The sequence below is a fragment of the Cupressus sempervirens genome, chromosome 1 (genome assembly GCF_028749045.1).
Source record: "Cupressus sempervirens isolate cs-2001-9-10 chromosome 1, ASM2874904v1, whole genome shotgun sequence".
In the NCBI taxonomy this organism is placed as follows: domain Eukaryota; kingdom Viridiplantae; phylum Streptophyta; class Pinopsida; order Cupressales; family Cupressaceae; genus Cupressus; species Cupressus sempervirens.
This window is the reverse complement of record NC_143118.1, coordinates 733,015,410-733,159,588: the sequence shown is the minus strand read 5'-3', so window position 1 is coordinate 733,159,588 and position 144,179 is coordinate 733,015,410. Positions and strand designations below refer to the sequence as shown.

The 144,179-nt window shown below is 35.5% G+C and overlaps 1 protein-coding gene and 1 long non-coding RNA gene across 3 annotated transcripts; both read left to right on the top strand.

Moving 5' to 3' along the window:
- The first annotated feature begins 20,107 nt into the window (after positions 1-20,107).
- Positions 20,108-20,426, top strand: LOC149580017 (uncharacterized). Its single transcript, XR_016359786.1, has 3 exons — positions 20,108-20,129; positions 20,216-20,291; positions 20,386-20,426. It is a non-coding gene; the product is annotated as an uncharacterized LOC149580017 (long non-coding RNA).
- Positions 20,427-38,999: 18,573 nt separating this feature from the next.
- ABCD1 (peroxisomal ABC transporter 1) lies at positions 39,000-108,357 on the top strand. 2 transcript variants are annotated; one of them, XM_089788397.1, is made up of 26 exons: positions 39,000-39,291; positions 41,212-41,397; positions 64,682-64,967; positions 65,207-65,431; positions 65,949-66,146; positions 66,266-66,720; positions 66,999-67,137; positions 67,284-67,362; positions 67,672-67,910; positions 68,088-68,392; positions 68,504-68,621; positions 68,728-68,889; positions 74,356-74,455; positions 74,550-74,658; positions 93,687-93,777; positions 94,067-94,191; positions 97,768-97,917; positions 98,094-98,166; positions 98,400-98,580; positions 98,739-98,897; positions 106,321-106,509; positions 106,612-106,854; positions 106,972-107,129; positions 107,266-107,318; positions 107,447-107,525; positions 107,626-108,357. In XM_089788397.1, exons 2-26 carry the CDS (start codon positions 41,336-41,338, stop codon positions 107,710-107,712), a joined length of 4,065 nt encoding a protein of 1,354 aa, XP_089644523.1. In that variant the 5' UTR covers positions 39,000-39,291; positions 41,212-41,335; the 3' UTR covers positions 107,713-108,357. The 2 variants fall into 2 exon arrangements, with proteins under 2 accessions (XP_089644523.1, XP_089644515.1); XM_089788389.1 differs by having other exon boundaries at positions 106,951-107,129.
- The last annotated feature ends 35,822 nt before the right edge of the window (positions 108,358-144,179 follow it).

Below are 144,179 nucleotides of genomic sequence, written 5' to 3'. Positions count from 1 at the left end.
AATAGTGTGATCAGGTCTGCTGACAGTGTATACATTTGGGCATAAAACTATTGCATGATTGATTTCTGTATAGAGAATTGCTTTAGTGATTACTATTCTTTATGACTAATTTTTGTAATTTACTATTATTGCTTTCAAAGTTCCACTGTTAGTCAAAATGGTGTCCAAGTACTTGTCTCCAATTTTTGAAAATTAGTTTTACCAGTATTGGTACCAGTCTTCAAGTACCCTTGTCTCCTGGAGACCATGGTAATAATAGATTAACCATCACTTTTTATCCTTTGAAAGTCTGTTAAATTGTTTTAATGAAACATCTAGGCCTGCGAATGGCAAAAATAACTTGTATCATCAAAACCTTTCTATACTATAATGTATAGAGAGAAGTTCATGGGATTGCTTTTTCTTTATTCAAATTTGTTACTTTGCTATTTTAAAACACATTGATTCAAGGGTGAGGATATATTTACCAAACTATATGGAAATAAATTGTGATGGTAAGCCCCCTGCCAAAATCGTGGTTATTGAAATTTTCACTGTTTAATGCTTCCTTTAGATTGTTACAATAACATCGGATATGTCTATAAGGCAAGCCTTGGCTGAAATTGGAGTAAACTATAATCACTTTTTATGTTAATTAACTCCAAGATGACATATGTAGTCTTCCATGAGTGCCAAGTGTTCCATTTATTCTCATGAGAGATGGGTTCTTGTGAACCACACACTATTCATGAAGCCTGGGTCAAATTTGACTCAAAAACTGCACAGTTGAAACATGGTAGCAATATCACAATATTTTATCACTTTCCTTTCAAAAAGTAGTCATCATTATATGCCATACAAATCAAATCCAATATTAAAGAGTTTTTTTGTCATGCTACACCTTCTTTTGTCCTTACATTTCAAAAATATTTTTTCTAAATATAGGAGATTGATTGGAAATTTGAATTTATGCACAGAAACTTAGGAACTACATGCACAGAGCCTTTTATTCTCAAGAAACACTCTTTTATTCTTGTTAAAAAAGGCTTCTTGTGATATGGATTGAATTAGCATTTTCATTGTGAGTTACTATTAGAAATTGATTTCCAAGATATTGTGCCTGCTTATGAATCAAAAGGTTTTACTATTGGTTATTTTTTTTACTTTGCCTTATCAACAAACTAGAAGATGAGGTTTGATTACACTATTTGGATAATATTTTGAAAGGAAACAAACAAGGGCTTAAGGTTGTTTCTAGGTTTCTCATTAATCGAATGAGTTTTTTCTGGATGGAGACCAAAATTTGTAGAAGATAGAGAGGCTAATCATACAAATTATTATTCTAATTTGTAGAAACATAGAAAAAAGCACATGTGCATTGATCTATAGACTTTGAGCGGCTCTGTAGATGTTGCAAGGGAGCATTTAAATTTATTAGTCTAAACATATTTTTATCATCATAATAATCATCAACCATACATCATATATCTATTAACAATCATAAATACTAACAAAAGCCATATATCATGCATCCATGTATACATGACACTCATACGTAATCATAATCAGGTAGGAATCTACATCTTGTATTATCCACATTAACATTATAACATTATAGATATAAGCATTGTATAGGTCATCTATGTGCATATCAAATCATTCAGCCACCTATTATAACACATTAACCACCACCTACATCATCTCAACAATATTGAGAACACACATCCACTCTCTTATCCTCTTGAAGGGATTGCCACATCCCCACTAAAACTTAGCCAAAATATTATACCCCTTACTGAGTGATTTTGTCACACAGTTTGTAAGGTTTTCTTAATATAATCGAAGTTCTACAGTTTTATAGTTTTAATATAAATGAAGGATAGTAAGACAAGTCAATACATTGGGTAGGCTAGCTGACTGAACTTGAGAGAATAGATAATGTTGATTGGATTATGTAACTTAATGTATGTATATGCCTCTAATAAAGCAATTGATGAAGACCCTAAAAAGGTTGGAATATCGGTTGATCCATGATCCCACAAGAGATTTAAATAATCTGGACTAAGCAAAGAAACAATAAGGAAGGAATAATAGGAAATAACTTCTACAAGGAAGAACAAATTATGAACGTTCAGGAGGATTAGTGAAACAACAGAACCAAAGGTCCCCACAGACCATGGATAGATCAAGACATTTCTAAGGCAATAGGAAATCATTTGTTTGCACCCTTGAATAGGAGAAATGAAGGGGCATATGGAGGAATCGGTCGATGGGAATAAGAAAAGAATTAAATAGAAAATAACTCATTACATTGAAGAGATCAGTCAGCAGTGGAAATTGGAATGGTCTACATGCCAATAAAATAGCAGAAGTAAGAATATCCATCTCCAACTCTATATATATATATATATATATCCACATAGCATACAGATTTATATAAATAATGATAAGTATGCAAGAAGAATTTTTTTATTAGAAATTATACATTCAAATTTCCCAAGCACGATAGCACCTAAGGTGGGTGAGAAAAGCGAGGGAGGGAATCCATGTATACATACTTTGTCAATGAGTTCAAGAGGAGTTCCCTTTCTGCCTGCCCACCTGAGCTTATGGTAGTCAATCACCAAGGTGGTAAGATACCATCTACTCCATTGTAGCACTTGTCGACCAGCTTTAAGTATACAACCCATCTTCGAGTTCAAGAGTGGCTAATGGCCCTTGAACAGTGATTCACATGATTAAATATATGATGAAGGATATAATAGCCTACGACTACTGACTACAATAGTGGCAATAATAAAAAACAATAATCATTATAGATTGATGATGATGGATTCTCTTATATGTTGCCACTATAGAGTCTTTAACAATGCACTTAAACGCATAAGATATGTGACTGTTAGGAGTTACAGAGACAATGAATAAAATATCATTTTTTGGTCACTGTCTAAGATCAAATTGGAAGTAAGAACTTATCTCTTCAATCCATTCTTAGTTCTACTCATCTCAGCAATTACTATATCTAGCATATAAGTAATTTCATACAGCTAAATTAGAGAAGGCACTGTAGTGCAGAGACCAATAATTCATATCAGATTTAACATTCATATCTGTCGTAAAATTACAAGTCCAAATCAGAATAAAAACTATTTAGCTATAAGCAATATTATAAGTTCATCATTCATGTATTAGACCAACATATAAAAACCAATTTAGGTTACAAGGATAATTTATTTTGTTTCCTTCTTGCTATTTTCAACCAATTCAGGTTACAAGGATAATTTGTTGCCAATGCTTAAACAAAACTTGGTGGGAAAGATGGGAGTAATTCCAAGTGATGAAAAAGTCTTTAATAATTTGAGGCATAGCGCAAAGATATTAGAGCGATTAAAATAGTAAACTTCATAAGTCATTTTCAGAGTAAAAGCTCAGAAAAAGGTGTCTTGTAGATTCTTCTTCATTTTCACATAAGATGCATCTATTGAGAAGATAGAAGTTATGTATAGAGAGGTTGTCTAAGGTAAGGATTTTGTTATGGGTCACTACCCACTAGAAGAAATTAACTTTAGGGATGACCTTAGGAATCCAGATAAAATTCTACTTTGGGTCCCTCTATTCAATTTGGAATTGGGGTTTGAAGGAAGTTTTGATAGAGAAGGATTTATTACCAACATATCTCTAGATCCAACCATCTTCAATAGTGGAATTAAATAATCAAGGCTTCAAAATAAGATTAATCAAATCCTACACTTGCATATCCTATCATTTCTTCACCACAATGCAGCACTCTAGCAAAAGTGGATCTAGAGTTGCAAGATGTTGATGGAAAAGCTTTGGTGTGTAGGACTTGTGAAGTGCAATGGATTGATCTCACTCGGGTCAAAACTCTAAATTTACCTAAAGATGAAAACTTTTACATGGGAGGAATTGATTTTTCTCTCTTGATTCAGAAGCATTTGGGAAAAAATTGTAGTGGTGTTCACATGAAAATTCATGTTGTTTTGCCTTTTCTAAAGGAGAAATTCCCAAATTTGAGAAATATCATTTCTAGTTGTGTTTTGCTTTCTGGGATTTCTAGTAAGAAGAAATATAAAATAGATCATAATCATGAACAAAATTAACCTATAGGAAATGTTGTCAAGGAAAAAATGGACAGTGACTTACTTGGTGATGAAATGCTTATGAGATTACAACAAAAAAGTGGGGAATTCAAGTGTGGAAAGCCTGCTTGGCAACTACTTTTGGTGTTTCTTGCATGCAAGAACTTCGTGGCATTGGTTAACATTTCTGACAAAAATAATCATTCTTTTGATGTTTTTCTTGAGCCTTTGACTATGTACATGACTTTTCTTCATGTTTTGGGAAGTAAATTTTCATTTACATCTAACATACCACCGAAGGACATTAGCTTTGGAGGAGGTTGTTGTAAACTAGTTTGCGCTACAACCCTTGAAACTGAACCAGCAGAACCTAACCTCAAAGGACAAGTTAATGATAACTCATCTAATTCTTGTGAAAGAAGTGAGATGGAAGTTAATTTGGTTTCTAATAAATCCTTTCCCTGTGAGTAGGAACAAGCATTAGCTAGTTTGTGTTTTGATATGCCAAAAGAGTATGTTCCCCCAGAGCTAATTAATAACAAAAACAGTAGGGAACATAAGTCCTCAAAGATGGGTCTTGACCTTCAATGTAATACTTGGGAATCCTTGTATTCAAAAATTTCTAGGGGTTCAAGTAAAACAAGCTGTGATGTAATTTTGGCCAGAAAATTGGAGGATATGTATTTTAAGGATAGTTGCAGACAATCAAAAAATTTAAGATTTTTGAGTCACTGGATGAAGAAAATATCAAAGAAGTTAGATACAAGCTAGGCCTTTGACAATTTATTCAATCACACAGCTTTGAATTCCTTTCCCGTGGAGAAAAATAATGCAACTACAGATTTTCAAGAAAGCATGACAACCTCTGGAAAATTGTGAACAATTTTGCCCTATATCAACTGTTTTACTGTCTGTTTCAAATGCTTCTTCATCTATTGAGGTTGGAGATTGTGATTCAAAAATTGTTGAGCTAGATAATTAAAAACATTCACTGAATCATTGTAATGACCCTTTTTAGAGGTCATTCATTTGTGACTTTTTCTTTAATTTGTATCCCCTTTTTCCATATCTTTTCTCTGATTGCTGACCTGTTCGCTGGACCATGGACTTCAGCATTTATCCTTATTTCATTTTAATGTTTATCCTTGTTTAGAATATTTCATTTTGTTTATTACATCAGGCCATTATCAAGGATATCACCTTAGGACATATATCGATTGCTTCTCCTCATTATAATATTAATATTGATTATCGATGCCTTAACTTGACTTTGTGTGATGGTTTTTCAAAAAACTCCCAACAATATTTCCTTCGATGTTGAATTTCTTATAGTAGGACTTAAATGCTAAGACTAGACAATATACAGCTACCATCAATACTTTCTGAGGAATGATTTGACTTTGTATGCCAACCATATATGCATCTCACGTACCATACTTGGTTGGACTTGCATTCAGCAGTTTCCTTCCTATTTTTATTCTACGTTTTCCTCCAAAATGATGGTACCTTCCATTTGACATTATATGTGTTCGCAATTATCTCTATATATTTCACTCAATGTGTGTAATGCATCCTTTGTCTTATGTGTCTCAAGTGCTGCTTGCAAATCCAGGATGACAATGCATAATAATTTTAATTATTTAATTGTAAGTAAGTCTGCTCCTGATGCTATGGATTATTTTGGACATAAATATCTTCAGTATGCTCGCTACATGTATTCTCATGCTTCTATTGTGTTTGACTTTGAAGAAGAGCTAAATATCTCCATTGCTTTCCTATATATATCATGGTTCACTCTTTATCGGGACTCATCATTGTTTGTTCATTGCAATATGCATCACAGGTATGTGATTCCTGGAATGATACATTTGACTCCTCTATTTTCATCACTACTATGTATATTGTTTTTTAATACTCCATCTTGTCTCTGTCTAATCAATTACATGCTCTGACTCATTTGTCTATATCTGTTCTAGAACATCATTGTTTCCTTGTTCTCTTCTGCTCCCTAATCTGTCTACAATAGATGATATTGTTTGCTTTTCTACCTTCCTTTTTGTCTTCCCAGTCGCTAATGTTTTTCCGTAGATGTCCCCCCAACCTATTTCTATTTTATTTATTTATATCTCTTTAATGATCCTCTCTCGAACAGTCACATCTTTAGGATTTAAGAGATATGTCTTAATCAAATAAATTTATATCTTAAACTTATTTAATTGTAATATATATTAAATTTATTTATCATTTATCTACTTTCATATTTGTTAATAAAATCTATTTTCATAGATGGGATATTACATTATATTATATATAATATTAATAAGAATATTTTCTTTCATCATAATAATAATTTGTATGATTATATTGTAGGGTACTATTATCATGAACAATTAATAATAAATATTCTTATTATTATTATTATTATTTAATTAATTTATTTATTATTTTAATATTATTTCTTTAGGAATAGTATATGAATTATTATTATATTTTATCCCATAATTATAGGATTCTCTTTAAGAGTATGATATAAAAATAGGGTAATATATATGTATTAAGGTACATATATACAAAGGTATGATATTAATACATTTGATATAATTATGTAGTATTGAGAAATGACTCTAATCAATGAAATGTCGACTTGTTTGATTTTGAATATGAACTCATTTAAAATTAGAATGGAGGTTGATGAATAATAATCTACAAATGATGTGATAGATATCCTTTCTCTTGGAGACAAGGACATAATATGTTAACTTAATGACAATTTATATCACTATTATTAATAATTAATTTATCATTAAATCTTATAAGTATGGAGACATGACAGTCTGCCCTTCCTCAAATTGCTTGTCCTCAAGCAATGATTGTTTACACTAAACCTTTATTTTGAATTCAATATACAAGTTATACACTGGAATGAAAGAACACATAAAGTATGCATGTAGTTAATGTCATAATGCATGAAGTAAATATCTAAGTGCTTGTAGACACAAAGCATACATGAAGAAGACGCATGATGCATGAAGGTACAAAGCATACACGATGTAGACACATGATGCATGAAGGCACAAAGCATACACGATGTAGAGACATGATGCATGAAGGCACAAAGCATACATGATGTAAGCACATGATACACTCCTTGTTGATTTTCACAATGAAGTAGAGTAAAAGGAATGAAAAATATACTTCCCCAATACTCCCTTTGATCATGGATCCTGCAAACACAAATAATTATTAGTATATAATAGCTCCAAAGAAAGATGAGTCTTGTGATGATTCCTTCCCTTCATATTATGATCATCTTGAGATGGTAGATTTATGGTGCAAAGGGCGCATGAAACAAGCTACAAGTGGTTCCCTAGAGGATATCCATCATGTGCTCGAATTTACTCCCCCTCTCCCTCCACCCACTCCCTAGCGTAGGATATCATAATGTGGTTGAGAAGATTAATCTAATGAACATAGTTATTTGACATAGGAATTTTTTTCTCTCCTTATTACAATCATCTTGAGATGGTATATTGACGGTACAAAGGGCGCGTGAAACAAGCTACAATCGGTTCCCTGGAGGATATCCATCAGGTGCTCGAATTTACTCCACCTCTCCCTCCATCCACTCCCTATCTTAAGAGATCATGATGTGGATGATAAAATGAATGTTAATCTAATGAATAGGAATCTTTCTCTCTCCTTATTATGATCATCTTGAGATGGTAGATTGACGGTGCAAAGGGCGTGTGAAACAAGCTACAAGCGGTTCCTTGGAGGATATCCGTCAGGTGCTCGAATTTACTCCACCTCTCCCTCCACCCACTCCCTATCTTAAGAGATCATGATGTGGATAGAAAATGAATTTCAATCTAATGAATAGAAATCTTTCTCTCTCCTTATTACGATCATCTTGAGATGGTAGATTGATGGTGCAAAGGGCACGTGAAACAAGCTACAAGCAGTTCCTTGGAGGATATCCGTCAGGTGCTCAAATTTACTCTGTCTCTCCCTCCACCCACTCCCTATCTTAAGAGATCATGATGTGGATGAGAAAATAGACCCCTCTGTACTATCTAATCACATGGCTTTCCCTTCTATCATAATTGGTAAAATTCTTTCTTTTTTCATTGTCTATTGTTATTAGAATACTAGGATGGTCTTGTTTATGCAAAATCAACTGCACTCTCTATCCCTTAATTCAATATTATATTTCATTCTTCATTTTTCATATATATTTTTCATTTCATTTTTCATATGAAGTATTTGTTTATATTTCATTTTTCATATATATTTTGGGTTTCATTTCGTTGTAACTAGAATCATTGATAGACTATTCAATATTCTTTATAATAATGAATGTGTCAGTAATAAGAAAGACACTATCAATTATTTCATAACAAAATATGCAAAAAATATATACATTACTTCATTACCTTTATGTGTTGAAGTGGTGATTTAGGAGTATGAAGTAATCTTCATATCCACTTAAGGTCTTCCTCTAGTTTAATCTTGAAAACAATTTGATTCTCAGATGAGAATCCCAAAATAAAAGAATGTCAGTAATTTCATCTTAAAATTCAAAATTCAAAATAAACCAAAGATGAGCTTATGTTGATTGAAATATTCAATATTTGATAGCCTCTTCAAATTCATCCTTTGAGTTTATATCACCTCCCCCCTGACCCTTAGGGATAGGAGTTTTGCAAGCTTGCTAAATCTGCAATGATTCTCCCCTAAGAGTCTTTAGTGAATTTTTACACCTCATTAATGTCTCTTATTCAAATGATGATGGATATCTTTAATTCTATCCAAATTTCCACTTCCTTCAAATCAATTACAAGTCTTCTTCTCAAATAGATCTTATGACTATAAGTCTGTCATAACTTCTTTCATTGATTTGCTATAAATCTAATATAAATATGTCATAAGAAATGCAGTCTCTTCCCTATAATCTAATCTTAGTTCTGAAAACACTTCTGATGTAGTCTTTATTGTAGACACCTAAAAATCCTTTAGAAAATAAAGTATTTTTATTTTCTAAAAAATTCCTGATGACATCATCATTTATTAATTAATTAATTTTTATGCCATTAAATCCTTTTATCTTAATTAAAAATATTTAATTAAGGAATACCTCCCAAAAATGTTTAAATCTTATTTAAACATTATTTCCTTATTTATTAATTATTTAATTAATAAATTGACCAAAAATCCTAAAATAAATTAAAAAATTATTTTTTTCCCAAAAGTTGGCCAATTTCCTTATGACCAATAACCTCTTCCAAAATCTTCTAATCCTTCTTTAATTTTGATTAAAGGCTAATCCCATCATTTCCTACCCCTAATCCCAACTCAAAATATTTAATTAAAGTTAAATATTAATCCTCATGTTTATTAAAAAAGTTTTAATAAATATCTCCTCAACCCAAACCCTTGAAATAAATAAAACTTTATTTATTTCCTAAAAATCTAATTTATCCTCATCCTAAGAAGTTATAGACTCTTCTAGAAAGTCTTCATCCTCATCCTAGGAAATTCTAGACTATTCTAGAAAGTCTCTATCCTCATCCAAAGTCTAGACTCTTCTAGAAGATGTCTTTAAACCTAATCCTAATCCCCTCCTAACCTTGTCACATTCCCTAAACATGGGTTAAGACTTACTAACCCAAGCCAAAGTTAACAAATATCTCCTCCTTCACCCACCCTCATTAAATGCCATCCACTTGCCTATCCCTAAGCTAATCCTAAACCATCCTAATCCATCCTCTAATCATTTGCACAAGCCTAAACAAGCTTAAAACTTTCCTAATCAAGTCCAAGTCGAATTTTCTCTCATCACCCTCAAAATATCTCAACCATAAAATTTTATGAAGTCCACTAGGTCATAAATGACTCTTACAAGCCCTTTTATTGCTCTTACAAGTCATTATGAGGGTCTTTATGAAGATTTTATCCCTTGAGCCTCCTTTGTTGACTCATCCTTCCCCTTTTCTCCATCCTCTCACCATGTGACATGTGTCACTCCTTGATTGGTTGTAAGGAAGCACAATCCATGTGCTCTCCTCTCATGCAATCTGAGCCCTCCATAAGCTTTTTCCCATCCTTGCATCTTAGCCCTCAATCCCTCAAGCCTCTTGCCTATAAATTGGATCCTTCCCCTTTGCAAAATAACACAATCCATGAAGTAAAGTTATAATGCTATTTTGAGAGCCAAATCCATACTAAAGCCATCTATTCACACCAAAAATCCACAATCATCCATTGAAGCCTTTGGAAGCATATTGAGCATACATCCTATCCATTTAGATAAAGCTACTCAACAAGAGAGCTTCTTATTGAGAGAGTCCATTAATGGCTCATATTCTCAATTGAGAGCTCATCTTAGTCTATCTTGAAGTTTATGAATTTTGTTTAGTTTGTAGAAGCTTTATTTAAATTTGGTTTCTATTAGCATACTAACATTGCTCATATACATTTATGATATACTCTCTTTGATGTATATCTTCCTTAAATTCTCCATACACATTTTTATTAAATCAGATATATATAATATCTTTGTTTATCTTAATTTTCATATGTGATGCTCATTTGTTGTGTAATCGTCTCTATATCTGTTGGCCTAATCACTCTTCCTCATTCTTATTTGTGTATTTCAATTCTGATTTGGTGTATCCAAACTAAGAATTCAAAATTTTAATAATTTACATATGCCTATTCCACTTGTATTTGGCCACACATGGTACACAAATTTTGTTATCAAGTAGATGTAAGAATGCATTGGTAATGAAATATATGCTCGCATGGCAATTGCTTTAATATTTCTTCGCTAGCTTCACTGCCAAAAGGTTCAAGATGAATTGGACAAACATTTTCAGGATCATTATGTACGTTGAGGCCTCATGTTGGTGGGCCTATGGATTTTAGTAGCTTGTTTGACTAAAATGGTGAATGGAGTGTAATTAGTGTCATCATATATTTCATGGTATATCTCAAAACTTACATTCTATTCACGCATACAAACTTGATCGATCATTTCTTCATAACACGGATCTCCAAACTGATCCCAAGTCATAACCAAAATATCATATTCTCGCTAGGGCGTTCGAGGATTAAATCTGGTAGGGTCTGTTAGTTTGAAATAAATAAAGAAAATCTATAAGCACTTCATCCTCAATTTCTCCATTATTGTAAATGTAAACATTATGTACAAATTTGTATCCTGCAGTATCTTTCCCGAGTAGATAGGTATAGAAAGTTGTTTCTGCACACCTTGCTCCCTTTCGAGTTGTTCTAACTATTGAACATTCTATTAGATGATTTCTACACCCAAACTCAAGCAATGATAGTATATCATGCTCTATTCTTATCTTGTTGATCATCATTTCTATGACATTGGTATCTTGCTCCCTGAACTTCCACTTGTTTTTTGCAGGTTGTGTTGGTATCATATTTCCTTCCTATAGTTCCCTGATGGGATATCACTCCATAATAGATCATTCCATAGGGAAGTAATATTTGAATTATTCTCCTCTATTATTGGTATATACACCCCAATAATTCTAACTAGTCCAAATCTGTATGGCAGTATTCAATATTATCCTGTTATTCGACAGTAATTCTTCCTGCTTATTTTTTTTGGAATTTCAGGATGATCGATCAGTGTTTTTGTCATTAAAGAGAAACTAACTTGCACTGGTGAAGATGCAGAGTTGTTTGGTACTAAAGGTATGATTAATGCATGTGTGGTCGTGCAACTGTTCTTCCAATCTGTTTTGGGTGATGTAAATTATTCCTGACAAGTAGGTCTATTTATTGATCTTACACTTAATATTTATCTTTGTGATTTAGGTGATTAGAATTCATCATTTTCCTATGGTTTTAGGATAGGTTGAAATTGTAATCCTCCAGTGATAAGACTATTTCCCTTAGGATGGCAGAATCGTAGCTTTGATACCAATTGTAATGACCCTTTTTAGGGGTCATTCATTTGTGACTTTTTCTTTAATTTGTATCCCCTTTTTCCATATCTTTTCTCTGATTGCTGACCTGTTCGCTAGACCATGGACTTTAGCATTTATCCTTATTTCATTTTAATTTTTATCCTTGTTTAGAATATTTCATTTTGTTTATTACATCAGGCCATTATCAAGGATATCACCTTAGGACATATATCGATTGCTTCTCCTCATTATAATATTAATACTAATTATCGATGCCTTAACTTGACTTTGTGTGATGGTTTTTCAAACAACTCCCAACAATATTGCCTTCGATGTTGAATTTCTTATAGTAGGACTTCAACACTGAGACTAGACAATATACAACTACCATCAATACTTTTCGAGGAATGATTTGACTTTGTATGCCAACCATATATGCATCTCACATACCATACTTGGTTGGACTTGTATTGAGCAGTTTCCTTCCTATTTTTATTCTACATTTTCCTCCAAAATGATGGTACCTTCCATTTGACATTATATGTGTTCGCAATTCTCTCTATATATTTCACTCAATGTGTGTAATGCATCCTTTGTCTTATGTGTCTCAAGTGTTGCTTGCAAATCCAGAATGACAATGCATAATAATTTTAATTATTTAATTGTAAGTAAGTTTGCTCCTGATGCTATGGATTATTTTGGACATAAATATCTTCAGTATGCTCACTACATGTATTCCCATGCTTCTATTGTGTTTCACTTTGAAGAAGAGCTAAATATCTCCATTGCTTTCCTATATATATTGTGGTTCACTCTTTATCGGGACTCATCATTGTTTGTTCATTGCAATATGCATCACAGGTATGTGCTTCCTGGAATGATACATTTGACTCCTCTATTTTTATCACTACTATGTATATTGTTTTTTATACTCCATCTTGTCTCTGTCTAATCAATTACATGCTCCGACTCATTTGTCTATATCTGTTCTAGAACATCATTATTTCCTTGTTCTCTTCTGCCCCCTAATCTGTCTGCAATCGATGATATTGTTTTCTTTTCTACCTTCCTTTTTGTCTTCCCAGTCGCTAATATTTTTTCGTAGATGTCCCCCCAACCTATTTCTATTTTATTTATTTATATCTCTTTAATGATCCTCTCTCGAACAGTCACATCTTTAGGATTTAAGAGATATGTCTTAATCAAATAAATTTATATCTTAAACTTAATTAATTGTAATATATATTAAATTTATTTATCATTTATCTACTTTCATATTTGTTAATAAAATCTATTTTCATAGATGGGATATTACATTATATTATATATAATATTAATAAGAATATTTTCTTTCATCATAATAATAATTTGTATGATTATATTGTAGGGTACTATTATCATGAACAATTAATAATAAATAATATTATTATTATTATTTCATTTATTTATTTACTATTATCTTTAATATTATTTCTTTAGGAATAGTATATGAATTATTATTATATTTTATCCCATAATTATAGGATTCTCTTTAAGAGTATGATATAAAAATAGGGTAATATATATGTATTAAGGTACATATATACAAAGGTATGATATTAATACATTTGATATAATTACGTAGTATTGAGAAATCATTCTAATCAATGAAATGTCAACTTGTTTGATTTTGAATATCAACTCATTTAAAATTAGAATGGAGGTTGATGAATAATAATCTACAAATGATGTGATAGATATCCTTTCTCTTGGAGACAAGGACATAATATGTTAACTTAATGACAATTTATATTATTATTATTAATAATTAATTTATCATTAAATCTTATAAATATGGGGACATGACAATTACTGGATGAAAAAATGCAGCATGGCCTTTCTAGCAAAGACGTTGATTTGAGAGATCTAGTGCAATGCCTAACAGATGTTGTCATTCCAACATGTAGAGGTCCAGCTAGAAGCTGAGCATTGCTCATATACAAACATTGCAAAAGCAAGCAATTCAACTAAGAGATCCACTTGCCATGAAGTGATGAAGTTGATTTTGATTTTGAAGCTCTATCATCTTGTTGTAAGTTCAAAGATTCTAATTTTATTAAGAATAACTTAATCTAGACATCTGCCAATTTCCATTTTTGAATGAGTTTATCAAAGATATGTTGAGTTGATAATGGACTATGCTAATATTATTTATTAGAAAAGTAAGAATCTTGAAAGGTCTGTAATGTCTTGTTCAAATAGAAAGTAAGATTTAAAGGTTATGCTATTGTTACAACTAATATGTTTGTTTTTCTCCTTTTTGATTATCTGCTAACCTTTGAGGACTTTTAATAGGAACCTCATGACGATGACCATATAAGAAATAATATTACTAAAAGTTCAACTTTCCATTGTCTTGATGTAAGTTCTTCAAAGATTTTAATTTTCTTAGAAATAACTTAATTTGACCATTTTCTAATCCTTTGTGGATTTGATTAAAACATGAGCTTACTGATGATGACCATGTCAACCATGATGTTAATAGAGGTCTTCATGTAAGTTGTTCAAATATTCTAATTTTCTTAAGAGTAACTTAATCTGACATTTGCTAACCCTTTGTGAACTTGACTTAACAAAAGTCTCATGGTAATGGCAGTGTAAGCAACAATACTACTAGAAGTCTTGGTGTAAGTTCTTCAAAGATTATAATTTTCTGAAAAATAACTTAATCTCATCATTTGCTAACCCTTTGTGAATTTTGACTATAATAGAGTTCTAATGATGATGACAATGCAAGCATCAACGATTATGTAACCATTTACAAATCTTTGTGGGCTTGACGATACAGAAGTCTAATGATGACCACCATGAACAGAAGTCTGATGATCACCATCATGTAAGCAATAGTGCAATTGCAGGTTCAATTCTCCATTGCATTAATGTAAGTTCTTCAAAGATTCTATAAGACATTTTTCAATCATATTGTTTCAATGATCTATTGTAGTTTGAATGAGGTTTCAGATTCTACTTTTTATTTGGGTGATGAGGCCACTTAATATGCGAATATTAGTTGGCATGATATTTTATCTGGAGAGACATCCAAATTTATAGATAGTTTGTGATTTGTAATTTCTGATTATTAAAATCCACCAATGAAGAGACATTAATCAAGAGGTTACAGAGGTCACAACCAGCTTAAGTTCTCTTCCTCCCTTCTGTAGTGCGTGCTAACTTGTGAGTCCCATAAGTTGCTTTAGTCTCGCAAATTCATTCATTCATTCATTTGAAAGTCTAAAAATGTAGTACTTTAAAAACACATGTTTGCGATCTTTTCTCAAAAAATATATAATTAATTGTCAACATTGTTCTTATGCAGTTGCAAAACAGAAGTGATTTAGTATGAAGGCCAATTATTGGGGAATATGAATAGAGAGTGATATCCAAATGCACCCTCCAAACCTTCGAAGTAAAAATTCCATTCAGTTGATTGAATAATGTAGGCCATTACCTTTTCATACAATTGGAAAGAGCATGCAAGTGTTTTGAAGAGACTTCCATGGATATCATAGCTTTAATCAAATTTTTGCTACTGTCAACATTGAAATATTCACCTGTTTTGAAATGGGATATTACAGGTTTTTGGATTCATGATATTGTAAGTTTCATGTTCCTCTACTTTTTTCAATGAATTAAAGGTTTCAGTATAGCTTTTGTCCTTTCTTCCCTGGGGTAAAACATGCTTATTTTGGACTTGGTTTGACAATGAAAGTTCAATATGCTATCTCAACCATCGGGATGGAGGATTCACTAAAGGGAGAAAGTAGATTGATGTCTATTTTCTACTGCAGATTGGATAAAACATAATGTAAGTACACTTCAACTACTAACAACATTGAATGAATGAAAAGATTCAAGGATCAAGAAGTAATAGCTTTAAATTATCTTTACACTTCTGTGATGTCAGATAAATGTTTACTAGATGACAGTGATCTAAAGCTCAAATGCAATTAATAGTCGTTGATGGGTATAAAATAATTCAGATGTGTGAAGAATTAATGGTGCAACATTTGAAATGGAAAGGTAAGATGTAGATTAATATTTAGAAAGAACACATGAGTACGTTGAGAAGATCAGTTGTGACTACAAATTTCATGGAGACTTAAGAAATGGTGAAAATTGTATCAATTTGCTTTTGAAAGGATGTGATAATTGCTTTGCTACAAAGGGATGGGTGTTCTTCTTAGGACATTGTTTTTAATTGTTAAAAGACTGTCAGCTTCAAGTCATTAGACTTAGAATTACTTTCTAACATGGCAAATTTGAATGTTTTAGATTGAATTTTCAATGATTTTTTTGTTTTGGTAAGATGTCTTGGTTATGATTGTTTACTCAACAGTTTTTATTTATAGAATATTCTCATGTAATTGAATGATTCACTTTTTCCCAAGATAGGCATGGGCACAATGTTGAAGTTAATGTGGAAAGCCAATGTTCTGGAGCTACATTATTGAATTAAATCTTTTGCAGTTGTGCTTAAAATTAATGTTGGTTCAACTTCTTGTTTACAACTGATCAAGTCCAGCTATTGGCAGTGTTTCTTCCATGAATCTCTCCCAAATCTATTATTGTTTCCAACATTACAAGGATTACATTGGATTTGTAACGATAATTGGCTGACACATTTACGGCTGCTCGTCTTTCCCTCAACAATTCGCTCCAACTGCTCCAATTTGTTCACATAATGTAATTTTCTTTTTGCCCTACTATAATTTTTCTTCCAGCAGTTATTTTTCTTACAACAAGAAGGCAATTGGTAAGTGTTGTAGACACACGTTCTTAAAATGTATTTCATAATATAATGACTTTGTTTTAGTGTTGTTTGAATTGTTGAACCTCTTGTAACTCAAAATTGAGTGTCCAGAGGTGGTTGTTTTCTTGAATAGTTACTTAAAGATGTAAATAAATGTTCATATCTTCTCTGAATATAAAAACTAAATTGTATGAAACAAATGTGTTCTCGAATATAATGAAATTTATTTTATAGCTCTTCTATATGAAACTCTTTAATATCTCTTTGTTGCGAAAGGTATTTTAAATTATTTTATTAAATAGATTAAAATTTAAATAGTTCAAAAATTTGAGTTGAAATCATGTTTATTATATAGATCTATCATTTTCATTTATCTTATATTTTGTTTAAATTTTGTAAGTCATTAATTTTCAAATAAAATTGACTTTAGTGGTTGTAGGTCTCCCTATTTTCATATTTTGAGGTCTTCAATCATTTTCCCCAATCACTGTCTTACAAACACTAGCCCGATTATTTGAACCTAAAAACTATGAAATAAGGAAGAAAATGCGTGAAAAGAATAGTACACAACTTCCTTAAGATTCCTACATCATGATCAATTGAGAGCCAAACTCAACTATCATTTCAGAGGTATTGGTTATGACTGTACCCGAGGAACAGTGGCTAGTTAATAGAGAAAAAACTTGTTTTTATTACTTCTAGAATCTATTACATGTCTTATTATTCCAAACACCGACTTTCCATTGCCTCTAAAACTTGACCACCTTCCACTAAATAGCCAAACAAGGCCAATAATCACTGTTGTCTAACTGTAACAGTCAGTTATCTGACTGATACCAGTTAGTTATAAACTAAAATTTGCTGTCTAAGTTAACACAAAGTGTCAACTTTGACAATTTACAATCATATATGCCTTTAATACATTTCACTAACCTTTTCAAAGGTTTTACAACTTCACTAACCCTTCCAAAGACACCTAAACCCCTTACAAACCTTACTAGACCTAAATTGCCAACATGGCAAAGTACAACTTTTGAGCACTTTTAGTGCTTTTACAATATTTAATGGCTTTTAGAGACCATATCGCATTGGTCCAATACCATATAGGTCTTTAAATCCCATAACTAGGTTAGGATCAACAAAATGACCCTTAATAACCCCTTAGATGCATTTTAATCTTTCAATACCATTTACCTCTATTACATTGCCTTCATAGTTTTAGGCTTCATTACATCAAAACATCAAATAGAAAGATGGATCATAGATCTAATTACTTTTAACTCTTAATCTTTCAAGATCACTTTGATCTTCATGAGTCTAAATGACTCTCCTCTCATGCTCTTGCCAGGGTGTCCTGCACCATGCATGGTGGTTGCTGGAGTCCATTGAGAACATATGCCAAGAATCTCTTCTTCCTCCAAATAGCCCCTAGACATGCCCAGGTGACCATGTCTTTTTTGATGCTTTAGATGTTGCAAACATCCTCTCTGCCCTTTTTGCAATACTTGTCACAGTTGCACATTTCGCTATCTCAACAATTGGCAGCACTGCAAATCCATTCAGCCTCGCTTTCTTTGTCACATCTGCACACAAGAATTTATTGTGGGTGCTTGTACATACACTCGTACTTCTTCCCACAACAAGGACAAAAATATCCTTCGTCTCTTCCTTATTCTCCTCACAATTGTTTTGCATATCATTTGTGGCTTCTGGAAAATTTGTGATCGGTGAAATACCCTATTTCCTATAGTTGTTGTAATGTGGAATCGTAGTTCAGAGTTTACTTGAGTAATCCATATATATTTTGTATCCTTTCTTTAGTCATATTGATTACAAAGGCTTATCTAAATTATGTCTTTCTACAGATTAGTTTGGATGGACTTCGAATGTTGGACCCCAATACCTTCAAAACATTGAGAATTTACCCGCTTGACACTATAACAAGATGGGAGGTGATAATCTATACACTCCTAAGTTAGAATAGTTGACTAATTATTTTTGTGTTTTTTGTTAGGTTGGTAATCTTTACAATTGTGTAGATAATATATTGATCTAGCAGTTCTTTTTCTCAGGTGATAGATCTGTCAGTGTACACGTTCTGGGCAAAAAGTTTAGTTGATATTGAACCAAGGCGTATAAGATTACAATCAAACCGGTACACGACAAGTAAAATTCTTGATACAATGTCTGTTGCTTGTGTTCAGGTGACATCCTACTATTTCAATTTTATATTGCATGCTGGTTCCTCTATGCTCAATTAAGTATATATATGTAAAAATGACATGGACATTTTACCTTTCACTGAGCAAAGGTGTCAAAGTTTTCTTACTACATGGTTATTAGAATAAAATCATATGATATTTTAGAATTGTAATCTTAGGTTAATTTGTCATTTCATCTCGCCAAATAGTGAGTAAGTTCTCTTCTTATGTAGAACTACATTTAACCTCTTCCAAAATAGCATTCATAATCAGACTAGGATTTAAGATGTCGATAATAATCTGCCAATAATTATCTATGAGTGAAGTCATTGTTGACCACCTTAAACAGCAAGTTTCATCCCACAGAAGACAAGCTTTTAACTAGCCAGCAGTGAAATTATTGAACAGTTACATAAAATCTGTAAGGCATTGTTATACCAATTACTTATAACTACCTAATCAAGTAATTTAGTTGTACTCTCTTCTGAAATAACATGCAACTCAGACTGGAAATTAATAGTCAAGTTGTTATCTGGAAATGGAGTTACTCTTGATTAGCTCCTTGGATGGATCTGCAATGTTCTAGGCATATAACTGTAGATCCTTGGATGGATCTACAATGTTCTACAGAGGAAGCTGTGAATTACTTTGTTTTTATGTGGTGTGCTAGATATAGATTTAGTTGATAAATATCTTCACTAAAAATTGCATATTTTTGTTAATGTTCTAAGCTTAAATGAAGTAATATAGGTACTTGAAGCAAAAAAGTTACCGGTTTTCATGTGTCAAGCTAGACTGAATTTATGACATTTTCTTGAAGCTTCCTTTGATTAATACTTACAGTCATCAATTACTTTTTCAGCTAAAATGGCGAGCATTACCTTGTTACATTGAAACAATTCAACAAGAGATCAATGCAAATATGAGGGGCATACTTGTTGATTAGCTTGTTGAGGTTTTTTGCTTATTGCATTTCTTCATGCTATATATATATTTATTTTTCCCTATTGTAGTTGTGCAATTAATTTTGTATAATCAATTCAAAATTAGATTGTTGTAACAGGTTGCCGAGGAGTACAAGCTTGTGCCAGATACACTTTACTTGCATGCTTGTTGCCTCGTGTGTACTTCTTGCCTATTGTAACATTTTCTTTTCTTTTCTTTTCTTTGGTCAATTTTTAACTACTGCTTTGATGTCACTTTCAGGAAGTACGAAGAAATTTGTGCTCCACATGTGGAAGAATTTTGTTACATTACAGATAATACTTACACAAGGGAGGAGGTATAATTTTCCTTTTGTATTGCAAGATGATTTGTTACATCTCTCTTGGATGGTATTCTTAAAATGAGAATTATCCTTATCTTAATACTAATAGGTGTTAGAAATGGAGATTGATGTCCTAACTTCCTTGCGATATGATCTGACAACACCAACAACTAAGAGCTTTCTTAGGTAATGTGGGAGATAAAATTATTTAATATATAAAAGTATTTTATTCTTACCTTCATAATTTTTTTCATTCAAATTCCATCTCTACATTTGGAATTCATGGGCAATTATCTTGTTGAACTCACCCTTGTTGAGTATGACTTTCTCCGTTATGTTTCGTCAATGATAGTTGCATCAGCTATATTTGTGGTAAGGATGACTCTTGATCCTGGAACTTGCCCCTGGGTAATGTAAATTCCATCGAGTCATTTTTTTGTTTGTTCTTGTCTGTACTAAAATTTGAACAGGATTTTATTGTCCTCAATCTTCAAAATCCTACACTAGAACACTACATAGCCTATAAAGTATTAGAGATGAAGGATTGTATTCATGCATTGCATAATTTACAACTAAATAAAAAAGGGTGTGCATTGACTGCAGTCAAGGAGAAGTATCGCCAACGCAAGGTATCTGAATATCTTCTAGCATTTAAAATTCTAAATTTATCACCCCCATAGTCAATAATTTCCAGCATCTTTCTTTTGTATTTATAGTTCAAATGTACAACAAACTTTTCTTTTGTACTATGATTTGACAGGCTTCTATAGAGAAAAATCAAAAGAGAAGTAACAATATTTTATGCATTGTAGGTCAAGATCCAGTGCACAAGCTCATTAGAGAGTTGATAACATTAAAAAGAATCAGTGAACAGGTCAACTCCCATTGATACCCCCACCACCAGGACTTTAAAATATTGATACTCATGGCCAGCAAACTGAGCAGACAACTTACGAGTCACCAACTGCTGCAACTCCACCAACAGCTAGCACAATCAATGAGAAATACACACATTCACCACCAGTATCTCTTTCTTAGCAAACTTCGCCATATCCTTTGAATTCACAATCAAATTCTCCATATCAAAATGGAGGTTACTCTTCAGGGATGTCATCAACACAATAGAATGAATACCAAAAGTTTCCACACCATGGCCCAGAGTCATATTTTGACAAATCTAGCCAGGGTTTGCAATGGTCAAATCCAGCAAGGCAGTCTCTTAGTCCACAACAATCAGTTCTGTTATATGGGCCACAATCACAGAATTCAAAGGCATCAACACAAAAGACTTCTGAAAGCCTTCCTCTCGCTCCTTGGGAAGTGGAGCAATCACAAAATACATCACAAGGTGTAGATAATTTGCAAGGACCTCCCATATATGATAGCAATGTTATAAAAGTTATTCCCCCTCCTCCAACAAAGTACAATCAGAGACAACAATTTTTTCAGCAGCAACAAGCTTTGGGTTCTGGCTAGTCTACACATGGTTATAGTGAATCAACACGTGATGAGTTGATATCAAGGACACAAAACATCTCCGTTCATGATGGAACTTACAATGATGCATATCCACAACAATCTTTAACTTCCAACAAACAAGTTAAACCTGAAGATAAGTTGTTTGAAGACCTGGTTGACTTTGCCAAGACAAAAAGTAAAGCTTCACCCAGTAAAAGCGAAATTTTTTAAAAATTAGAGGTTGTTCTCTGGGATGGTTTGTACTACATATCTTCAAGTAGCTTGCTACAAGTGATGGTTTAGGTGTAGCATCAAATTTATTGAAGCCATTGTATAGTCTTTTGTTCAATTAAGGTTTAGTACTCATTATGTGCTATATTATTCCTAGTGCATTACAATTTAATTTATTTTTTGTTACTTTTATTTTCTGATATGAAATTCCTTTTGAAGATTTGTATATTGAAACAAACTTATGTTCTTACCTAGAAGGTAAATGATTTTAGTAACAGTGCCAAAAGATCCATATATATATTGCAATGTATTGCTGAAGCTTGTTCTATTTTGGATCTCAAGTAGTGTGTGAGCATTATCTTTTCTTATCATAGTATTTGTGGAAAGTAATTGCATGTGTGGCCTTGCACTATTCTCTAGTTCACAATTTGATTGTGGCATTTTGTTCGAAGCAAAGCTTTATAATTACAAATCTAGGATATTTTAATAGATTGTATACTTGTGTGAGGGGATAAAACCCATTTTGGTGCCCTAAAATAAGATAACTATATATAGAAACTCAATCATTAAGACATTTAGTATGGACTTGAGCTATCTTGATGGAACTATTTCTGATAAGAGTAGGAAAGAATGGTTACTGTTGATGTTTTTTAGGCATTCTATAAAACAGTTCACATGCCTTGCATATGATTTAACATTTTGCATGCATCCTGCACTCTCTCATCCAGTTGATAATGGATTACAGAGAGTGGTCTAAAATGATGATGCTAAAAAACACACACAATCAAATCCAAAATGAAATTGCATTACAAATGGATTGTGGAAATCTGATATTGTTAATTTTGCATGCATGTCTACCAGGACATTTAAGTTGTGATTGCCCTAGTAGACATGCATGCAAAATTAACAATATCAGATTTCCACAATCTATTTGTAATGCAATTTCATCTTGGATTTGATTGTGTGTGTGTTTTAGTATCATCGTTTCAGACCACTCTCCGTAATCCATCATCAACCGGATGAGAGAGTGCAAGATGCATGCAAAATGTCATATCATATGTAAGGCATGTGAACTGTTTTATAGAATGCCTAAAAAAAATTTACACCCACGTGTTGGTAGAAATTTCTACCTTCATTGGTCAAAATTTCTACCTTCATTGGTCAAAATTTTTGACCTTCATTGGTTGAAATTTCTACCTTTATTGGTCAAGATTTTCTACCTTCATTGATCAAAATTTCTACCTTCATTGGTCGAAATTTTGACCAATTCTTGCAAGAACTTGCACCATGGCTATGGAAGTTTTTTGACCAATGTATTGGTCGAAATTTTGACCAATTATTGCAAGAACTTGCACCATGGCTATGGAAGTTTTTTGACCAATGTATTGGTCGAAATTTTGACCAACTAGCAGCTTGGTCGAAATTTTGACCGAAACTTTTTTGACCAATGGGTTGGTTGAAGTTGGTCGAAAATTGGGTCGAAATTTCGACCAATAATGGTCGAAAAATGGTCGAAAATGTACTCGTGAGGCAAACAATTGAACTTGAAGATACAAATGGCATGAAACACAAAAGCCTAAAGAGTTGATCAATCAAACTAAGGAAGCATGAGAAACAAAAAGAGACCCCCCCCCCCCCCCCCCCCCCCAATGCTAACAAGGATGAGGTGACAGGCAACTGAGAAGGCGGGCCAATAACTCCTACAAAAAAGAAAGAATCAAGAATATCGAGAGTGAGGAAGAGGTAAAAACACCTATAAAGGCATGTGATGGGGCTAATGTCATGGAAGGGACATTCACTTGACAAAGGAAGATGACACTAAAAGGAAAACAACAATCCCCCCATGGCACTTGATAATGTAGTGCGAGTACAATATGTCACAATGATGAGAAAGATCTTGAAATGCAAGGAGTGACACTTTATCTTAGTGTGTTTACATACACATGCTTCCAAATGATATCAACAATGATCATAAAGGGAAAAGAACTATTACAATAGATAGTACAACCCAAAAGAAGAAATCTCATACCATGAAAATGATCCCTAAACCTGAAACACCCAAGATATCCACCATAGTACAATAAAGCAAAAATAATAATAGAAATAGCTTGGAGTAGAATTGGATGAAAAACTAGCATTTCTAGAAAGAGTACAAAATGATCTTTCCAAAAATATAACATTTTCGAAAAATGGAGTTGGGATGCTCAAGATATGCCCTCCAAAGTGAAAAATAGAACACCTACCTTTGACTACCTAAATAGGCAACCAAACTATATTAAAACTCAAAAATTCCTACTCCATTGTCTCCATCTTGGAACTAGATTTCTGGCGCTTCTTTGAGAATGAAAAAATATGCCTGTATGCTCAAGATATCGCAAAAAAAAACAACAAGGCTCCCGAAAATGAAAGATTTTTTTAAAATTTAAAATAATAATAATAATAATAAATTACAAAACAACCACTCAAAGCAGTGGTGGCGGAGTGGAGGGCCGCAGCCACTAGTGGTGACTGCTAGTGGATATCGCAATTGTGCCACTACGGTTATGTAACCGTAGCAGTATTAAAACCCTTTTTTTTCAATTTTTTTGCGATTTCTGAAAAAAATCTGCCTCAAAGTGCATATAGGAGGCTGTATGGCCTGTTGGGCAAATTTTTTTCCTCCCAAACCAATGTTGTCCAAAATAAATGAAATTAATATGAAAATGGGGGTTTTGACATCTTCTAGATCCAATTGTGAGGTTTGTTTGGCCTCAAAGTGCTCTGAAAAATAGAGACCCCCTATTTTCACAAGAAATACTTGAAAAAACTCTAGATTTGATTTTTCAAACCCTCATTCTCCTTTTTCTCCAAATACTAAACAAGTTACAATGGATTTGGCTCTGATACCATGAAAGATTTAAGAAAATACACAAAACAAATCCACGAAGCCCTCGAATACCTGCATGTAAAAAACCTATCACAAAGAAGAAAATGAAAAGAGGAGGCAAGGATTTGCTCTAAAAAATATGCAAATTTATTAAGAAATTATGTAGGATACTTACAAACGATCTATCCTTATAGAAGGAAATTGAAACTCAAAAATGATAACCTAAAAGGTAAAAGCCATTTAATAATTATTAATTAATTATTAAATGTGAATGAAAAAAGTGTATAAATCAAAATCTTAAGAAGGGAGAAAAGGTAATTTAATAAATTAAATTAAATTAACCTCTTTCTCTAACACACTCAACCAGGTACCTCTGTACAATGCACCAATCCAATGTTACTACAACTTTAGAATTATCCAAGGATTGAAAGTGCAAAGAATAATGGTTTTCAAGTTACATCAATCACAATTACTTGTGACATGAGTGTCGAGCAACAGGGCAAGGTAATAATTATGTTTCCATAATTTACTCATGTAACAGTGGGCCAAACAAATGAGAAAGTGGAAGAAGAAGATAAAGAGGCAACAAAGATAGGGAAACCTAAAGAACAAGAGGCTATTCAAGCTCTTATACAATTGTTAAGTGACATGCTAACAGACACATTATATGTTACACTTATACAATTTAGGTTAAATCGACTCAACAAGAGAAGATATCTAGATCAAGTGCAAAGGGAAAGTAACTACACATATCATTATCTAGTAATAATACCCCTTGATCACAGATAATGACATAGACATATGATGCAATAGAGGAAACAATGAGTTTATATGAGGTAATCACATTACCTATGTATGACTTAAATAACATGACTTTAGAACAAATGCAAGAATCACAAACCTTGCTAAGTCGTAAGACAAAGTTGCAAGAATAGTTGAGAAGAGAACATAAAAAGAAACATGTATTGCACAATATAAAGGATGTTTTTGTTGATGCATTTGAGATTTTTGATGCTAATGTGCAACATCCAATTTTGGATCAACTAGTGTATATAGTTGATAAAGTTCAAACAAAAGATATAGAGACCAATGATAAATTAATGAGATGGTCTAAAAATAAATTTGAGCACAAAGTTTTGGAGAAAGTCTCAAAGGAACTTGAAATTAGACAAGTTGAGATTTCTAACCTTACCACTCAATTGGAATGAATTCTGAAATTGATTCATTCTTTATATATGAAACTATGTGATGTTGAGTTCGTCGCATTAGAGAATCAAAGTTCTATTGATTTGATACAAGCATATATGAAGGCATGTACAATTTATTTGAGCAAGAACACAAGTTCAAGCTCACCTTTGTACAATAAGTTGATATTTGATCAACATAGATTAGTCAAGTTAATGGCTAGAGATAGTGGCATAAGGAACAAATTGATTTCAATTCAATTTATGCTAATACCCCATTTAGAGATAATTCAAAGGGAATTATCTATAGCTTAGAATTTAACAAAGAAAGATGCACATATTTCACTATCGAGAGCCTAATTGATCTAGTTGCTTAGCTAGAGACTCACGTTCAAGTCTTGGAATCAACAAGAGATAGATGAAATAAAGAACCTGAAGAAATCTTGGCAAGTCATCAAACATTTTTGGATAAATACAAGTTAACCCCAAGCCACAAGTGACAAAAACAATGGGGAAATATCCTCATGACATAAACAAGGAGGAAATCATCATGAAATACACAAAGGGGGAGACAGTCAATCAGAAACAACATTATCAAATGAGTCGGTACTAGAGTTTATAGACATGTATATATTGTATAACAGAGATAAGTTTTGGAGATCAAGTTATAGTCTTAGGGGGAGTATTATTTTGTATGGATAGCTAAGTCATGAAAAAGTATTTTTTCCATAAATTTCAAAGGGGGAGATTGTTGATCTCTAAGCCCATGTTTCCTATTAGTGTCTAACACTTAGTCATTTCCAAGGCAACTTTGGTTGGTCATCATTGTGACCGAACCATCTAGAGAAGGTCGAACTACAAAGAACTTGTTTGTATTTCTTTACATGCCAAGCAAGTCAAAGGTTACTGAGCACCCCAATAGAGACTGAGCAAGCATACAAGCTAATCAAAATAGTGGAATCCGAGCTACTGGAAAGTTAATTAATGTCGAGTAATAGCATGAATTTTAGTTATGACCGAGCGTCAAAACATTCAAGTGCCAAGTAAACCATTTTTGACATATGAGTTTGTAATGACACAAACACTTATGTAAATCATTTTACCTTACTTCTACATGATATTTAAAGATTATATAGATAGTTAAGGAGAAGATTATACATTTTTTTAGAAGGCATTAATCCCTAAAAGAAGTTTATTAAAAAACCAAAAAATTAGAAGAGTAAAATGACAAAAGGATGAAATATGGATCGTTGATTAAGATCTAGAACTTTCTAATATTATCTATTTAAGAAGGGTTCCAACCCTAAATCAAAGAGGAGAGAGCGAGTGTGGAAGCGATAAGAAGAAGTGAAGGAGAGATCAAGCTTATAAAAGAGCAAGGAAGGCTAAGTATGAAAGGAGATCAGATAGAGCAACCTAGCAATGAAGGACATAATAGAGATATTAGATAAGGAGATTAAATTGAGATATTGAAGAGAGGAGATCTGTAAATAGCTTTTAGAGAAAACCAAAGGATTAGGTACTAAATCAATTTTAACAAATTGATTTAGGACAAATCTCTTAATAGAGTGGTTCTAACAAACCTATTTAAATCTCCTAACAAAATCATTACTTTATTGTAAGTGTGAAATCTTTAAATCAAGGTAAGACTTGACAACCTTAAAAGCTTTTAATATAGAAGACCCCTCATAGGGTAGATTATCAGATATGATCAAATTGTAGCCCTAACAGAAAAAAATTTGTTGTTGCAGCAGTAAAGATTTGTGGGTTTCATCACTACACCAGTTTTACCTTCATCTTGAAGTGTTTCTGGGTTACCAAAATCTTTGTGTTATGTGTTGATGTTTTCATGGTTGTTATGTTTAGATATATTTCATTTTAGTATTACAAGTTTATGAGTTTTAGTATGAGATCTAAGATATGAGATGGATTAGGTATGAATCTAGTTAGTTGTCTTATCAGTGAAAAGTTTTATAGATCTCGATTCACCCCCCTCTCAGTATATTGTTTCCCATTGAGATTCCAACATTTCCACTCTCATTACATTATAAAGGACAACATGGATTAATAGGAATGGGAAGATGTAAGTTGTAGAAGTGGCTTAATGAGCAAGGATGGTCTTTTGATGTGTAGAGACAAAAAAAATTAAATAGCCAAATTCTAGAGACAAATCTGAGAAGCCAACACAAAGATTAACCTATACACAAAATTTGAGCCCAAAATATTTGTTAGGGGTGACTAGATTTAGCTCTCCTTATGGGGGTCACCCTTTCTTTTCCAAAAGTTGATAAGGAAGCCCAAGATTTGAAGTAAAATGTTATGCCTTCCAAAATTTGAGTGTGAAAATCTACTAATTGTCACCTACACACATAAAACAAGAAGATTGTTGGGAGAAAGGGGTTTTCTTAATCAAACCCTTATTTAGGAATTAATCTTGAAATTCAAATGAAAATGTATGAAAGAAAAATGAATTGTGTTGCCAATACCAGAGGCTTGATAAGTGTTTTATGCCTTGACAAATCAAGTGCTACATGAAATGAGATCACAAATGTTGATGTAATGACATGACTTTATAAAAACCTAAAAGGACATCATAAAATACATGCTTGCAAAATGATTTCTTAAGATCATTGTCATGAAGAGATGAATGCTCAAATATGCTTGAATTCTCCTTGATTACTTGATTTCTCAAGGATTGATCAATTGGTTTGTTGATTGATTGGATTAGATTCTCTTCCAAAATGAGGTAGGTATCTTTGTATGTATACCTCATATAGCCATTTCAGGGCTCAAAATTTGAAGGGGGCTAACAAGAATTTGAAATCCTACCCAAAATCAAAACACTAACTCTATTTCAATTTTGGTCCCAAGCTAGCATGTAAGAGACACCTCACAATATAGGAGGTGATTTAGTTCACACCGTACATCTCAGATACCCCTTTACAAGACAAAAATAACTCAAATTTTAGTCAAGGGATAATATGGTCATGGATATTCCAAAAATATGCATGAAATCAAGGTGTGATAAACAAACATGTTTTGAATAAGCTATGCATGGTAATAGGGCTTATGTATACAAGAGTAACATTTGAATGAAATAATCAAAAGGGAACACATTTGTAATTAAGGGCTCACATTGATTAAATGGAGAGATAGGACCTAAATGCATAAAAAGAGTTATAATGCATAAAAGAATGAATACACACTAAAAAGTACACTACATAAGTGTGGAATTAGAGACACTTAAGCATAATGTACAATTTATGATGCTAAACATACATATCTTCTTATCTATCTCAACTCAAATCAATGTCAAAACCTACAACTCACCTTTCATAAAATCCTCACATATTCCTTTAAAGAACCCAATGCCTCCCCTATCACCCTCAAGACTCCATGTTCCAATATTCTAGAAGGATATTTGTTAATCGAATATATTTTGGAACCTTTCAAACTCACATGTTTGAAAGGGTTGAAATCTAGAGTTCAATCTAAGCATAAAAAACTACACCCTCCTAAAATAGGGGATTGCTATGAAAAAAGATGCATTTTGATCTTCAAAGTGTCACATTCAACCCTAAAGAATTCACAATGCAAAGATCTAAATCTTACTCATGAGTCAACATGCTAACTGTTCGTGTAAATAATTAATTATTATTACACTTTACTTAAGTTTACTTAGATTAATGTATTATTTTATTATTTATTAGTTAGACAACTAGGAGTATGCGTACTCATATGAGTTGTCCTATTGACAACACAGGAGTTAGCAACTCTAATTTAGCACATGGTATCTACAACACAAAGTTTGCATATTTATCTGAGTTGTCATGCAAACAACACAGTTATTTTCACTCTAATTAAGCACATGGTGTCTACAACATCTTTTTACATGACACACCTATGTAAGCTTATCCTCTCATCATCACACTAACTTATGTGCTCAATGGAGAATAATCTACTCTTGGTGGACATGTGCTTAGTTGTGAGTCTTATCACTTCACTAACTCCTAGTCATTCTAGAGGACTTTATATATAGGCACTCATAGTGTGTATGTACATCAATTCAATTTCATATTGTTATTTTGATCATACTTTATTGATCCATTTTGTGCTAGTGCTTGAACTTTTTGATCTTGGGTGATTTTTTCCTAAGACAAATTCTTACATGGTATTAGAGCCATAGGAGCATCATTTCATAGTCATTGGAGACCATTTTTGCTTCACCTCTTAGAGGACCATGATTTAGATCTAGAGTATCAACAGTCATTGGGAGTGTCTAGAGCCAAAGTAGACCTCGACATTGCATTCAGAGCATCAATTCAAAGAATTTTGACTATAAATTTGCCTACCCTAGGCCACAGTCAAATCTGAAGCAATTTTTTTTTGCAAACCAGCACCCAAAGGCCCAATTTGCAAAATTGGTATGATCTTTAGCTCTGTGCAATTAATTTTCAAATCTGTATTTTTCATTTGCTTCTCCTTTTGGATTTGAAATTTTTTTTTCTTCATATTTGTAGTTTATTTCCGAAATTCTATGAAAAATTTGGCCTTTTAGGCCAACAGGAGAGATTTTTTGCAGGTGAAGATTGGAGCTTGTTGGTGCAAATCATATATTGCTGGGTAAAAGTACAAAGTTATTTCGCCTTTTAGGATGACTTATCAGAATGACATAATTTGAGTATTTCTATCCAAAAATCAAATTTGTTCAAACATATGGTCCAAATAAATTCATTCTAGCTAAGTTATCATATGGTCTGACACTTTGCCAATTGGAAATGTCTATTAAATGCATGATTTATACTATTTTGTATCCAAATACTAAAGAAATAAAATTATTTCAGAAAACTAACTTTTCAACAACTCTTACTATTTTCTATGATTTTTTTTAGTACCATATAAACACCATTTTATAGAGCTCAAAGTCAAGAATATTCTCATATAGAGTTTATAGTGTTTTAATTAGATATAGTATATTGTAATTAAAAAATTCTACAAGCACATATTTTAACACTAAAAAAATGTCAATTTTGGGAAAGAAAAATAAATTAAATTGTATTTAAAAAAATAAAAATAATATGAAATTCTAAAGGAGAGAGTCCTCTTCAACAATGTATAATTTTCCTTTTGGTTAGAATAGATATGTTTTCAAAAATGTGATGGGAGATAAAAATTATCAATTTCAGGCAAGTTGAAATTTGAATCATTATAAAAGAGAAAATATAGGTCTAAAGTCATTTTTATATTTGATCGTTATAGCTATATATGTTATATATAACATAGTCTAAGCTCAAATGGAAATAAGTTTATTCTCATATAGTTTTGTGGTGGGAACTAAACCCCTAATTTTTAGCATTTTTTAGCAACTAAAAAATATCTATAAAAATTAGGAAAATATATCAATTCTTATTCCAAATAATTATACAAAATTATAATCCTAAACTTCATCCATTTCTACTCATTTCATTAGTTTACTTCATTTTCAAATTCTAAATAATAATACGAGTTTTATGTCATTGAAGGTGAATAGTTATATATTTGTTAGCCTTTTCCTTTACAAAAGGGTGACACAGGTTTGTGCTTTTACCTTGGTATCACATTCAAAAGGTCAAAAAACCTCTAAATCAACTTTTGTTTCATCAAAATCGAACATCTGAGGTGAAATCTAAAGTCAATTGATTTTTGGAGGTGTGACAACGACGACGACGATTCAAGAAAAATAATTGCAGAGGATGTTTGAGATCTTTGTTCCTAATTTTTTCTACAAATCACAAATCTTGATTTTTGCAACTTCAAAGGCTTAGTTTGGGCTCATCTAGACACATATTTAGGTTCTATTTTCTTTGAAAGTGAATAGTTTTTCATCTACTTTCTAGATTTGCAATTAGATTATAGGCTTGTGTGGACAAAAATACCACTTTTAGAAATAGGTCCTTTTTTGCATTGTATTGCTTTGATTAAACTTCAAATTTGTTGAATATCTGAGCAACATTGCTTGCTACCAAATTTGAACTCCAAGAGGATGTTGTAAACAACAAAATCAGGAGTCCACTTTTGTCCATTTTGATAAGTGGCCTATTGTAAACACACTACATATAAAGTGCCAAAAAGCATCATTTTTGGGGGGGTTCTTTGATTGAGTAAATAGGGGGGTGTGTCTTGTGTTCTTGTGTCTCTCTTTCTCTCTTGTGCTCTTTTGATTCTTTGCATCATGGGTTCACCTAAAACACCACTTTTTAAATTCACACAATTATACTACATGGAGAGATATTGTATGGAGTAGACTAATGAAAAAAGGTTTAAATCTATATGTTGATGGTACTATTGTAAAACCCATTGATGTTGTTGCACAAGTTGATTGGCAAGTTAAAGACAACCAAGCTTAAGGAATTATTAGGAGTTGTGTTCATAAAGATCTCTTCTTCCACATTTCCAACTTTAAGGATGCCAAGAGTGCTTGGGAAAAACTTGAAGTGTTGTATGGTAAGGTGGATGAGGAAAAGGGATTCCAAATTGAGGATGATCTACTTTTATTGGATCCTAAGAATTTTCACACAATTCAATACTATGTCAACAAAGCCAATGAATTGAGAGCACTACTTAAGAATTGTATTAATCCCGTGAAGGATGATAGATTGATTCATCACATCTTGAAGAGGGTACCTTCAGAATATGCATCTTTTGTTTCAAGTTACAACACTCATAGGTTGACCATGAGAAGTGTCTTCACTAAGCCTTCATTTGATGCATTCACATAAATGTTGATGTTGGAATGATCCAAGTTGATAGATATGAGAATCCTCAAGTCATCCAAATCTAAAGCATTGATGGCTAGTAATGAGAACCAAACAAATCAAGGTGGAAAAAGTTCTACCAATAGCAATAAAAAGCAGTGGAAGCAAAAATCACAATTAGAGACACAACAATCTTCCTCCACCTATTAAGGCAATTATTCTTGCAACAAAAAGGGAAACAACAATAAGAAGGATAAACTATTTTGTGCATATTGCAAGAAATCAAATCATGATGAGCATCATTGCAAGACTAAGAGAATAGATGAGTTATAAAACTTACTTAGGAAGATCAAAATCAATCTGCCAAATGCTTCCAAGGATTCAAATCCATACACTTCAAAGGGAAAAGGGCAAACATTTATGGCAAGTTCAAGTTCTTTAGAGGAATGGATTCTTGACTTGAGTGCCTCACATCATATGGGTTCTTCAAAAGGACACTTTTCTTCATTGGAGCAATCTGAGGTACCTCACATCTTTGTAGGGAATGATACACAAGTGGAAGTTGAAGGGAAATGACAAGTTGAGATGGAAAATGGAGAGTTCAAAGATGTTCTCTATGTTCCTAACCTTAGCACTAATCTCCTTTCAATTTACCAAATCACTTACTATGGAGGTGGAAATAAAGTTGAGTTCCTTCCTAATTTAGTAATGGTGCAAAATCTTAAGGATGATTCATTGGTTGTAGTAGGTAAAGTTAATCATGACACAAGGCTTTATTCTTTTTGCCACTTTGTGCCTAAGTCTCCTTCACATGCCTTGTTGACACATTCACAATCACAAAGTAAATTATGGCATGAGCGGTATGGACATCTTGCCTTCTGTTATCTTCATCAACTTAGCTCAAAAAATATGGTCAAAGGTCTACCTACAATCAACTTTTCTAAAGGTGAATGTTTAAATTGTTCACTGGATATGCATCTAGAAGAGAAGTTTGACAAAGGGAAGTCTTGAAGAGCATCAGTTGTTCTTGAGTTGGTTCACATAGTTCTAGCAGGACCTTTTTCAGTGACGTCAATTAGTAAGGGTCTCTATGTTCTCACTTTCATTGATGACTTTGCACGCTACACATGGGTCTACTTTCTTAATCAAAAGAATGAAGTGTTTGATAAGTTTCTAGCCTTCAAGAGCCATGTTGAGAAGAAATCAAGGAAAGCTATCAAGGTTCTTCGAAAAATGAAAGTAGCCATGTGAACTCAAGACTTATAGAATTTTGTGAACTTGAGGGTATTGATCTTCAAGATCTAGTAGCATTTAGTCCATAAAAGACAAGTGTTGCAGCAATGAGGATTAAAACTCTTAAGTCAATGACAAGTTGCATGATTTAAGATAAGTCTCTTGATCCATCACTTGAATTCAAAGCTATAAGTAGTGCCAATCAAATCCTTTATAGGTCTCCACATAATGTCTTAGATGGAATCACTCCTTTTGAGGCATGGTGCAGAAGAAAACCAGTTGTGAAACACTTCAAAGTTTTTGGTTGTCTAGCATGGGCACACATATCTTCAAGGAAATGCAAGGCACCACCACCAAGGCCTTGTACTTTCATTAGATACGATGAAAATGTTAAGGAATATAGACTTATGGATCTTGAGACTCATGAGATTTTCATAGAGAGGAATGCTCACTTTGAGGAAAGTTCACCTAGCTTATCCTCTAATCCTCTCCATACTTCATACATTGTGGAAACTGATAGTGACAATAATGATGGTGATTCAACAGGTTTAGATATGGGGGATCCTATTGGCAGATGCAGAACAAGGTCACAACATCAGCACATTCCACATGCATACATTGCTACATTGATAGGTCCAAGTAATTCAGTACAATTGGGTACACCTTGTCTTTTAGTTCCAAAATCAGGGGATGACTACATAATATATATTTTCAAGTTTGTTTGTGGAGTCCTACATAGCATATTTGAGAGACATTATTGATGATATACATCTTCTCTTTGATGAAGAAGATCCTTCTTTAGTTGTTGCGAGGGAACACTTTAACCCTCTTGTCCATTCTCTACATGATTAGTCTTACCAGGTTGATATGATTGTGGATCCTTATGTACAATAGTTGCAGGAGGTCTCTTTATCATTCGAGGAGGCAATTGGTTCTTTGAGATATTTTCTACATCCATCCTTGCTAGATCTAAACATGTTCTTTTCAACAATGTTGGAAGGGGCAACCGTCAATATCGATAGAGGGACAATTGAGCAATTTTTAGAGACACCATTCATCTTCAGGATTCTTTCTACACATTGGGGAAGCATCTCATATGTACCTATGATATTGTTTCTTCCTAAAGGGAGGAACATTATTCAACAATCATGGATTAGCTTTTACATTCATCTTGGAGCAGCTATCACTGATCGACATTTTACATTTGGGGGGGGGGGGGGGGGGGCGACTACCTTGTCTCCTTTCTTCTTCTTCTTCTCTTCTCTCATATGGGGGGGGACTTTTTCCTCTTTGAGGGTTTTGTCCTTCTCATACTTCTCTATTGTATATACATGATGTATGGTGTAATGAGGGGTCTTGATTACTCCATCCATCCATGCATCTTGTTTTTTCATCTCTCTTTTTGGGGGAGGGTTTTTCCTGTGATTTTCCCTCTTTCTCCATTTTCAGAGAGATTGCATTGCATTTGTATATGGGTACATAACATGGCCTAGTAGCCGAGACCGAACATGCATTTTCATTATAGCTTTCGTAAGCTTAAGTGCATTCCCCTAAGTTGCACTTAAGAGGGGGTGTTAGTGTAAATAATTAATTATTATTACACTTTACTTAATTTTACTTAGGTTAATGCATTATTTTATTATTTATTAATTAGACACCTAGGAGTATGCATACTCATATGAGTTGTCTTCTTGACAACACAAGAGTTAGCAACTCTAATTTAGCACATGGTGTCTACAACAAAGGAGTTTGCATATTTATCTGAGTTGTCATTTAGACAACACATTTGTTCACACTCTAATTAAGCACATAGTGCCTACAACATCTTTTTACGTGACACACCTATGTAAGCTTATCCTCTCATCATCGCACTAACTTCTATGCTCAATGGAGGATAATCCACTCTTGGTGGACATGTGCTTAGTTGTGAGTTTTATCACTTTGCTAACTCCTAGTCATTCTAGAGGCCTTTATATACAGACACTCCTAGTGTGTATGTACATCAATTCAATTTCATATTGTTATTTTGATCATACGTTATTGGTCAATTTTGTGCTAGTGCTTGAGCTTCTTGATCTTGGGTGATTTTGCCCTAAGGCAAATTCTTCCACTAACTCCACCATTCTCCAATATGTGCCCTAAGACAACCCTTTCCAAATCATTAACAAAGACTACCTACTCCTTAAGGTGATTTGTATTTGGGGAAAGCTCTGTCAACAACATGACAATTGTTTTTCTCTTAAAATGACCTTAATTCCTAGTCGCCATGTTTCTTGTCTACTTCTGATTCCTACTATTAGTTCCTGCCAAGGCGGGAATACTTATGCATTCATGTCAATTCAAATATGACATTGACACTAACCAATCAAATCTAAAAATTCAAAAGATTATATGATATTTCAAATGTTTATATTTTTTTCTAATTTTTCATTATTTTATAAATCACATTTTTCATCCATTCTATTTTTTGCGGAGGAGAAAATTAATTTTCTTCAACAAAAAATTCAAATATTTTCTAACAACTTCATCTTGCATTAATGAATGTATTAATTATAACTTTATCTTTTCTACATTTGTGACAAGTTGATAAGATTTTATTTTTTCAATCATTTTAACTTCCACCTCACACAAAATGTCTAATCAATATTAATTATCACAATCTATTAAATATTCTTAATTTCTTATTTTAAATATATTTATTATTAATTTTACATTAATATTTATTTTTGACTATTTGATATAACTTGTTCCTAAAACTCCATGTAATAGATAAGTTCAAATTATATATATATATATATATATATATATATATATATATATATATATATATATATATATATATATATATATATATATATATATATATATATATATATATGTCTTTTTAATATAATTTCAATATATCTTTGTATTTGAATTTCTAATTTTTTTCAATCATTTTCAATAGCTTGTATTTGAATTTCTAAATTTTTTTTAACTTTGATTTTTTAATAAAAGTAGTCAAATTATTACTATTATTTTACTTTTGTAAAAATAAATTAAACAATATTATTTTATAATAGTGTTTGTAATATGTATAATTGATTAGTGTTACAATTTGTAAATTATATCATTTATTATTATTAATATTTTATATTTAAACAATTTATCATTTAGTTTAAATATATTTAAAACATAAATATATATTTTAATATTAAATTAATAATTATATTTTACATTAAAAAGACATAGTAAAAGAAATAACCACAAAAAAGAAATAATTCAATTCTAAAAGATATGTAAATTATTATTAAGTTTTTATAAACTATGTATTACAATTAAATAGTTATATTTTATTTCTTATTTATTACATCATATTTATTCATCAACATCAAATTTATATGAATTACATCTATTTATTATTTACAAATGTACATATTAAATTATATATATATTATTTCATAATTAAAAACTACTCAATTTTATGAAAAAATTGGAAATACAAAACATTAAATAGTAAACTTCTCTAACTGTGTAAAATTAAACAATTAGTTTTACTTATAAAATATTTTTATATTTCAATACATTTCATTTTTTCTTATACAAATGTGAGTTTTAATATAAAAATTAAATTCTAAGTTTCATTAATTAAAATATAATATATTTTAATTTTTTTATTATAACCATGATTTTATTTTGATTATTTATTTTATTAAGAAAAATAATTATAGCTCTCTCTCTCTTTATTTTATTAAGAAAAATAATTATAGCGCTCTCTCTCTCTCTCTCTCACACACACACACACACACACACACACACACACACACACACACACAACTTATGTTGGTGTTGCTCTATCTTACTATTTTATCTCTCTTATATATTATCTATCATTTTTTCCTTTGCATATATGTTTATGTTGTTAATGTTTTATACCACTATTTATCTCTATCTAATGATTAAAAATAGTATGACTTCCATTTGATAATCAAGATGAGAATAATACATAGTTGGGGACTTTAGAATAATTCTTATTATTGGGCTTAAATGCCCAAACATATAATAATATAACATGAGAACTTAACAACAAAATATGAGTCATCTTTTTAGAACACAACTGCATTTTTAGGACGAGAATTTAACAACAAAATATGAGCCTTCCTATCAGATCAAAAGTGCATTTCTAGGCAAAAATAAATGCATTCACAATGTTAATTTAGAACTATTTAACCTTATTCTCACTCATCTACACCTCTACAACCATTATGCATTAGGCAGGAACTATGACGCATTGCGTTTCTTGTTTTTAACATCACCAAGTTCTACTACGCCCAAAATCCCCTATCCTACATTCAAACATCTTGCCGAAGGTCGCTATCATGAAATTTGCTTCCTAATTAAATTACATCCTCATAAAATTTTGCTTACAAACTATTTTACACTAATCTACTTTTAAAAGTCATAGGTATCAATCAATCTCAATTCAACAACAACAACATTTTGATTTGAAAAACAACCAATAAGTTTGTGGCCGTACAACATTAAAAAAGAGCCTAACCTTCAAAACTAAAGTTGACAATTTTTTTTTAACATCGATATGACAATAAGTTGCAAAGAAATAAACCCCCACCCATGCGGGCCCCTGGTAATGTTCCCGTGATATGTGATATATTCAAAGAAGCGGCTCTAACAAAAAGGTTTGAATATTCTCTCATTAAAGAGATCACAAAAGAATCTTCTTCGATGTGGTGACGTCACAAACTGTCTTGTGGAAACACGACAAACTCGATCTAAAAATATTACCGCCGATATCTACGGTAAAAATTCTGTGGATAAAGGACAAATCCAATGGAGTAAAAGTGAAAACTCCAATATTCTCCATACTTCAAGTTTCTGTTGTTTGGGATAAAAGCAACAGTCACCGGCTGTAGACGGTCGCACTGTCATCACCACTGGTCAGCAGCGGTCGGGTTCTAACAATTGTGAGATTCTACATCAGAGGAGTTCCATAAATACCCGATATTATCTCGAGAGAAGGGCTTTTAAAAGCCTTCTCGCAAGATGGACTTGAGTGAAACAGTTGTGGAAAAAATCCAAGAAAATGTTCTAAAAAGAAAAATTACAATAAAAATGGTTCCTTTTTTGGATTATTCTGCCATTCTTTTCTGAAAGTAGAGCATGCAGTTCATCAAATTCCTAAATTTATGTTTGAATCGGTGTAATAAAACCTTCTATTTAGAGTAATTCGGAATCAAATTTCTCGTGTTTTGTGGTGGAGGATTGGCCCGGCTAAAAGGAATAATTCATGAGCAGCTGAGATCAGTGATCAGGTATTGTTATCCAATTCTGTTATTGATTATTTCTGTTCTTCTTCTATTTGAAAACTGTTTTGTTTCTGAAGTCTCAACGAATTAAAATATTACATTTCTTGGCTTAACTGAACCGGAAGCAATAGCGGAAACCCATAACAATTAGGTTATATCTCGCATGCGTGTTGCTTTAGAATATTTTTGTTTTTCTGTTATTGAAGGGTTGCAGCAATGGTCGAAGATTTGTGAGATGATGAAATGTGGGTGCATGTTTATATTGAGAATTTTGATGACCCGATGTCATTTCTCAATTGGGTTTTAGATTTTTGTTTGAGGTTGTCATGGGTTCAACTCTCAGAGGCGCGGGCATGTTTCATTTAGTTCTGTATAAGTAAAGATCAAAAAGTACTTATTTATAATTGGACATCTTAGCTCTCTATCGTATAGAATAATTTTTTTTTGAGAATTTGCCTTTTAAAATTCAGGACGCTGAATAATAATGCCTTGAAATTCTACTTTTGTTTAGGGCCACGTCATCATTGCTTCCGATTAATCTACTCCCTTAATTCTGCGAGAAGATATGAATTGTAATGAGTAGATCACTCAAAACTTAGATGAAATTGGGAGAACTTCAGGATCCTACTTATGATTTATTTTTGGTTTGTCGATAGATGAGGTTTAAGGCATCAACGAAATGAGATATTCAAAGATTTGAGTTGACCGGGAAAGGTCTTTATCTTGCAGCCAGCGGATGGAAAATTGTCATATGTTTCTGTAGCCTTTGAAGATAGACACATTGATAATGTTAAGTTTATGTCTGCAGTGAAACCCCTGCAGTTCTGGTATCTTTAATTTGGGCAATGGCTTGGTGTTGTCACAATTAGCAGAGTTCCCATGATGGGAGGCCCTAAATTGGAATTTTAGCTGTTTCATATTTTATGATAGGAAAGTTCAGAACTTAATGCGTTAGGTTTAACTTAATTGTATGTGAGATCGGAAGAACATTTTTTGGTCCAAATTGTTGTTAACAACCGGGCGAGGAATCTTATAAAATTTATAATTACTCACAAGCCTAAAACTTAAAGAATCATGATACCTCAATTCTATGGGATTTCTAAGAACTCAATGATCCATAGATAAACATTCAATAATGAGCTCAAAGGAACTCTCCAGTTTGCAGCTGTTACTTTAAATAAGTAATAGCCTAAAGACTGCTGCCATTGAGTGAAAATAACAACATTACTTGGTCAGTCATCTTTTCTAACTGCTCAGTTGCACAAATGATCTTCTTTCCACTGGATTTTGAGTACTGTTGGGATCCTATGAGAATAGAATGGGATTGCCACTCACCAAGCTTAGGTCTTGTCTTGAGTTATTTAACTGAAGCAGGATGGAAACTCTATAATTTGGTTACTTCTAGACTATTACGTCATAGCAGCCAAATAATATGATTCTGCTGAATTTCAAGACATGAAAAAAATCCTAGGTTACGGGAATGATGTTATAACTGGTAGTTGCATTGTTGCACATTTGGGCTAGAGCATCAGGAGTAACTAGTATAGAGATGCTACTTGTTTTTGAGCTTGATTTCAAATGATTAAACACCGAGGATGAATGATTGATTAACCTTTGCCGTTAAATATTGTTAGCGATGCTGCTCTTGGACCCATAGACTGATGGTCTTGTGGATGTCATTAAAACTCTTTCTTCATTTATTCATCGCACAAAAACAATGGCGTGATAAAATTGGAACACCAGGAACAATTAAACTTGGTCATTAAGAAATTCAAACTGTAAGATCATAACAAGATTTAAATAATAATAAACATTGTCACAATTCTGGTTTTATCAGCTGTGTTTGCTTTTCTAAGTTCTTCTGGTTTTGACTATTAGATTCTTTTTGCTTGATTTCAATTCATGGTTTGTGGTTTCCTACTGTAGGTTCCAGGCTAAGGAACACCTGTAGTGTGAAGATTGTATGGGGCCTTTAGCAAATGTTTAGTGAAGCATATTGGACCAAAATTTCTTAATAAGTCACAGGGACATATACTCAAAAGCCACCAACATGTCTTCACTGCAGCTTTTGCGAACAACCCAAAAGGTTCCTGGGTTCTCTCACTCTAGAAGGTATGGTACTTTGTACCCAACTAATGAGGTTTGCCTCAATGTATTTTGATGGGGGAGCTTTTCATCAATTTTCTTAGTAGTAAAGGATTTGGAGAGATTTCAATTTCTGTGTGACATTTGTAAATAAAAACAACACTTGAAAAGATCAAAAACTAAAACCATGCAGAATTATTTATAATTGTCTTTCATTTTTCAATAGAAAATTCTTTTTGTTTTTCTTTCTTTTGAAATTCAAACTATGCATCACATTGTACAACCAAAAATTAAATTTGTGTGGGCCATGGTTCCAAAAATGTTTTAAAAATTGCAGTTTATGCTGATTAAGCATGGCTTGACCATCCTGCAAATATACTTGCCAAATAATTCTCTAGTTCTTTTAAATGATCAGTCAACCCAATTCTTTTGGTCTGTAAAATGTGTTTTGATCACATATTTCCAGGAATTGTGAGTTTTCAAGAATGTCAACAAAATTGTGAATTTTGTTTATAGAACCTGTATAAAGTCAGTCCTGCTCATTTTTACACTATTCTTTTTTTCAGTTTTTTGATAGCAATTTGACATTTGTAAAAACTCAGTACACTTTGACCCTAATTTGATATTTTCCAGTTTAAATATTGATTTGTTAAAAAAACTTTGCCTTTTGATTTGGCAAGATATTCTTGAGAAAGTAAGTTGCCGGTTCAGGTACAGTTCTGGATATGGGTATGAGAACCTGGCATGTGGAAGATTATGGTTTGGAGGTTTGGTTATGTTTGGGTATGTGTGTGTATATATGAAAGATCCTTGATGGATCTCTTGTGTTAAACTGCTGTAATTTTTTATATTTAATTTTGTTTTCCTGTTTATTTATGTTTTCTTGCAGAACTAGACAGAAGTGTAGAAAGGTTTGTTTGTTTTTGATAGTTTTATAACATAGAAAGGAATAGGGAACAACAAACATGAAACAAGATTGGAATAAATAAGGTATGCAGCAAAAATCAGAATTATTGCAAACCGTACCAAGCAGATTTGTCTGAATTATAGAGCCAAGCAATAAATCCAATGCATTTCCCAAAGCTCACATACAAATTTGATGTCAAACTGAAAGGTGAAGATTGTTCTCGAATCCAGCATACATATGGAGGTGAATACAAGCAATACTCTATACACTACGTGGTGTATTTGCTGCAAATGGTGTCCCACAGGCTGCAATGAACCACGCCCCAACTGGAAAGATGATATGCCACGTTGAAACCCCAGTGTGAATTGATGCCTCTGTCCTTAATCATCATGCACAATGCCTAAGAAATTCGGTGCTAAAGATTGCTGAGGGCTACGTCCCAGCGAATCACTAACCTGGGGTTTGCGTCCCAGACTAGAAATCGCCCATTCAGAGAAAATTCATAAACAAGTTGTCAAATATGCAAAAGATGATCTTAGAACGAAGCTTTTATCTCCTTATAAGCCCTCTCAATTGCAAATCGAACCCTAAGTGTCTCCAAGTGGTGTTGGGTAGTGAAAGTGTTATAATTCTTATTTTAAAGTGGTCATGTTACTAGAAAATGACCTTTTTCTTCATAGACAGAAATCTGTTCACTGAATTGCCCTGAGACCAAAGAGAAAGATTTAGAGAATTTCGAGACCTTTCCAACGAGCTATCACACCATAGGATGTGCATCCAAATGAGGCCAAAAACCCCTTATTACTCCAAAATGGCTAATAACTTGGCCTTATTTAATTATTAAACGCTAACTTAGGAAATATTAAAAATATAACCCAAATAGCCACAAAATGCCCAACTGACATCACAAACCATAAAATCATCCTGTCACCTGTCTGTAATTGAAGTCAAAAATCAAGGATCCATTGGTAGTCTCATCCCTAAAATCTAAGAATGCTCCTAAAATTTAGGAAACAAGCCCTATCCCTCTAAAACTGAACCCAAAGAGTAATCTTATGAAGACCTAACCCTAGGCAAGATCATACCTCCTAAAAAGTAGGAACTGCCTCCTAAAAGCAAGGAACGTCTCCCAACTGATCAATAACTGCTAGAACATCAAGTCCCCAACACTGAATAACCATACTGGGTCTCTATCCAACCTTGTTAGCCTACAAAACCCCATAACAAGCTAACTCACATGTCTCTGCTAGATTGAGCTAAAAGAGGGGACATGACAGTCCTCCCCTCTCGGAGATGCTTGCCTACAAGCAATACAACATTAATCCTCCACTATCCCAAGCAATCCAAATACAGAGCAGTGATTGACCCCAAACCTGAAGTGTCTCGTCAGGACAAACATACTTCCCACTGTAAGGTGTAGAAGTGAAGTAGATCACATTGTCATAGTAGAGTATCCACCCCTGAATACCCTTGCGCCCAAGAATCCAAACAAATGGCCATCCTATCCTCTTGTCAAAATTTAGACTAGTAGCCGGTCCCAAAACAGTCCTGTTATGCAACCCGTCCCAAACCTCGTACAATCTCCGTGGCAAATCTAAGGCACCTGCTCTTGTGTGTTGAGATATTGAGGGACATGGGGTTATGATCAAATCACTGTTACTATTTAAGTCCTGATCAGTAATCATACTCCTAGCTGATCCACCCTGAGACGAAAGTGGGCATGCCTTGAGCACGATCTTCCTTCTCCCCACCATAAACTCCAATTGTCTCTTCCTGAAATCTTGGCTGTATCTCCCCAAGTATTGCAACCACTGTACGCCGAAAACTACATCTATGCCCCCTAGATCACACATGTAAAGTTCATCTATCAAGGTGTATCCCTTCATGCCTATGCTCAACTATGGGATACCCTTGATGCATTGCAGAGTAAGACCATTAGCCACAATCACATCGATTCCTGGAAAATTCTGTGCTTGCAGACCACATCGGTCTACCATTCTTGTATTTATAAAATTATGTGTAGACCCACTGTCCACCAAACAATACACAGTATGCCCATGGATCATACCCGAGATGTAGAAGAGGTGAATCATCGGTGCACCTGACAACGTAGCCATAATCCCTTGTGTTGTGACTGCTACCTCAGCATCTTCGAGCTCAATTTGGACACCATCATCTTTGTCATCTATATCCCGAACCTCCTCATCGTCCGCATCTGATATGACCTCAATAAGATGTGCCTTTCCCTGCCCAAGGCACCTATGTCTTGGTACCCATGGCTCCTTACAAGAAAAACATAATTTCCTCCCCCTTAGTTCATTTCTAGAATCGAGGTCTACTTTGGGAGGTGGAGGTGGCGTGTCCTTAGCTTGTAAAGGAGATCTCTGTGGTGCCTGTATATTCCCCGATGGTTTCTTATCAGTCTGATAAGAGATAGGAGTGGCGTCCAATCTCAATGTCACATCAATAACATCCTTAAGAGTGGCCGACTGGAAAGCACGAACCAATCCCTTAAGCTTGCCCTGCAATCCCTCAATGAATAGGATCACACTATGCTCCTGTGTCATATCAGGTACCATAACTGCAATGCGCTGGAACTCATTAATATAAGCTTTTGCATGACCAGTTTGTCTCAGATGAGCCAACTCTCTATAGTAAAGTTCTATATCCTTACGGTCAAACCGTGTAATGAGTTGCTCAGTGAACTCAGCATAGGAATGTACTAAGGTGTGATCGTGGGTAACCAATCCATGGTGCCACCAATAATAGGCAATCCCCTCTAGATGCAACACAACAAATTGAATAGCCTCACGCTTAGGCATGGGCCGTAATGAAAGATATATATCCAGCTTGTGAACTTAAGCTCGTGCACTCGTATCTCTTGAGCCATTATATGTAGCCAATGTGATCTTCCCAGTAGCTCTATTGAGGTCATAGTTCTGCTACTGCTGTGGTGGTCTATAACCACGATCTCCACTGAACCTAGCTGTATCTCTATGCTATGCACAATACTAGGGAAGAGGGAAGACATCCCTAACCTCAGGGGGTAGTGCTCTCCACTCAGTTGTGGTTGCCAAAACAGACTCTTGGAACCCCACCTCTGGTGGTTCCACTTGTGCTGGCCGTTCACCTGGTATGAACTGAGGAAGTAATGGTCTTTTTGTAGTAGGTGTATGATGGCGATGCAGCCTAGAGGAATGAAGGGAGCTCCCAACTGAAGAATGGGACTGATGGCTGCAATGACTACCAACCACTGAAACTGATCTACTTCGCCCGCCTCTGTGTCCACCCATATCCAAACGCGCCAAGATATCCTGTAATCTCTCTAAAGCCTGAGCTATCCTGGGTTGAGTAGTGAATAGGGTACGCACCATCTCTCTCTCTTCATCATCCTGATTCCCTGTGCCACCCACCTGTTCTTCTACCATAATAGGTTCCTAGTCTATTCCAAACCCTTGCTCAAGTTGAGCTTTCTTGCGCGTATAAAATCTGTGTATCTCAGCTCTTGGATGCATAGATTTGTATTCAATCCACCAACTAATGACTATCTAGATGCTAATATGAATTATCAAAACTTTTGATCTAGGACCCAGAGGCCAAAATGAATTATCAAAACTTTTTAGCCAATACTCAGATGCTAAAAGGAATTATCAAAAGTTTTTATCCAATACCCAGATGCCAAAATGAATTATCAAAACGTTTTAGCCAGTACCCAGATGTTGAAATGAATTATCAAAACTTTTTATCCAATACCTAGATGCCAAAATGAATTATGAAATTTTTTTAGCCAGTACCCGAATGCTGAAATCTGTTGTGACAATTTCTCACAAACCCTATAGGCTGGCAGGATGTAAGCTCTGATACCACTAAAAGATCCCTGATGGATCTCTTCTGTTAAACTGCTGTAATTTTTTATATTTAATTTTGTTTTTCTGTTTATTTATGTTTTCTTGCAGAACTAGACAGAAGTGTAGAAAGGTTTGTTTGTTTTTGATAGTTTTATAACATAGAAAGGAATAGGGAATAGCAAACATGAAACAAGATTGGAATAAATAAGGTATGCAGCAAAAATCAGAATTCTTGCAAACCGTACCCAGTAGATTTGTCTGAATTATAGAGCCAAGCAATAAATCCAATGCATTTCCCAAAGCTCACATACAAATTTGATGTCAAACTGGAAGGTGAAGATTTTTCTCAAATCCAACATACATATGGTGGTGAATACAAGCAATACTCTATACACCACGTGGTGTATCTGCTGCAAATGGCGTCCCACAGGTTGCAATGAACCACGCCTCAACTGGAAAGATGATATACCACACTGAAACCCCAATGAGAATTGATGCCTCTGTCCTTAATCACCATGCACAATGCCTAAGAAATTCGGTGCCAAAGATTGTTTAGTGCTATGTCCTAGCGAATCACTAACCTGGGGTTTGCGTCCCAGGCTAGAAATTGCCCATTCAGAGCAAATTCATAAACAAGTTGTCAAATATGCAAAAGATGATCTTAGAATGAAGCTTCTATCTCCTTATCCCCCTCTCAATTGCAAATCGAACTCTAAGTGTCTCCAAGTGGCGTTGGGTAGTGAAAGTGTTATAATTTCTTATTTTAAAGTGGTCATGTTACTAGAAAATGACCTTTTTCCTCATAGATAGAAATTTGTTTACTAAATTGCCCTGAGACCAAAGAGAAAGATTTAGAGAATTTCAGGACCTTTCCAACGAGCTATCACACCATAGGATGCGCATCCAAATGAGGCCAAAAACCCCTTATTACTCCAAAATGGCTAATAACTTAGCCTTATTTAATTATTAAACACTAACTTAGGAAATATTAAAAATATAACCCAAATAGTCACAAAATGCCCAACTGACATCACAAACCATAAAATCATCTTGTCACCTGAATGTGACTAAAGTCGGAAATCAAGGATCCACTGGCAGTCTCATCCCTAAAATCTAGGGATGCTCCTAAAATTTAGAAAACAAGCCCTATCCCTCTGAAATTGAGCCCAAAGAGTAATCTCATGGAGACCCAACCCTGGGCAAGATCATACCTCCTAAAAAGTAGGAACTGCCTCCTAAAAACAAGGAATGTCTCCCAACTGATCAATAACTGCCAGAATGTCAAGTCCCCAACACTGCATAACCATACTGGGTCTCTATCCAACCCCGTCAGCCTACAAGACTCCATAATAAGCTAACTCACATGTCTTTGCTAGATTGAGCTAAAAGAGGGGACATGACAATATATACATAATTATATATACAAATAAATTAAAGAAATACTAAGAATTGTAAAATTAAATCATTTGATAGAATGATACTTCATCATTGTTCAATGCCAAATGCCAAAGATAAATATTAAATGCCAATTGATAGAAAATATATTCAAATAAGCCATATGTTATATGTCTAGGTTCACATTTCAAATGGAAATCATTACAATCACAAAATTGACAACAAAAATTGGTAATTGTCTTCTATGTTCAATGTAGTTCATCAATCATCAAAAGGATTAAAAAAAATCATCATCTATTGTATTTTCAGCAGCTGCAAGTTTAAGATCATTTGAACCTTACATCATCATCATCCATAGCGATTCTAGCAAGATCTTGAGTGGTTTCATCCAAGTTGGTGAAATTAGCAGCTACATGCCAAAGCTTCGCTGCCCCTTGGATTGGGGATCCTTATGTGATGTAATATTCCCTACCAGATATTGAACCCAAATTTTCCCAGTAATTTTCAGAAGCTCAAGCATGTAATTCTATGCAATAAAACCAAGTAAATAAACCAGAAATTGCTCATATAAAATCCTCAGAAAACTTATTGCATTGTAAACTAGCAATACAATAAATTTACAACACCAAAAACCCAATCTTAAATACATTATTACTGTCAGATTAGAATACTCAGAAAGAACATGAAATGCAAGATGAACTCCATCGCGAATTCACTCTAAAGATGACCTGGTTTTGTCCTATCCACCGAGAATCCTGAAGGTTCCTGTCCTCAGGTTTCAGCAAGAGAAAGCTAGAAGCTTCCCAAATCTTATCAAGAGATATCTCAAATCAAATCGCAAATTGCAGCATGTTGCAAATGAACTCCTCTCCATTCTTTAAGCTCAATTGGTGACACTTCACATTTCCCCTTCTGTCTTTCGTTTTCTTCCTCTTTCGCCACCTTTTGATCTCCCTTTTAACATTGAAATTGGCTTTAAATAATCTGCATTAGGCTCCAATTAAGTCACTACCAAAAATGTTTTACGCATTTGGCTTAAATTCTCTAACGTCCGAAAAGGGGATTTTCCAATCCTCCATCCTTGAGATTGCTTCTCCTCAAGTAATAATGAGTCCATAAACCAACACCAGGGTCCTATATCCATCTGCAAGCCTCTCTATAGCTCATACTAGTTTCTATGTATCAAGATGTGCCATCCTATGGAACAAAAAATAAGGATGCAACTTATCCATCAGTAGGATCCCTGGATTCCATGTCAACTTGAAAAGCACTGCTGTACCTCTTGTTGCACTACTCTGATTACAACTGTTCCAAGCCCAAATTATGTTGTAACTCGTCATAAACCCCTAAAGGTAAAGCACCCATCCTATCAACTCTATTACAATAATAGATAAGTCGTCTATTATTAGTTAGTGGTGATCTCTTGTAAATATCTATTAAGTTTTAGTTTGCTTTTATTTTTTGCTTTCTTTAGAATAGAATGTTTCTATTCTTTACGATTGTTTCCTAAGGAAACATCGTCTCATTCTTTTGTATAAATTGACCTTTCGGTCTTTGTTAATATCAAGCAAGTATTTTACCAATTATCTCATAATATGGTATTAGAGCCAATACCTAATTTTTTTTGGAAAAATTTATAATTTCTTCTTGAAATTATTTGTTTAAATTTTTTCAAATTTTTTTCAGTCGATTTTCTCTAAAACCCACCTAGGGTTTTTTACCTGGAGAAATCTTGAGCTAGGCTTTTGCAACTCACATTTGAAAATCACGATTTTGCAATTGTCACTCTGCAACCCGTGGCAAATCGAAAATCCAGACATCGTTTTTTCTAAGAATCCTCTTTGGAAAGCATGACTCGCTGAAAATTGCGACCAACAAAAATCGCATTTTTGGTGGTGGTATTTGGCGTGTTTGGTGGCTTGAATCAAGACTCCACACGATTTTGCAAGGTTCAATAACGAGTTTGGCTCCTATCTTTGGATCATTGCTTTGCAAATCGCGGAAACCAAACACGCAGTTCTTTTTTTCAGAACAAAAACGTGTCGGTTTTTCCTGATCGTGTGACTTCCGGGCATCAATCTTTATTCTCTTTGCTGTCATTTCCAACACGCGTGCGTTCTGAAACAAATTGAGCATTTTTAGACCTGCAAACACCATTTTTTCTGTTGTTTTGACCTCCATGTCCGCTGACTGGTCTTTTGGCTCGAAACTCTAATTTTTGGGGTCAAAAAATTTTTTGTTTTCAAATTCTTGGTGGGTTTTTCGAGAGCTCAACTGGGTTGTCGTTCATTTTTCTAGGTGCCTCATTTTTCGTGCTTCAATTTTTGAGCCAATAGATCCATAAATCGACGGCATATTCCTTCTGGGTTTTTTGAGCTCTCTTGTGGGTCACTCTCTGATTCTTATGGGTCTTCCATATTTTTGCTTCGAAGAACGTGCCTTTGCAGATTTTCACAGTTTTTCATTGCAAAATGTGCCATGGCATCTCTGACAAATATTCTGCTCGAGCATAACTCCAAATTCAATGGTCGCAATTATGGCACCTGGAAGCAACGTAATATCACAATTTTTGAATATCGGAACACCGATCAACTTGTTCTAGGTGTTACGAAGCGTCCGACTTCTCTAGGTCCTGATCAAGATACATGGGATCTGAATAATCGAGAGGCAGTGATGCTTCTCAAATTATCCGTGGCTAATGATCAGCTTTCTCAGATTCCATCCGGCAAGACAGCTGCCAAAATCTGGACACATCTCAAAGGTCTTCATGAGACTTTGACAAAAGTAGAGCCTTCTTTTTGAAAACCACTCTATTTTCTATTGTCATGGATGAGCGCACCTCATTCCAGGCACACCTGAATCGGATTCAGGAAATCCATAATTAGTTACTTGCCATCGATTGCAAGATGGAGGAAGAGGATATTGTGGTTATCACTCTTCAGAGTTTACCTAAATCCTATGAACATTTTATCGAGACTCTCAACATCACATCTACTGATGTTGATTTGAAGTTCACTGATCTCTGCACAGTGTTGCTTTAGCAAGATCGGTGGAAACAACAGTTTGGTAGCAGCTCCAGTTCCACCTCCACCGAGCAAGCCTTTGCTACGAAATCCTTTCAGAAGGATAAGGGGGCAAGTTTCAACAGCCATCTCAGCAGAAGTCTTTTGCTCGAACCCCAAATGGTTCTAGAAAGAAGAACATTCAATGCAACTACTGCCACAAGTTTGGACACATGAAGGTTGAATGTCGGAAACATTTAGCTACATAGTCTAAGCAGTCAGGTTCGCAGCCCAAAGCGAACAGTATAGAGCACATTGAGCAGGCGGAATCTACCTTTTATGCCTTCATAGCTAAAAGACTTGCATATCATGTGAAGTCATCTGCTTGGTACATTGATTTAGGTGCCTTTCGTCATTTCACTCACTGTAGAGATTGATTTACTGACTACCAGCCTTATTTAGACTCTGTTATTTTTGGTGGCAGAGAAGATTACAGTGTTGTCGGTAAAGGCAACATTCAGATTCAGTCTGTTGGGAGGAATCTCATATTCCTTGATGTATACTACGTTCCAGTGATGGAACTAAATCTACTCTCAGTCAGTCAATTGCTGCGACATTCTCCACACTTGGTAGTCACCTTCAGTTCACATCAGTGCACTATCACTGATCAGGTGACTAAGTCTACTATTGTAGTAGGTCTTGAGGATTATGGTCTTTTCAAACTTTCTGATTTTGGTGATCTCAGGACTTAGCTATGGCTGCTCGGCAATATTCTGTCAGCACACTTTGGCATCAGCGATATGGGCACTTAAATGTGCATTATCTCTCACAGCTTGCTCAGGATGAGCTTGTTCTTGGATTGCCAGAGATTCAGACTCAATAGCTTGGAGTTTGTGATGCATGTCGGGCTGAGAAGCAACATTGCACACCTTTCACTAGTGGCGATTCTTGGCGAGCTTCTCAGGTACTTCAACTTATTCATGCCGATATTTGCAGCCCTATGGCCACTCCTTCTGTTCTTGGGTCCAGGTATTTTCTGTTGTTTGTAGATGATTTTAGTAAAAAAATGTGGGTGTATTTCCTTAAAAAGAAATCCGACGCATTTACTGTATTTCAGAAGTTTAAACCCTTAGTTGAAAAAGAGTCTAGGAAATCTATTATTACTCTTAGATCAGACAATGGGAGGAATTTTGTTCTAATGCTTTCTCCAGCTTCTTGCATGCACATGGCATCAAACGCCAGTTAACCACACCCCACACGCCACAACAAAACAGTGTAGTTGAACGTCGAAACAGGACAATCACCGAGATGGCTTATTCCATGCTCGAACACAGACATGTTCCGAAGAAGTTTTGGGCATAAGCAATTAACACTGCAGTTTATTCGTTGAACCGGTCATCCATAGTGGCGGTCAAAGGTAAGACTTTGGAAGAGGCCTAGTTAGATCGTGAGCCTAGAATCAGTCACCTGAAGGTTTTTGGCTCCTTTGCTTTTGTTTGGATCCCTGATGCGTAACGCACCAAGTTGGATGCCAAGAGTCAGAAACTGATGCTTGTTAGATATAGCAGTCTTCACAAAGCCTACTGCTTGATTGATGTTGAGATATCTCGTCTCATATACAGTCATGATGTAGTCTTTGATGAGTAGCGAGGACCATTCATGCTTGTTTCTCCTGTTCTTGATCAAGCAGACTAGCCTATGATGGCTCATGATTTGGGAGTTCGGCTTTTATTAGGTCCAACTAATGGGAGGGCTCTAGTAGCTGCTATAGCTCCATTTATTCCAGTGATACTTGTACAGACACCTCCAACTTCTCCTGCAGGATCACCTCTCTTTTTAGATGCTTCACCTAAGTTTGATCTTTATTCTTTTGATAAGGATCTTGCTAATCAAGCATCTCCTAGCACTACTATTGGTCATTCTCCTATCCGGCCTAAGTGGTGGGCTAAGACACTTGCTGATCTTCGATTGGAGAATTGCTCGAAAAAAGAGCAAAACTATAGATTCTGTTAACTTTACTCTTATGGCCAACATTCATAGTGTGTTTGAACCTCAAACATATTTCGAGGGTAAAGGAATTCTAGAGAGGGAACAAGCCATGACATCTGAACACCAAAGCCTGTTGAAGGACAACACCTGGGTCCTTTCCGATCTTCCACCACGGAAGAAACCCATTGGCTGCAAATGGGTCTACAAAATCAAATACAAATCAAATGGTACTTTGGACAAGTACAAAGCTTGTTTAGTGGCGAAGGGCTTTTCTCAGTGTCAGGGCATTGATTATGAGGAGACTTTTGCTCCTATTGCAAAGATGAGCACCATCAGATTAGTTCTAGCCATGGTAGCACAGTTTACTTGGAAGGTCGATCAAATGGACGTAAGGAGCGCTTTCCTGAATGGTGATCTCCATGAAGAGGTCTACATGGCGCAGCCTCTTGGTTTCAAGGTTGCTAGTAAAGACCATTAGGTTCTCAGATTGGTAAAAGCTCTCTATGCTTGAAGCAGGTCTCTCGGGAATGGTAAATCAAGATTGATAAGTACCTCAGTTATCAAGGCTTTAAGAGGAGTTCTTCAGACTCAAATCTGGACATCATGATTACTGACAGTGACATCATTCTTCTGGTTATCTATGTGGATGATTTGATCATCACTGGCAGTTCGACATCTTTGATTCAGGGAATGAAATAGAACTTATGCTAGTCTTTTGACATGACTGACCTTGGACTCATGCATTATTGCTTAGGTGTTGAAGTTTGGCAACAGTCTTCTGGTATATTCATCTCTTAGTCCAAATATGCCAGGGCCCTGTTAGACAAATTCCGAATGCAGGATTGCAAACCTGCACCTACACCTATGGAGAAAGGTCTCAAGTTATCCGCAAAGTCTGATTCTCCTTCCGTTGATGATACTACATACATGCAACTAGTAGGCAACCTCATCTACCTCGTTGCTACTAGGCCTAATATCAGTTTCGCAGTCAGCTATATTTCACGCTTTATGATAGCTCCTAAAGATGATCATTGGATGGCAGCAAAGCATGTGCTTTGTTATGTGAAGGGTACTTTAGATTATGGACTTCTGTACTCTCGAAGTTTTAATCCTACACTCAGTGGGTTCACAGATTTAGATTGGGCAGGCTCTATTGATGATAAAAAGTCAACATCTAGATATGTGTTCAGTTTGGGATCCTCTGTAGTCACATGGACCAGCAAGAAGTAGCAGACAATTTCTCCCTCTTTTACAGAGGCTGAATATAGAGGGATTGTTAAGGTAGGATGTGAAGCTGTTTGGCTTCGTCGAATGCTTGGGGATATGCAGATGTCACTTGCAGGACCGACTACTCTGGTTTTTGATAACGAAGGCGTTATCAAGTTAGCATGCAATCCAGTCTTCCATGAACGAACCAAGCATGTGGATGTTCACTGTCATTACATACGATAGCTGGTTGAAGATGGGACTATAGATTTGCAGTATGTTCCTACCATAAATCAGACTGCAGGCATTCTCACCAAGCCTCTTGGTCCTGATAAGTTTGTCAAATTCAGAGGACAGCTTGGTGTGTTAGATAGATTAACCATCAAGAGAGGGTATTAAAATAATAGATAAGTCGTCTATTATTAGTTAGTGGTTATCTCTTGTAAATATCTATTAAGCTTTAGTTTGCGTTCGTTTTTTGCTTTCTCTAGAATAGAATGTTTCTATTCTTTACGATCGTTTCCTAAGGAAACATCATCTCATTCTTTTGTATAAATTGACCTTTTGGTCTTTGTTAATATCAAGCAAGTATTTTACTAGTTACCTCGTAATAAACTCCTGGATCCCAAACCATCCGATCTTGGGAGTAGAAATAGATGTGTATCACCCTATCTTCTTCTTGTGATAACCATCTAGAGGTATGATCCACCCAACAATAGGGGCCATCAAGTCGAACATGGAGTAACCCTGACTAGACTCAGTGAAGCTATCGAGGGATGGAGTCGTCTAAGATGAAAGGTGAAGAGGTAATAATCGCTCTTGTATAAGCGGAAGTGGGTACGGGGGCGTGCCATGGCAGAAGGGGGGTGCGGGGGTGGATGCAGAGGGTGCAAGGAAAAGGAAAAGCAAAGATTGAGGAGAGCGTGATCAACCAAGGAAAGGCGGGAGATGGTGAAACTGTGGATTGAAGGGGCGAAGGAGGCAAAGGCGAAAGCATAGTCCACAACACTCGCACCGCCACAATGTGACCAACAAGTAAAGAGCTTGGAACTCAGAAAGCAAGAGAGACCGTTCAAAATCACCGAATCGGAGGACTCACAAAGCTAGAGGTTGCAGTGACCATAATAGGAAAGCGGTCAAGGCCATCATCAGAAGCATGTTGAAGCCCCAGGCTGGCAGGGTCTGTCTCTGAAGTGCATGTCGAGTTGGAGCCATGGTCATAGTTCATGCATTCAAATCTCCTAATATGATGATGCTGCCCATGACGGTGAACTTGTAGATGCACTCATGCAAGTCCGTAAAGGGTCCTTGTCATTGACAGTGTGGATGTCATACGACGAAGAGGCTGATGGGTAAGTAACAAACAACAATGAAGATGTCTCTTTGACAATGACTAGTACGACCAACATGGATACATAGAAATATGTCATCAGTGTTAGAATGAACCACCAAGGTAGATTTGAAAAGATATCTGTAATCAAGCAGGCAACACACCCAAAACCACAGACACCATTGGATGCACAAACCTCCTCTTTGCAAGTTGACAACCATTGGTACCCCACATACCCCGGAGGAGGACGTACAAGACCCTCATGACTCTTAGTGATGACCAAGATATTAGTAGATCCCACTGCATCATGAAAAAGACCTGGCGAGGACCATAAAGAGTCATTGCCATTCCAGTAGTTGACAAGCAGAGAGCATGTGGAGGGCTCATGCTTGCCCGACTGCTGGTGAGTCCGTGATTTGGCCTTGGGGGCCTGTCTCAATTCCCAACCACTGGGAGGGGAGTCACGAATAATTGCACTGAGATTCTGGATAACCACCCATTTCCCATTCCACCTAGCCTCAACAACAAGACCCTTAGACTATTTCAACTTTGTCACCTGTGCCTTCGTGAGATCCTCATCCAAGAAAATCTTTGTAGGAAGAGAAAACAACTTCCACTTCGCCCTAAGAGCTTGTAGCCTGTTGCGAATGGAGAGAAAGCTGATATAGAGGGTACTATTCAGGCCAAACCAACACCTGTTAGTGTGATGTCGGAGATGCCAAGTTGATCATTGAGGAAGGAGTGTCCGACTAAAGAAGGGTTAGCAGAGTGAAGGAGACCCTAGACCCGCAAGTTAAGCTCACAAGCGCGCCTCACATGCTCATCATCAAATTTCCCTTGGACAATCTTTCTGACACCCAAGAGAGGTGCAATAGTAGTGTTATTACATAAAGAGGCCCAAGATTTCACTTTCTCTTCGGTTTCTGACAATAGAGAGGAATGCTTAGCAACCATGTTAGTTTGCTTGTCTTTGATGGCATCCAATTCTTCCAGTTGTCCAATGACGGATTCTAGATTTGATTTGATGCTCGCAGTCTCAAAAGTGAAAGTGGTGGAAAAGCTACGAAGAAGTTAAGCATTAGAGCCTGTGGCCTACTTGAGTTCAAGAATAATCTTAGAAAGCAATTGCACTTCATCTGTAAGCTCTTGGTTGTTTGTCTCAAGCTTGGTTAGGCGATCATGGAGCCTCTGGCATAAAAGAGACAGAGCTTGGGGCAGAGCTGTGTCAACAAAATAGAAACAACCATGGAAGCTGTGATGGCATTGCATAGGCAGACGGGGCTGTAAAAACTGTAGAAGTTGTAGTGACTGTAACTCAAACTGGTAACACAGGTTTAATGCAACATCCAACCAAACTACTCAGCACCACACGCACAAGAACAGCCATAGATTCAAGTAAGCGTGCAAAAAAAATCAGCAAAGCATACACTACCACAAATAGAGAGGAGTGAAGCCAGACGTACATTGGTTCTAAAAAGTGAGCAGAAAAACCCGCACCAAGCCAATGGATGAATAGAGCAGGAGGCAAAGTGCATAGAAGCTTGTGACTAAGTTAATGATAGAAGAGAGTGAGCCTGGTCGGATGATGACGCAAAGGAAGAAGTAGGAAACATGAAGCTAGCGGAAGCAGGATCTCATGAAAGTCAACACAGAAAAGGACCTGTTGTGGCAAGGAAAAGGCACACACAAATGCAAAATGTCTAGTGAAAACAACAAAATAAATCATGACCAACAATGATGACACACACCCATAGAAACAGAAGGAACAACGAAATGCAAACACTTCCAAATGCCCGACTTAAACATAGACGAACGAATGCAACCAAGGCAACAACAAAATCCAAACATGCCTAGACACTCGACGCAAACACAAATGAACGAACGCTGAGCCTAGAGCCACAGGGAGCAACTACTCAACTTGCGCGAAGATCATGCAGGCGAGCAAATGGGGAGACCATTCATAGGGAGAGCATGGAGCATGAAGTCAATAAATAAGAAGAAACAAATGATCTCTCGGCTTTTTTTAGATGTATCTATATGGGATATATATGCTAGTACGCACAACTTACAAAGTTTAACTTTATCATTTTTTAAAATTTGAACTATGCTTTATAAATCATGGTGCCTGCTATATTTATTGAAATGTAGAATAGGAACCCAAATTTTATTAGGAAAGTTATATTCTAAACTATGTACATTACAAGTATTTTGTTTCGAAAGATTTGAGTCTTTCTCCCTTTTCTTTCCTTTTCGCAAGGTTCTTCTCCGTCTTTATCTATTCATAGCGATCATAAGAAAAAAGGTGGTGAAATTCAAAGTCCATCCAAGGACCTAACTCGTGATAAACAACAAATGTTAATCTTGTTGTTTCTCGTGGTCCAATGTCAATTGCTGCCTTAAAAAGAGTCAATCCTTGTGATTTGTGGATAGTTATTGCCCAACCCAAACGTAAGGGCAATTGATGTGTGCACCGCTTTGTATTGGCAGAATTGAAATTAATTTGGGAGATGCATCTTCGAATGGAATTCCAAATCTAGTATCAAATTTAACCATAACATATGTTGGTAGATCTGGTGGTGGACTTCCAAGTTTGTATATGATATTTCAAATGTATCCTAAAGCTCCATTGACAAGACCTTCTTGCCACAAATTAGATGTTAACATGACACTTGCATCCTTAGCAATTACAATTCAACATCTAATTTCTCATTCTAACCTCCTCTTGGATTAACACTACCTTCTTTAGTCGCAATGCTATGAGCTATTGGTTTTCTTAATGAATTTTTTTTCTTCTTTTGTTATGTACATTATCATTTGTTGCGAATATATGAATACTATTATCAAACTCTTCCTTAACAATTTGATGCAATGAAACATTTGTCCTTGTCATCAACAATTTCCAGTCATCTATAATTGGATGTGCATCTCTAATATTAGTGAGTAATTGACGAAATCTTTGTTGGTCTTTGCTTTCACCTTCTTGTTTGAATACTATTGTTACCAAAAACATGTTTTCACCCTAAATGCACTTGTTTTGGAAACGAAAATGTTTCGGAGATGGGGGACAGCCAAAAATGTTTCCAAGCCAACCCCGATAAAGCAAAATTTTTGGAAACTATCCCAGAATTGTGGGCATGGTCAATGGAAACCTTTGACCGTCCCTAGTGTTGATTTTTGGTAGCTTCAGTTGGATGAACCTATGATTGTATATATAATTATATATGAGATATAAGTTATTATATGAGAGAAATATATATATATATATATATATATATATATATATATATATATATATATATATATATATATATATATATATATATATATATATATATATTAGTATATTAATTGTTAAATTAACGAATACACATGTCCCATAAAGGGACATGTCTCTTCTTAGCCTTTTCTCATTATAAATAAGAGGTCACTGCCATTTGGAAAACACATACCTTAACCAGCAGTGCCATTACACTTGCAGCAATCCTTAGAAATCCAATATGGTATTAGAGCCAGGTTACAAATATGGCAAATGTGTGTACTGGCATCCAGATCGATTTGTCTTTTTTGTATGTTTCTATGTTTGTTGCTGCAGGCATTAGACTTGTATGACTTTGAGATGTGATGTGAGCAGGTGAGACTCCTATATTTTTGTTTTGCCATGTGCAGTTAGCCCTCTTGAAGATGCCAAACTGTAACTATTTTTGTAGTAAGTTAAATTACTTTGAAGTTGTTGGCTAGCGACATGATGGCTGTTTATAGGGTAGTTACATTTCCTTAAGACAATCAAACATGATGATGTGCATAGCAGTTACATTTCCGGAGATTGGAATACTGTGTGTATGTTTCTTTTGAACTGTGTAGTCACAAGAACATTTTTGAAATGGAACATAACTCACATCATTGTTGTAGAGAATATTGTTCTTTCAAGGCATGCACGCTGGGTGTAAAAATACAATGACAGTCATTTCTGAAGAGGGAATTAACTATTGATAGCTGTGACAAAAAAAAAAAATTGACTTCAGAATTTGTCGTATTTAGCAAATATCCGTAATGAACAGATTAATATTGAGGAAGAATAGTAAATCAACTGTGATATAGTTGAGTTAGCACCCAAAGTAGTTGCTCTTCTGTAGAGCTTCATACATCCAGTCTGCTATACGTAGATGACTAAGTCACAAAGATGCACTTGACATTTCTGAAAGCCAAGATCATTGTGACATGATTCAAATTGCAGACATCTGTATTAGTATTAGGGAGCTATTAACAATCGACTCTTAAGTCAAAATCAAATGATCATTTGGGATGCTAAGTCTTGGGTGGAAGGAAGATCTAAAAGACCCAAGACCACAACATTGCATACTTGTGCGATAATTAGATTATTGCCTCGTGTGAGGTGTTTGGCATCCTCATTGATATTTGGCAGAGATTTTATATCCACAAATTGTATATCATAGCTCACTCATCAGAAATTGTGGTACCCTTGAATAATAATATATATGTGACATCCCAAGGCGACAATATATAAGTGTAATTCTGCTACACACATCAAATTTCATAGTTACGAGTTGGATTCGAGACATTGATGGCAATAAATTAGATATTTTAGTGCTGATTCAAAGGAGTTGGATAGGAAGAAAAGGAGAACATAGAAATGGAGAAGATAGGTGCAAGGCAATCAAGTTCTGACCAACCGAGGAACAAACAAAAACATCCAACCCTGGATACAACATCCGTATTGATTGTGATTATTTACCGACGTTGAGTAAATTCTATCAGTTTTCTTCATATCAAAGATATATGAGTTTCTGCAAGATTAAGTAATATTATACTTGATGGAAAGGTCTACCATATCACAAGGAGTAACTAGTATAAGTCATGATCGAGTGCGACTAAGGAGTAAATTATAATGATATGGAGATATATACTATGTTTAATGGGAGTGAAGCAAAATGAGATATCAAGCAATAAACATCTTATCTAAAATCAATCCAAAGGAGATTCATGATTGTGGCATCATCCTTTAATTACAAGAGATAATTATTTTTTGATTATTATATCTTGAGAGCTACCTATATTCATAGGTAATCTCTTATTTATATCTCTATGTGTATTATAAGAGCTATGTGCCTTGATCTTTTCCCCCGAGATTGATACTGCTGGAAGAGGGAGACTAAGATTCAGAGGGAGCATGACATTTCATTAGAGGCAACCTTGAAAGAGAGGGAGTAGATAGAGGATATGATTAAGTCAACGTTCGTGATCTCGGTCATATTGATTCAGAGGGAGTAAGCCATGTTGAGATGGATTCTCCAACGATCAATAACTTGTAGTAGGCAAGAGGACTGTGATTCATGAAAATACCTTGTGACTGTGATTTTAATGGGCTTACCCCTCTGTGTACATTATGAAGAAGTGACAACTTCCAAATGATGTCACTTGTATTTGCAAAAGTTATTGAAATGAGATGATCCTACAATAACTTAATTTTCTATTATAATGGATATCTTGTGATGTCAATGTAGATCATAATAGATTATACTTTGCATGGTGGATGTTTATATGGTAAGCATTATGAGAATGCATGTGCACATACCTTATAATTTTTTTTGAGTACATGGTGAATGTTATGCATATTGATATTCTGGAAGGTCATTACACAGATTACTTGGTGAATATCATGCATCTTAATGTTTTGGAAGGCCATTGCTCACATAGTACTTGGTAAATATCACGTGACTTGATGTTCTAGAAGGCCATTACTCACAATATTTGGTGAATATCTTGCATCTCAACATTCTGGGAGGCCATTAGTCAAAGAGTATTTGGTGAATATCATTGATATTCTGGGAGGCCAATACTCATGATATTAGATGTGATATGAAACATTTTTGAGTAATTGGTGAATATCATGTATTCTGGGAGACCAATACTCATGATATCAAATGTGATATCAAACCTTATTGAATATTTGGTGAATATCATATGTTGATATTTTGGCAGACCAATAGTCTTGATATCAAAATGATGGCTATCTTCTGATCAAAGATATCCTTAATCTTGCTAACTTGATAGTACTTTGAGGTTATACATGTGTTTATCCTCCCTAGCTATGAGGGAGTGTTGATGTTTGGTAGCTTCAATTGGATAAACCTATGACTATATATATAATTATATATGAGATATAAGTTATTATATGAGAGGAATTAATATAAAAATGATATAAACACGCACACATATATATACATATACATATATATATATATAAATATTAATTGTTAAATTAAAGAATAGACATGTCCCATAAAGGGATTTACAGGACATGTCTCTTCTTAGCCTTTTCTCATTATAAATAAGAGGTTGCTGCCATTTGGAAAACACATACCTTAATAGGCTGTGCCGTTACACTTGCAGCGATCCTCATAAATCCAACACCTAGGACGACTGTCCCCTAACTGCCCCGGGGACTGATGGTCATTTCTAGAAGCAAGAGGCACAAGGTAAGATAGTTTTATAGAAATATTTGCAATTGTTTAATCTAGTGGGCCCTACAACTCAAGGCAACCCTAAATATTAAAATAAATCTTAAGCATATGATCAAAAATATCAAATTGCATATTCTTGGTAAGTCGCTTGTAGATTGGCCAGAGTGAACAGAGTTACATCCAAGTGATAATGATTTTCTCTTGCTGCTTGTGGAATGTGAACAGAGGTATCCGTGAATTCTGGAAGTCTTTGGTGAAAATCTGCAGATTGAGAGTGTAAATCTGAACAATATTTAGTTTTCTCAGATCAAATCTTAGGGGTAGCAACATACCATTTTTGTTTCCATTTTGACTTTGAAGTTTGAGACTTTGAGCCTTCTGATAACATATGATAAATTGATGCAATGATAATTGAATTTTGATATATGATATGATACTTCAAGTCTTTAACTTTTCATTTTGTTGAAACTGGTAGTCCTTTGCGAATTTTAATACGTGATATCATACTTTTCATTGTTTCAATGAATTATATCTATGAATTTATGAGATTGAAATTTGAACTCTCATTTGATTCATTTGATGCTATACTATGTTCTTATTCTATGATGGTTTGGTTTTATTCAATTGATGCTATGTTCGATGATAATTCGATGAATGATCATTGATTTTAGATTTATAAATGTTATTATGATGAATGTTACAAGGCTATATAATTCATGAATATATTTGAAATTTTAAATTTCCATATATGTATAGCTGTGTGTGTGTGTGTGTACATGTCATCTACTGCTGTTCCCTGCTTGGTGAAATTTTAAAAACGTCCTGAAAACCCATTTCCCTGATCCCTATCTTGGGAACTCGGGGTGACATAGCTGAGTAACTTATCCAAAGTAAAAACTATCTTAAACTCTACCCATTATAACTTTGCATGGACATTACCATCATTAGGTGATTTGTCACTTTTTATTGTCTCAATGAATTATACTATGAATGTATGAGATTGAAATAGTTGTCCCAAATTTGCTACCAAAATAATTCATCTTCCTCCTAAACTCATGTTTGAATTTTCAGAAAAAAGCTTGACAGTCTCGAATCTATATTTTGTAACAAATTTTGTCCAATAAAGCTCATTTCATCAATCGATATATACCTGATATGTTGAATTTCTTCTTGTAAACTTGTGGTGCCTTCTAATTCAGGAAAATGTGTAAAAGGAATTGCTAGAGTTGAATTAATTGTTGATGCTCTGATGTTAAAAGCTGCAATTCTAGTTGATGCTAATAGTAATAGTGGAGAATGTTGCAGTGCTGATGTATCATAAAGAACTTGATGAATTGCATGAAATAGATATGATCTCCCTGTTCCAGTTGTTCCTTGAACTATCATACGTAGTGGCATGATAGTTTTACCTTGATTATACTTGTCATCATATCATCAGGTATTAGTAATGTATACTTGTAACCATTAATCATATCATTAGGTATTAGTAATTCATTCTCTTTCATAGTGTTGATAAACTGTATTGCTTAGTGTGTCTATTCTTCTCCTTTGTATTCTGCACTCCATGGAGTTTCTCTATCAATATCTCTTCGACACATCTATTTGTGTCGCATCCATAATGTGCCCACGATGTAGTCCCGATGTGGTCTCCCATTCATGTCCTATTGTATTTTGTTTATTTGGTAAATTGTTGCCATCTTGCAAATCATTATGATTCTCAGTTTCATTTGAAATAGTCCTCCACTGCAAATGCCGTGGATTATAAATTATAATTGTAGTATCACAATAACTCTGACCCACAAAATCAACCCATTTTTCAGAGTTTTGTGTAGATACAGTAATACATCTTGGAAACGCTCTCCCATTTGTTATCTTTTTTCCTTTTAGAATTATAAGTCCAAGATCTATCTGCATCTATGAGTGTGACACTTTCCATTGCATATGGTCTATCCATTTATCCTTCAATGAAATGTTTAGGTGATCTCCGTCTTCATTTTCTTCTTTTTTAATCTGGTTTGAACACCTCTCTTGAAACTTTTAATTTAACAAATACTCCCTTACTTTCTACCAATGGCAGCTCCAATAACAGAGGACAAGTTTCCTGTGCTCCAATGTTTCTTTCAATGAGGGTTCCAGGTAGCAGTCTCTAGTATGCACTTGATACTGCTTCATCTGGGTTTTCAACATTTGCAAGTCACATTAACATTTGATGATACATCTCTGAACTCTTTTTCGCTGTTGCTGCATACTTTGCAGTATAGTTCATTACAGCATATTTTGAAAGAACCAATTGCCAATCTATTTTAATACAAAAAAATAATTCTATAAAACTTGAGACGTATCATGGATTCATTCTTTGAAATCAAATAAAATATTTAAAAGAAATTAAGCAATCTGTATAACCTTCCTCTTTTGATGTTGCACAAAAGTATTTTTAAATTTACAGTTTATTGATTTCCAGATCAAATCCAATTTATGCTTAAAAAATGAAAATATGCATTTTGACAAACTATAGGTCAGAACTGTATCAGTTCCAGTAATAAATATTATTATCTTAAATAAATGTGAATAAAAATAAAAGAACAGCAACACATCTGGTTTAAATTTTCAATCAGGAAGAATCAAACTTGAAATCTAGAGTTATTTAAACATGAATCCGCTCCATTATAGTGGGAAATTTAGAATACTATCAGCATCCCATGTTAGAGCCGAGAGATCATGAAATATTTAGGGTTACGAAAGCACAAATCAGCTCTATAGTATTGGGAAAATAAGTCAGCTTTCACTAGAGTTGGATATAATATAAATTGAATCTTAACAAGGTAAAGGGAAAAATATTCTTCTTTTATGAATATATATCATTGTTGTTTATCTTTGTTTCTTTAAGAGAGAACTCTAATTTTCTCCATCCAGCATTTCATGTTCTTTGGTTGCCTGATGTGTTTTTTGTGTTTTGGGTGTGTTTGGGACAAGTCCATGTACCCCCAAGACACATGAAAGAAAGTTTTCCAGGCACTAGTAGAACACTTCAGCAATATGTACATAGTTATATTTTTTTTTGTATCTCATGAAGCGCCGGGAGAATGTACAAGAGCCCTGTGGAACACACATTTTTTGTAGTTCTTAATGGTTTGTCTTATGTATACTTACAGGAAAGTACTTGCAGTTGCAGCAGCAGCATTGGTTGCTGGAGGTGGTCTGGCATATGTGCAGTTGAGTTTGCGTAGTAGAAGTTCTCACAAGGAACAGTGCGACTCTTCTGATGGAACTGATAAAGAAAAAGAAACAGCAAGACGAAATGGACCTAATAGTTCTATGTCTAAAAAAATCAGGCTAAAAAGGAGTGCACTGAAATCACTCAAGGCATTAGCAGGAATTCTGTTAGCTCAGATGGGTAGAAAAGGAATGCATAATCTGTTATCTTTGGCGGTAGTAGTGGTAAGAGTCTAAGACTTATAATACGTACTTTCTGTGAATCATGCATATAAAAGATTCCTTCACTTGAAAAAAACCTTTATTGGTCAGCATGCTAGATTATAGTTAGCAGTTTTGGGTGAAATTAACATTTCTGGTCCTTAGTTTTATTTTTTGCATTATTCATATTAATGTTGGAGTTCTTTTTATCTTTCTATTTTAATGACAATATCGCATCGCTTGCTTGTGTTATATGCTTGCAGATACTTAGAACTGCTTTAAGTAATCGATTGGCAAAAGTTCAAGGTTTTCTGTTCAGAGCTGTTTTCCTAGGACGGCTGCCTTTGTTCTTGCGCCTCATTGCTGAAAATCTTCTTCTGTGTCTTCTTCAATCAGCATTTTTCTCCACTGCAAAGTATTTAACTGGAACCTTAAGCTTGCATTTCCGAAAAATATTAACAGATCGCATTCATGCAGACTATTTTCAGGTATGTGAATATTAATGTACTGATTTTAGTTTTCTTTGTTTTTTGTAGATGACATGAATATAATATCCTTTACGAATTAATTGACACCTATATTATATCTTCTGCGGTATATAATTTGAGTTTCGATGATTGTTACATCACTCATGAAATGTTATTAAATCTTTTTAAGACCCATCCCAAAGTTACACTGTTGTTGAAGTAGCCAGTGATGCATGGTTTGATTTTTAATTATTGCTGAAACATTCAAGTACATTTATTAAAGCTGTTAAATATCAAGCACCATAAAGAGGTACATATGAAGTTCTTTATATCATGCTAATACAAAATGTTTTCAATTGGGAAGTCTAGCATATTTGATTTTCTGTGATTGTTGATTCTGCACTTATTTATAGAAAATGCCCATATTAAATCAATGTATGCTTGAGTGTTTTAAATAGTTAACTAAAATTTCTCCCTAATTGCTTCATTTTGATTTTCTTCTATTAAATTTTTCCTGATTAATGTGAATTACTCTCAGAATATGACATATTACAAGATATCTCATGTGGATAGCCGAACAACTAACCCAGAGCAGAGAATTGCAAGTGATATTCCGAAGTTCTGCTCAGAGTTGTGTGACCTTATAAGAGAAGACTTGACTGCAGTTTCTGATGGACTGCTGTATACCTGGCGTCTTTGTTCTTATGCGAGTCCCAAATATGTTCTATGGATACTGGTAACAGAATGCCTTTTGTACTCTTATTATTTTTACATTATAAGGAGGAAATATAATGTTCTAGTTATTCACTTCTGTTTATGTAATCTGAAATTTGGTATTGTTTTCCTATATTGTAGGCATATGTCACTACTGCAGGTGTTGTAATTACAAATCTTTCTCCCTCTTTTGGGAAGCTGATGTCTAAAGAACAACAATTGGAAGGAGATTATCGACAATTACATTCGAGATTAAGGGGCCATTCAGAAAGTGTTGCATTTTATGGCGGCCAGGACAGGGAGGCATCCTATATACAACATCGTTTTAAAACCCTGGTTAAGCACATGAGTCTTGTTTTGCACACAAATTGGTGGTTTGGGATGATACAGGACTTTTTCCTGAAGTATTTGGGTGCTACAGTTGGGGTAGTTCTCATCATTGAACCATTCTTTTCTGGTAATTTGAAACCTGATACTTCAACATTAGGACGTGCTGAGATGTTGAGTAACCTGCGCTACCACACTAGTGTTATTATATCTTTGTTCCAGGCCTTGGGAACACTCTCCATTAGTTCACGACGTCTCAGCCGACTTAGGTAAAGGCTGCTATTATTCCTTTGCTTGCTTTGGATGATTTGTTTTCTTAGTTTGATTGGCTTGCATCGGATTTGATGGTGAATAACTATAGAACATAGGTGTGTGAAAATAGTAAAATAAATAATGATTGATGATGCAGCAAGGAGGTGCTTGTTTATGGAAAATAATAATAAAATCCTAGATTGGAGAATTATCATGAAAAGCCAATTATGTTTTATTTTAATTCCAGAATGTATTCATACTAATACAACATGACATTTTCTGTTGAAAATTCCAGTGGTTACGCAGATCGCATTCGGGAACTAATGCTTGTATCAAGGGAGCTAAGAGTTGCTGGTGGCAATCGTGCTATTCAGAATAAAGAGAGTGGGGGCTACTTCGCGGAAGCAAAACATATTGAATTTGATGGTGTCAAGGTAATTTGCACTCTGTAGAAAAAGTAATTGTGTTTCAACTTTTGCAGTTGGACATTTTTATACAGTATAATTTTTTTTTCTCCGACTTTCCCTCCAGCGTTGCAGTTTAAGGTGCTGAATAGATAAGTTATTTTACTTGGTGGCAGGTTGTGACACCAAGCGGAAACACCTTGGTAGAAGATTTGACTCTCAAAGTAGAACCTGGTTCTAATCTTCTTATTACTGGTAAGTATCAGCTACAATGCTATACTATCAACTTTTATTATTATATCCCCAGTTTTCTATTTTTTACATCAAGGAAATAATTGTTGCTGGCCAATTTTTTCGGTGGTTTCATAATCTTTTCTGGTTTTCCAAAGTTGATTTAGCTCGTATAAACATTTTTTTTGTTCAAGATGTTTGTACTGTGTATTGAAGTTGTTCTTCTGACAAGCATTTGATGCTCTATTGAGGGATAAGTTAATTCAGTTACATAATTGTTTTCAAACCTCAATTTGTAAGGGATGTAGTTTTCCTGCTGTGTTCATGCTGTAGGTCCAAATGGAAGTGGGAAAAGCTCTTTATTTCGGGTGCTTGGAGGCCTTTGGCCATTGGTGGCTGGTCGTGTTGCAAAGCCAGGGTTGGGTTCAGATCTCAATAATGAGATATTTTATGTCCCACAAAGGCCTTATACAGCTGTTGGAACATTGCGGGAACAGTTAATTTACCCTCTTACTGCTGCAGAGGAGACCGAGTCACTTACTGAGGAAGGGATGCATGAGCTGCTAAAGAATGTTTGTGCATGTTATCCTTATATTTATATTGAACTAATGGTTTTGTCTATGATTTATAGACATTGTAGGTCTTTGAAGTCAGTGGCAGTATGGATGATGCATCTTATTAGGAAGTCTGAAATATTTTTTAACATGTCAATTCACTGGCTCTAAGGTAAACTAGTTTATTCTTCACAGGTTGACCTTGAGTATCTGTTAGATCGTTACCCTCCAGATATAGAAGTGAACTGGGGGGATGAACTTTCACTTGGAGAACAACAGAGATTAGGAATGGCAAGACTTTTTTACCACAAGCCTAAATTCGCTATTCTTGATGAGTGTACAAGTGCTGTCACTACAGACATGGAAGAGCGGTTCTGTGCAAAAGTTCGTGCAATGGGCACATCATGCATTACAATATCTCACAGGCCTGCTCTTGTAGCATTTCATGATACTGTTCTGTCTTTAGATGGAGAGGGAGGCTGGAGTGTCCATTACAAGAGGTAATGGAAAGCATTTTTTTTATAGAAATGCTTGGTTTCTGCAAGGTGTATCAATTAATCATCACAAATACTGTGTTTGGCTCTGACATTTTTTTCTTAACTCATATGCAGGGATTCTGCAACATGCCTTCATGAAATAAGAAACAATGAATCTGGTAATGAAAAAATGAGAACGGAGCGTCAAAGTGATGCATTAGTAGTGCAAGAAGTGTTTTCATACACAAACAGGGTACTTGAGATTTCTTTGGTTACAGAATTAAAATAATTTTTTCCAAAGTTTCCTCCAATGGGATCAGTGCAAAACTTAAATTGTCAGTATTCGGTTCATTTGACAGGAAACCGCATATGATGATTCCAAATTGGTTGAACCATATGTAGGTGATGTAGTAGCAAAGTCTCCACCAAAGGAGTCTCAAGTATCAATTCCCAACATTCCATTGTTGAAGGCCAATCCTCGTAAAATGCCAACAAGATTAGCTGCACTTCTGCGGATTTTGGTACTTTTGCTATGGCAGATGTTTTTTCATTGCTTATTATTCACATATATTTTTGGTCTTTGAAGATTGTTTGTCATGTAATGCAATAACAAACATTTGATCTTACATGTGATATAACTAATTGTATTTTGGGTATTAGATTTAATGTTACAAAGGTTGGGGAGTTAATTATTGATTACTCAATAATTATAAGTATCAGGCTGTGCGCGTTTTCAGAGTTCTTATATTATGAAGCTTTTCAAGATTTCTGAATTTGATTGCAAGAGATTCACTGTTAGTGCAAGCATCAATTGCTTTTTGATTGGAACCATATTTGCAAAACAGCACCTGTATACCTACATGTTAATCAAGTAAAAGCATAAAATTGCAAACCTTATACTGATGGTTCTGCAGAGAAATAAAATGGCTATGCTAAATAACAATAATAAATCTTTGCACGCTGATAAGGAAAAGGGAGTGAAATGGGACATATTGCTATCATCATCATTAGGTAATAAAATTATGAGTTAAGACCCAAAGCGCTTATCAATAAGTCCAATAATCTAGTGAGCAAAACATTATATTACAGATTAGCAGCATTTAAAATATAAAATCAAACCTTATAGTGATGATCCTGCAGAATAACAAAATGGCCATGCTAAATAGCAATATTGAATCTTGTCATGCTGTTAAGATAAAAGGAATAAAGATGGGATATATTGGTGTTAAAATCACAAGGCAATAAAACTACTTGATTTAAAACCCGATGTATTTATGAGCAAGTCCAAATACATAGTGGATTAAAAAAATCATCGCAAGGCAATAAAATCACATGATTTAAAACCTAAAGTATCTATGAGCAAGTCCAAATAACTAGTGTATTAAAACAAAAAAATTCTAAGGATTTCTACATTAAAAAATTTAAATCCTCAATACACCCAAACATAATATATTTCATTACTTCTTAAATTTTATTCACTTCAATGCATTAGATAAGTCCTCTTTATAGATCTGAAAACAGATGCTGAAATTCCATTGACAAGATGTTTTTGTCTTGCAATCTTCGCCTCTCTTGATTTGGTCAAGATTTAGGTTGATAATATTGTTGCCTAGTTTTCAGTTCCATTCCTTTTTGCTCTAAGTTGCAGTCAAGTCAATGTCCATGTTGATTCTATGTCTAGAATGCCCCTAGGATGACCTCTCTTCTCATCATCCCCTTTCAAGCTAACCTATGCGGGAAATCATGTGAGCATTGCACCGATCAAGGGCTAGGTGACTTAGGGTTTGGTGGGTTAGTCTTTAGCATTTCCTTGATGAGAAGAAGGTCTACAAATTCCAATGATTCATCATCTAGATATATAGAAGGATGCTGAGGACCAAGATCTGTAGTCGTTTGCATTTCCATGGAGGATATCACAAGTGATCGAGCTCAGAAATACAGGGAAACTAGTTGATTCAGTAGAAAACCAAGTTAAAATCCTCAAATATACTAAAATATAAAGGTGAGAAAACATGCATCATTGATTTGACACCTAAACGGTCCAGATGTGATCTTAATAGTTACATAGGTGGTTGGAAAAGTCAATCAACAAAAGGAACACACACCATTGGTCAGTTGAAAAGTCAATTGCCCTTGGAGATGGATTCTTGACCATTAGATGAAGATCAAATCAAAGGTTATCGCAGCTTCACAGGAAGTTAAGGCTAACCTATGGTTTAGGTTGCAAAGCAGTGAAAAGCTCACAATCGCACCATCGCAAGCAATTAAAGTCAATCATAAGTGAAGGCAGCGAAGCAGCGAAAAGCTGAAGATTCCATCGTCGCTAGCAGTTAGAGTTGACTTGAGGTTAGTGTTGTGACAGAGTGAAAACATGCATTTGCAGCTTCATAGGGTTAGGAGATGAGTCAAGGTTTCAGGTTGCGAGGTTGCGATGGATGGTAACAGTCTCCTATGTGGTCATTGCAGTGTCGCAAATGTTAAGGCTGACTTTCAAATTTGGGCTGCGAAGCTACAAAATGTGATCTGGGTGGTTAAGTGTGAAGTGATCGCATCATCGTGGGTAATAATGTAGTTAAAGATTTTCAATATGCGAAACAATGAAGGTTGAAGATCGCATGATTGCGACTCAGTTCTGGCCTAAAGAAATTCAAGTTGCGATGGTGCGAAGGGTCAACATGACAGTTAAAGTTTAGGCTGTTGCAGCATCGCAAGTGAAAGAAATGTTAAATCTTAGACCACGGCCAAGATGTGAGGTAGTCAGTTCGATGGTCATCACTAGATCACATGGGTTAAAAACATTAGATGAATGATAGTTGCAAAGAAGTGACAAGGATTAAAATAAGGAGGATTGCTAGGTTTTAATCATGATTGTTGATTTGAGATCGATGGTGAGAATTCAAACTTATGTGACCGTTGAGATACAAATTATATGGATTTGGTGCTAACAACAGAGTATGAAGGAAAATGAAGATTTTCACAGGGTTTTCGAAGTTGCATGAAGATAAACAGTGGCTAGGTGTTCTTAGAGGTGCCATGAGATCAGGATCATCGCGAGGAAAGATGCCACGGTCCATACTATGTTGCAGATTAGATATTTTCATGTTTTGTTCATATTTTCTTTCTATTATGTGACTGTTACACTACTAGAACTGAGGAATGACATAAAACTATAAATGTAATTTCTGATGATAATGAAAAGGTCAACAGACTTGATGGTGAATTGGCTCTGTAATCCCACTTACCCTATTTGCTATTAAGGTTTTGTTGTTCCAACTTAGTTTTAAAGTAGTTTCTGCATAAAGAGTTGAAAGACAATTGTGTGTGGCTTTGTTATCTGCTTTTGAATTCCATTTCATCATGGTGTTAGCAGTTAAGTAATTCCATTTATTGTCCATATATGATTCTGTTTCTTCTCTCCCTCTTGCTGTTTTGCTTTGTTAGGGTTAACAATCAAAATTGCATAAATAGAGATAGATTGTAGTTAGAAGCTAGATAGAAGTGCTGCAAGATAATTCATGACAAACATTCCATTGGGGGTTGTGAGTTATCCAAACCCATTTTGCTTGAATTGTTTGTGTCTACAAGCAATTTGGTTAGCCTTTACTGCTCTCGTGTTAAGTGCTTATTCTGTCATAAACTCTTGATCTAAGAAAAAGACATATTCATTGCATAGCATTGCAAGTCCTAAGGGAGCTGTACCTTGTAATTCAGAGGGTAGTGATAGAACACATACACTGACCCATTTGTTGGTGACATCCTTTTGTTTCTCCAAAACCTTGGGTATCAAAAGAGTTAGGTTGTAAACCACAACAGGAGAACAAATTGTTAACCAACAAATATATATATTTTTTGGTTGCATCTTGCATTGTCTACAGTGTACCATATTAAGTTTCTGGTATTAGTTGCATTTATGACTTCTTGTCTTGCTTTTTTGATCCTACTTCTGATTCTACCTTCCTTTTATTTCTGGATGATGGAATCAAGAATGTAAAAATTTTACAAAGACCTTCAACAAAATAGTTATTTATTTATTTATGTTGTGATAGCTTGGATCCTGTTTTTAAATGAATAACTTGTCATTCTTTCACCAACCTTTGTTGATGGAGATTGGTATGTTTGCTTTGAAAACTAGAAGAAAATAATCGGCACATGATAGGAAGAGCATATGGGTACTTCTTTCCAGTACTCTGAAATCTAATCATTTTGAGCTTTGAGCACTATTGGTTGCCTGATAGGCCAGGCAATTATTGGAGGAAGTATGCATATAGAAAAGTAACATTGCATATCTCTTCTATAGCTATAATCTAAGTTGCCGGTTTGGGTTTGGGTTCATTAGTTCAGAAACATATATATATATATATGTGTGTGTGTGTGTGTGTGTGTGTGTGTGTGTGCGCCACCTAGAAGCATGAATTAATATTAGAATAACATCAAAATATTAAAATAATATTGAGTTCAAGAGTCATTGTTTTGACTTTCAACAATTGGAAAAACACTATAAACCTGTAATTATAGCATCATATCTATTATCAACATCAAAATATTACAATAATATTGAGTTCAAGTGTCATTGTTTTGACTTTCAACAATAGGAACTTTATACTAAGTTTTAATCATATAATGTATTATCTAAATCTCCATCTTCTTCTTCATTAATGGTATTAGTTGATTCACAAACAGTGCCAATACCAACAGGATCAGCTGCACTCATAACATTCCTGCTATCCAAGTCCTCGAATGCTTATTACTTTTTCACTGTACAGAGAGCTTCTTTGTTATTTTATTAACATCCTACTTGAAAAATGTCATAAAACTAGCTTGCAGCTCCCTTCACCTATTGAAGATATTGCTTAATGTTTAAAATATGAATATCATTATAGAGAGCTTCCAATTAATTGGACAGGGGTTATTATGAGCAATTGGATATAAAAAACTCACTGGAAGAAATCTTGAAGTCTAGCTTAATTTGATGTAATAGATATCTGAACTTTAGCAAATTTTGTTTAGTAATGTTAAAGATCTCTACTCAAATTCTGTAATATTTGTTTTTGGCTTATATTATAAAATCTTTGTCAGTGGAACTGTACCTGGTTTGCACATGGTTCGAAATTTGCCAGGTTTGGAGGGCCAGGGGGAGAATTGGGTAACGTAGGGTATAATGGATATAATTTAGCAAATGTCAATTGTGAAGGAGAAAATGATCCCATGATCCCATCAATTTGATGCTCACCTGAATGGTCGATGGATTTGATTCTTAAAATCAGCTGCAAGCCTAAGTGTATCATGTGGAATACTGATCTTTATGCTGATGTTTTCTAACATAGAAGCTCCTCTTACTGTGCCTCTGTATGTTATGAAGATTCAAAAAAGGTGTCAATGACTTACCATACGAAGTGCATTCATTTTGATGTTATTTTATACCAATGTAATTTTTAGCCCATTTGTTACATAAACATGTACCTTTCAGTAACAGCAGAAAATAATCCTATTCCAGATATGTGCAAAAGCAGATAGAAAATACTTATAGAATTTGACAAAATAAAACCTTTAAGAGGTATGGGTAGCCTTTTGTTAGTGTAGATTCAACTTGATGGTCGTTGTGTCTCCCTTAATAATGCAACTTTTGTGTGTAACTTCAATGTCAATGACATACATAGTATTTACAGGTGCTTTTCAAAAAGTCAAAATTGATGCAGTAAGTGTTCTAGTTGCAATGGCCTCATACGTGAATCATGCTGTGTTTTATCTTATTGTTTTGGGATATTTTCCTTATGATTTTATTTTTAGAGATGATTTATTTGTGATGTGAAATTGTTGATTAATATTTTGGACGAGCAGAAAATTTTAGAACTCGTGTTTTCTTCTTGTACTCAACACATTGCTTTTACATGCATTAAAGTGGGACTGATTTTAAGTTATAGTGTGCAGACAATAACATTTGCACACATTTTAATAATATTGTTGCTTGAAATTCAATACTTTTGCAGGTTCCAACATTATGTGACAAACAAGGTGCACAATTCTTTGCAGTGGCCTTGCTTGTGGTGTCAAGGACTTGGATCTCTGATCGTATAGCTTCTCTTAATGGTAAATATATAATATACACGCAATTTGTGCTTTTCAGGGAACATATTCTTCACAAGTGAGCTAAACAAACCCATCGTTGTTTGATGTTTGCTAGGCACAAGTGTAAAATATGTTTTGGAGCAGGACAAGGCATCATTTATTAGACTTACTGGCATTAGTGTTTTGCAAAGTGCAGCCTCCTCTATTGTTGCACCCTCCCTCAGGTAATTTTGATAGTAACATCTTCTTGATAGATTTAGTATGTCAATTTACCACAGAATCCTAAGTCAGAAGACTCTATTGTGCGGGGATAAAAATTATTCTTTTCTTCATCTCCATTTTCAGAAGAATTTCCAGACACGTACATAATATTCGTTAAAGACAAATTTGTTGTGTTTGACTCCTAATTGAAGTTAAACCCCTTTTCCAGTAAGTGGATTTATAGTACACCCATTCGGACTGTTAACACTGATTTTTTTATTACAACACTAATAATAGCTATTACGTATTTATAAAGCCTGCGTGTACAGCCTCAGGAGTTACACATTTCTAGAAATCATAATATAGATTTACATAATAGAAGAATAGAAAACAGGCAGTCCATGAAATATTTGGCAGTAAGGAAACCTTAGCTGCAAAATGTATGTTTAATGTCCCCGAGTAAGTTCAATTATTTATACAAATAAATATATGTTGACTGTACTTGAATTAACTTAATTTAAAATGGCAATTACAGCAAAATCACATAATGGACTATATTTGAGTTAGGTAGATCATGCTATTCCGGTTAATTACTCCAGCCTAGGAGAATGATGAGATGCAATAGGTTGCTTGGACACCAAACTCAATGGCTCCCCTCAAGGTTTTATGGATCCAAGCCATTAAGCCTTTTTTGGACATGTCCGCAAGGCACTCAGGGATGCTGATCTCTATCCTGTCTTGGGAACGACCTGTTGGCTGGATTTATGCAGGCCTCTCCCTTATTGCATTCCTCTTCTCAGACTTAGGAATAGTAACTGGTTGAGCATGAATGTCAATTAGGTATATGATCTGTTACTCCACTTATTAGACTATGTATGAAATTAAAATAAATGACTTATTCAATACCAGACTCAGCGATGCATGAAGTGATATCCTCTGATTAGGATGTCTTGCCCATTTGCCTGGGGAGTATTTAATTGATCTGATTAGATTTAATATAGTTTCAGAACATGTGCAAATTATTTCTTGTGTTCCTTCCACGCTACAGTGGAGCTGCCTTCTGGTGTTATTGGCTATGTATTTGCAGTAGTTATTGTAGTTTTATTTTTGTTTTCTTTGATATGAATTCTTTGATGATTCAATTCACTGTTGTTCTGAATTCTAATGTTATTGACTTGCCCTTTGGAATGCTCCTCTAAGTGTATATATATTCTTCGACTGTAATGGGATGCGATGCTTGAGATAGATGCACCTCTTCCCGTGTGATTATATTAGTTAATCCATGTATTACCTGCAACTAACGATAACAGTGCCGTAATCATTTACTCCTATACTCGGTTTGAACAGCATGGATTGTTATACTTCCGTCAATGCTTATAATTTTCACTGCCTTCATTGACTATAAACTCTCCACAGCGTGTGTGAGTTGCAGCACAGATGAACATGATGTTTGTTTAGCCGTTTGTGACTGACTGTGGATGCCAATGTGGGTGATGACATGTAGCATGCCTTTTGTCATTGCTTCTCAATGGTAGATTGTCGATATGCCTGCGCTGGGTATTGTTAATCACTACTGATTATTTATTAATTATTTATCTATTAACAATTAATCATTTAATGATTTTTTACTTGATTTTGTTATTAATATGTTTGATTAATCACTCAATTAATTATTTTAGTGATAAAAAGTAGTGTTTGACTAATTAATTGATCTATTAATTATTTATTCATATGGGGAATATTACAGTATGCCTTTATTTGTACAACGTAAATATATCTTAATGATTTCAGTTTAAAGTAAGATAAACAAATGTCTAGGTTGTAATGACTTGATTAGACCATAGACAACAAGCCTGCCACATCTGAATGAGGATTTGCCCTGAACTAATTTCTTTAGCCAGGCTGGATGGTTTTCCTTGAGCAGACCTATTTTTAAATTTTATTCAATTTGACTTGAAGAAATATTGCAGGATAAACAAACAAGTTAAATAACACCTTTACAAATTTGGGAAATGCTAAGTTACTGGTTTGGGTTCTCGGACGGGTTCGGTACAAGAACTTGGTTCGTGGGTTTGATAATTTGTTTTTTTTTCATTATGTTTCGTAGGGGCTTGTGTGTGCGTGTGTATAGTGTAAAACTAAATCATTTCATAGTAGGATCCTTGATCATTGATCAATGCCAAATGCAAAAGACAAACACTAGAACACGATTCTATCATTCTAATGAAAATCAAATCAAATTACTAAAATAAAATACAGTTCATGAAAGTTTGATAGTTGAAACATGATTTGAAGTTTAATGTTCATCAATAATCAAAGTTTTGATTAATCTTCAAATGTATTATCAAAAAATGCATTGTCTATAGGATTTTCATTTTCCATAGCCATTGGTAGATCCTCATTATCACCCAAACCGGTTCTGCTAGTACAAGATCCACCAATTACCATGTCCTCATCATCATTCACATCAAACATAATGGCTCTAGAAAGATCCTGAATGGTCATATCCAAGTCAGCGGACTTGGGTGCTACATCCCACAATTCTCTAAACCCTTTTTGTATTTTCGATCCTTGCCTGCCAGTAGTTACAAATTGGTGTGAATAAACACCAAGTCTTCAGCTTTTTTGGCAGGCAACTGATTACAGCTTATTGAGTGGATAAAGGAGTAAGTATTCCAATTCCATTCAGTGGAAAAGGAGCTAGCAAACTACAGAGAAAACAACCAAAATAAAAAATACAAGATAAATTCAAGAATGTCAAGTGTTAAATTCTACAATGCAACTGACCGAACAAAGAAAAAATAAAAAAATAAAAAACTTACTTGCGAGAGGATTGTTATCTGCCAATATGGCAGAGTACTGTACCAGGTATGGAAGTAGTTTATATGCCCATTGTGAAGAGGGTCCTACGCCATGTATGGAAGCTATACACAGCAACTAGATATCAATGCAATCCTAATACTATACCAATAGCCAGAATATACAAAGTACACAGAAATGACAAAATATCACTATATTGATTGTAGCAAGGGATCACATTACTGGTGTTACCAATGTTCCCAATTATACCATACCATTCCAATTCTCAATGATTCTACATATGGCACTCCTGTTGGTTATGAGAAACAACTGTCACGACTCTTGTTACAAGTGCTTCCCTAACGACTATTTATTACGAATACCTTAATTACTTTATCATAGCTACATTATACCCCCTCCCCCAAAAGTAGTCTACTAGACGACCAAAACAATATAGTAGACTAGTGAACTATTGAGATAGGTGAGAGGACGTGCTTGGAGCTGTGGTTGTTGTCAGTTGTTCTAGCTGCAATCTCAGGAGCTTTACATCCTTCTCTGCTGTGAGCTGTTTGGTTCATGCTCCCTGGAAAAATCTGAGTGCATCCATGCTGGCCTTTTTTAGCCATCACCAGCTTCTCCACATGCATTACGTTTTCTTCTTTCATCTGAGCCTCTAACCTTTCTACTTTCTCCCCCAAGATGACCCATTCTCCTATTTTTGCCACTTTCCAAGTTACCTTCTGCAATTCTACAAAGGTGGTCCTGAAAGTCTCCATTTGAGAGAGGATGGTCATCATAGCGGAGTATGCCCTATGTGCTTGTATAGTCTGTGCCCCTTTTATCCTTGCTTTGTGAAAATTCCCTTTAACTCAAAATGGTACCCATCCCTCATAAAGTGCAAAAGGGACTCTGTTGCAGAGATTCTGATCTTCATGTCAGCTTCCTTAGCTTCTGTTCTTATTTCATTTGTAGTACGAATCATAGCTTCCAATTTGGCCAGGAACTGCTGTGAGCATTCCTCAAGATGTGTTGGTCTTGCCACCACACCTTCCCTCATGTGTTGACTCTCCCCTTCCATCCCTACGGATTCCATCTATAGATCCATATCCTCATGTCCTCCCATCAAGTTTAGAGAGGGCTTTCCTATAAGGGTTGGAGATGGTGGGAGTATATCTTCCACTCGTAGCTGAAACTAGGCCAACAAGTTATCAACCTCTTCTTCTGCATTTATGGTGCCAAGGTCCTATCTCCTTTCTCTGCCCAAGGTAGGCATAGGTGTTGGAGTAATGATTTGTGGTGTTGTCGGCATGAGAGGCATCTGAGTGGAAGGTACTCCCATAGGTGCCACTATTAGTGCAATCGTTGTGTAATCTCTACTCCCTATAAAGTGTATAGTGTGAGGCAGACCACTTGTACCCTTGATATCGACTACATTGGCATGTTGAATCTTCTCTGTAGGAACGAAGTGGGCTATTAATTTGAGAGGGTGTGAAGACTATTCTCTTTGCTCTCCAATCTAGAAGGATTGACCAGCTGCTGACCCCTTCCTTGCCAACTATGGATGCTTTACCTATCCTACTAAGTGTGCTTGCTGCTCCCCTGTTCGTGCCAACCACACTTTTTTCCTTGTTGCTTTTGTTGTTTGTATGATCTTTTGTACCTACCTCTTTGCCCATATGGATGGATTCTTTATGAGGGTTTGCTTGTCTACGAGTTTTCGTACAATGTATTGTTCCTTTTGCGTGTGTGTCGTTTGTATGTTTTCTTGCCGCGCAGGTGGCTTTTTTACAACCAATTTCCGTATGGCCACTTCTTGTGTGATTGACAGAGGTATTCATAGCAATGTTTTCTCCGATAGCCTGGTTTTCCTCTTCAATTCCCAAAAGCGATCCTTCCACTATTTGCACCACTTCAAAATCCTCCAAAGTTTCCTCCCTTGTGTAACTGTTGGTATGAAACTCTTTCCTCTCGTCCCAATTGGACTCTTTGGTTTCTACAGATGATGTTTCCTCTGCCCCCTTGTCATCCTTGCGACTCTCCTCTTCCTCCTATGTGTTCTGCTTTTCTTCCTCCTGTGTGTTCTAAGTGTTGGTCGATATGTCCAGCCCGAGCCTTTTCTTGTACGACTTTGTACTTCCTCCTGCCATAGTGTGTAGATGTAGCCAGTAGAACATAGTTGGTTTGTACGACTTTACACTATTAGCTGGAAAATGTGCCCCAATGTTTAGGCACAAGTTGTCTATGCAATTATTCTAGAAATAGGGCTATGGCATGGTGTGACATAAAAAGTTTTTGGCTTTAACTACAAAAATTCTTCTTTCCTGTCTGACAACAATAATGCCCAATTGTAAACTCCACTGCAATTCAAACCATTTACCTGTGGGACCATGGAGATGGCAATATTTGAAGTGCGTCTTCCTCCAATCAGCTTACTTTTTATCAAGTTTACAATGCATCTCCACTCGGCATTAGCAATAAAAGTTTTCTTTATTCCTCTACTATTATTTTTGCTCCAAATGTTGTCCCATTGTTTTTTTGTCAAATCCTGCCTGCATATCAATTTTATTAATTGTTTCTTCTCACCTGCAATCATTTTAGAAGAGGGTTTGGCAGCCTGGCACCCTCTATTTGGTAACTCAAAAACCTTCGTAAAATCCTTGGGTGCAAAAGGGACCACCATAGTTTTTTGTAAATATTGAATGACGGATTTATGGGTCTTTTTATCATACTTGTGCACCATAATTCTAAGTACTGGTTCAACTTCTCTCAAATAAAAAATAGGCATGAAAACAATTTTATCTACCTTAGCTTTCCTTAGGGTTGGCTTTAATGGATGCTGGTCATTTGTTCCTTGCCACCGGTTCCTGCATTCTGTACCTGGGATTCCTTCAAAGATGATGTTGGCTGCCAGAACCTTTTCTACCTTGCCCTTACTTTTCTTACTCTTGCTTGCCGTGGCCATTTTCCTTTCCGTTATTGTCTTCTTGTCCACTCCTAAGTTTTCACAGCCCAATTCAAAAGCTTCCTTGCTAGAGTCATCAAAACTGCCTTTCACCATATTATATATCCCTTTTTCTATTTCCTTACACCAACTTTTAAATGTATTAACTGTGGCTGCCAAAAGCCCGATGCCTTTTTCATTGAATTCGTGTGTCCATACACGCCTTCTTTCTTTGGGGATTCTTCTGCACAAATGTACGTTGTATGACTTTGTCTGTATGCCATATGGTTCTGACCACCTCTTTCTTGTTGCTTGACCCTTCTGTATGCAATTGGCAGCGTACGGCTGTGATATGCCAACGTATGGGTGTTCTCTTCTAGCCATGTACAATTCTCCCTTCTTCCTCTATACGACCTACCTTCTTACATTGTACGAATGCACTTTTCCTTCTTGGCGTACAAATTTCTCCTTTCCTTTCGTATGACTTTTCTTTGTTCCCCATACAAGTACTCTTGCCTACCCTCTTGCCATATGTGTACGATCCTTGCTCTACTTTGGTGTTGTTCGTCTCATTGATTTCCTCATCTCTGTTTGGGATGCTATGAATCTAACCTTTTTCCACCTTGAATTTATTACTTAGCTCTTTTAGGTTTGGGCTGGCTTTCATATTTTTATTCTTTCTTCCTTCCCTCCCTTTTTTTTTCAAATTTTCTTTCTTTGATTTCTATCTTATTTTTTGTATTGTTTGGGTGTCGTACCTCTTTTTGAATTTTGGTTCTTTCGCCCTATGTTTCTTCCTTTGATTTTTCCCGAAGTTCTTCCTCGCGTGTGCATTCGTATTCTTCCTCTTTCTTTGTCACTTCTAACTTTTAATTCTGATGCATATTGCCATACACACACACCTAGATGTGCCTCATAGCATCTATTTCCGCAACATGTTCTTAGATACTCCAAGCCAAAAAACTGTCTACCAAGGGGGCGGGTCCCACACCCTTATAACTACCATCTATGTACCTTCCCTGTATTTCTAATACCATATCGCCTCCTCTCCTTTTGCTATTGGTGGTTGTGTTGGATTAGGAATCACTTGCTATAACACATTGGGGCTCTTTTTACAAGGTGCTTCTTCCCCTATTTTTTGACATTTTTCAATACTCTGTTCACATAGCCATCTACTTCACATATGAACAAGTTATCCATTTTTACTATCACCTTAAGTGGTGGCCCTAGTGTTGTACCATACTCCAAATCATTTTCTTCTGTATCCTCCTTAGGTTCATCCTTTTCCAATGGTTGCTGCTCCTTTGGTTCCTTCTTTGCCTCTTTATTGATGTCTTATGCCAGAAATTCTTCTCTTCTCCCTTTGTAGGGTGCTTCAACTTGCCCATTAGCACGTGGGTAGTATGGGTTGGACAAGTTGTGGAATTTGCTGAATTCATTAGTCATTTCCCATACTACTTAGTTTACAAAATGTACACCTCTATTGCTAGTGATTGAAATTGGAATCCCGAACTTGGTGACAATTTGTTCGTACAATAATTAGGCAGTACTGAATGCTGTGTTATCTAGAAGTGCCCTTGCCTCGGTCCACTTCGTGAGGTATTTTATGGCTACCACAATGTAACGACAACACTTGGCCATACTCGTCCTTAGGGGACCCACAAAATCTATTCCCCATATTTCAAACAATTCTCGGGGTTGTGAAGGGAACATGGGCATGAAATCTCTTTTAAAAGGTTTCCTTGTTCTTTGGCATGTGTCACAATCCATTACCCACTCCTTTGCATCTATATGCAATGTTGGCTACCATAGTCCAGCTAGGAGCACCTTCCAGGTTGTGGCATCAGGGCCCATGTGTCCTCTTGCCAAGCCTTCGTGGGACTCCTATAGTACATTAGGGATCTCCTCCATTACGCACTTGTGGAGTACATGGTTAAGTCTCATTTATAGAGCAATCCTTGGATTAGTTGGAATGTCTTGCTTTGTGAGGCCAACTTCCTTCTCTCACTAGGTGGCATTTCTGGAGGGAATTAGGCCATAGATAGATAGCCCCCAATATGTTCATATCACGTGCATTTGTGAAGGGTATGGCGAGGAGATAGTCCTAGAACTTTTGGACTTGTACACCATGTCTAAGGCTTCTTGTTCATCTATATTGTAGTTCTTTCCTGCCTTTAAGAGTAGCTGACTAGCAAAGTATATTGAGTGGTCTAATCCTCCCATTCATGCCTGTGCTAGAATGGTTCCAATGGCATAGTTAGATGCATCTACATGTTCATGGAATTCCTTGCTCCAATTAGGGTAGACAAGGATTGGTGCTCCCTAAGTCACAAGGTTCGAGTTCGACAACTATTAAGTTCGGATGAAGTTGAGCAGGGCAAAAAATTTGAAAAAAATTCGACATTAAATTCGCCTTAGATAATAAAAATAAAATAAAAATATGACATTGATTCCAAGGTATGGGAGGGCAAAAGCTTTGTGCAGACATTGAATCTTTGATACATTTGGTACAATAGAGTTTAGCACTGTTTTTTGTTACATATTTCCACAGTACTTCATATTTTGATCATTTCCAGCCATCAATTGCAACCTACATGATTCAATTGAGAATTAATATTTTTTATTTTAAATCTTTCAATATTTATTTTAAAAATAATATAAACAAAATATACAATTATTTTAAACTCTATAATAGAAAATAAATAAATGTTAAATTCAATTTTAATAAACTGCAAACAAAAATAATTTAATTACACTTTAAAAGGGAGAAAAATAATTATTTTAATACAATATTAAATTTTGAACAAAATATATGAAATAATTTTTAAACTCTATAATGCAAAATAAACAAATGTCAAATTCTATTATAATTAACTACAAATTAAACTTCTTTTATTATATTTTGAAAAAGGCAAAAAATATATTTAATTACAATATTAAATTTTTAAAGCAAAATATAACTGCTAAAGTGCAATAGTTTAAATGTAAAATAATTATTGTATTTTTCTTTACTATAGACAAAATAAAAAAGTAGTTAAAATAATATAATAAATAAAATTATTAATAAGTATATATTAATAATTATATTAGTTTCTAAATAGAACTAAAACTAAAAATTAAAATCATAAATGTTAAGGACTTATAGTAACAAGTGACACAATGCGTCATAGTTCTTGCCTAACGCATAATGGTTGTAGAGGTGTAGATGAGTGAGAATCTAAATTAACATTATGAATGCATTAATTTTTGCCTAGAAATGCACTTGTGATCTAATAGGATTGCTCATATTTTGTTATAAAATTCTCGTCCTAGAAATGTGCTTTTGATCTGATAGGATGGCTCATATTTTGTTGTTAAGTTCTTGTGCTATATTATTATATCTCTAGGCATTTAAGCCCAAGAATAAGAGGCCAAAGTCCCCAATATGGCACTAAGTACTAAATATCATACTACGATCAATTTATATGCTTTAGACAAATTTGCACCTTTTACATTGACAACTTAAATTATGTGCAATGAGGAAAGATATCCATACCAATATTTGAATTATAGAACTTGAAGAAGTGATGAAGCATTTGGAGTATCACATTATATGTTTAAGCATACCATGCATGCTACTAGACAACCATAAGTAGTTGGAGTAACTCCCCCAACTATGTATTATTCTCATCTTGATTATCAAATGGAATTCACACTATTTTTAATCATTAGCACTGGACAAAAACTAGGATAGAGATATAGATAGAGATAAATAGCAGTATACAACAATAATGATATAAACATATATGCAAAGGAAAAAATGATAGATAATATAGAGGAGGAAGAGGAAGAGAGATAAAATAGTAAGATAGAGTGATACCAACATAAGTTGTGTGTGTGTGTGAGAGAGAATTAAATATAATTATTTTTCTTAATAAAACAAATAGTCAAAATAAAATCATGGTTATAATAAAAAAATTAAAATATATTATATTTTAATTAATGAAACTAAGAATTTAATTTTTATATTAAAACTCACATCTATAAGAAAAAATGAAATGTATTGAAATATAAAAATATTTTATAAGTAAAACTAATTGTTTAATTTTACACAATTAGAGAAGGTTTACTATTTAATGTTTTGTATTTCCAAATTTTTCATAAAATTAAGGAATTTTTAATTATGAAATAATATCTATATAATTTAATATGTACATTTGTAAATAATAAATAGATGTAATACATATAAATTTGATGTTGATGAATAAATATGATGTAATAAATAAGAAATAAAATATAACTATTTAATTTTAATGCATAGTTTATAAAAACCTAATAATAATTTATATATCTTTTAGAATTGAATTATTTGTATTTTGTGGTTATTTCTTTAGTATGTTTTTTGATATAAAATATAATTATTAATTTAATATTAAAATATATATTTAAGTTTTAAATATATTTAAACTAAATGATAAATTGTTTAAATAAAAAATATTAATAATAAAAAATAATATAATTTAAAAATTGTAACATTTATCAATTATACATATTACAAACACTATTATAAAATATAATTAAAAAATAATATTGTTTAATTTATTTTTATAAAAGTAAAATAATAGTAATAATTTAACTACTTTTATTAAAAAAGCAAAGTTTTAAAAAAATTAGAAATTCAAATACAAAGATATAACATATTGAAATTATATTAAAAAAACATATTTATTAGTTATATATATATATATATATATATATATATATATATATATATATATATATATATATATATATATATATATATATAGAAGTATAATTTGAACTTATGCATTACATGAAGTTTTATGAACAAGTTATATTAAATAGTAAAAAATAAACATCAATATAAAACTAATAATAAATATATTTAAAATAAGAAATTAAAAATATTTAATAGATTGTGATAATTAATATTGATTAGACATGTTGTGTGAGGTGGAAAGTAAAATGATTGAAAAAATAAAATCTTATCAACTTGTCACAAATGTGGAAAAGATAAAGTTATAATTAATACATTCATTAATGCAAGATGAAGTTATTAGAAAATATTTGTATTTTTTGTTGAAGAAAATTAATTTTCTCCCCCACCAAAAATTGTATGGACCAATAGAATTGATGAAAAATGTGATTTTTAAAATAATGAAAAATTACAAAAAGCTATAGACATTTGAAATCTCATATATTCTTTTAAATTCTTGGATTTGATTGGTTAGTGTTAATGTCATATTTGGATTGACATGAATGCATAAGTATTCCTGCCTTGGTAGAAACTAAAAATATATATACATCATATTAAAATTTTAAACAAACTATAACTAAAAAAATAAAAATCTAATAATAAATAAATAAAACACAAACAAGCTTAATATTTTAATACACAAACAAGAGAATATTTAAAAATTGAAATTGAAATTTACATGAACAAAAACCTAAACCCAAGAATAAATAAAAAGAAACAAATCTATTCGATGCAAGTCTACTGGTTGAAGCAGTTGTGGAAATTACAGAGAATGAGAGAGATGAGATTAAATTGCTGCGGACAATGGCGACAATGATTCCATATCAGATTTACAAAACAATGGTGCAGAGAATGGCATGGAGACTGTGCAGAAAAATGGCAGGCGACAGTGTAGAAAAACACAAATGATTTTGGAGAGGTTGTAATGTAGAGCCTAGACACCAAATGAAAATAGAACATGGCCACTGTGATTTGCCCTAGCTGTCGTACATAAACAACTTCTAAACTTATGCATTTTCCGTAACTAGATAACATTTATTTGTTAAAAAAAAATTGCCTAAAGCCCTCAAAATTTCCTAAAAGAAAAAAGATTTGTTCATTAAATCACAGCTAGTTTTTATCCATACGAATTTATACAATTTTTATTTTATTTTATGGGTTTTCCAAATTTTGAACCTAATGCCGAAATTTCGACGAACCTTGTGACTTAGGGTGCTCCCACCAATCATGCTTTAAACTCCCTGAGTGCAGTGTTTTGCTTTGTTCCCCATATGAATGGTTCCCCCTTTCAAGTTTTTCAAGTGGCAGAGATGTTTCTACAACCCCTTTGATGAATCGTCGATAATACCCCACATGGCCGAGAATTTTTTTTTACCCCTGCTACATCTTCCAGGTTTTAAAAAAATCCTTCCTTGCACATAATGTGTCCCAACAACTTTTCTTAAGGCACGATGAAGCGAGATTTTTTTTGATTCAATTCTAGACGCGCTCTTCAACTTTGCTCCATACATTCCTGTAAGGTTGAGAGGTGGGTTTTCTTTCCACTAAACACTGATCAATCATCCAAGAATGCCTTGAAATTCCCTGTTGCCATCTTGTCAAGATGTGAAGTATGATCCTTTGGAATGTGGCTGGGGTGTTGCACAAGCCAAATGGCATCCTATTGTACGTGTATACTCCGTGTTCTACTACAAAAGTAGTTTTCAATTTATCTTTCTTTGCAATACTGATCTGATTATAACCAGAGGACATGTCCATGAATGAATATCTCATGCCTTACCACTTCCTCAAGTATACTATCTGTAAAGGGAATTGGAAATGGATCTTTGATTGTCATTGCATTTAGACATTAGAAGTCTACATAGATTCTAATCTGGTTTGCATTTAATGAAATAACGATTGAAGACACCCACCTGCTTGTTTTAACTTTAAAAATTGTTCTAGCCTTCAACATTTCATGATCTGCTCTTGTACTTCTGCTACATAGTTCTTATTCATGTGGTGCGGTCTTCTTTGTACTAGTCTCATGTCAAGTACTAAGGGGATCCTGTGCATGCATAATTGTGGTGGCACTTCTTTTAGATCCTTGTATATCCATACAAATACATCCTTGCATTGTAGGAATATTTTAAATGCACCTCCCTTCAGCAGTGAGTCCAATCATCTCCTACTAATATTACTTTGGGTTCCTCCTGATTGGCCAGATTGATTTTTGTTATATTTGGCTCTTTGTAGTTTCCCTTCTTGTCTTCATCGAATTGGTGGGGCAACGTGCCATCTGTTTTGGCTGTCCCCTCTTTATACTCCTTGTAGTTGATTGCATATGTATCCTTGTTTTCCTCTATTTTGGCAACTTTGAGCATGTTACACTTGGTGGGAACATCTTGTACCCCTCCATTTGCCAATAGAACAATCCTTTAGGAGAATTGGTTTTATCTTGGGAACAATTGTCGAGCCTCAAAACTCCTTCCTCATTGGGCACCATCTCTTTCCGTACTCCCCTTTTTTGGATTCTGAGTTAGATGCCACCTCTTAGCTCGGTAAATGATTCCGCAAATCAATGGTGTACCTCTTCTCTGCGCTTTTATGGACAAAGTGTTCTTCCAATTATGGTTAGATTTTGCTGTCACTAACCATTCCCTTCCAAATAGTGCATCGTACCCTTTCTTCTCCAAGGTGATGACCACAAAGTCTAGGAAAAATTGTTGTGTTCCCACAATCACCTTCTAGGCCATGAGCATGCCAAGTGGTTTTATGCTGTGTCGGTCTTCCCCCACTAGATGGAAGGTGGGCGACCACAACGCAGGTTTTTCGAGAGCTTTCCATGTCTCCTCAAGGAGTACGTTGACTTTTGACCCTCCATCCACATTAGTGTTGGTGCATTTGTGACCCATAATTTCTACTTCTACTATGGCAGGGGTTCTTCCTATTCACACCGTGAATAACATTGGGTCTGGGATTGGTGGTTCCCTTCTGGGAATATTTTTATTGCCATCCTCTACTTTAGGCTTATCTTCTACATGGCTAGTGTTATTTTTGATCCTAAAATCGCTACCCTTAGTTGGGGTAGTGTATCTAGTAAGTTGGCCACCATTATCGATATATTGATTTCAGATGCCGAGTGTACTGGAGTACTTGTCTCTTGATTGCATCTTTGTTCTTCCTCCAGTGCCATCTGAGCCTCCTTTAGTCTTTCTTTTTCAATTTGGGGTTCTGGGTATGAAGCCTTTTTCGCTTTAAGTCTAGTAATGATCATTATTTCTTCTTCGGGCATCTTCACTTCCAACATATTCACTACCTTCCTCTTTGGTCATTCGACATCTTCGTGATTTCTGGGTCCACACCTTTGACACAACATGTTTCATGCACAAAGTGTCCCTATTTGTTGCACCTTTTGCATCGTATCATTTGGCAGCCTTTGGCATCAAATTGGATGTGGCTTCGTGGCATGTTGTTATTGTTGTTGTTGCCTCCATGCCTATTGTTTCGATAGAGCCTCCTGGGAAGGCATTGGAAGTCGTGTTTCTTGGTGGTGTAGTGGATGGTGGGGCCTGTTCTGTGGTTAGAAGTACTTGTGTACTTTCCTTTAAGTTGTACAGGCATTCCTTGAGGGAGTGTCCCGCAACCTGATAGATATCACAAAATGATTTGTTGGAGTTAGTTTTCATGTGCCCTTCATTCTGGCGTACACAATTGTTCTTTGCCTTCTTTAGTTTCCTTTCCCCTTTCACCTTCATCATCTGCATCATGTCTTTATGAAGTGCTTGAATTGTCATTTTGTTTTCACTCTCAATATATATTGCTCAATCACATTCCTCCTTATATGTGGATGGAGGCAACACCATTTTTCTCCGGATGGAGGGATTTAATCATTTTATAAACCATCTTTTCTTTAATTCATTTGCTGGATTTTTCTCCAACTTCTCTATCAGTTCTTTCAATCTCTGGTGGTAGATTGGAACAATTTCATTCTTTCCCTAACGTGTGTCATATATTTTTGCCACTACTTTGTCATCGTCTCTTAGTAATCTAAATTCCGCCTCAAAGGCCTTTCTTAAGTTGATCCATTTTTCCTTGTATGCGACTGGAAGGTCCGTATACCAATTGATTTTTATGTCTCATAGAATGGTTGGAAAGGCTTTTAGCCAATAGTCCTCATCTTCTTGCCCAATGACCTCGCATATGGTTACACATGTTTTACAATCTCGCGTTGGGTCTTCAGACCCTTCGCTTGTAAATTTTAGGAGTTTTTGTTTGTCTAGTGTGTTCAACATTCTTCCTGTGCTCTAAAGATTTACACCTTGGGAATTCCCTCCTCCTTGCCTCCAAGTACCTCTCTGGTGTTATTAGGCTACGAGACTTCTCCTCCATTGCCCTCTAGTATGTTTTGGTGGTACTAGTATTCTCACTTTCTTGGGGTCTCCAACTCTATTTGTGATATGGTTACCTTGTCAGAGATGGCTAATCCTTTTATTCTATGTACTATACTTTCAAACAAATTAGCTACCTCTCCCTCCAAACTTCTTTCTTCGTCCCTGCTATCAGAGTGCTGAGAGTGCTTTGTCTCCCTTGACTCGCTTTCCCAACTATCGGTGTCCTCACCATTCCTTGTCGTGCTAATTGTTAGTTCCTCCTTAATGGTGCTTCCGCTTGGCAACCCCACCTGTTGGTACTTGTCAGTTATGTAGGTGCTATAGTCTTGTTGGGCAGGATTTCGCAATCTTTGTCGCCTTTCCACATGTTGTATCAAGATTGATGATCTTGCCTCCTCTTTGCTATCATCTAAGCGTGTTTCCTTCCAACCTCTCCTATCTTTATTAGGAAGGAGGGGCATTAATTGTAGGACTTAGAGTTTGTCTTGCAGTTATTTGTGTCTCTAGGTTCCTCCTCTTTGTGGTTCCTTCGCAAATTCGTTGTAGTACTTGTTGCCTTCTTTGCTCCCTTTGGATAGCCTCTCCTTGTTCTTCCACTTGTACTAGCTTTCGTGTGAGCAACCTTGGAAGACTTCCGAGGAGATCATACACTGCTTCGTTCACCATGAGTTTGGCCCATATTGAGTTGATGGGGAGAGACCTTTGTTCTACGTCCCACCGTACATACTATCACCACGAACCGTGCCTGAACGAGGTCTTTTGTCATTTGATCCTCTCTTGTCACTTCCTCTTCTTGAATGTAGCTATTAGTTATCATTGTATTCTAGTCAAAAGGTTGGTCCATTATGCTTCCATTTTTCCACCCGTCTACTTAGACCTCAGGTTTGTATTAGGCAACAACGCCAGAAATGTTATTTGCCAATATGGAAAAGTACTGTGCCAGGTATGGAAGTAGTTTATATGCCCAACGTGGAGATGGTCCTATGCCAAGTCTAGAAGCTATACACAGTAACTAGATATCAATGCAATCATAATACTATACCAATAGCCAAAATATACCAAGTAGAGATAAATGGCAAAAAATCACTTTATTGATTGTACCAAGGGATTACATTACTAGTGTTACCAATGTTCCCAATAATACCATACCATTCCAATTCCCAATGATCCTACATATAGCGCTTTAGTTGGTTATGAGAACCGACTGTCATGACCCTTGGTACAAGTACTTCCCTAGCGATAATTAAATGCCTTAATTACTTTATTATATCCTACAAGGATCTTAAATGCAAGAGGTTGGAGGTACACAATATCCTGACCATGAAGTTACCACCATGTAATTACGTCCATTCTACTTTGGTCTTTTATAGCAGGACGAAGAATATCTTTTCCTAAGATGAATGATCCAAATTCTCTCCTAACACCCGCTCCCATCTTTGGATCACTAAAGAGCTTGCTAAGTGCCCTCTTGTACCCACTGGCAATCTCAACATCTCTATATGGTGGAACTCTATAGGATAGTGATTACATTTGTACTATAGTATTTGGGGGAGAGAGAGCATAGGTGAGGAGGTATAGTCATTTTGTTCCAGCGATGGAGAAAAATTGCTTCCACCTTTTTAATACAAGGTGTCCTCAGGATCACTCTCTTCTTTGTATCTCATGGGATATCAAATGATGTTCATATAAGTTATCTTGATGCGAGTTATGTCAATAATTTTTTTTGATATCTCTCAATAAACAATAATAGAGGAATGTATTATAAATTTAAATTTAACTCACCACTTTCATCTTCTCTAATATGGTGTCCGTTGCGTCATAGACATCCTCGAGGCATGGTTTATCATTGTCAACAAAATGAAGCATGGACTTGATTGGCTCGGTGAATTCCACATGATCTCACCAATCATCATCTAGTGTCACTGCTTTCACTTTTTGGGCCCTTGTATTGGACTGCTTCCAAATGCCCCATTGGTTGTTAATGACCATTTGTGAAATGCCTCTTGCTCCACAAGATCTCACTAATCATCATCTAGTGTCATTGCTTTCACTTTTTGGGCCCTTGTATTGGACTGCTTCCAAATGCCCCATTGGTTGTTAATGACCTTTTGTGAAATGCCTCTTTTACCTTCACAAGACATCTCAAAAAGATTGTGTGAGAGGTGAAACAGGTCAGCCACCTAAGAACATGTTAGTAGTAAGTAACACATTTAAAATATGTAAACAACACAAAAAATATTTTATTCAATTATGCAAAACATGACACAAAATGATAAATCAAACTAAATAAATTAAATTTGAAAATTTACCTTCAATAGTTTCAATTTAGAGAAAGTTTTGATAATTGCTTGTGACATATGGTGATTTGTCTCAATCATCTGAATCTGCTTACCCTTCTTATAATTTGTTTTAACCAATCTACTTGGGTGCCGATTGCTTGCATCAGCATATGAAGCGAATGTACAGTGCATGGTGCCCAAAATATGCGATCATATCTAGCCTCTACCAAAGCACCTACAACCCTGCAAACTTTTTCATTTTTTGTAATTACTTGGACAACATCATCACTACCCATTGCCTTTACGGAATTAATGAGTATTTAGGAAATAAACTCTTCATCTTTTACTTCCCCCTCACAGTCAACCGCCTTCAAAATATTACCCCCTTGGGGACACAACAATAACATTGATCAAGGGATGGTTTTTAAAATCTTTCCATCCATCAGAGAGAATAGACACACTTGTTTGAACCCAAAAATCTCTAATTGGTTATAATTGAGCCTCTACATGTTTTCTCTCTTTATTCAATAAGGTGGTGCACACCTTTTCAAATCCAAGACCTTGGTAACTAGAAGATGCATTATTTATTGCTGTCACCATCTCCCTCCAATAGGGTGACCTCACTAAGTTGAATGGAAGACCATTCACATAGAGACATCGTGCCATTTTTTCATCAGCAATATCTCTTTCCTCATTTTGAAATGCTTGATCTAGTGTGCTTCTCTTGTGGGCTGTGACTTGTGGTTCATCTTCATCCTCCTTAGAAGGCATAGGCAAGAAAGGGATGTTTAGAGGGTGGTTGAGTGGGTGGTGGTGCTATTGAGGTTTTTTTCCTGGAAGTATTAACATTTATTTGAGCCCAATAGATGAAGATGCTATCATTAGTGGCGGAACTATCATTGAAGGCAAAATATTGATACAATGAAGCTGACCCATTTCTTGGGAAGGATCGTGAGTAGCAAGGCTGATATATTTTTTGCCACTTCAAAATATTAATTGAGCCATGCTCCTCCTTTACGGAGACATTGGAATGTTTTTTACACAGACATTGGAAATTTGCTACCCAATTAGATACAGGCATGTTATTTCCTGGAGCCACATGTTGGGCATTTACCTTGTGATTGCCATTGTATCAACAGCTGGAGATGGAAGTCAGTTCTCATAAACAGCGGCTACTGCTGTAAGTTGTGATTCTCTGCAAACAATTTGAGCATCACGGCAGTTAACATTCTTTAGAATCTCTGAATCGATTCCTTGCTGGGTGATAGGAGGCAATCTTCAGTTCCAGGTGTTCATTGATTTCTTTTCTGTGTGTGACATTGAAAGGGGCTACCTATCTGCTGTTGTTTGTTGAAACAAATGATTGTATTGTCAACCTTTCAAGATTAAAAAATACAGATTAAAGTATTTTCTTTACAGACAATTTTTGAGGTATTGTTGTCGAGACAAATACATATTGTTCTTGAAGTATTTAGTTTCTCTCTGCTCAATTTTATACTTAAATAGTTCTATGAGTGAATGCCAAAACTGTGATCTAATATGTGCACAGCAGTAAAGTTTGGAATTGAATTAAGCATTATTAAATTAAAGGAAGATATAGGAGGGACATTTCAGGTTTAAATGATAAAGAAGAAGATGACTGTCATTTTATTTTAACAGTCATCCCTGCTTTCTGCTTATTTGGTTGATTTCATGTCTTACTATGTTACCAACTTGAGTTGTATATAACAAAGAAACTTGTTTCTGCTTTGAATTGTCTGTTTCTGAGCATTTGACTGACACGCCAAGTTTCCAACATTTGCTGTTTTTTCTAAAGAAGACACCTTCACCTTCTCAATGTATTTTTAGTTCATTGTGCTTGTAAAATCAGTGTCTGAAGGCTGCTTGGAAAATTGCATTTCAGGTATTTGACAGCTAAACTGGCTTTAGGATGGCGGATACGCTTGACAAACTATCTTACAAGGAACTATTTCAGCAAAAATGCATTTTACAAGGTATTTTATTGTAGACACCCCTAGCTTTTTTAATATCAGGATCGATACGTCTTTTTTGTCATGGGAATGCTTTTTAAAATTACTTTCTGGTTCTTTAATAATTAAAAGTGAATCTGACACGTTGTAGTTTCAAACAACTGTAAACTTGCATATATGATATTGAAAACCCGAGATACTATAGAGAAGACCATTAATGAATCATTTGGTAGGATTATATTTTATTCAATCTTGTTTTCTAAATTTCCATCAAGTTGTTAAAGATGATTAAATACTGTGTTTTTGCATGTAGGTATTCCATCAGTCAGAGAAAGGCATAGATGCAGATCAGCGGATAACGAATGATGTTGACAGGCTTAGTGATGATCTGTCTGGGCTTGTTACTGGAATGGTGAAGCCCATTGTAGATATTTTGTGGTGAGTATTGATAGCATTTTAAGGGGTCCGTTAGTTGTGTTATATTTCATTTGGTCCATTGCTATTTCTGGTTTCCAGTGGCTAGCAGTGTCTTATATTCAAGTGCCAAATATTTGTAAATAATGTCCCAAATGGTTCTTTCAGGTATTGAAGTTTGCAACACAAACATTGAGAGATCAAGCAACAAAATAAAAGCACCTTAAACTTTACAATTTCTAATCATAGCATCATGATTCGTGATCATACCATCATATATTTCAAGTTCAACATCAAAGATTCAAAACATTAAAATTAATTCATAACAGCAAGTTCAAGTATCATTGTTTCAAGTTCAACTAATGGATTAAAAATATATTAATATTCTTCTTCTTCTTCTGCATTAGTTGACTCAGCAATAGAGCTAAGGCCAATGGGACCAGCAGCAGCAATAATAATATTGGTGTCAAAATCTTCAATTGCAAGCAGGGAAGCAGAAGCATCCAAGTCCGCAAACTCTGCATCTATATCTCACTTCTTCGTCTCCCCTTCTTTGCATTCTTTACTCTTGTGTGAGAGGACACGCAAGTTATAATGCACAAACACCTAGTTCTCTGCTCTTTTTGATTGCAATCTATTGCGTTTCATTGAGTGGATGAAAGAATATGTGCTCCAACTTCTTTCATAAGCAGATGAACTAGCAACCTATGAAGACATGACAAAGTAAATAATTAAAATTAAATTATTAATCTTGATTCTTATAATTTCCAGCAATTATGAAGAGAAAGTAAACTAATAGTAATTTTAAAAAGTTTTAACTTACCTTGATATAACTTTGATAGCAAGGGGCTGCAACATTTGGAATCTTTGGCCATGGTGGCGTTAAATCTGTAACTTGTTAATCATTCTGATCTGATAATAGATCAATCAGATCTGATATAAGCATGATAAGTAGAGGAACAAGTCTTTGCATTATTCCTTCTTCAAGATTGGCGTCTATACTTAGAAAGGTTGTTTTAGTATTAATCTAACAACATGTTTGTGTTTGTAATTAATATTAATCACCCTTAGAAAGTCGCCGACTTCTAGAGGTTAGGCAAGTGATTTGTTGAAGAGACATGTCCTTTCTAAGGACATGTCCCTTGATTCCTATACTTATAGAGATTAAGGATGAAGTCTAAGAGCACACAAGATCAAAACAAATCTGCTCCTTAGTCATTACTGCCCACATACGAATTGCAGAATTAAAAGACCGAATTCTGAATTACATTTCCAATTAAATTGAAGGCAAGACTTTGAAGTTATTCTCAGAAAATTACAAGGAGAAGAAGAAGATAGAATCTAGTCTATATTCAATCATAGTTAGTGCAGAAACCTTACAGAAGGTACCACCAACTATGAGCATACTTTCTAAACTGATGACGAAGAGCATTATTACTTAGACATTTTGCATCCACATATTATATGAGCTCATCCGTAATCAAATCTCGCATATCATTATCAGGAAAAAGTCTTTCAAATGTTCCCTTGTATCTATCAGACAATTCTTAATCTCTATAGGGTGGTAGCCTTCCTAGTAGATCAGTCTATGGGGTGGTATAGTATTTGGGCGTCAATGCACAGGCAAGCAAATGAAGGTGGTCCTTTGAGGATCTTGCTCTTTTTCATTTACAATTTTCTTGATCTTCTCAAGCATTGAGTCTATGCCATCATAAATCTCTCTAAGGCAAGGCCTATCCATGTCAGCGTACCTAAGCATGCTCATAATGGGCTTGGGGAACTTAATGAGATATTCCACACACTCCTACCATAAGTCATCCGATATCCTAATCTTTATTTTGGCTGCCCTCTCACTGTTGCTTTGCCTCTATATAGCACCACCTCCTGGAAGAGGACTTACAATATCCACATACTTCCACAAAGGAGAATCAGAATGGGTTTCTATTCTTTGTTCATTATTGCCTACTGAGAAAGAGGTAGATCCCATTGCAGTTTCTTTTCCTATGGCAAGAAATTGTATACATATTGAGAACGAAATTGTTCAGAAAACAATGGTTAGATCTTATTGGCAATGAAAGCTAAATGAAAAAATTTAAAAGCTTAAACAAAATAAAAAAGCAAATGGAACAAGGACTTTTCTCATCCATTCATTGTAAGGTTGCAAATGTGTAGGAATGCGACACAAGCACTTCAAGATAGCTCACAAACCAATCTTCCCAACTCTTCTTCGCGCAATCAAATTCTTGCTCAACCACGTATTTTTCATTGTTGAAGACAAAATAACCTACTTGTACACCACAAACGAGAGTTAGAAGCCAACATAATCTTTTCACTTTCACTTTTAAGGGTTAAGGATGTGAAAAGTTGATCAAATTTACAAAAAAAAAAACCACTTTTTGGCCGTTCATGGGGCCCAGTTCGCCCAAGTTCGACCATGGTCTGCTCTAGGCTAGACTAGTTTGCTTGGGTCCATCTGTCATGGCATGAAGTTCTGACCGGGTTGTCCAAAATCAAACCCTGGCCGGACCAAACTGCAAACTGTACCCAGACCAGGTACCATTTCGTTCCCACGCTGGTTTGGAGGGGGGAACCAGAATGGGAGAACCGGGTAGCATAGAGATTAAATGAAGAGATCAATTGCTTTTATCGAAAACAATAGTCATAAAAATATTCAAAAGCTAACTCAAACTAATGATAGCAAGCTAAAGCTAGGTATGCTAATTAAATGTGCATGAAGAGCTCAACTAGACTTAACTAAACTAAATTAAGCTCAACTAGATGAAATTAAGCTAGACATGCTTGTGCAAATATGTGCTCAATTTTGCACAAAAATATTATTGAGCATGTTGACAATTAATTATGCACAATTGAACTTCATTGATGTCAGTGCTGGTACATTGAGTTATGCGAGTCTCGTGTAATTTTGATTATTATAATTACTCAAGGTCTTTCTACAAAGTTAATATTCTCATAATAATGAGGATGCCCATAAAGTTCAAATTTATGTTTCATTAATTATAATGGCCAATACTTAAGTTTTTTCAATACTTTAATTTTTTGTCACTGCAAATAATTTATATTTACATGTCACTGCAAGGATCACTCGTAGTCAGTTAATACTTGATAGGTATTGAAATTTAAATTTTTCATTACTGTTCAACTTTCATATGCTCTACAAGCTTTGATTTTATTTTTGAGCTTCTTTGGTAACACTTACACAACTGTTGCTATTCGTTTTTCAATAAACAAGTTTCTTTTTCTGTACTACTAGAAATGTAAAAAGGTATGTATATGTTTACAGATTGTGAAGAAAAGAATTCAGAGTGACTGATGGTTGTCCTATAGATGAATAGATAATAAAATATAAATGTGTGATGAGGATAACATGGACAAACTATTTGCCTCACAATATTGCTTAGGTTCCAGTATCAAATATACGCTGAAAATTTAAATATGTTAATATAAAGCAACACAAAAGTATATTATGTGTTGTTTTAGTGCAAATAATCAGAGATGGGCTTATAGAGCCATTTTTCACATCAGAATATGAATGCAAGAATTGGATTTTATCTAAAGAGATTCTCATTGCAATTGATGCAGGTTTACCTTGCGTATGAGGATGCTCACAGGCAAAAGGGGTGTTATGATATTGTATGCATACATGTTATTGGGATTGGGCTTTTTACGATCAATCACTCCAGATTTTGAGTCACTGACAAGCAAAGAGCAACAACTTGAAAGTGTATTCAGGTTTTCCTCATTTACTGAATTTTTGAAACTTTGAAACACGTGTCTCAGATTATACATCAGAGGGGCATTTGTTTTAGAATTTTATATTAAGATAAGGTGCATATGCTCGACTGCTGTCATGACTTGTTTTGAATAATTTTGTTATATCTAATATTATGTGTTTCAATTTTCGACAGGTTCATGCATTCAAGACTTCGTTCTCATGCAGAGTCTGTTGCATTTTTTGGTGGTGGTTCTCGAGAGCAAGCAGTAAAGTTTCTGTTTGCTTCTTTGGTTTTAAGATTAATCTCCTGCACCTATGTGAAATAGTAACATCAAAAGACATGTTAAACTCTAACAATAGTTTTCATGTGAAGGGCGAGCAATTTTACTAGAAAAAAATTCAGCATAAAAAGGCATATTATACATACAAGACAAAAAAAATTACTTTATGGTTTTCAAAATTCTATTTTGGCTGATCAACAGTGTTTGAAATCTCTCAGATGGTAGAGTCAAAGTTCAGAGATTTGCTTGAGCACTCTAAAGAACTTCTGAAGAAGAAATGGTTATTTGGAATTGCAGACGAGTTTATTACAAAGCAGCTTCCACACAATGTGACATGGGGTTTAAGTTTGATGTATGCTATGGAACAAAAAGGAGATCGGGCTCAAACTTCTGTCCAAGGTAATGTAGTTGATATTTCTAGTTATTTTTTGCGATTTTTGTGGAGTGATCTTGTAAATGATATTATTGGGTAACATGTGTCTTGAACGTGTTCTTTCCTTTTTCAGCTACTGTTCATTCCAACATTTTACTCATTATTATATTTTTAAATTTTGCAGGGGAGTTGGCCCATGCACTACGATTCTTAGCTTCCGTGGTATCTCAGAGCTTTCTTGCATTTGGTGATGTACTTGAACTTTATGGAAAATTCCTCGAGCTTTCTGGGGAAGTGAATCGAATTATGGAATTGGATGAGTTGTTGGATGCTGCTCAAAAAGGTTATCTGTTATATCCTGCATAATACTATTGAGAATTCTGTTCCAGTTTTTAGGCCTGGAAACCTTCAATCATTTCACGTATATGATAAAACGTGCTTATTTTCTCATTTATTAAAAGTTTTAATAACTTTTCTCATACATATGTAGAGATTATTTTGCTTCCATATTTTGTACTATCTATAATGCATTTTTCGTTTTCCAAAGGAAAAATGTTGTATTTGGACAGAGTTTGATGTGAATTAATGTGGTCACGTTAGATTACAGATCAACAGTTGACTGTTAGAATTCCATGATGTCAATTATAGCTTTTCAAACAAAGTGAGGTTTGCAATAATTGATAGACTCATAAGTGCAAAACCTATTCATGGCAAGTTTGCTCACATGTTACAGGTGGCTGTAGCAAAGATGTGCATTCTCAATTTTGAATATCTAGTAATGATCAACCTGACAAGCATATTGATATTTAGTTCTAAACTACCATGATCTGTTATAGCAAATTTCTACATCAATCTGTTTCACCAATTCTAGTGCTTACAGAAGTGTTACTCAAGCAATTGTAAGATTGGTCCAGTTAAGCTGTATTTGCTATTGTATTGCTAAAATCAAACTTACCTAAAACATGCATAATTGTGATTTACATAAACTCAGCTTTCAACATTTTAAGATACTTAGGGGTACATATCTGGCTTCTATTTTTTACTATGAAGGCTGGCCATGAGGTTGAAACGGTGGCCTAAAATTCACAAAACATACAAGCTAAATTGAAAGAAATCCTCCTTTGGGCTTCTACAAGCAGGGTTTCAGATGCCAGACTGACATATAGCTTGGTCCTGATTAAAAAATAGCCTTTAACTTAATGTATTATTCAAATTAAAGAAGGAACACAAACATGCTTAGTTCACTCTTTATTAAGCATAAACTCTAGCACAGGTTTGTTATATGCAATATACTCTTCTGTCTATGTAACTCAGTATTTAATGTGTAGATTATTGCAGCAGTGACTCAATATCCTATATATTCAACGATAATACTCATTCTCTCTATTGATACCCTATATCCCATTGAAATTGAATACAGTTAAAGTCTTAGTCGCCTCTTTACCATTTAGAGTTAAAGGTAGCCTTGAGAGAGAAATCCACTTCCAACCACAAGCCTGCCTACAGAGTTTATTGATATTTATAGCTGTGTATCCATTTTTGGACACTCTTCTTTCATTTTCCCTTTCTAGAATTTTCTAATGGAATATGAATTCCATAGATTATTTTTACTAACCAATTTTCTTTTCTCGGGATGGAGTTTCTCTTTTGCCTGGACTCGATTGCAATGCAGATCTCTTTGTGTATCAGGTTTGAGATTGTCTTGCAGTCTGTGATTAATGCCTTGGCTTCTTACTCAATAGCCCTTGATCTGCCTACCTTGGCGTTTAGTATTTCAGGGATGCTTATAAATAATCATTTTGTTGAGGGAAGTGACTGTTTTATTTTAGAATTTCTTCTTGTTGCTCATAGAGAAGTAATAAGTGTAAGTGGCATTTCAAAACTTCAAATGCCTTTTGAGATCAGGGGGTCTCAACGTGACTTGTTGATTTTGTTGTAATATGTTTGACTTGTGCTAACCAAGTAATCCTCAGAGATTCCATGAGTATATAGAACAATTATGTGAACACCCTTAAGTGTTTCTCTCTAAACTGTTAAGTCTTTTCAATGCTCCATGAGTATTATTCTATGTAATCTGTCTTTCTTAGATTGTCGAAATAACAGGCATTACAAATTATCTGTTCTTTCACCATACATTATCTTTGCTAGTAGGTGTTGTGGTCAAGAGTAGTTAGTTGTGGAGTACAATACCTTCTATCTTGGTATCAATAGGTTCTTTTTGTAATGCCCTTGGCCTGCAACATGGACACCAATGGATCAAACGGAAGTTTTTGCTTTACAGTTGTAACACGTGTTACAATGCACAGTCACATACTAGAGGTTTTGTGACACAAGATGACGACACCTCTGAGCACAAACAATGGTGCATAGAAGCACCAATGCACCAGTTGAAAACCTATACAATCATCCTGAGACTGCTGCACCCAACAAGAGATAGAGGAGAGAGTCTTCCTTATATGGATGACAGTACATGAATCCTATCTTTGATGCAATTAAAAGAGATAAGATACAATTGCTTATGAAGGGAAACCAAAGCTTAAAATTGATTTTCAACTGATTGTAGCAACAAGCAACTCTATTTCAGCATTGAATTTCAACTATTTTAAGCATCATGTTTATCAATTTGAAGCCTAACAATTTTTTACATTCAACTTGATGCAGCAAGGCACATCATAACATATGTTCTAGGTTCATTAACAATTAAGTCAGCCTGTAGTTCAACATGATTCAATTTCAAGCTGATTTTAATATTATCAGATTCAATCATTAGGAAGATTATATGGTACTTATAGATGTCTTCCTTCAAACATAATACAGTTGCTATTACAATCTCATAACTACACTCCAGAAATAAATAGTACATATATAAATTCAGTACAAATTATGACCAATAGCGATTTGCCTACTATGTAAAAACCCCGACTAGCTTCCGACTGAAATGATGATGCACAATTTGGAACTTTGTATTTGTATTTTAAATTTTCAAGGTTTTGGGACGTATATTTAATAATAACAAAATTGCTTCAATGAAATTCTGAACACAACCAATTTAAATAGCCAAACACTTTATTTCTTTTGGGTGCATATGCAAATGAAATCATCATACAAATAATTAGAACCTGATATATATTGGAGCAATATGCCAGTTGAGTAGATTGGTGTGCAGAGAATTCCTTCACTGTAAGTCACAATGCTGCCGCCTTAAGCTTTTAGGCTGAACCACTGTTGAAATACTGATATGAGTTGCATTTGAGAGGTCTCCAAAAATACCCAGCCCATCCAGTATCATATACAAGCCAGAGAGCTTGGCTGCTGGTCCCTAACTCAAATCGCAGGGCATAGAGACATTAACGCAGGTCTTGAAGGATACACCTGCCGGCCCCTATGCTGATCGCTTGCTCATCCAATATGATTTACAACTAGTAAAAGTGCAAGCCGGCCTTCTTACAACCACCCAGCAACAACAAGCAAAACACAGACCCTCAATGAGCTCACGTGACTGGAGGTAAGTGTCCACATGGCTGGAAATGAAATCGCAGATCCAATGATAAGCTTTCTGATTTCTTGATTGATTAATTCGGCTCAGAATTCAGTTAACATGATTAAAATGCACAGAACGCTGCCTTCAGATGCAATTCGACTGTCCCTTAATATCAATTCCTCACTCCCCCAATTCTTAGTCATTAAAATGAAGGCCCAATTCAATTCCCTTCGAATCTAGACAACACTTCAAACTAATCTCCAAGACATAGTGAATACAGTAGGAGATATTGGCCAGTTGTATACTTCAGCACAATTGCCAAGAACTTCTTAGACTCAACCCTTATACCTGAGCAAGGGCCACAAAATATCAGGACTTAGGAAAAGCCACAAAGGCAACAAAAGCAAATAAATATTCAAGCGTGCTTTTTCCAATGAAATGAGCTCTCATTTAGAACCTTTCATTGGCCAAAGTTTCCTAAAAAATCCACTTCAGAAATTGTGGAAGTTTCCCAAAAGAACTCAACAATAGAAACTTTCCAACACGTTTTGTAGAAATATCTTTTAAAGTTATTATTATAATAATGCAACTCAATGAAAGATAACTAAATAAGAGCTCATGTAATTATTAACCCGACCAATTGCAAGTGACGACCAATTGCCAGAGCCACCCACTGTACTACCAGAAATAGCAACTACCAAAAATATACTTACTAAAAATAGTAAGTCCACAACCGAGACCCCCAAAACACCTTGTCAGCTCACAAGGGTCGTTATGTGAGCTAACTATATCAACTATGTAGACCTACCAAAATTGGGGACATTACATACTACTCTGTCCTGTGGGCTCTTGAAGTTTACCCCATTTCACAAAGCAAGGCAGTAATCTAATGGGAAGTCAAACACACTGACATCATACAAAGTGGGTTCAAAAAACTCACAACAATCATATGGATTTGATTTCTACCAAAATAAATTATGACATCATCCGTTTGGAACGAGGAGTTAGGTCTATAGAGTAGCATTCCTAATCTTCATTCCTACATGCACACACATCTCAACTTAAACTGTATCATCTCATTACAATGCACATTAATCTTCAAGATATAATCCTTAAGTAGTCCTTAACATGAAACAAAATAGCTCCGAAGTCTGATTACATTGCTGAATCATGCAAGAAATCCCAAAGTCTCAACAAAAGTATTATTTTTAGTTTTTTCCAATTCCTAAATTCCATACAATATACCCTTTGACTCTACCAAATAAAACTCACAAACAATATCTTAAATCTAAGTTATCCTTCATATACTTCTGTAGCTTTTAACAATGCATTCAATTACCACTCTCATTTACTGAAAAGGGATCATAAGCTAACTTTTGCCATACCAATATTTCATGGAAATTCCTCTAAACCCTTGAGGCAAACAATGCATGAAAGTTATTCTTCTATTTTCACACGTGCCCTCATCATAAACCAACTCAAATCCATCTCATTATTCATATCTCCGCAAAATACAAACTTATACAAAGATTTAAATTTCACAAAAATATAAACTTTACTTGTCACATGAACCATAGAGATATCTTGAGGTCCATTAATGGAGTCATGGAAGGTTCTCAACAATAGAAATTTCTTGAGGTCCATTAATGGAGTCGTGGAAGGATTTAATTATTTTAACCAAAAGCCTCACAAAAATTAAATTTAAAGGCTAGCCTTCTGTTCTACACAAGAAGGGGAAGCCACTTTTCAATCACATAAGACTCTGGAAGTTTGGAAGAGCTTGGGGCATTTCTATCTCTTTTAACAATTTTAATTCCTACAGTTAAAATTGAGAAATTGATAAATTTAACTCTATCCCCTATACAAACACCCCAAGAAAAATCGTATACACTCACAAACATGTGGAAACATAACCATTTAATTATTTTTCAATTGATTCATATTTCCATAAATAAGACAATATGTCATATGGGCAGTAGAAGAAATTTCAATTATTTGTACCCTCTAGTTGAAAATATACCCAAGTAAGAATCAAAATAATTATAAGACCAACTTTATGTTTCAACTAGAGTGCGATTTCAAGCTCCTCTCTAGCACAATAAATCAGCATGAATGGTCCAAACGTCCACTTCCATTTTCGAATATGTGTTATGCCCCTCCTCAAAAATAGGCTTTAATAATATATGATTAAATAGTAAGATTAATAATAATTTTATATTCAAATAATAAATATCTATAAGATGGTGTGATTAGGGACTAATACAATCTAATCGTTGTTATGAAGAGGATCGATTAGCAAGAGTTGTGTCTCATCTATTATGAAGGGTTGCAATCTTTTCTAACAGCAAGATGTTAGAAGACGTTCTCCATCATTCAATTCATCATGGAATAGGAAAGGTTAATAATTATTTATATCTTATTCAGAATACATACTAACAGTGCCTACTAAAAGAAGATTCATTTTATTAAATGGCTGGCAAATATCATATGACAGCATAGTGATATGCTGTAATTTATCTATAAATCAATGATGAATTGCAGAATATTATATCTGCATTCTATTAGGATCAGATATTCTTTTTTATCCTGATATATATTAGATGTATATATCTATTAATAAGACTATATATATTCAAGATGTATAAATTAAACATTAATAATTGTATATAGAAACTAGATTTCAATCCTATTACTATTTGATCAGTAGAAGGGAAGTCTGCGATGTTACCAAGGAGGGGCTTCTATAAATCCAAACAAATGGCTTTTATCCCAAGAGAGCGTAGGGGTCAGCACACCATAAACCTTCGTGATACGGACTTGAACCTGTAAACTTTGAGGGAATCCATTGTTGGTTTCTAGGCAACTTGGATAATACCTACACCTTCCATCCTTGAGTTGAAATAATAATAAAGTCGGATGCGAGTGTTAAAGATAGCTTAAAAGTTTAATACTAATAAGATAAATAACTAATCCTATCAAGGAACACCCCAATTCAAACCCTAATTGAGAAATTTAGGATAAATTAAGTCAAGTCCCAACAAGGGATGTTACGATACATTTAATCATTGCAGAGCTATTAAATCAGTTTTGGAATTAAAGGACTAACATGCAATAAATACTTGAGCTCAATGCAGGCAAAGGACAACCATTTAATTGGTTTAGCACCATCAGAGAGATCTGGGATCACAAATGATTTGAATAATTGATTACTTGGTTAAACACATGGTACATCCTTCCATTTGGAATCAAATACTATGTGTAGCATAAACAAACATACCCAATTCGACCATCTCCAAATTAATCGGCAGTGGTCTTAATATATGCCATCACACTTGATGCAACATCAAGTGCATTTGCACAACACAATAGCCGAAATTGCATAATAATATCCAACACGATATTTGAAATCAAGTGAACTTATCATTTCATTATCAAAACTAAATAGTAACCTTTTCATCCAGCTTAGTGTCAGATTGTATAATTAATTAGTCACAATTGGTCGTTAAATCAACTAAAACCAATAAAATAACTTACTCTTTTGAGAGTTCTAAAACTTGGGTCCGTTCTATTTGGCTAGCCTTTATACCATTACACTCGCAAGATTCTGGTAAGACTTTGTTCTAGAGTTAAGTAGGTGTAGTCTACAAAAGTATTAAATGATCATGGATCCAAAAATGCTGTTCAGATATTCTCTTCTTTGACTGCACTGCAGATGGACCCATTTATCTTGGGTATGCAGGTAGACTGTCATGAATAGTTACCATGGATGTCATTAGTCATTCATCATAATTTCTGGTTGTTACTTGCATAGGCAATGCTTCTGTATATGATAAGTGGGTTTAATTTGTAGCTTGTTTGTTTTGAAGTCTTCAACTATTTGATAGCCACAACCAAACTTTGAGCTCAAAACCAGACCCTTCTATGGAAAAGGGATGAGTGATTTCATTTCCTTCGATGCACCTCACTGCACCTTCAGAACACAATTTTACAGTCATATATCCAATATGAGATATCGATGCCATGATAAATCTTTTAAATTTTGGAGGACTTGAATTCATGGGTTTGGATGTTTGGAGGAAATAGTCTGAAATAATTTAACAACTTTGGGTTCAAGGTTTTATTTTCAGTTAGTATAAGTAAAAGATTTTAGTTGTTTTAAACAGGTACACTTTGCCTTGATTTGGTTGTTTTTAGTTTAAAAGATTGTGAATTTGCAAAGTTCTAAATTTCTAATTAATGCTTCTTTTTATTTTTCTTCTAATCCTATTCAGCTTTCTTTTTGCAGATGTAAAGCCTACTGTGCTTAATCCATTATTGCTTATAGAAGAAAATAGGAACTCAAAGAAATTTGATCATTTTCTGGACGAGGATATTATCTCCTTTTCTGAAGTTGATATCGTCACTCCTGCACAAAAATTGTTGGCAAGGAAATTAACTTTTGAAGTCACTCCACAAAGAAGCTTGCTTGTAACTGGTGAGCGTGGGCTTGCTACATAAGCTTATATTTGTTTCATATCTTTTACAGAAACATGTTATCGTTAACTGACTACAAGAGATTGTGTTCCTTGATTTATAGGTCCAAATGGAAGTGGCAAGAGTTCAATATTTCGTGTTCTTCGAGGTCTTTGGCCAGTAGCAAGTGGAAGAATAAAGAAACCAGATGAGAATTGCGATAACATTCCAAGTTCACAAATTAGTCGAAACATATTCTATGTGCCTCAGCAGCCTTATACTGCTCTTGGCACCCTTCGGGATCAAATTATATATCCACTGACTCTTGCAGAAGCCACTTTAAAAGCTTCACAAGAGTCCGGACAAGGTATATCCATCAAAATGTCACTCCTATAATAATCCTAGATGTGATTTGAGGCAATTTGTTTGAAGTGTGTACAAAGAGAAGCTAACTCTGATGCAGAACTTTATGTTTGCAAATTAGGTAGTAGCTCTGATGCTGCAGAGATACTTGATGGACAGCTGATAAATATTTTAGAGAATATTAGACTTGTCTATCTACTAGAGCGAGAAGGTGGTTGGGATGCAACTGCCAACTGGGAAGACATGCTATCTTTGGGTGAACAACAGAGACTTGGCATGGTGCATATACATCTTTTATTTTGGGAGCTTCCCTATTCTTTGATTTTGGCATTAATAATGTGGATATTAACAGTTTATCCACTTTGAGGTTTAAAATATATCTTTTGTTTCTTAAACATTTTCTGTGGTTTGACAGGCCCGGTTATTTTTTCATAAGCCCAAATTTGGCATTCTTGATGAGTGTACCAAGTAAGCTCCTAGATTCATCGTGAATATTGTAGAACTTGTATGGTACTATATTAAAGGAAAATGGCAATATGTATGTTGTACTTGATGGAACACTCCTTTAACTCAGAAATTGTTTAATCTCTTGGCAGTGCCACAAGTATTGATGTTGAAGAACAGCTGTATAAGCTTGCAGAGAATCTCGGCATTACAGTAGTTACTATTTCACAGGTAAGCATGTACTGCATAGCGTGTTGCATTTTGAGCTCTGCTTAAATATTGTAAAGCAGATTTTTAAAGTTGAGTTGCTTTATACTCTCGTATTTTGCAGAGGCCTGCTCTTATACCTTTCCACTCAATGGAATTACGGCTGATTGATGGAGAAGGTAGTTGGGAACTTCGTTCTATCAAACCTTGATCAAGTATTAACAAGCACTTTCAAATATTGTGAAATTCAGACCACACATGATCATCATGCTCCACTTCTTTGATGAGCCAGCATATCATATATGCAAGATAGGGTTTAACTTAATAGCTTATACTCATTGATTGGAAGTTTTTAATCAGTCTCTGGAGACTGAAGAACCAAGGCATTTCCACAGCATATTTGATTTGTAGAACCTTCCAAGAAAAACACAATTCTGCTTAGTCTACTGCACTGGATTTCCCTAGTCAGACCATTCATTTATGAATCCGTGCTGTTTCTTCGAAGGTTTTGATTTGGAAGGTAGAAAGCAGGGGCATTACCATTTTTAACATTGTATTGAAGGCTCAACATCAGTTAATTTGTAAAATCGTGCCACCTAAGAGTCTATAAATTACAAGGTGGGAAAAGTGTCAATACTGCAGCAATTTGTTGGTTGCTGCATGTCTGCTTTTGTTCTACGATATTGGAGTAAATTCATAAAACAGTAATGTAGGTTGGAACACTGCTAAATTTCATTAGCTGCCCAGCAGTTCCATGCAGTTGGCCGGCCTGAATATATGTCTCATACTTGAGCATATTAAAGTTTTGCAAATAATTCTATTTATTAAATTTAACACCACCTTTCCTGTGTTGTCAGAGATGTATTGTTTTTTTCGCTTCTCAGGCATAGGCCTTTTACTTTTGATTGTCCCTGTAAAATGTAACTGATATCTTATGATTGCAATTTTGCAAAATGTCTGTTGATTTAATTGCTCAATAAGATCAATAGATTGTGACTTAACTCAAGCTTGTGCTTCCAAGAAAACATTTTATTTGCTACATTGGTAATCTTTTAGCAAGCTGATTTAGAAATAAAAGTTCTTGGGCAACAAATACAATGCCCTTAATATAAAGAAAGTTTTCTGTTGATGAAGAATCCAATGTTGAAGTCGCAAATGCTTATCACACTGTTGACTAACCAAACCGTTGCTGTGCTACGCAAACTTCATCTTTTTGTCTGTTTGCAATCCCTGGCATTTTTTTTTAATGCAGGCTAAAAGTGATCTCCATCATCTATCGACTGGCCACTAAACTAAATATATTATAAATCCATCCAGATCAAACAATGAAGCATTAGATAAGTCTACTATATCTTTATCATGGATTGAAGGGTACAAGGTACAGATGAGTTACAGGGAAACCTAAATTCACTTGTTTAAGAGTCTGGTTTCAAGCTTGCAGAATTTATAAATCATGGCAGCGATATCAAATGGCTATTAAAATAATTGCAAATAGATATATCACTTGCACTTGAGGAGCTGACAGACCTAAGATGGAGTACTTAGCCATGGAACCTTATCCGCTGTCAAGACTGTGACACAGTGATTGTGGTTACAACCATTTAAAGGGGTGCTGCTGATAGATATGCCATTTTGTATTGATACTGAATGCATTGAGGGTGGGTGACCAGTACTCGTGCAAGTTAGCTTTGTGAGCATGTAGCAGTTGTATGGAATATCATCAGATATCCCTGTTTTAAAAAATGTCGAGTGACTTATTATCAGAGCAGCATATCATTAGCATCTCTACTAAGAAGTGTCCAAAAATCAAATCTTGAGAGGTTCAACCAAAATGTAATCATGGTATCCTAATAGTTGGACAGGAAAACTATCATTTATTGTTAGTAGAATAATTATTTTAAATTTAAAAAATGACACTTGTATGGAAATGTATGTGACATGCCATGAGTGAATAATAGAAGAACTTGAATAAATTATAAATGATGGATCTTCTCCTTAGAGCCAAACTCCACTACTGCCTTGAAGACAAAAGCTTGATGCAATAATAAGATGCTTGGACTTGAATGCTTAAAGATGCTTGCTTGATGAAGACTGCCTTGATTACTTGCATGCTTGAGATGAGATAACTAGAGAACATGAGATATGAAAATGAAGCTCTTAAGCCTCCTTTTATAGTAGTTTTCGGTTAGGAAATAACTCAGGATGATGAGGGAGTTAATTAAACTGATTGGTAAACTCGAGGACTTTTGGGCTCCGAACCTGCAACCACCGAGGACTAGGTTGACTTGGGTCGACCTCATCCAGACCAGGTCAACTTGGGTTGACCTAGTCCCAAAGGATAAGACAAAAAGACCACAGAAAGCTCTAGAAGGAGGTGCAGGTGTAACTGAGAGACAATAAACTGATTAAGAAATATGGTCAAAAGGGTAGCAAAGTGACACCTAAAATACCATTTCAAAAAGTGAGGTGATGAAGAAGAGTGAAATGGAAGGGAGGAGGGGATAAAGAGGTCGAAACCACACTAAGGAGGGCCAAAAGGTCTTAAAATGAAGTGTGTCCATTTTAAACGATACATTTAGCCCTCACTTTAGTGGGAGTATGAGGCAAGTCATACTCTTCATAAAGAAAGGAGAGAAAGACAATTTCACATCAAAGTAGAAAAATCACTAAGCTTAAGGACACAAGCCCCTGAACCTATGATCCTATCTCCATTCCCATGCATAAGAGCACAAAAACAAAGCAAAAGAAATCTAAAGAAAACAGAAGGATAAAAAGCCAAAAAGACACAAAAGGGGTTAGTACTAAAGCCCAAATTAACTAGTGAACGCGACCTTAGCTAAGGAAACATCTCTCACACTAACATCATATTTTGAAGACTATTATAAAACATAAGAGAACTTATGTAATGCCCCGCTTGGAGATCCTTGGAAACAAGGATGAAAAACAAGTCAGAAAACTTTTTTTTTTTTTTTTAAACAAGTGTAAGTGTACATGATACAACCTACACAAACCAAAAGATCGCAACGGAAGATTGAAAGACAACCAAGCACCAACGGATCTCCAAACGCCACTACCAACTAGAACACAATCATGAAAACCACAAGAGGCTACCAAGCTGAAGGACATATGCTGACTCTTGGAAACTGGCTAAGTCTGAAACCCTGAAGCCCTGAAATTTGGCTGTCTGAATTTCTGAAGCCCTGATTTTTCCTAGAATCTACACCTTAGCTCGTAGAGGTCTGAAACCCATCTCAAATGAATCGTCGCATATATTAAAATATATCTTAAACGATATATTTTAAACCCCGAAGGACTACAACAGAAACCCAAAAATTGAATTTTAAAAGAAACCTCCTGCATTCAAAATGCAACAACATAGGCTTGAAGAACGCCCAAAAGGGTATCCAGATCAACTCTAAAAAAGACCAGAACACTACAAAAAGTGCCTGCTGTTGGCACACGCAGGTTTTTGCCAAAAGGCGTGCGACACTTTTCACTAAGGGAGGGCGACACTTCTCCCTTACTACGTGCGACACTTCTCAAGAAGGCGTGCGATACTGGAAAAGTATCACGCGACATTTCTCATAAAGCTGTGCGACACTCTTCCAGTGTCGCACGACACTTCTTCAGTATTGCGTGCGACACTTTTTATTTTCGTGCGACATTATTTCTATGGGCGTGCGATACTTTATCAGTGTCGCACAATGTTGAACAAATGTCGCCCATAGAAAATAAAAACACTTACAGAAACTCAAAAACGAGAATAAAACGACAAAAGAACCTCCACACCGGGGAGTACCGGATCCACATCTCGAGGCCAAAACACTCGAACCAAAATTGAGTAACAGAAAACAAGATCTAACCATCTATCAAACAAAGAAGGGAAAGGACAGAAAGGAAACATCACGACAACTGAAATAACATCGCAATGAACATGAACATAACCTCTTACATTTAAGCATAAATATAAAAGCAATAAACCAATTAACCAAACTAGGTACGCGGTTCCTCCCAACCGTCAATGGCGTCATAGGACCATCGTGGGCCCTAGCCATCCCCCGCGCATAACATCCCAAGCCACCGATTAGATCATCGGTGCTGTCGTGATAGGGACATCACTACTAACATGCTACAATATAAGTAATGAAATCTAACATGCTAATAGTAACATAAGATAACCCTGTAATCAGATAACGTCATCTACTATATGCTAAACATCATAACAAGGAATGCGTAAAACCAACATCATGTAAACATGGAACACAACATCCCAATGAAAGCATAAATCACTAGAAAGCATACTCTGCAAATCAAAGTACCAAGTGACACATCGGCAACGATCATGCTAGAACAATAGATCGTCTCTATACACCAGTCCCTAGTAGTGGTGAAGGTAGCTACGCCTCCCAACCACGTGGCACCCGTAGGTCCACACCCGCCGTGCTGATGGAGATAATGATCCAACCACACACACACAAAACAACAACCATGGCTAACACACACGCCAAGCAGTATGATGACTAAATCCAAGACATAGACAATGCATAAACTACAGGTCCTGGTCAGACACCTCAATGGGCTTACTATGTAGGGACTAACATCATGGAGAGTCGCTTGGCATCAAAAAGCCCAAGCTAGGACTTGCGCAGATTCAACATCCCTCAACGGAAAGGCTCTTGCACCCCAAATATTTTATTATCTTTAAGATTATTACCACCCAATATTTATTTAATTTTCACTTAATTAAAGCTTCCTTCGCCAACCCTTTGGGCACAATGATCACCAGGCTGTGAGGTAGAAGCCCCCTCCATATGCTACCCTACCCTACCCATGCTCATCCAACGATGAGTGCCCGTAGGCATGCAAACTCCCAACCCAACCCCAATGATCACAACTTCCGGAAGTACCACGGAAGATCGAGCCCCGCAGGTCACTCGACAATGTACCTGTGTGTGGCGCACCACCATCACAGATATCATACACAAGGATAGGATGAGAATGCAAACAGAAGTCAATCAACCGAACCAAAATCGGGATGACGGATACTACACGCATCCCAATGCAACAAAAGATGCAAAAGTGTTCCGACTGGTATCCAAACGGATCATCCAGGTCCGCGAACCACAATGTGCCAAGAAAACCTGAGAAAACAGGGCGGCACACAAAACGAGGTAAAAACCCCAAATTTTAAAAAAATTTCAAAATTAAAACCCATTTGGCCTTTGGGTTCAAAAACCCCAAAAATTCAAAAATAATTGAAAACGGACACCGTATGCAAAAACGGCCAGCATAACGGTCCAAAAACCCAAACCCCCATTTCAAAAACAGGGAAAACGTTCATACCCAACCAACCGGGCAGAACTAACAAACAGAAACGGAGGGGAACACTAGTTCTCATCCTCCTAACATACAGCTACAAGAAACGGAAGCAAAAACGGAGTAAAACCAATAAAACGGGAAGGCCCTACCTGATGGAAAAAGGGGCAGAAATCGAAACCCGCACAATAAAATAATCAGTCCGCCAAAATTGCTGAAACTGACGGCAAGGAAAGAGCTCCTCGAGCTGAATCCAACGAAACCAACCTCACAAAGATTCCACGCTCACAGCTCCCAGAACGAACAAAACAAGAATCCTACAGAAGAGGATTTCCAAATTGCTCTCCAAATTTCCATTTTCAAATTGTGAGAAGTGATTTATGAAATCACTTTTCCAATACTTATTCACTTTTTGGGTGAATAGTCGATTCTGGAAAAATAGCTAGCTGGAGTAGTTAAACTCTGAATTGACCCAAACAAAAACAGGTTATTATTCGCAACGAGATTTCACCTAAGGCAAAGTTGCCAGAAATTAAATCTGAAAAGATTAAAACCTGAAAAACTCCAAAAAACATAGAAAAACACTTAACACTCTCGCGACAAATGCGAACTTCTAGATGCACAGACATATTCACTGGTCTAATCACATAATGCAAATGAGTTCGGATTTACTAATCACCGAAAGGTTTTGATCTAAACAATAACAATAAGGGTACATCGACCATATAGGAACGACATGGGTAAATATGAATAGCTGAATCACTAACTCCATGTGCCACTGCCAGGGATATAATTCTTGCACACTAAAACACACGATCAAGTGCAATGGCAAATAATATCATAGCCGAAGCAACATGTATTAAAATACCTATTTAATCCATTTACATCACTCACATTCGCAGAAAGCGTAAAGATACAAGAATGAAGTAAATAACCATAGCATAGAATCCATCTCATAACATAGTCAACAAATAGGTCCAATACATCATATAATCAGATAATCAGTTATCATAGATCTACTGTCATCTCAAAATAATATCAACATGCAAATATGATAAAATGAACAGCATAGCAACAAAGTATCTATGGTACGGAAATCAAAGTATAACATTCGACCCTCAGGTCGTCACAAGGTACAAATATCAAAAGAGTATCAAGTATCTCTCGAACCAAAAATAGACAAGGTACAGACTGCAATCACGAGAGGCACTACATCCTCCCCCACTAGCATAGGCTTACTCCTGGAAGCCAGCAAAAAGGTAGGGGTACGATCCCCTCAATTGTGTAGCATCTTCCCAAGTCGCAGAGGTCTCATCGCTTGGGTCCCATTGGACCCTTGCCTGCTTTATGTCCCGACCTCGCAAGGTCAGCCTCCGCTGCTGAAGGATACGAATGGGCTCCAAAGTAAGCTGCTCGTCCGCTACCTGCAAAGCATCCCAATCAAGAACATGGGTCACATCAGGGATATACTGCCGCAAAACAGAAACATGGAAAACATCATGTATGCGCGATAGGCTAGGTGGCAACGCTAGACGATAAGCAACAGGACCAATCCTCTCGAGGATCTCAAATGGTCCGACAAAACGTGGTGCCAACTTAGAGCCTTTCCCATAATGGATGGGGCTCTTCCTCGGCCGCACTCTCAAAAACACCCTATCACCAACAAAAAAGTGACGATCCAACCTATGGGCATCTGCATACTTCTTCTGCCTGTCTTGAGTAGTAACCAAATGCTCTCTAATACGAACAACCTGTTGCTCCATATCCTGAAGCATCTCTGGACCCAAAAGAACTCGGTCCTCTAAACGATCCCAACTCAAAGGTGTACGACATGGTCTACCGTACAAGGCCTGAAAAGGTGACATGCCAAGAGAACTATGATACCCATTGTTGTATGCAAACTCAACCAGGTACAAATAGTCCTCCCACTTCACCTGCCTATCCATAACATACATGCGAAGCATATCCTCTAGAACCTGATTTACTCTCTCAGTTTGACCATCGGTCTCTGGGTGATAGGCTGAACTGAAATTGAGATGAGCACCCAATGCATGCTGTAGAGACGTCCATAGTGCAGAAGTAAACACTGGATCTCTATCTAAAATGATACGATGAGGGATCCCATGCAAACGAACAATATCCACCATGAAAACATGCGCTACGGAAGAAGCAGTGTAGGATGCTCTCATGGGTGAAAAATGTGCTACCTTGGACAACTTGTCCACTGTCACCATGATACAATCATGTCTCCGTGATGACATAGGCAACCCTGTGATAAAATCAATAGATATCGTATCCCACTTCCACTCTGGAATGGTATGTGGCTGCAAAAGACCCGCCGGATGCTGATGCTCTGCCTTCACTCTCTGGCACTCAAGACATCGAGCAACAAAATCAGCAACATCGCGTCTCATCCCTGCCCAGAAGTACAGCTGTTTGAGATCAACATGCATCTTCTTGACTCCAGGATGTGTAGAATATGGTGCACGATGCGCTTCTAACAAAACTAAGGTACGAAGATCACCTGACAAGGGTACATAAATACGTCTTGAGTGTCGCAATAGTCCATCGGACTCAAGCATATAACCTGAAAATCTCCCCTCAAGGGTATGTCCAGACTTGATCTCCGTCCTCACCTCCTGATACCAAGTGTCACTAGGCAAAGCCTCCAAAATACGACTTCGCAAATCCACTCCCAATGACATCACTGATACCTCATGTCGCCTCCTGCTCAAGGCATCTGCGACGACATTCTCCTTCCCTTTGATGTAATGAACATCAAAGTCATACTCGCACAAGAACTCCATCCAACGACATTGTCGTGCATTCAAGTTTGGTTGAGTAAAGATATACTGCAAGATCCTATGATCACTATGCAACTCAAACCTATGTCCCAAAAGAAAATGTCTCCAACAGACAAGGGCATGCACTACAACCGCGAGTTCCAAATCATGAGTGGGGTAGTTAAGCTCATGGTCTTTGAGTTTTCTAGACTCAAAAGCAATCACTCGACCATCCTGCATTAACACCGCACCCACGCCTTCCAACGAAGCATCTGTGCAAACCATGAAATCACCTACAGGATTAGGCACTGCAAGGATTGGTGCACTGGTCAAATACTCCTTAAGAGAAACAAATGCTGCCTCACACTGGTCTGACCAAACAAACTTCTTCCCTTTGCGCTGAAGAGAAGTAATGGGATGAGCTACTCGTGAGAAATCCTTCACGAAGCGACGGTAGTAACCTGCCAGTCCCATAAAACTACGAACTTCTGAGACATTAGTGGGTACCGGCCAATCCATGATAGCACGAATCTTCTCCGGATCCACAGCAATTCCATCACCAGTGATGATATGTCCCAAATACTTCACCTCTGACTGGAAGAACCCACATTTACTCAGGTTGCCATACAACTGATGGTCTCTCAAGCACTGCAATACTTGACGTAAATGGACTTCGTGCTCCTCCACAGTCTTCGAGTAGATCAATATGTCATCCAAAAACATAATGACACACTGATCGAGGTACATGCGAAATACCCCATTCATCAAACTCATGAACACTGATGGTGCATTGGTCAACCCAAAAGGTACAACTATAAACTCATAATGCCCATATCGTGTACGAAATGCCGTTCGATGAATATCAGCCTCTTGGATACGAAGCTGATGGTATCCTGACTTTAGATCAATCTTTGCGAACACTCGTGCTCCCTTCATCTGATCAAACAAATCATCTATCCTTGGCAAAGGATAACGGTTCTTCACCGTCACCTTATTCAACTGCCGGTAGTCAATGCACAAATGCAAAGATCCATCCTTCTTCTTCACGAAGATGACTGGTGCACCCCATGGGGATACACTAGGACGAATATGGCCCTTGGCCAATAATTCCTCCAACTGCAATTTGAGCTCACTCAACTCCTAAGTAGTCATGCGATAAGGAGCTCGTGAAATAGGTTCTGTTCCTGGTACAAGATTGATCCGAAAATCAATGTCACGCTGCGGTGGCATACCTGGAATCTCATTAGGAAACACATCAGCATACTCACGAAGGAGTGGGTGATCATCGAGTGTTACCATATGGCTCTCGGCTTCCTCAAGATCACTAAGAGATACAAGAAACAACTGACAACCCTTTCGCACACTCCGCTTCAGCTGATTAGCTGAGATCATACAAAGTGAGACTGGTCGTTGAACTCCCAAAAGTTCCACCTGCCCACCTATGTCATCCACACACTGTACCACCTTACGATGGCAATCGATATTGGCCTGATGGGCAGCTAACCAATCCATGCCCAACACAATGTCATACGATCCCATAGGTAGAATGCGTAGATCCACTGTGGTGGTGAAGGTTCCCAAATCCAAACAACTCCTAACCAATGAGTCAACAGCCACCTTAGAACCCGTGGCTAACTCAACCTGCCATCTATCAACTTGACGCATTGCCACAAGCCCACATCGCTGAACAAGAGATGGTGAAATGAAAGAGTCGGTGGCACCAGAGTCAAACAAAACTGAAGTTGAAATACCATGCAACATACCTGTAGCCTCGACTATCGTACCTTGATTCTCAGCTTGACGGTTGTCAACCGCCGCAAAGACTCTATGATTCCGTCCCGCATCTCCTACAGTAGGCTCAGATCTCGCTGCGCCTTTACTAGGTCCTGTAGATGGTTTGATGGAACAATCATAAGATTTATGGCCAGGTTGGTCACAAGAATAACAATTCCCAGAAAAGTTGGGTCCTGTCCCACGACCACTCTGAGTAGCACTAGGATATGGTGCACTACCTCTGCTGGAATTTTGCTGACTGATCTGAGGAGGACGATCCTGCTGAGATTTTTGTCCTCGTTTCTGAAAGTCTCCTCTCTTTCCTGAGGTACCCGAATCTTGTCCACTCTTGCCCCAAAACTTCTTCTTATTCTTACAGGAAGGACCAACCTGAGAGGGTTCTGATTGGGATTGGCCCTTGCCTGAGGACTAAGTGAACTGAGCATCCTGTCCTAAATTCCTTGCACTTTGGTTCTGGGAACCGGATCTACCACTGAAACCTCTAGCCAAATTTTCCTCTGCAATCCGTGCCTTCTCTACAGCAAGGGCAAGCGTCCTAGGCTGATGCATGCGGACCTCTCCAATGATGGAATCCTTAAGGCCTCTGATAAAATGATGAGCCAAGAGTAAATCATCATTGTCATAACATGAATACTGCCTAAGTTCAAAGAATCTGATCTCGTACTGATCCACAGTCATATTTCCTTGCCGGATTGTGTAGAACTCATTAGCACGGGCCTCTCTGAACTGAGGAGATAAGAATCTCTCTCGGAACCTCTCCTCAAAGATCTCCCAGGTGAGATTTGCAATACTAATCTATAGCTTCTTACTCTCAGTATTCCACCAAATAGATCCATGGTCCCTCAACTGCATAATTGCACAACGAGCCCTCATGTTGGTTGAATATGGATACATGGTGAAGCAGCGTTCCATGTCCAACAACCAAGTCTCAGCCTTGATGCCACTTCCCTTACCATCAAACGGTGGTGGTCTGGAACTCTGAAGGGACTTCATGATATCCAATCTGATGGAATCCTCACTGTCTCGATCCCTACCACCTTAATGATGCCTTCTACCCCCAGGTGGTGTATGAGAACGTTCTCACTCATGCTCTTCCTCTCTATGCTCTGAACGGTGGGACTCTCCATGATGAGATCCCTCTTCCTGATTCTGATCCTGCTAGTGCTCCTCAACACGAGGGCCCATCCGAGCAAGAATTTCCTGGAGCACTGGCATCATTGCCCCCAAGAGAGCCTGATTAGCATTGTTATTACCCTGCTCTCCCCCTCCTTCCTGCCGTTCCTCTTCATGGTGTTCATTTCCATGGCTACCACTACGGGTACCACCACGGCCACCAGGTCTACGTGCAGGAGGCATCACTGATGGGAAGCAACAAGATAATGTCAGAACAATCAAATCACATCATAAGAGTTAGAACAATAAACCAACGACATAACAGATAATAAAACAAGATAGTAATACACAACAGGAAGCAAAACCATAGTGGAAGCATAACACAGAGATCCCAATGTTGCAACATGGGCTCTGATACCAGATGTAATGCCCCGCCCGGAGATCCTTGGAAACAAGGATGAAAAACAAGTCAGAAAACCTTTTTTTTTTTTTTTAAACAAGTGTAAGTGTACATGATACAACCTACACAAACCAAAAGATCGCAACGGAAGACTGAAAGACAACCAAGCACCAATGGATCTCCAAACGCCACTACCAACTAGAACACAATCATGAAAACCACAAGAGGCTACCAAGCTGAAGGACATATGCTGACTCTTGGAAACTGGCTAAGTCTGAAATCCTGAAGCCTTGAAATTTGGCTGTTTGAATTTTTGAAGCCCTGATTTTTCCTAGAATCTACACCTTAGCTCGTAGAGGTCTGAAACCCATCTCAAATGAATCGTCGCATATATTAAAATATATCTTAAACGATATATTTTAAACCCCGAAGGACTACAACAGAAACCCAAAAATTGAATTTTAAAAGAAACCTCCTGCATTCAAAATGCAACAACATAGGCTTGAAGAACGCTCAAAAGGGTATCCAGATCAACTCTCAAAAAGATCAGAACACTACAAAAAGTGCCCGCTATTGGCACACATAGGTTTTTTCCAAAAGGCGTGCGACACTTTTCACTAAGGGAGGGCGACACTTCTCCCTTACTGCGTGCGACACTTCTCAAGAAGGCGTGCGATACTGGAAAAGTATCGCGCGACATTTCTCATAAAGCCGTGCAACATTCTTCCAGTGTCGCACGACACTTCTTTAGTATTGCGTGCGACACTTTTTATTTTCGTGCGACATTATTTCTATGGGCGTGTGATACTTTATCAGTGTCGCACAATGCTGAACAAATGTCGCCCATAGAAAATAAAAACACTTACAGAAACTCAAAAACGGGAATAAAACGACAAAAGAACCTCTACACCGGGGAGTACCGGATCCACATCTCGAGGCCAAAACACTCGAACCAAAATTGAGTAACAGAAAACGAGATCTAACCATCTATCAAACACAGAAGGGAAAGTACAGAAAGGAAACATCGCGACAACTGAAATAACATCGCAATGAACATGAACATAACCTCTTACATTTAAGCATAAATATAAAAGCAATAAACCAATTAACCAAACTAGGTACGCGGTTCCTCCCAACCGTCAATGGCGTCATAGGACCATCGTGGGCCCTAGCCATCCCCCGCGCATAACATCCCAAGCCACCAATTAGATCATCGGTGTTGTCGTGATAGGGACAACACTACTAACATGCTACAATATAAGTAATGAAATATAACATGCTAATAGTAACATAAGATAACCCTGTAATCAGATAACATCATCTACTATATGCTAAAAATCATAACAAGAATGCGTAAAACCAACATCATGTAAACATGGAACACAACATCCCAATGAAAGCATAAATCACTAGAAAGCATACTTTGCAAATCGAAGTACCAAGTGACACATCGGCAACGATCATGCTAGAATAATAGATCGTCTCTATACACCAGTCCCAAGCAGTGGTGAAGGTAGCTACGCCTCCCAACCACGTGGCACCCGTAGGTCCACACCCACCGTGCTGATGGAGATAATGATCCAACCACACACACAAAACAACAACCATGGCTAACACACACGCCAAGCAGTATGATGACTGAATCCAAGACATAGACAATGCATAAACTATAGGTCCTGGTCAGACACCTCAATGGGCTTACTATGTAGGGACTAACATCATGGAGAGTCGCTTGGCATCAAAAAGCCCAAGCTAGGACTTGCACAGATTCAACATCCCTCAACGGAAAGGCTCTTGCACCCCAAATATTTTATTATCTTTAAGATTATTACCACCCAATATTTATTTAATTTTCACTTAATTAAAGCTTCCTTCGCCAACCCTCTGGGCACAATGATCACCAGGCTGCGAGGTAGAAGCCCCCTCCATATGCTACCCTACCCTACCCATGCTCATCCAACGATGAGTGCCCATAGGCATGCAAACTCCCAACCCAACCCCAATGATCACAACTTCCGAAAGTACCACAGAAGATTGAGCCCCACAGGTCACTCGACAATGTACCTGTGTGTGGCGCACCACCATCACAGAGATCATACACAAGGACAAGATGAGAATGCAAACAGAAGTCAATCAACCGAACCAAAATCGGGATGACGGATACTACACTCATCCCAATGCAAAAAAAGATGCAAAAGTGTTCCGACTGGTATCCAAACGGATCATCCAGGTCCGCGAACCACAATGTGCCAAGAAAACCTGAGAAAATAGGGCGGCACGCAAAACGAGGTAAAAACTCCAAATTTTAAAAAAATTTCAAAATTAAAACCCATTTGGCCTTTGGGTTCAAAAACCCCAAAAATTCAAAAATAATTGAAAACGGACACCGTATGCAAAAACGACCAGCATAACGGCCCAAAAACCCAAACCCCCATTTCAAAAACAAGGAAAACGTTCATACCCGACCAAACGGGCAGAACCAACAAACAGAAATGGAGGGGAACACTAGTTCTCATCCTCCTAACATACAGCTACAAGAAACGGAAGCAAAAACGGAGTAAAACCAATAAAACGGGAAGGCCCTACTTGATGGAAAAAGGGGCAGAAATTGAAACCCGCACAATAAAATAATCAGTCAGCCAAAATTGCTGAAACTGACGGCAAGGCAAGAAATCCTCGAGCTAAATCCAACGAAACCAACCTCGCAAAGATCCCACGCTCACAGCTCCCAGAACGAACAAAACAAGAATCCTACAGAAGAGGATTTCCAAATTGCTCTCCAAATTTCCATTTTCAAATTGTGAGAAGTGATTTATGAAATCACTTTTCCAATACTTATTCACTTTTTGGGTGAATAGTCGATTCTGGAAACATAGCTAGCTGGAGTAGTTAAACTCTGAATTGACCCAAACAAAAACAGGTTATTATTTGCAATGAGATTTCACCTAAGGCAAAGTTGCCAGAAACTAAATATGAAAAGATTAAAACCTAAAAACTCCAAAAAACATAGAAAAACACTTAACACTCTCGCGACAAATGCGAACTTCTAGATGCACAGACATATTCACTGGTCTAATCACATAATGCAAATGAGTTCGGATTTACTAATCACCGAAAGGTTTTGATCTAAACAATAACAATAAGGGTATGTCGACCATATAGGAACGACATGGGTAAATATGAATAGCTGAATCACTAACTCCATGTGCCACTGCCAGGGATATAATTCCTGCACACTAAAACACACGATCAAGTGCAATGGTAAATAATATCATAGCCGAAGCAACATGTATTAAAATACCTATTTAATCCATTTACATCACTCACATTCGCAAAAAGCGTAAAGATACAAGAATGAAGTAAATAACCATAGCATAGAATCCATCTCATAACATAGTCAACAAATAGGTCCAATACATCATATAATCAGATAATCAGTTATCATAGATCTACTGTCATCTCAAAATAACATCAACATGCAAATATGATAAACTGAACAGCATAGCAACAAAGCATCTATGGTACGGAAATCAAAGTATAACATTCGACCCTCAGGTCGTCACAAGGTACAAATATCAAAAGAGTATCAAGTATCTCTCGAACCAAAAATAGACAAGGTACAGACTGCAATCACGAGAGGCACTACACCTTAGGAAAGGCAAGAGCACCACAAAGGACTGCATCCCTCATGGTTCCATCCCACCAATATGAAAGCATAAAGAGAGAGAGAAAGAGAGTGATTATCTTTCCTTGTATGGTTTGTGTCCCTTACCGTGAATCATAAAGATGAAGGATTGAATATTCTATTAGGTTTGTGTGCCTGATAGTCAATCCACTAAAAATAAAAAGCAAAAATGAAGATCAAATAGTCTAGCGAGTTTGTGTGCATGGTAGTCAATCTTGTGTGCTCTTTGGCGGCTTATGCATGCGTGTGTATATGTCCTCCTATAGATCAATTTCTTGGTATTACCAAGGAGTGTACATGTGTGTTACCCTTGGAGGGGTATAGAAAAAAAAAGGCATTGTTTCCATGTGATGGAGAAGTATCACTGATATCGGTAGAGGATTTAGCAAAAATAAGAAACAAAAAGATGCAGAGATATCACTTGTGTCCGTAGAGGATTTAGCAAATGTACACTCGTTACCCGTATATATGAGTTTTAGTGTATATACTTGTGTGTGCAAAAAATGCATGAAGCCACAATGCATAGATTTGAGAGTGATCTAGAAATCATACCCAATGGACAAGGCTAAAGTACTCTAAGCCATACTTAGAATCCATATTTGTCCTCCATGGAAACTATGTATAAAGAGGGCATATATATATGCCCCCCTCCTTAGGATGAATCTATAGCCATAGACATCATAAGGAAGAGAATGAAGACTAACTACTTCTATTATCAAGGAGATATCCCTTATCAACAATATATGCCATAAACTTAGCAAAGAGCATGAACTCTTATAAGCTAAGGAAATAGATAAATTATGAAAGGATATGTTACAAATGAGAAGAGACCCTTGAAAGGAAGAGATCTTGTATACAAGACATCCACCTTGAAGAGGATAGTGTAATAGTAGACATGTTATTCAAATCAACAAGGGAGAGGTGAAGCTGAACTTCTTATGAGGAAATTAGAGATTGATAGAATATGAGGAAATTAGAGATCGATAGAATATCAGTTCATCTTCAAGAATACACGATGGATATCTACAAGGAAAGATAGTGTTATTCATATATCATTTACTTAGATTGTTTTCTTACCATTGCATCTATTTCTAAGCTCCTAATAGGACAAGCTTTAGTGGCAAGCATTTGTAAATTCTCTTACAAGGTGTCTCTCATAAAGAAATTTGTAAATCCTCTAACAAGGTATCTTTCATAAGCTTTTGTAATCCTAATAGGTTATAAACATTCCTAATTGAATGTGTTCCCAGAAGGAACATTTGTAGCCTTTAAACGAGCAACCTTTTACATGCATTATAAGAGCTAGATGGTATATTACTCCCACTATATCATGGAGGGTTTCCATGTACAAATCATCGTGTCACTTGATGTATGCATTAAGAGGTTAGGAAGCACATCTCCAAAAGGTAAGAAACCTTCTAAATCCACTTGTTATTACTATGGTAAGAAAGGACATATGTATAGTGTGTTTTGATTTAGGAAATTATTACTTGCCATTACACTTTTCACCAACGTAGACTTCTTAAAACTCTAGATTAATTACTTTGTAACTAGATCTAACATCACAATTCAAACTAATAAAAACTTCACATTGAACTATCAACTAACTGTTCCTAACTATATTGAGAATTAGAGTAAACATTCAATTTATACCGAGTTGCAACATTAAATAGTTAACATGCTATAAACATGCAACACAATAAGAATTGACACATTTTGACACAAGTATTTAATGTGGAAACCCTATAAAGGGATAAACCACCTGAGAACCAACAACCCAAATATTTTCACTCTTCTAAAGAAAGCTCTGTTAGGAGCCAACCTTGTTAAAGTTTACATACATATTGCCAATGTGACCTTGTTAGAGGATTTACACCAAAGATCATCTAGACCTTATCACTCCTTGACATTTCTAAAGAGTGACCTCTAAAGGACATACAATAAATTACCATTGAATGTTATCATATATGATTTCGAAAGATTGTTAGGTCTACTCAGTTAATAAATTTTTCTATTTCAATTGTAAGAAAGTAACAATAAAATGATATGTTAGGTTTTAGCACTACACCTTGTTTGTTCAGGTCTCTTCTTCACTCAATCTCCATCTTTTGATCCCTTTTTGGCTGATTCACATCTCACACTTCAACTTAGCACTACCTTTTCTTGATATTCACAATACTATTATGCTTGGTTCACCTTATTCTTTCAACAACTTGATCAAATTCAATCAGCAACATCAATCAACAATAATAAACATCATGTTTCATCTCTTAAATAGAAAACTTTTTCCATTCCTCTTAAATCTTCTAGGTTTTTTTGTTTAATCATAATTGTTAGATCTTCATTAGGCTCAGATTAGTTGAATCTAGACATTCAAGAAATAGACTTCCACCTTGAACTTTATGCTTCATTTCAAATTGATAAATCTCCTTCATTAGATCTTCTTTGAATTTCTCCAGTTGTTGATCTCATAACTAACTTCATTCTTATCCTTGAAACTTCTCAAACATTCTCGATTTTCATCAAATGTTAGCCTCAAATTAAATTTCTTCTAAACTTGTTCTTCGTGTTCATGGTCGATGAACATTACATCTCACTCAATCAATAATAAATCCATTTAACACTAAAATTGCTCAATTAACACTATGTTCCTTTTTTTCCTTTATCAGGGTCACGTTGAAAATTGTAGTAGCTTGGTTAATATTGGATTCCTTCATTCACCGACCAAACTGTTTTTCTTAAACATCTATATTGAGATCATGTAAAGTAATCAAACCATTATTATACTATCAGAGTCTAACTCATTCAAGTGCCCATTGAATACCATACACTTATCAACACTTGCATCATCACACCTTCTTCAATTCATCCTCATCAATCAAATGATTTGGAATTCTATTGAATTAGCATAGCGTCTAACCAATTAAGGGTTGACATCAATGACAACACAACAACTGATATGACTCTTACACATACACTAACAAAATTATTAGTTGGGGCTAATGATCTCCCTCTTTGGAATTGATGACAACACATAAACATGTAAGATATTAAATTACATAACATTATATCATGAAATAATCAAATTTCAAACAATTCTTCAACTCTCCAAGTTCATTCAGGTTCTCTACAACAAGTGCAATAGTTTCAATGGTTCCAGCTCAGTGTCCACTTTGGCAATTTCTCCCCCTTAGGATTTACTAACTTTTTAGAAGCATCTCTTCAATATTTATGTCTCTCTTCTTTTGACAACAATATTGTAATCACTTAATTCTAGTTCATCTCTTCATTTACTTACTCAGCTCCCTTACTAGTTCAAGTTCCTTATTGCTTTTCTCCCCATTACTAGTTCAGACCCCTCTTCGACAAAAATGCCAAAGTAACTATAAGTTCCAATTAGAAACTTATAAAACATTGTAGTAATACCTTATGCGTTGTATGTACTTATTTTATTAGCTTTATTACAGTCACTTTCACAACTTCAGGAAACAATCCCTAAAGAGTAAACTCTTGCATCAACTCCCGAAAGATATATTAGATCATATCCATGAATTGATGCAACATGCATGCTCTCTTAGTGAATCTTGGATAGGGGAAGATTCCCTAACTTACCTCTCAGATACTTAAAAGTATCCTTATGCAGTGGCTTTGTAAATATATCTCCAATTTTCTCCTTAGACTTCACATACTCCAATCTTGCTTCTCTTGTACTTGCTCCTTTAAGTAATGATACTTGATAGATATGTATTTGGTTTTTTCACGCATCAAAATTCTTAGATATCTTTATTGCACTTGTGTTATCATAATAGGTAGTAATAGGCTTAGTAACTTCTTTTTGCATTCCTTCTAATAGTTCCTTGATCCAAACTATGTTTGAACAGTTAATAGCAACAATAACGTACTCAACATCAGCTATAGACTATGAAATAGAACTCCATTTCTTTCTCAACCATGTAATAAGTCTTTCTCCTGAAACTAAAGCCCCACCGCTAGTGCTTTTTTTGTCATAAAAATTTCCATCCCAATCAACATAAGTGTAAAATCTAGTTCAAGATCACCTTCTTGTTTGTACCACAATCCATAGTCTTCTGTACCTTTCATGTATCTAAATATATTTCAACTACAATCATGTGTGTTTCCTTAGGATTAGAGGAAAAGCTTGCAACAATACCAACTACATGTGCAATATTAGGTCTATTGTATACAACATATTGTAACTTTCCAATTGCTGATATGTATTGTGTCTCATTCACTTTAGTAATAGTGTTTTCTTTAGATAAATTGCATATAGTAACAATAAATGTGCCAACTAGCCCTGACTCATCCATAGCAAATGTCTTCAAGATCTCCTTGATGTACTTAGATTGAGTCACACATATACCACCTTCTATTTGATAAAGTTTCAAAACAATGAAAACTTTAATCTCACCAAATGTAGACATCTCAAATTTCTTTCTCATTTGATTAGCAAATGATTTTCACAACAAATAATTACCACCAAATATTATATCATCTACAAATATTTCAATGACCAATACATTGTTTTCAGTTTCACTCTTTGAGTATAGGTTATTGTTCTCACTTTTTCTAACAAATCTAATCTTGGTCAAATATGAACGAACCTTTCATACCATGCTCTTAGTGCTTTCTTCATTCCATATAGTGTTTTTTTTTTTTCAATTTGCATACCATGTGCTTCTGATTTCATTCCACAAATCATTCAAGTTGTTCAATGTATACCTCTTCTTCCAGTATTCTATTCAAGAGTGTAGAATTAACATCCATTTGATATACCTTGGATTTCTTGTAAGTTGCATATGCCAATAGAGTTTTGAATCCTTCCAATATTTCTATAGGTAAGGTCTCACCATAATCAATACCTTCTTCTAGAGAATAACCTTTAGAAACTAATTTGTCTTTGTTCCTCATGACTTCTCCATTCTCATTAGGTTTGTTCCTTGAAATCCTCTTGGTTCCAATTACATTCTTGTCAATGGGTCTACGCACCAATGTCCATGTATTTTTTTCTCAATATGGTCTATCTCTTCATTCATAGCATTGATCCAATCTTCATTATCAAGTGTAGCTTTTACAGTTCCTAGCTCAAGCTTAGCAATCAAACAAGTATTATCCTTCAACTTACTTCTTATTAGTACTCCAATACTCTTATCTCCAATTATTTTATTAGGTGAATAGTTCATTCTCACATCTTTTGGTAGGATAGGTTCAAATCTTTGATCTCCAACATTATCATTGCTTGGTTGGGGCTCAACATTCCACTCAGGTTGTTCTATCTGTGGCTCAAGTAATCCAAGTTGTTGCTTAGTGTCTTTCTACTGTTGTTTAGGTATTGTACTAGGTTTATCTTCATATACATATAAAAAATTATTGTAATCATCAGGTTCCTTTTTTCTCTCCTCATCATTCTTATCTATAAAATCATCAATTCTAACATTTGTACTTTTACTCAAAGCATTATTTTCTTTATTCAAATAGTTGTAGGCTTTGCTCCTAGAAGGGTAACCTAGGAATATGCCTTCATCTTCTTTTGAATCAAATTTTCCATTCCTTAAATCTTTATAAGTATAACAACGACTTCTAAATATTTTGAAATAACATACATTCAGTGTATGACCTTACAAGTGTTCATATGGTGTCTTTCTTGTTCCTTTCTTCAACTAAACTCGATTGAGAGTATATACTGCAATACTTATGGCTTCTCTTTAGAAAATTTGAGTAACTCCCTTTTCAATTAGCAATTTTCTAGAAAAATCAACAATTGTTCTACTTCTTTTTGCAATCCCATTTTGTCATGGTGTCCTCGGTGCAAATATTTTTCTCTTAATTCCATTCTCAAAATTTTTTTTAGTGAATTCGCTAGACATAAGCTCATCACCTCCATCAGATAGTAGACATTTCAATTGTTTACCAATTTATTTTAACACTCCAGCTTTATACCAGTTGAATGTTGAAAAGCATCAGATTCTAACTTCGGAACCACCACTGCCATCATTCTAGAATAACAATTAAAAAAATATTATGAAATGATTATCTCCATAGTAGCTCTCAACTCTTATTGGACCACACAAATCAATATGAACTAACTCTAGAATATCATTATTTGAATGTGTCATTCTTGAAAAACTAGACTTAGTCATCTTACCGAGTTGACATTGCTTGCGCATAGCATTCTCAAGTTTATGTTGATTCGATAAGAATTTTTCTTTCGTATTTGTACTTACTTTGACCATATTTTCAAAGCTAACATGACATAATATCTTACGCCACAACCATATGTCGTCAACTTTTACATACAAACATGTACTAATAGTACTTCTAGGGGTAAATTTTAGTATCAAGAGCTTTCATTTTCAAATCCTAGAAGAAGAAAGTCTAGAGTATCTTTATCACCAGTTAGGAGTACAAAAGAAATACATACCCATGCAAGATCAATCTCCACTCCTTCTATGAATAGATCTCAACCCAGAAAGCCATCAACTCATATTAATAGAGCACTTGCTTATATGGTTAGAGCTTATGCTTTTTCCACTTATAATAGTGGAAGTCCTCTGTTATTAGCCCAAAGACATGACATACCAATAGCTGCACTTAAAAGTATACCTAATTTAACGGCTGAAACTTCTATCTCTCCTTTATAACACATTCAAGAAGTTGCAAATGTCTATAATATACATGGTATTATAGAAGATGATGTGGCTGTAAGACTCCTAGCTTCATCTTTAAAAGGAAAATCCCTACAATGGTATAGGGGCCTATCACATGGTTCTATAATGGATTGGGGTGGGTTAGGAGTAGGACTATGTAAACATTTTGAGGACAAAAGTGACTATTTGTCACTTTTAGAACAACTAACTACTATAAAACGGACCCCTCATGAATGTATGATTGATTTCTACTATAGATTTCAGAAGACATGGGACATAATACCTACTTTAGTGAAGCCTACCCCTGGTAATGCCTTCTTACATTACCCCAAAGCTTTTAATAACGATATTGCCACTAACAATCCAAACCATGGGAGGAGATATCTTATTGTAAGGCCCCTTCCCCAATACCAGATTATAAACCCTAAATAACATGAATATGGTTAGATCTAGGAAGCGTAAGGAGGTGAGATGTCATGTCTTTGTCTCTCATGTAAGGTATGTGAATTATACACTATTACTATACACCTTACAATAGAATGATGATAAGTAGGTTTTAGGATTTAGGTATGTCATGATTGGCATCCTTCTTATTAATATTGGACCCGAGATCTTATTAAGACTAATTTACATTGTCGTCATTATTCTCATAAGTGTTGTATTCAAAAATTTATCAAGTTGGTGAGCTAAGACCCTATGGAATAAAGACTCAATTGTTATAACTTAGAAAACTATTCCGATGGATTCATAGTATGTTGTGATATATTAGGATAGTTGTTTTAGGAGGCCATTGTGAAAAGATGAATTAACACCCACCCTCATGAGTACTAATAATAATTATATACAAAAATTGATACCAATTTAGATAAAGGCCTACTCGAAGGAGCTCAACATGACATAAATATAATAAGTCAATTGTTGTACAAGCAATATTAGGTGGATAGGCTACAATGAATGATGATTAAGATGAAAATATAATGTATTGACTAACAAATATAATGGGTTTACCTAATGACTAATTTTGAACCTATGTAGACATGATTTTGAAAACATCTTGATTGCCTGACATTAGTGATTTTAGAGACATGTGACTTATCATATAATATCTCATAATGATAACAAAATAGTGTTACTAATCAAACTTTATTTAATTGAATCAAGTATACTAGTTGTGATGATTACATTTTGGTGGTTTTGATCCAAGGTATGTAATCAAAACTAATTTTCATGTTGGTTGATTTAGCAATATGGGTTCAACATTTCATCGTTATCATAGGAAATGGATTATGATGTGATATGAAATGTTAAATTGATTATGAGGATTTATGATTAAATGTGATGTGCAGATTTTAATATTTTAACATTTGAATGTCTTATTTGAAATGATTAAGTAAAGGAATTCCATTGAATTATGTTAATATGGATTATGTAACATTTAAATTCATATGCATTTATGATATGTATTTTATATGACCTCCTTGGACTACTAATGCTCGAGTTTAGTGTGTAGGAAGTGGAACCATGAAAACCTTTGGGGGAAACAAGGTCCAACACGGTTTAGCCAAGGTGAATCTTTGGAAGATTCAAAAGCCTCGTTGTGATGTATTTTATTTCGTAAATGTAAGCTTGTGTGCATATGGAATTTTTAATCTCAAAGATGCATTAGTGACATGTTGTGATGATGTGAAATGTGCTGTTATGTGTCACTTGACACTTGTAAATTTTGTGTGTTGATGACATGTCATCTAGGGTTTGGTCATGGTAGCATGTTACCCTAAAACTAAATTACCTAGTTAATGATTAAGTAAACCCACTTGACAAGGGATAAGATGGGTCACAATCAAAGGAAATTTGAATTTAGACTTGACTAGGGTTTTGAAGGGTCATTAGGTGGTCCCAAAGTGTCTTTTGTGTGAAAATAAGCTACCCATATGATAGTACAACATGTTAGGGACCTAATTTTGACCATGATAATGACTAGAAAGACTAGGAGGCCCCTTTACCAATGACTTCTTCCATCAATTCGAAAATGGAGTTGTCACATGAGTTCTTTCCCATGTTTCCACTAAGTCAAACATAGAAAACTAAAGGGGAGACAAGTTTGTAAGTGGAAGTGGCTTGGTGTTTTTGCCAAAATAGTTAGTGGGAAAGCCTTTTTACAGAGTCTTGGACAAACTAGTGGGGTGTTCACCCACTCTCTAAGTTTAGAGATAGTTATGGTTTTGGAGGGAGGCCAAGGGAGCTCTTACTCAACTAGAATTGCCATTAGCTTGGACCAAGGTTGGTGCTCAAACCATGACCATTTTGTTTACCATTGCATAATGGATCTGAAAGTTTGGAGGGTTGTTATGGATCATGTGTTGTTATTGTAATCTTGTATTGCGTTGTAATTGTGCCTTGTGTTTCAAGCATGTTTTTTTGGTTTACTTCCTTGATCTCTTTATTTTGGTTGGATGTGAAATTGTTATGGGTGTGAAGGTTTCACTGACCCTTGGGAGGCAAGAGAAGCCTTGGGTGAAGGGGTTAGTTGGGCTCAACATTGTAGTTGAGAAAATCTACCTCATGGTGAGGAGATGTTCTTCTTTCATGGAGTATGGGCTCCATTGAAGCCATATGCCTTTTGTTGTTTTTGGGAGGTATAAGTGTATGTGTAAGAAGGAGGAGATTTTATGATAGCCTTGAGAGGCAAAAATGCAATTGCAATCTAATTTTTGTGTTATGGATATGGTATTCTCCTCCTTGAAGAGTCCACCTTCACCCAATCTATTAATGATTCCAATGGTGAATCAATGTGCAAACCTTGGAAGGGGCTGTTGTGTATTGTGTTTTCATGCATTATCAAATGTGTTATGGGTCTATCCCATTTAGACTTGTTTCCCCTACTCGGTTGGTGAATTCATTTAAGCCTAAGATGGGAGGTGAGCTTCCATCGTTCCAAGTTTGTGTTGTTTTACAAGTTTTGAAAGGATGGTTCCTATGGAGATATTAGGGTTTCACTCTTGGAGATGTGAAAGTCAAGTATGGGGGGGGGGGGGGGGGGGAATGGGAAAGACTAATCCTTCCCATGTCACTTCCTAATGTGTTGGGATGTTGAGTTTCCTTTGTTGTTTCATTGTAAAGAAAAATAGGATCTACTTCTTATTGTATATTGTTGTGATTGTGTAAAGTGAAGTTTTGAGAAAATTGTATTTTAGTTGTCTTTGTATGGAAATATCCATTGTAAGGAAATTCATGTTAGAATTTGATTATCAAGCTTTTGTACCTACGAAGATGGATGCATTAGTTTAAAGTTACATCTTATGGGGTCTTCATGTAGGATAATCCTTGTAAAAATTATGCAAGGTAGATTGATTAAATAATTGTAAGTTTCACAATTATGTAATTGAATGTAATATGGAGAAGTCATGTGAATGAGACACTCCTCATATTGATCTATAAATCCATTGGTAGAAATATTTCATGTTTTGTTGTGTGGGAGATTCTTATTGATATGGTTGGCTCAATTCAAAAACATAGGTGTTTGAATTATAAAATCATATATCTTGCATTAGATACAATGGAAAGACAGTTATTAGATTTTTGAAAATTCATTGTATATGCATGGAAATTGGTTCATTTGGTTTTCAAGTCATAATAGAAACTATACATTGGAGTGATAAGCCTCGAATTACCTTGCATCATCAAACCTCTAAGGTTATATAGATTTGGGGATAACATCAATTTCATCATCAACCAATCACCTTAGCTTCATAGTTGAAGTGAAAGAAAATGCACTTTATATGACTTAGCTTAAAAATCTATAGGAAAAGTTAGCTATAGATGCACATTCTTCTCTAGAAATTGTATGGGAAGTAGAAAAATATCCCACTCCCCATTATAGATCAATAAACTAATCCTAGAGAATATTCCCTAGGATCTTGACTCCTAAATAGCCTTATGAAGCATACTTGGTAATAATTTGTAAAGAGGTAATAATATAAATTACAAAATAGTTTAATGGTCACGTGACCAAAAAAAAGAGAAGAAAACAATATTCATATATGCAACACAATAAGAAAAGCGGAAAAGACCACTCACCCACTAAGGACATCACATATTCCTAAATACTTAACAAAACAAAGGGAGATCAACCAAAATATGACTTAACCGACCACCCTAACATAACACCCTCCTCTACACACATGTGAAGTCAATGGCTTTTGGAATTTGACCATTCTTCCCACCCAAAATGAATGGCCTTGGTAATAGGAAAGGATAATAAAAGGTGTTGGGGGTGGAATAGGTTAGTAGCTCCCAAATCAAAATTATTAAAAAGCACACCCTCTTTGAAAACAACTAGGCATATGGGGAAGGGTCTTTTCACTAACAAATGTCAGCACCACCTCTTGCTAGCCGCCTCCATTCTTTGCTAGAGGAAAAGCACCCATCTAGGAACTAGGTGCCTTGGGATGGGGTAGTCCTAGGGTGAAAAAGGGTAAGAGCTAGGGGGTAGGGGGTGTAGGAAAATATGCTTGCTTTTAGTTTATACTTTTTTTTAAGGTCATGGAAAAAGGTTGATATATAGGAAATTTTACTTAATTAATGTAGAATTTAAAATTATATTGTCTTTATTTTATCTTCTGTTTTGGATCTTGGAAAGTGATAAAAGTAGGATAGGATTTTAGGGATATTTAAAAAGGTTAAATATTAGGAGATGGTTTCGGAATTTTTTTTTGTATATACATCTTTTGTTTTCATTAAGCACAATTATATTCCACACAACTTTTCTTTACATGTGAGATGAGAACTATATTGGTCCTATGCAGCAAGTAGGTAATTAGTAATGATACAAAATTTTAAAAATAAAATAAAAATTAAATCTATACATTTTGAAATATGAACATAAGTTTCTTTTGTAGATTGAAGTATCCTTATATTAGTAAGTTACAAGCTGATTAAATGTCAAGGTTCACAAGTAGATTAATGGAAAAGAGCTAACATAGAGTTTGTGAGACTATAGGCACATGGTTGCCTGGTTAGTTTTAGTGTTAGGATTATTCAAATTAAAATATTAATTATTGAGAAAAGGGTTAATAGTTAGTAATACATTATAGTAACTTGGAGAATGAATAATGGATATTCGATTTAAAAATTTGATGGGTAGTACCTAGTTCATAAGACACCAATACAGGTTAAGTTATTAAAGGATAAAAACGTAAGAAAATTCCTTAAAATAACATACCTACAGTAATTAACCAGAATAGAATTGGACTTAGAATGTAACGAGTTAAGGTTATATATCTAGGCAAATTATCAAACATCCTCACATTCACAAAACTATTGAATCATTTTAACCACACTGATGCAGAATTTAAACATCACAATTACATACATAATGTTTAATTTCAAGGATAGGATGTGGATTTGAAATGATAACATCATCTAACTCCTACATTATATCTTTGGTTCCAACAAATGCTATAAAAACTAATTGGTCTCCTTGAAAACTTGAAGTCTAGAATTTTGAATGAAATAAATAAAAAATTTGTTGGTTGTGTTTTGCCTTATTAAATTTAGGGCATGACACTTACCCAATGCTTATGAAATAGCAATAAGGGCAAAAAACATATTGATACAAGGAGGAAAGTTAGCTCTAAGGCCTCCTATGCATTTCTTCCCTAATATCCCAAATCACCAACCAACAATAGCTCCCATTCCCACAAATTCCACATCACAACCCCTTGCTTTATCCCCTCAAGCTTTTGCATCTTCAAATGTAATGAATGAAATCAAAGAAATGATACAAGCTATGATGTTTAACATAGATAAAATATTGCAAGGTCAAGAGAAGAAGTTGGAAGATAATTTCTCTGTTATGCAAAAAGTGAGCAACAAAGTGATGACTTTGGAGAGACCACAAGCTCAAGGTAATAAGGCTCCTCAAGTGCAATATCACACTCTAAATATTGGTAGGCTTATAAATCATAATTATGGAAAAAATTCTTTTGATCAGAGTAGGCAAGATAGTCATAATTCTACTTCAAATGAAAATCAAAGTAGGGTCATAGTCCCTCTAAACAATATGGCTTAGGATCAAGATTTTTGTCCCTTGTGCAGCTACTCCTATGCTCATTGCATGTGTCAAAAGGTTGAATCTTATTTGGCTTTGAGCACCCAGGACCCTGCAATAGGATAGTCATATAATGAAAGCCAACCTAAAGATGCCTCACATATGCAAAGACATGGTGGTTGCTCCTTCATGAAACATCAGGTGGAAGAGTATTGTAATGTAAACTAGGACTTCATTGCTCACAACACTAGGAGTAAAAGAAGAGCTATTGAATATGCTACCCCTCCTACTCCTAGTCAAGCTTCAACATCAAATGTAGTATCTCATGTACAAGCAAAAAATGATCAACCCAATGCTCCTCAACAACAAAGATAGAACAATAACAAAGTATATGTGAATGATCCCTAGGTTATTCTAACTCAACCCCCTACACATGTAGTTCCCAAGGATTCTACTCTGGTTTCTCTTGTGGGAATGGTTCCTTTTGAACTTGTTTCTCTTTTGAATTCAGAGGTGGAGGAGGTACTAAACCCTTATCCACCACCGTAACCTATGGTGGAGATGGAGGAGTGAGATCAGGAACCTATGTTTCTAGTGGCATCTACATCTAGTCTTCCTATTGGAGTTTAGATGTAGAGGTGTCTTTGATCTTATTGCCAACCAACTCTGTACCCATAGGCATAAAATAAAAATCTGTCATGGTGAAAACATCCTCACCTAGCTCCCTTTTCTCATTCACCCACTGCTACACTTCATCTTCTGAAGAAGAGAGTTCTAATGGTTATACTTGGGTGGATGGTGGGGTATTGGTGGCTCTCTTTTTTCTTTCTAACTTTGTAGCTTTTGCTAATCAAGTTATTATTTGTAGGGGTACCTATTTCTCCTCCTCTTCTGATTCTATTTCTTCCTCATCTTCTTCCTCCTCCAAAATAGTTTTAGGAATAGATGGATTAGGTACTAATATTCTACTGATCCTTTGTCTTTTCTTCATCTTAATCTTGATCCTCTTCTATTTCTTGAAGATGGAAGGAGAAGGGGGCTCTTCTTGTATAGGAGGAATGGAGGCTTTTGGAATCTCTCCCTCTTTTGGTTGGCTTGGCACAATAGGAGGCAACTAAGGTTCATCTTGGATTTGAGAGGTCCAATACCTTGGGACTCTTGTGAGCTCTGTTCTTGCTATAGGGAAGACACATGTCTTGTAACCTGTTCCATCTAAATCCTTTGAGTAGAGGTTCTCTTCCTCTTTCCCTTCCTTTCAGGAGGGTGATAAAATCCCACTGGGCAATCAAGCTGGTAGACTGTCTCTGGCCTAATAGGAGATTGGAGTGCAAAGATAGGAATTGTGGCTTTCCTTCCTTTACCCCTTTCTAGGCAAGCATGTGCATGGAAGATTATAGTATCAGGAATTGGATCAAGTGGAAAAGGTTTCTTGATCCAATCCTTTGTCATTCTAATGACATGCCTCACTCTATGATTGATGTCATTTCCTTTCTCTCTGTCAACCTCTGCATTCAGAATGGGTCTTTCAAAAAATTTACCTACATTGAATAGGGGATCCAGTAATTCTTTAGAGTCTTGTAGCCTTATCTCATCAGGGATAGTTAATTGGAGAGCCTTTTCCGCTATATACAAAATCATCCTACAATAGTCTCTGATGCAGACCTCATAGTCATTTTATCCAATCCCAATAAGGTCTCCATTGTCTTTTTATCCTCTCATAGGCTGACTCAATCTACTAGGAAATTTCCATTAGGACCATCTTGTCCCTTGGATATCTAGGGAGCTTCTTGGGATTGATGGATGCACCACCTACCTGAATATATGTAAATGTCCTGAATTGGATGAAATAGGCTCTGAGAGCTGTAATTTGTGCTTTGGCTTCATTAGATAACCTCTTCCCATAGTCCCCCTCAATGAATTGAATGATCACAAAGATGAAAGCATCATTTACAATTCTGCAGTCCTTTCTCTATGCTGAGAGCTTCTTCTTCACCAATTGAGGATAGAATTTGTATGGCCAGGCATTGGGGTCTTGCATACTGCCTTTCCTATACAACCTGGGATAGTTTGTGGACCTTGCTACAAGTAGGTACACCATATAAGAATTCATATATAACTTCTTTTTGTCCTTTAACATCCTCAATTACTCACACAACTTTTCACTTAGTGTGGTGGCCCAATCTAGTGGTATCTTTGCACACCTGATGGTCTCAATGAAATTGATAATGAATGGAGTGAGATGACCCACTATGGGTAAACCCATGACTCTTTTCAAGAGAATGATAGAGTATCCGATGTCATCCTTCATATATCCCTAAGTCATATCTACTTTTTTGATTGTCTTTGCTCAAGGTGGCTTCTTAATGAGGTATGAGGAATGTATGATATCAATGGCCTCTTGGTGATGCTCCTTGTACCATCTTTTAGCTGCTTTTTTGGAGAATCAGATGAACTAATTGGCTCTGAGAATATGGAAGACTCTCTCAATGTTATCAAGTTACATATCCAACATGACTTCTTCGATGACACTCTTGACCACCCTTTCATTAGGAACAAAGCATTGAGACAAGGTCATGATTAATTTAGCTGACTATATAGTCCCTAGATGTGACACTGCATTCACCAATTTGGAACAGATCAGTGTGGACATCATGGTTGATCTTTGTGTCAGATTGTTGCAAACTCTTAGGAAATTTCCCAAGTCTGTGTATCTGAGGTCAGTATCTTTGATCTCGGTGTAATCATCAAGTAATCTTGACTTTGGGGGTATGCCTTGGAATTTGAAAACTATGAGCCTGGCTACTGCTTCAGATGTGGATGCCATTTGATCATGTTACTTGCACATCATGAGAAAAGAAAATGTCATTAGTCACCAGCAAGCATAAAAATGTAAAAGAAAAAAAAAAACGTCCCCCTTGGGGACTTATTTATTTTTTGAAAAAATTTTATTCCCCTTTTTCTATTTTTATTTTTATTTTTAAAGTTATATATATATATATATATATATTTTGTGTTTTTCTAAAATTTGACTCTAGGACTCAAACTTTTAATCAAATTTTCTTCTCTTGACTCTCGAATTGTGAGTCCAAGGATCAAAAAAGGTAGGGGGTCCCCATTCCTAGCAAGGAATGGGGTGTGTGTTGTGAACACCACAACACTTTCCAATCATTGATCTATACATTGTTTGATTCACTTCAACTAACTCATCATTCTTGGATAACTTATGTCCTATTACCATTGGTGTACTGACTGGTTCTGGATCTTCTAATCCAAATGTTTTGAGTATCTCCTTGATATATTTTGATTGGATCCTAGATATGCCATGCTTTAGTTGATGTAATTGTAATCCAACAAAGAATTTGATTTCTTCAAACATTGACATCTAAAACTCATGTTTCATTTGACCAACAAAATCTTTGCATAGGACATATTTTCCTCCAAATATTATATCATCAACAAAGATTTCAAATATCAAAATGTCTTTACCTTTTTCTACCTCAATGTACAGGTTGTTGTTGTCATATGTTCTCTCAAATTCTATCTTCACAAGGTATATATATAGCCTCTCATACCATGCTCTAGGTGCTTTCTTCAAACCATAGAGTGCTTTATACAATTTGCAAACCATATCCTTATTGTTGTCATCAAAAAATCCCTCTTTTTGTTCCATGTAGACTTCCTCTTCTAGTATACCATTCAGAAAAATAGACTTTACATCCATCTGATAAACTTTGAAACCTTTATAAGAAACATATGCAAGTACTATTCTTACTCCTGTTCTTGCAACAGGGGAAAATGTTTCCCCATAGTGCAGTCCTTCTTCTTGTGCATAGCATTTGTAGACTAATTTGGCTTTGTTTCTTGTTATCTCACCATTCTCATCAAGTTTTTTTCTAAAGACCCATTTGGTACCAATTACATTTTTATCAACTGATCTTGGGACTAGGGTCCAAGTTTTTTTCTTCTCAATCTAATCTATCTCTTCTTCCATAGCTTTGTGCCAATTATCATCTTGTAGTGCATCTTTCACTATTTTGGGTTCAATCTTGCTCAATAGACATGATTCATTCCTTAGTCTATTCCTTGTCATTGGTCCAGCTTCTTTGTCTTCAATGATTTTTTGTATAGGGTGATGTCTTCTCACATACCTAGATAGTCTTGGTTTTGTCCTTCTTTCCATGTTTGACCCTTCAAATTTAGAGTCACTTTGCACATCATTTTCAAGTATTTCATCATAATTTCCATGTGTACTAATTTTAGAATTAGAATGTGCATTTTTTTCATTCTACAACTCAGCTTCTGAATGCAGCTCAACATTCACTGGCTGTGACTTAGCTGATACTAAAATTTGTTGCTGATTCCCAACTTGATTGGTAGCATCATCTTCGATAGTCATTCCTTCATAGAAGTATACAAAATATTTATAATCTTGTGGTTTCTTGAATTCATCAACTTAGACTTCTGCATGCTCATCAAAATTTATATTTGCACTCTTCACAATCTTGTTAGTGTTAGTATTCAAACACTTATATGCTTTGCTTCTAGTGGAGTATCAAAGAAATATGCCTTTATCACTCTTTACATCAAAATTTCCATTCCTAGTACCTTTAATAATATAGAAATTGTAACCAAATACTTTGAAATGTTTTACATTAGGTAAGTGACCATACCATACTTTAAAAGGTGTTGCATTTGTACCTTTCTTGACTTGTACTTGATTCAAGGTGTAAATAGTAGTACTTATAGCTTCTATCCAATAATCTGGAGCAACATTTTTCTCCATCATCAAAGTTTTGGCATAGTCTATTATTTATCTATTCCTTCTTTCTACAATCCCATTATGTAGGGGAGTTCTTGGTGTTGATGTTTGTCTCTTGATTCCTTTGTCATTGCAAAATATCTCAAATTCTTTTGATGTAAACTCTCCTCCTCTATTTGATCTCAGACACTTCAAACTCTTACCTATTTCCTTCTCAACCCTAGCCAAGTACCACTTAAACATTTGAAATGCATCAGATTTTTTCTTTAAGAACATGGTAGTCATCATCCTAGAGTAGCCAACCACAAATAGCATTATATATCTATCTCCTTGGTAGCTTTGCACTTCTATTAGGCCACATAAGTTAGTATGCACTAACTCTAGTACTTCTTTTGAAGTGTAGTCTTTGCTTTTGAAACTTGACTTGGTCATCTTTCCTAGTTGACATTGTATTTTTGAGCTTCTTTAGCTTAGGAAAACCTATGACTTTCTTCTTTTTGCTGATGCTAATTAGATTGTCAAAGTTAACATGACATAACCTTTTATGCCATAACCAAACATCGTCAAGTCTAACAATGAGACAGGTTGCATCTTTCATATCTAGGTAAAGAAAGTTACTCCTAGTTTGTTCTCCTTTTCCTATCAAATTTCTATCAGTATCATATATTTTGGCAATTTTGTTTCCAAATTCTACTTTGCAACCTACATTGCCTAATTGTGATACACTCAGCAAATTGTAGTTCAATCCTTCAACATAGTATGCATTATCACGTGAGATTTTCTCTGTAAGTTTAATAAAACCTTTTCCTTTGATTTGACATGGAGCATCATTACCAAATCTAACACTATTTCCATCATACAGGGTAAAAGTAATAAACTTACTTTTGTCTCTTATCATGTGATGTGAGCATCCATTGTCTATGATCCACTTGTCATTTTTGTTCACACAGGTTACCAATGCTATTGCCTCATCTTCATCTAATTCATCCTTCATGCCTACATAGACTACTTCATCATCATTCTCATCAGAATCTTCCTCAACAAAGTAGCATCTTTTTCCTTTGTCCTTGTAATCTTTGCTATCATCTTCTTTTTGTTCTTGTACTTTTTTCCTTCTTTGTAGTTCTTCTTCTGTGTACACTTTGTAGCAATGTGTTCTACCTCATTGCAATTAAAATAAATGATAGGTAACTTACCTTTGAATTTACCTTTGCCTCTATGAAATCTTCTTGCCAATAATGCTTTCAATTGTTCCACATCTTCCTCATCTATGCTGCTATCACTGGATGCATGTTTTCCTTTTCTACTCTTCTTCTTTGATTTCACCTCCTTAGTATCTTTCAATGTCAGCTTGGATTTAAAAGCAGATTCAAGATTCTCAGGTTTGTAGTTATCATAATTTGACAACTTGAAAGCAGTAAGTCTCCCTACTATTCCTTCAAAGGTTAATTGATTTCCTGGGACACACCTTAGCTCTTGGATGGCTGAAACTCTATTAGCATAAATGGAGAGAAAAGTTCTTAAGTATTTGCTATTAACTATATCATCTTCCAAATGACCACCTAGACTTCTTATTGCACTTACCATTTCTTTCATTCTTGAGGCATATTAAGCAACATTCTCACCTTCCTCCATTTTCATATCATCAAACTTTCCTCTAAGGCTTTCTCTTTTTGCTCTTTGAACATTCTAATCTCCTCCATATATATCTAATAGGGCTTTACAAATCTTGAATTTAGAATCACATCCTTTTATATCATCAAATTTATCATAGTTGAGTGCATAGGCAATCTCTAGCATTGCTTGATTATGCTCCTTCCTTTTGTTCAAATCATCTATAGTAAGGGCTCTAGCTAGATCTACATGTTCCACTCTAATTGAGGTTTTTGCGTAATCACCTATTGATCCAAGGTGCATTTTTATTAGACTTTTCCATGCAACAAAATTATCTCTATTGAGCTTGGGAACTTCTCTCTTGGACGTCTTGATCTTCTTGCTTCTAGTACCTTTAAACTAAATAAATAGATGGCTCTAATACCATTTCTTAGAAATTCTTGAGAATAACTGAGAGGGGTGGGGGGGTGGTGAATCAGTTATTCAAGGTCCAAATGTCCTAATAAAACTTTTTCATCAAGTAAAGTGAGCCTATACAACTATTCATTCATCCAAGATTAAACTTTCCTGCTTAGCAAGTTACTATGAATCATCATGCAAGCATAACACATGAAAGATCAATAAATAACACAAAGATTTATGTGGAAACCCAATTTGGAAAAAACCATAAGTAACATGCTACTTAGTTCTTACTCTTTTTAAGTGATGCCCTCTAAAAGGCCTTCCTTGTTAAACGGTACAATGCACTATTAAATGTGACCTAGTTAAAGGATTTATCCACCTTGTTAGAAGTGGTCTTGGTTAGAGGACTTTAGAACATTCACTTGGAATGCCACCCTGTTAAAGGATTTACAAATGGCTATTAAACCAAACCTTGGTCCATAGGATTTTTACCCTAGGTTGCACAATTGTTAGAGAGTAACAACAAGGGCTTTTGACCTGATACAACTTACAACTTAACTTGTAGAATTCAGAGCACAATTCAAATCTTCACAATTTGCCTAGCTTTTAGTCTTGGCAACTTTGATAGCTTTTTCTCCTTTTAAGCTTTGTCTCCTTGAGTCTTCATGCTTGATACACCAGTGCAATCTCCTATATGGCCACTTATTGAAGCAGAGTCTTTGTGCTCTGTTATTTCTTCTCCTAGATGCCTTCTCCTTGACACCCTACAACCACTTCACAATTTAGCACCCTAGCCACTCTTGCTTCTTGGCCTATGACTCCTTAAATAGAAGTTTGGAATTCCTTTTCTTACTCTATTATTTCCTCCTTTGATTTTAGTTTGAATGGATTAGGTAGGATTCATTGAATCTAAACCATATCTTGCTCCTTCTAGAAAAATCATTAAGAATCCTCTTGAATTTGCTCAAAAATGGTTTACATAAAATTCTATGCTTCTAGCTCATCATCCTTATCCTCTAACTGGTTCACAAAATTCAAGGTAACAAACTTGTCAGCTTAGATTTGGAAAATCTTTGACTTTTGCAATAATGTTGTAGCTCGACAGTATTGAAATTTTGGTGCTTGGCACATACTATGTTACTCGATATCAACTATGTTTTACTGATGCTCGACACCTATTGTGGATTCACTCGGCATCCACTAAATTTTTCTTATGCTCAATACTTGTTACTTTTCTCGACACCTAAACATGCTCAGCTCCCTCTGCATCACTCAACACACACTAGGATTTTCATTTTCTTGGCACTAACTAAAAATCTGCTCAACTCAAATTAGCTTGCTTGACACTCACTAATGAACTTAGTTAAGCTTTGCAATCAACCTTGTTTCAACTTATTCCTCCAGTGTTTCTAAGTGTGGCCAGCCTCTGTATCTTCAAGTATATTATCAATACATCATTTTATCATTGTCTTAACTGATCCTTGCACTTTGTTACAGAACCATAACTCAAACTTTCTCTTTTGTGCTTTTGTTACCTCTTGTTGATTAAATCCTCTTTATCAATCAACTAAGTGATAATACTTGGATCTTATAAGCAATTGTCATTCCAAAAAATAGTAGGTTTTACATCACTGACAAAACAATGATTGAAAACATTCTTTAACAACAATCTCCCTCTTTATAATCAATCTTCTTCATTCTTCAACAATTATCTTTTCAGTTAGATTTCCAATGACCAATCTCCTTCTTTTGGTTATGTGGGCACTAGGCTCATTAGTCTCTACTATCTTCTTCTTTGCAAACTACTCGCTACTAGTAGCTACCTTGGTCCATGACTTGTTTGGTGGTGGAGGTGTGACTGTCATCTTCTTCTATTTTCTTTGAAAATAACTAAGGCATTTCCCTTGTCACTTTCTTCTTCTTCTTCTTCCTCATCACCACTTTCTTGTTCTTCATCTTCACCAAGACCTTGTGTAATTTGCAATGGATCCTTGACCTTGCCTAGGGTGACCAACTTAGCTTCTAGGTCTTCAATAATTTTCTTCATTTTCTTCTCTTTGGAAACTATCCTGATGTTCATAGTTATTCTTTCTTTGTC

Coding starts and splice junctions, on each gene's coding strand:
- ABCD1 (XM_089788389.1), top strand. CDS start 41,336: ATGTCTTCACTGCAGCTTTTGCGAACAACCCAAAAGGTTCCTGGGTTC. Junction 68,622..68,727: donor TGTTTTCATACACAAACAGG/GTACTTGAGATT, acceptor TTCATTTGACAG/GAAACCGCATATGATGATTC. Junction 98,581..98,738: donor GGCTCAAACTTCTGTCCAAG/GTAATGTAGTTG, acceptor TAAATTTTGCAG/GGGAGTTGGCCCATGCACTA.